The sequence below is a fragment of the Pleurodeles waltl genome, chromosome 6 (genome assembly GCF_031143425.1).
Source record: "Pleurodeles waltl isolate 20211129_DDA chromosome 6, aPleWal1.hap1.20221129, whole genome shotgun sequence".
NCBI lineage: Eukaryota > Metazoa > Chordata > Amphibia > Caudata > Salamandridae > Pleurodeles > Pleurodeles waltl.
Window position 1 is genome coordinate 1124771919 of NC_090445.1, and position 144179 is coordinate 1124916097.

At 47.3% G+C, this 144179-nt stretch overlaps 2 protein-coding genes across 2 annotated transcripts; both read right to left on the reverse strand.

The window, feature by feature from the left end:
- Positions 1-21063: 21063 nt before the first annotated feature.
- On the reverse strand, positions 21064-104446 carry LOC138301741 (uncharacterized). The gene is made up of 2 exons (XM_069242251.1): positions 104361-104446; positions 21064-22259 (listed from the first exon to the last, which is right to left on the reverse strand). Exon 2 carries the CDS (start codon positions 22159-22161, stop codon positions 21064-21066), a length of 1098 nt encoding a protein of 365 aa, XP_069098352.1. The 5' UTR covers positions 22162-22259; positions 104361-104446.
- A 34082-nt stretch (positions 104447-138528) lies between these two features.
- On the reverse strand, positions 138529-139641 carry LOC138301742 (uncharacterized protein F54H12.2-like). The gene has a single exon (XM_069242252.1). The coding sequence runs from the start codon at positions 139639-139641 to the stop codon at positions 138529-138531; it is 1113 nt and encodes a 370-aa protein (XP_069098353.1).
- Between the last annotated feature and the right edge of the window lie 4538 nt (positions 139642-144179).

A 144179-nucleotide genomic window follows, 5' to 3' on the forward strand; every position in this document is an offset into this window, starting at 1 on the left:
ATTTCAGAGGAGTGAGCTAATTATCCAGGTTGAGGACAGTGCAAAAGACACACTACTGCAAACTCATGATGAGACTGACACTCAGTTGAGTGAGAGACACACATCTTCACTCTTACACTGGGCCTGAGACCCATGTAGCGCTACATCCTGCAACAACCATATGTGGGCAATCTGTAGAATATGGAACTCCATGGAATGAGGGGGAGTTGGGTAACAGATACATGACATTACCCTGGTGCTCTGCAAGACAACTGACTCAAGTATTCTGGCTTGTCCTGCAAGGTACACATAGTCACTTTGTGAAGGACAAGAGGCTCAACTTTTAGTCTGCAGTTTTCATGCATTGAGTAATCCATAACTGATGTGTCACAGTTGTCTAATACTAACAAATGCCCCATAGCCAGTCCCCTCTAAGGCAGGTATGCCCCCTTTGGAAACATAATAGCAGGGATAATGTATGTGAAATTATGACAATGTAGGGTCATACATGGATTGTCGTACTTTGTAATCACAATCCAGTTACATATGATATGCTGGTGGTGTCTTGGCCTATCATACATGACACAGTGCTGGGGCACAGATGTTGCCATGGCCCCTGAAATGTGGGACTTAGTGATGATTGTGCATAATTCACTTAACATCTGACTTGCATTGGTAAAATGGTAGGATTTGTGAACCCCATGTCTATACTGGCGCAGTGACACTTCATTCTGGTTACATGAAACCTGTCCACAAGCATTGCATGCAGCACGCCAATACATCTGCTACAGTCATTTAAATGCGGTGAACATTAGATAGTTTGCCAATGGGAGACTCACCAACAGGGCCACCACACCAAGATGATCTAGCAAATCCTGCTCCCTGCCCACCAGATCTTCCCAGCGATGCTTCAGCTGGTGGTCGTTGTGGCTGCTGCGATACACCCTCTTCAGGTGGTGGAGCACCTTGCCCCACCACAGCCGCCTCGCCTCCAGCCGGTAGCCCTGTATCACACGTCCCCATCTCCAACATTAATGGAAGGTAGTGGGCTACCAACCACACGAAGCCTCCCAGCTCCTCCTCCCCCATCCTAATCTGCCTCCCCCTACCAGGCATATCACTGGGGTACAGGTTGACAAAAAATAATGATTGTAAAAAAAATTAAGTAAAAGAAACTTAACGCCCCAAAATAACAATCCCATCTAAACCAACTTAACAACTAACCCGGACAGACACCCCAAAATGCAGGTACAGGAAAAAATACAAATAACACACAAATTCACTATCACTGGCGACAAAGTACAGTCAAATACTACAGAAAACACAACAGGATGGACACCACAAGATACAAAACAGAGCAATAATACACCACCAACTCAAGACACAACCACACAGTCAAAAGAGTCACAGACTGTAAAGAGAAAGTAAAAGTACACCCACAGTACCATGCTTGTAAACAGGACTTCCTATTACATCAATTCCTGTCCCCGTGCGTCACGTTTTCTGTGATGCGTGTATTTATTTGACGCATCTGATATTTGCTTGAGTATTTCTGATGCACTTACGTGCATCTTTTTTTTATTGACGCATTACCTTTATGCGTCGATTTAACAGTAAATCAGCATTGAGATGAGTGCAGAGGTGGAAATCATGCCAATGGCCCATGGGTCATATAATTTGCGTTTGTGGATGTTTTCGACGCATTTGCATAATTTTTTTTCCTCTATTCCTAATTGCGTGATTTTGACCAATATCAATGGATGCACCCTCTATCAACATACAAATTGAATGGGCTGGGCTGCAGTGTGGCATTTTATGTATCGCCACATGTGGTAGTCCATATAACAATGTAATTTGGGTGTGATTGGTCTGTTACACCAATGTGTGTGTTACAGAATCAACAAAGTGCAAATGTATTCATGTCATGCATATGTATGTATGTGTGACAACAGTGTATGGTAGTCAGTACTATGCAAGAGTAATAGCATGTGGTTTGTGTTCACTTATGTGCTGTGTGTAGTTGTCTTGCAGAGCATCACATTTCAGATGACACACACAGCTCGGTCATTTTTGATGATGGCTGATGAATGCTATCTAGCAAATGTTACCTGACAACTGTCTCCATATGTTGATCTTGAGTATATGGTGACTTGTGCGTGGACTACACATATGTCTGGCATGTGTACATATTTGGACTTACTGTGATTGACACACTCTGCCTACATTCCAACCATATCATTTATTGAACACAATAGTCAGTTCAAAGTCATTACATTTAGCATTGTAATAATACTTTTTGTGTGGTGGACCTGCTGCCCTAGCTTCATATGTTCTCATCATTTCTGATGTGCATTCCACAGATGTGTCCATCCAAAGTATGAAGTCATGTGTACCCTGTGACAGGATTGGGCCCCATGGCAGTGGCAGGACTGATTTCCATGGCTGTACTGCGCAGGCTCCATTTCTCCCATTGCTTGTCATACTTGGGTTCATCATAATGACCATTGTCACCAATGATGTCCCCCTCTTGTCACACATGCTCCATGCAGCCAGTGCAACTCTCACACTGAGTTGTGTCAATAGTCTGTTCAAACATTACAGTCTCACCATGTTTTGACATCAACTGCCTTATGTGTGGGCTCCTTGTTTACCTCCTATTTGGATATGTAGTTGTGTGTGATGAGCTATTGTTGGTAAAGTTGTCAACATGGATGTAAATAATAATTTGGGGTCCACAGGTTGTGTCCTTCAGTTGTCACATTCAAGTGATGAGGCTATTTGTGAAATGAGTGATGGTAGCAGGTCAATCTTACGCATCACCTGTGATGTTGCTACGGCACTCATCAGATTAGTGTTGTGACATGCTCCCTGAGGTTAGACTCACAATCCTTTGGTATATGTTATGTAGACTGAAGAGACCAAAGCCATATTTTGTGAATAAGTGATGTGTTTATTGACAAAATGTACAAGGTGAGTTACATGATTATTAAGTGAAGAAGTTTTCAATGATGTGCAGTCTGCAACGTATTCCAGTAGCTGTGTTGTGCTGTTCCCCCTCATTTTCGTCTTCACCATCCTCCTCCTCCTCCTCAGGCAGGTCAACAACCTGCTCATATAAGGGGACATTCATCCGCACACATATGTTGTGTAGGATGGCACATTAAGATTGTCTTGCAGACAGTGTGAGGGGAATATAGGAGGCTGCCTCCTGTGATGTCAAGACACCTGAATCTGGACTTCAGGATGACAAATGTCCTCTCCACAATAGTCTGTGTCCTACAATGTCCCTCATTATATGGAAGCTCTGCTGCTGTGCTTGGGATGGAAAATGGGGTCATTATCCATGGCTGTATGCCATAACCCTGATCCGCTGCAAAAGATTAAAGGATTAAGTTGTTGTTAGGGTTTGTAACAGATATGTCATGTAGCATGGCAGTTAATATTTAGCGCTGGTTGTGGCCCATATGTATTTGTGGTATGTTGTGAGTTCCTATCCTTGTGTAATGTTTCCACAGCACTAGGTTGTTGGACATGACAATCTTGTGTTTGGCTCAAAGACCTGGGACATATGATTTGGATTCCACACTGATGGTTATTAGGTATGTGCTATGCATTGTGTAGTGCACCTGTGTCTCAGTCTGCTATCACTAGAGGGGACATGACTCATCCTCACAACACAATGGGGTCAGATGTGGTGGCAACATAGTAGCATGACAGAGCCTAGATATCCCATCCCTTTTGACATGTGTCATTGCAGATGATGTGTGACATTTAGGTCCTTTGATATGGTAAGTGAGAATGCACAACACATCTCCAAAATCGGCTGCACTGTCCTGCAACATTTTGAGTATGCAAGAATGCTGCATGTGTGACATGTTACTTGGCAACCCTTTGTTGTCCCCTGCACCAGTGGCTCATGTGCAGCCATGCACTTACACTACCTACCCTGCACCAGGGTACTTGGCTAGCTGCCTTGTGGAGGTGGATGTATCTGTGCAAGAAGGTACACCGCCCTATACATATTCTGTTTTGATGGCCAATTGGCTCTTTCTAGGTGTGTAGCAGTATGCAGCATGCATTGGTGGTACAATCATCTGAGTTCATAGCACAGCCTACTTCCTTATTGCAACATGCATACAGCACCCCTGGGGTGGTGTTTGTTGTTGCCACTTCCTCAGGTTTTAGGTGACAGCTACATGTGAGTCAGCATCATCATGCCAGGTATCTTATGGTAACAGAGCTGCGGCGACAAACGTTGCACACCCCTTCCTCACTACATACAGCATGGGAAGGTGGCCAATTTGCAATGTGACTTCAAGTCATTATGAAATGGTCATCTGCCAAGTTGTACATGCAGTGCAGGCCATGACAATGGAACTGTCGGTTATTACATGGGTCCCTTGGTGTTCCAGAGTGGCAGCTAATGTTTGTAGCAGCCATGAGGTGTCCAGGGGTGTGCATCACATTGTCACAGGATGATCAACATGACTACCAGTGTCTCTCCTATCTTCCAGAAGATGAATGTGCATTTATACTATTGACACATGCACAGTGCACGCTATGGGATGGAGCTCAGCTACTTAGCAAATGTGTCCCTTGGCACAGTGCATGTGAGGTCAGTGAGGTCCTGTTTTCTCCTACTGGGTCCCACTATGACATCCATGATCTGTACTGTCTGACAGTGACTCTGCCTCATGTTGGGCCATTTATTGTATCTGATACAGACATAATGGTGTTGTGAGTGAGTGTTGCATTTGAGGTTGCACTACAGTAGGTGTGTTACCACTTCTCACACATCTGGCACAGGGTATGTGATGGACATTGATCTTGTATCCCTATGTGTGTGAGCCAATGCATCAGGCAGATATCTCTGCACCCTACAGGTAAATCAGGTATGTGTTGATGAGATGCAGTTGATATAGACGCAAGTTGTGTGGTGTTTGATATTTGTTCTGGCAGCGATTTGCACAGCGTGACTTGAGGCATCCATGCCCATTTGGAAGTTACATGACATGGGCATGGTGTATGCCATTGACATGTATGTGCTATTCTTTGTTTGGTGTACTGTATATGAAGTGTATGTAGTAGGCAACCTGTGGGCACTTGTAATGGTCTGTGTAGTTGTGCTATTAGCAAAGGGCACATGTCTGCACCTATCCTTCATGTGGTGTGCCTTTCAAGTTATGGGTGTGTTACATACATGTGGGTGTATGTATTTGTGTTGTGCACTGATTGTGCTGTACTGCAGCATGGTGCTTATGTGTAATCACCTGCTCATGTGTGTTACCCTGGCCATGTGTTACTGTAGTGGTGTATGTCTTGTGTGTCTCACAGGGTTGGTGTGTTGTGTGTATATTGCTAGATTTGTTGACTTACCCACAAGTAGGCCTTTTCCAAATTGTCCATCCTGGAAATTGTTCATTGATCTTGTTGAGCCGGAATATGTAGGCATGGACACTACCAGGATACTTGTCCAAAATGTTTATGAATAGTCCCCGGTGGTCCACTATGCCCTGCACATTAATAGGATGTGTGTGCTTGTGATTCTGGTATAAGTGCTCTGTTGCTGCAAGTGGTACGAGCCGGACATGGGTGCAGTCAATTGCACCGAACACATGCAGGAAGCCATGGATTTTATAGAACCCCTTTTTGTTCTCCTGCTGCTTTTGTTGGGTGTTGTGGAAGCCTATGTGGTGGGGTGTCAGGGAGATGATAGCAACTAACAGCTTGGCAGGAATGCAGAGAACGATGGCTGTGAGACACCAGTAACCAGTTTACCCATTGTTTGGAAGGAACCACTTGACAGCATGTCCAGGGCAGCGAGCAGTTTTGTCATAGGTGGTATGTTGTGTGGGGTCTGCAGGCTGGCTGTAATTTTTGGCGCAATGTGGTGCAGCAGGTGTAGTATGGCTTGCCGGTTCAGTCTGTAGGTCATAATAATGTCCAGGTCCCTGAGGCCAAGGAGCATTGCCCTGGTTTTGAAGACCCTCTCCTGCCTTCTGCATTGCCTTTGTGGGCTGCGTTGTCCTGGTAGAGAGTGCAGGAGTTCTGGCTGTCCTCTATGCCATCTAGCAAGCTGGATCATTATCACCTGCATCTTCTCTTGTGGGTTGTAATGTTGCTTCTGTGTGTCATTCTTAAGTAGTGGTGTGTTTGCCTCATTTTAATGCCTGCCTTGACCCAGGAGTTACATTTTGACGCAAATTGGTATTAATGTCATTTTTTGGGTCCACATCTTCTGCCTGGGTGGATAAATACGGCGCTAGGGTATTTGAGTCATTTTTGGACAGGAAAGCCTACCTTGCATCTGATTAACGCAAGGAGGTTTCACCCATCCGAAAAATGACATTAACACCAATATTTTGATGCTAGATATGTCTAGCATCAAAATATAAATATGGTGTTGAGTTTGCGCTGAATTAACGTAAAACAAATTACGCTAATTCAGCGCATCGTAGAAATGTGCCCCTGAATAGGGGCTGAAAGGGTGCAAATGAAGCATACACAAACAGAAAAATAGTCCAGAATGCACTGCAATGCAAGATCTTATGTGAGCTGTACAAGTATTCACTCAATAAAACACAGTGAACCTGGAATTCTTAAATGGGACTCACTCAAGAATACTGAGGGAAGTCATCAACTAAAAAACAGAGAATTGAGAAAGGCAAGAAGGCCATGGTCAAAGGGTATACACATAGCCCACTCTAAATCTACATTGCCTTCAATATATCTGTTGCTAACAGACAGCTGAAGCTGTCTGTTAGTGATACGTTATAAAAAAGCAGATACATGTCCCCTTAGTCTGTATATGTAAGCCTTTTCATATCAATAACATAGCTTTCGTTCGTATGAATTCTCCCCATAAATGAAGTGCTCTCTTCTTTGTTCACTGTACTACTTGTTCACCCATTATGGTGCAGGCTTCTTCCCAGTTCTCAGCGACCTCTTCAGTACATGTTTCAAGAAACAGTTGAGCCAATGTCGAAAACACTCAATTGCCCATAGGAGTTGTTGAGGAGTGAACAGTGACCAACGTATGCACCTCCCACCACACATGACCACCGCAGGAATCAAATGGGCGCCTTAACTGGCATGCACATTAGCAGGTGCCCAAACTCCATTCCAACCAATCGCAATATAAATGGACAACGTTTCCTTTTCTTCGAAGAATGTCTTAGCTAAGGAGCATGTTTCACATACCACGGCAAGTAAAGAAAAACACTGAAAACGTTGTGCCAAATAGGAAAGTAGAGCGAATTTACATGATGTTGCAATTATTATTATTTAAATGTTCTGCTTATAATACTTTAGAACAAATAGGAAGACTGCATTCTGCAGTGAAGATTATAGTACTTCTAGCATTGCTGTTTTTGTGCTCCAGATTTTGCTCGGAAAGTATTCTGTGTAACATAAAATGTACACAGATAACATTAACTGTAAAATGAATTAATTTTGTGCAAGATGTCTGGGGAACATTTGGACAAAAGAAAATCATGCGCACACATTTTTAAGCGCGACAGCATCGAACAAAACAAAATGAGGAATAATTACTGGGAAAATCAGCAATTCCAACCCAGAAGTTCCCAGTTAGTATTCATTCTTCATAATGCATTCTGCATGCTATCCACAAGATGGCAGCAAATGAGTAAAGAAAGAAAATAATTATTTAGTGGCCTGCAGTTTCAATGTGACATTTATAACCCATTAATTGAAGCTCCTAACCCATACGATTCAACAATACATTTGCTTCCGATTTTCTATGAAGGTTCCTATCAAAGGAGTATGTTTTGCTTTGACAGACACGTAAAGTTGTTATATTTAGGGGCATATTTATACTCCGTTTGCGCCGAATTTGCGTCGTTTTTTTCGACGCAAATTCGACGCAAAACTAACTCCATATTTATACTTTGGCGTTAGACGCGTCTAGCGCCAAAGTTCATGGAGTTAGCGTCATTTTTTGGCGTGAACACCTTCCTTGCGTTAATGAGATGCAAGGTAGGCGTTCCCGTCTTAAAAAATGACTGCGATGCATATGCGTCGTATTTATACTCCCGGGCAAAAAAGACGCCCGGGAGTGGACGGGTCTAAAAAACCCGCATTTGCGCCGGATTTTAGCGCCTGGGTCAGGGCAGGCGTTAAGGGACCTGTGGGCTCAGAATGAGCCCAGAGGTGCCCTCCCAAGCCCCCAGGGACACCCCCTGCCACCCTTGCCCACCCCAGGAGGACACCCAAGGATGGAGGGACCCATCCCAGGGAAGAAAAGGTAAGTTGTGGTAAGTATTTTTTTTAATTTTATTTTTGGCATGGGGGGCCTGATTTGTGCCCCCCTACATGCCACTATGCCCAATGACCATGCCCAGGGGACAGAAGTCCCCTGGGCATGGCCATTGGGCAAGGGGGCATGACTCCTGTCTTTGCTAAGACAGGAGTCATGTTAATGGCGTCTGGGCGCCCAAAAAAAATGGCGCCAATCGGGTTAAGATGATTTTTTTGCCTCAGCCTGACTTGCCCCATTTTTGGACGCCCAAACGCCATTTTTCCCTACGCCGGCACTGCCTGGTGTACGTGTTTTTTTTTCACGCACACCAGGCAGCGCCGGTCCGCTAACGCCGGCTAACGCCATTCAATAAATACGGCGCCCGCATGGCGCTTCAGAATGGTGTTAGCCGGCGCTAATTTTTTGGGCGCAAAACTGCGTTAGCGCAGTTTTGCGTCAAAAAGTATAAATTTGGGCCTTAGTTACTCGGATTTCTGCAGATGTCTTGCTTATCACATTCGGCACACAGGGCCTTCGGGAATCTCAGGGGTGGTCAGAGAACAGAAAGGAGAGTCAGAGCAAAGCAGCCATGATGCGAAAAAACCAACGTATATCAGTGGCGGCTACATCTCAACGGGGGTGGTGGGGCGAGGGGTATAAAGAACATAAAATAAACAAAATCCACTTGCCTTTTATGTCAGGGGAGTGAGAAAGCGAACTGAAGTTACAAGCAACAGAACAAAATACAATTCCAGCAGCCACAATTGTCATCCTGTATACCATCAGTGACTATTAGCTGGGTCACTGATTTGAGCCCAATGCTTGCTCTTTTGACTAATTTAAGATCGAAAATGCACATAAATTCCCAAGTGGGTATCTCTAAGGCTATATTGCTGCGGCATTTAGGCCGTTATTTATACTTCTTTTGCGCCGCATTTGCGTCATTTTTTGATGCAAATGCAGCGCAAACACAAAATACAATACTATTTTGTAAGTGTGCGGCACTTTTGCGTCAAAACAAATGACGCAAAAAAAGTATAAATTTAATGTTTGGCCTACTCAGTTGACTCTTGAAGGTCACATTGGTCGCTTTTTAATGCAGGCAAATTATTCCCTGATTTACTTGCGATGGTCTAACAAGGTTTATATCAAGGGTTGTGAATGTCCACCAAAAGGTTCTCCATTCTGATTATATTCAATCTAAAGAGTTTGCAAAAAAATCCTAGCAGTTCATAACAATTTAGCAGCAACAGTAGTTTTTTTTAGAACATTCAGCATTGCTCCTTGGAATTCATGGCATTTAACCCTGCTGGTGTGATGATATGTTAAAACTGCACTGAACCAAACGTTATCCTGCAAAGAAGTACTTATTTTTATCGGTTTCGATTTAGCAAGATAAATCAATTGCCCTTGATGTTTCTACCTTTTAAACATTGGGTACATTTCCAATTTGACCTATACCTTCATATCTCTTGCCACAAGAAATAGATGGGCGAATCGATACATGGATTGTGAAACATGTAGCACATTTGACCACTCACAATAAGTGGATGAGAACTAGAATTGAGTTACTGCAGGCTTAAATGCAATGAGCAGACATTGTTATATGATCCTTAATCCCTAACTTCCCAAATCACAAAGGTAAAATTAGACCAAAAGCCTAACTTTATGACTTTTGGTATTCACGAAGGCACAAACGAGTCGTATCAGTTTGATTCCGGAGTTTCCGCACTCTTGGGATGGAATCTCCACTCTTGGGGTGGAATTTCCGCAGTCTGAGCAGAATCTCCACGCTCTGGGTGGAGAATCAGCACTCAGAACGGAACATAAAAAAGAAAGTCTAGTTTGAAAACCAAAATGGCACAAAATACATCACTGAAAATCTGAAATAGCTACATGTGGGCACTGGGCAGTTACTTATGGGTATGTGTAGGGTGTGTAAGGCAGTGGTAAATGTTCTGTCAAAAACACACACCAATATACAAGTGTGGAAAAACATCACAAGTTCTGAAAAACATCTCTTTCATAGTTTCACCTCTAACCCTCAGTCATGACTCATTAAATGTCATCCACAAAGATACAAACTGGGACTGTAATATACAACATTAAATCTATGACCAATCATCAGATTCATAAGTTTATCCAAAACACACCACACATACCTGTGTCAGTGCTTAGCATGCTCTCACCCAGCTCAACCTGAAAGTCGTTAACCAATCACAGCCTGGCTGCATACATACATTCTGAGCTGCTTCACACAAACCCTTTCAGACCTTACAGCATGTCACCTAATGTGTTTGTTGGGTTGCCCTTAGTCACATGGCAAAATTAAGTGAGGAGAAGGAGGAGGAGAGCAGAGAGTACCTTCATACAAAGGACTAACCTCTTTGGGATGTCCAGCCAAGATGTCTGCCTCAGATTCAATTTTTCCCCCTATGTCATCTTGGAAATGGTTACTGAGTGGGAGTAGTATCTTGGCTCAATGACCTGCCACTCCCATGTCATCCTAGCCTATGTCAAGGGTTCTGAGCTGGATGAATAGGAGAGTATATCTGTACATACATATGCCATATACACTGGCAGGAAGGCAAAGGGTTGCCATGAATTTCTACATCTCTCCCACTTCCCATGTGTGGTTGGTGCAATTGAATGCACTCATGTAGCACTTCAGCCACCTCGCCATAATGCACACGTCTTCTACAACAGACAACGCTGGCACTCCACCATTATGCAAGGTATGTTTGATGCCAGTGGCTGCTTTACGGATGTGCATGCAGTGTTCTCAGGTAGTACATATGACAGCTACATATTCCGCAGGTCACCTTGTAAGAAACTGGGCTCTTTGCAGGTATCGTCCCCACTTTTCCCCCACATTTAGACTACTAAAGCTGTCTTTTTTATCTGAAAGTGCAATGAGGTCTGCTAATCAGTCCTCAGTGCTCTTTCCCTAAATGGTATTGTGAGTTGGTAAACCCAATTAGCAAGGACTTTTCAACCCCTGTAGGGTCCTTGTAAATTGTACCAGTGGGATGGTAAAGGGGTCACCAGGGCTGCAGCACTGATTGTGCCACCTTGCTTGGCCCATGTAAAATCAAAGCCTGCATAGCTGCCATGTAAGCCTGCATGAGCAGCTTGTCTGCTCAAGATTGACTCTGCCCACACCAAGTGCAGGCAGAGTCCCGTTACTGTCCATGATACAGGTCAGCCACCACTAAGTCAGGCTTCTAATAACCGAGGAGGCAGGGTGCACTGTTTTATGAGTGAGGACATATTTGCACACGCATATATGACCCTGTGATAGCATTTAAAACTTAATGCTACCTCAAGTGACCGGTGGTCCAAAGAATAACCCGGGCTGGCATCCGGTCAGACCCCAGATGTCCACCACCATAATGACCAGACTGATTTCCTGCATGTTTGGTGTCAAATACCAAGCTTTTGAACTCTGGGCATGATTCTTATGCCCAGGATTAGCTAGCATGTACCTTAGTGGTGTCTTTAGAGGATGCCCACCAAGCTGCCAGCTTTCTCTTGCCTTGGTGGGCTCCCCTGAGCCATTTGCCACCAAGGCAATAGTCTGCCTTCCTTCTGGTTGTGCTAACACCTCTCCCAGGACAGAGACAAAGGAGTGGGCAGGGAGGAGGACACATCTCCGCCCTCCCAGGATGGCTAGTGCTTACAGTAATCTAGGCAGTGAGCCTCAAATACTTTGACTGCCCTTGATATGTAATCCATTGTCCCCACTTGAGTACAAAGCTCTCCCAGGCCTCTCCTGGCTGACAGACTGGAAAATTAGTTGTTCAGGTGGCTCACACCTGCAAGAGGCTAGCCACACCTTTAGTGTGGGCTAGGAGATCAGTATAGTTGCAAAAAGTCCTGCCATGTTGGCATACCTTGACATTTGAGGGTTCTGAGTAGAAAAGTGACTTACAAAGTCGTCTCCTCAGGGATGGACTAGCTGTAGGGACCAATAGCCCATTGAACACTGTCCCTTACACCCTTAACGCCCCTAAAATAGGATTTAAGGATCTCCTCTGGCACCAAAACCTCAGTTATGACTTTGAATCCGTGACGAGGCACAAAGAAGATGCTGTCACCGAAAGCAGGACTTCGGACTCCATGGCAGCACAAAGAGAGGACACTTAAGTGCTCTGAGGAGACCACATTCTGGAACTCAATCAATTAATCAAACAATCAGTGCTTGTAAAGCGCAACTACTCACCCGTTAGGGTCTCAAGGCGCTGGGGGGAAGAGTCTAGCATTCACCGGTGAGGAGGTTCTTAAAAAAGCCATGTCTTCAGTTCCTTTGTGAAGCTGGGGAGGGAGGTGGTTTGTCTGATGTGGAGAAGAAGGGCATTCCAGGCGATGGCTGCGAGGTAGGAAATGGATTATCCTCTTGTTCTGGTTTTCCAGATGTGGGTTACTTCTGCGAGAGAGAGCTGGACTGAGCGTAAGGGCCTGTGGGGTACGTGGAGGTTGAGTCGTTGGTTCAGGTAGGATGGTCCAGTGTTATGGAGGGCTTTGTGTGCTTTACTTGTGCCTGTGGCAAAATCTCACTGCCCTGAGCAAGAGGGACTCCAGTGGATGCCAGAAACTAAAGCAGACTCCCCTGACTGGTGAAACCAGTCACCTTCAAGCTGCAGAAGACTTTTTGTGCTGTGTCACAATTCGTGCAACCCGTTGGGCCCCTCTTGAGTGAGCCCAAAGAAAATCAGTGACCTGCACCCCGGATGTTGTAGTGAGGCTCACACCAAGTTTCAAGCCACTATACCACTCTTATCAACCTCCAGCCACTGAAGTACCAGTGGATTACTTTTGACACTGCGAGGGCTTGTAGGTCACCAACTCTAGAGCAACTCCCATCAATAGTGTCTGACTTCAGCAACAACTTCATTGCTGAGATCTTGCATCCTGAAGAAGGCCACTTTGACTGAGTGGCAAAGCATCTTTGGCGTAACACTCCAGTGATTGACAGTTACAAGGCCACCTCTGTACCCAGAGCCGCTGGATGTGGTGAAGGAGTGCAGGAATACAGGTCCTGGGATCCCAAAGGCCTCTATTCTTTGAGGGTAGAGTGTAACTCCATCTCCAAAAGTGGCTTTGCAGAGTGCCACTTCTTTGATTGACAGCACTTGTGGTTCCTGGTCTTTTCTAAGGACAGCATGGCTACCTCTGCACCCATACTCCCTGGGAAAGGTAAAAAGGTTCTGTCTATAAAAGCGTGTTCTAGGGACACCTCACACCTTAACACCAGGTGGGTTCCATGGAACTCACCCCACAAGTGACCAATTGCATACTGTACGTCCCCCATTCACTTCAATGGTAGTCGTTTGACTACTAAAAGTGCATCTATTTTTAAACGCTTTAAAAATCCACAACTCCGGTTGTATTTAAAAAAAAAACTAACTTTTTTAGGTGTTTAAATTAGGATACAATTCTTATTTATTTTCCAAATTTGGTGTTGGATTTCTTTGCAATCTTATCAATTATTTATTGTCTATGTTGGTGCTGTGAAGTGCTTTACACACGTTCCTCTAAGTAGCCTGAATGCTCTTTGCCACTCTACCAGGACTGAGCTAAGGTTGACTGGTGTGAACCCAAGGCCCACTTCTGGGTAATATGTTAGTATTACACGTTAAGACTCCACCCAGTCCTACCACATAATACTTCCACCTTACTACACACCTCTTGCACAGTGGCTGGCAGCAGGAGAATCTGGCAACATGTGACTTCTAGGTAAGTACTCAAACAACAGATAAGTTTGTTCATGTTTAAAGTTGTTTACATACACATCCACCACAATTTAATATTTCTTGTGACAAATACATGATGCCATTAGACACTGCTTGTACCATTCCATATACAGTATTAGTAACCTTACAAATTCAACAGTGACATGCACCAAAATTCCTACGTTTGTTTCCTCGGGTGATGCTGAATACGCATTCTCTTCTCTTCTCACATCATACAGGCTTGCAATCACTGTACCTCAGAGTAGGTATAATATGGCACACATACAGATATGCGCCACCATAAAGCGTACTTTTGGACTACTAAGGTCACAATTCAGATGTCTTGACAGGGGGTGTGCTGCTGTACTCCCCTGAAGTTGCGTGGAAGATAATAGTAGCTTGTTATGTCCTACACAACATTGCAGAACGTCAGGGCTTACACATATCTTTGAACCCTCACCTAGGTCGAAATCCAAGGAACAGTGCCATTGTACCACACACAGGACAGGGTGTGCAGGTGCATGGGCAGCTGGTTGACACTTTTCTTCTTGAGCGACTAGTTGTGTTACGGCCCATATGTGGTTGCACAGTCTGTTGTCAATAATGATTGGTTGACATTTAACAATCCATAAAATCCATCTTGAGAACACTCTCTAAGCCATACGTTTTTGGCCGGATTCACAAAGGTAAACTTGGATCTAAAGTCTAAGGGCCTCATTATGAGTTTGGTGGTCCATGGACTGCCAAACTCGTGGTGGCGGTAAGATCGCAGCACTCCTGGTGGTCCGGCCCCCAGATTATGATCTTGGCGGTAGGACTACCTGGATGCCTGGAGACTGCCACCTCCGCCGGGATCAGAGATCTCCACAGGTTGGAGGTGGTTGAAGTTGTGGTCAGCTGAGTTTGGCACCACCGTGCTAATCACGGCTTCACTTTCTGCCGGCCTTTTTTCACGGCTGACCAGTGGAAACGCTGTAATACCTTATGTTTAGACTTTTAACCTAAACTTAGAACAAAAGTCTAGACTTAGTGCAAAAGTCTAACTTTACAATGAGTTTGGTTTAAACTTAGACCAAAAGTCAAACATAGACCAAGGCCCTCATTCCGAGCCTGGCGGGCGGCGGAGGCCGCCCGCCAGGCTTCCCCCCTCCGAAATACCGCTCCGTGGTCGTAAGACCGCGGAGGGTATTCCGAGTTTTCCCCTGGGCTGGCGGGCGGTCTTCACAAGACCGCCCGCCAGCCCAGGGGAAAACTCCCTTCCCACGATGACGCTGGCTCGTAATAGAGCCGGCGGAGTGGGAAGGTGCGACGGGTGCAGTTGCACCCGTCGCGTATTTCAGTGTCTGCTTTGCAGACACTGAAATACTTTTAGGGGCCCTCTTACGGGGGCCCCTGCCGTGCCCATGCCATAGGCATGGGCACAGCAGGGGCCCCCAGGGGCCCCGCGACTCCCCCTCCCGCCATCCGGTTCCCGGCGGGAGAACCGCCAGGAACTGGATGGCGGGAGGGGGAGTCGGAATCCCCATGCCGGCGCAGCATGCTGCGCCGGCTTGGAGGATTCCTTTGGGGCAGCGGGAAACCGGCGGGAGACCGCCGGTTTCCCTTCTCTGACCGCGGCTGAGCCGCCGCGGTCAGAATGCCCCGCGGGGCACCGCCGGCCTGTCGGCGGTGCCACCGCGTCCCACGGCCCTGGCGGACTTGTTCCGCCAGGGTCGTAATGACCCCCCAAATGTCTAACATTACTATAAGGAAAGTTAGACTTTAGGTCTAAATTTAGACTTTTGGTTTAAGTTTACCTTTGTGAATCAGGTCCATAGTTTGTCAAACAGATCATTTCAAGAGTCAAACGTTAGGTCCTGCTACAGATTTGTGCCCATGTCAGTGATTATGGTTGACCAAGTCCCAAAGGACTCCATTGCCTTAGGGGAGTACATGTCACTTCATTTGTGAGATCTTCCTGGACAATGGACATCTGAAAACTTTGTCAGTATCAAGTGACACAAGGATTGATGTCTATACCTAGAACCAGTAAGGTTTGGCAAGAATGAAATCAACAGGTTTATGTGAAACCGGAAATTGTAAATTAGGCATCAATCTTAGATTTGTGATTTACCCATACTCCAAACAAGCACATATTTCCATTGATTGTATGAGGATTTCTGTCTGGGAGACTGTACTTTGGACAATGGCCCTTACACACATATGTGACATGGGGGTGACAGGCAGTGTTGGAAACTTAATGATCTATTAACTGGACATTGTATAAACCATGCCATATAAACATTTACAATTCTATGTAATGTTAATTACAAAAGCAATTTGATTTCAGTGTTAGAGACACAATAGTTGTGGTACTGACATAATGCCTGATTCCCAAAAGTAAACTTATACTTTTTTTGTAACTCTGAGATTGTTTGCTGTTCACAAAGAAAGTTACAACTAGTATCTTCATGAGTGTGGAGTCTCTTTTTCTACTCAGAGACTTTACAGTCATAAAGATACTAGTTGTACATTCTGTTGTGAATAGCAAAGAATAATAAACTTACACAAAAGTATAAGTTTACTTGTGTGAATCAGGCCCATAGTGAGGGGAGGGTTGTAAAAATCTTAAGTGGCTATGATACACTGTTTTCCCACATCGTCTCATGAAGGGTTGCATGATAATATACTAAAATACTACACACTCCTTCTATCTCCATGCTTCTTATGTGATGTACTCCGACACTTCTGAATGCACACTGGTAAGTGTATGTGTTGAGTTGTATGTAAGATTAGTAGCATGTAACATATGTTTGTTTCAGAATAAAAATATCTCTTGTAATTGTGTGTACTTCTGCTCAGGTGGCAGTGTAGTGATATGTCTTTCATATATACACTATGGTAGAAAATGACCTGTGTTCTGTCTGGAATTTTTCATGTACATGTTCAGAAACAGATTCCTTCATGGGTTCAACCACAAATCAAGGTATATAGTATTGTATATGTAATGTTGGATGCATCACACACCCAGTTCTAATAGACATGTAATATCATATGTCGCTGTGTCCTGTGTTTCAGATAGCATGTCAGATATGTTCAAAAGGAGTTGTTGGTTCTATTTGTGGACTTAATGATGAAATGACACATCCTTTCTATGCTTAAAACACATTTAATCCTGCTGATGTAACACAACCAATGCACAGCAGTGTGCTTAAATATTTTGGCAGATTGGGGTTTGCCCTGCATTATTGAGCTGTAGGGTGGGAGAGGATCTTAGTTGGAGGGGCGGATAGTTCAGAATGACCTCGAAAACACTACCAGCAACTTCATGTAATGTTTGTTATTTTCTGTAGCAAATCTTTGTTTTCCATCTAGACAGCGTAACCTCCTCCCAAGTGTGGGTTCTCTGCCCTTAGTGTGGAGTTTCTGCCCTGAGTGCATAAATGGCGCACACAGAGCAAAGATTCTGCAGTCAGGCCAAAACCTCCAAACATTATACAGGAATTAAACACCAGGTAGTTCATTACAGAAAGTTGCTGCCAGCCATTTTATGTTCATTCTGAGCCATCCTCACCTCCAAGCAAGATCCTCTGCCATTCCTCAGCTCTGTGTACCTAATCGGCCTCCAACATGGCTGAGGGACTTGAGGACAAGCCACCCCCTTTCAGTGAACCTGAATTGAACCTTCTAACTAAGGGTGTGCTTAATAAGTACCCTCAGCTTTACAGGGGCCCAAAGGAACAATTGAGTATTGCAGCATGCAACATACTCTGGCAAGACATCTTAGCACACTGCAGTGCAATGGTGTTTACCATTGGTGGATCGAATGTGTCGGAAGCACTGGGAGGACCTGTGACGCAGGGACAGAATTAAGGCCCAAGACTTATTGAGCCTGTCTTCCCAACCCCACTTACAGAGGTCCCGCCTTAGCCCACTGTATAGGAGGGTCCTGAAAACAGCTTGGCCGATCCTCTATGCTCAGCTGGAGGAGTTTGAGCAGCAGTTACCTGGTAAGCTCATGAACTGCATTACGTTGGGTAGTATGATGTAAGTGGTGAAAGAGATTTAACATGTTTTTTTTGTCACCTTTTACCCTATCTGCAAAATGGCTACAGTTTTTATAAGGTCTATAACTGCTGTATCCAATGGTAAAGGGATGGCTTGCACAAGATATAGGCCCTCATTACAACATTGACCGGCGGCAACCGCCGCCCACCAAGTTGTATCCGCCGGGCGGCCACCAATGCAGCCGCACTCCCGCGGAGGCCATTTGGAGATCCCCACCTGGTTTCCGCCCTCCGGCCCAGCGGGGATGTCAGCCGCAACACAGGAGCCGGCTCCAAATGGAGCCGGCGGTGTTGCGGCGGTGCAACAGGTGCAGTTGCACCTGTCGCGCTTTTCACTGTCTGCTGTGCAGACAGTGAAAAGCTCCATGGGGCCATGGCAGGGGGCCCCACAACTCCTCTTTCTGCCAGCCTTTTCATGAAAAGGCTGGCGGGAGGGGGACTCGTAATCCCCTGGGCAGCGCTGCAAGCAGTGCTGCCCTGGGGGATTACAACCGCCGGGACAAATGTGGCGGGAAACCGCCAGTCCCGGCGGTGCGACCGCAGCGCTTGCGCCACGGTCGTAATGCAAAAGTTTGTACTGCCAACCTGTTGGTGGTACAAACTCCAGAACAGCCCTGGCGGTCAAAGACCGCCAGGGTTGTAATGAGGGCCATAGTGTTGTCATGAGAGGGCTATGGGTGTTGGATGCTGTATTATGCATGATTTTTGTGTGTGTCTTTTGCCACCTTTCACCTTCTCTCCGTAATGGTTGCAGCACTTGTAAGGTCTATGTGTCCTTGGAGAAATTGGAATGTTGTTTTATAGGGGCACTCTGGGACTTGTAGTGTTCTAAACACAACTGGGATAATTTTCCCTTATAGTTGCATTTTAACAAGAACATGCACTTACAATATCACAACTAACCAATTAAGGGCCTTATAACTGCTATATCCAATGGTGAAGGCATGACTTGCACAATGTCTAGGGTTGGTATGAGAGGGGTTTAGAAGTTTTGATGCTGTATCATGCTTGCTTTTTATGTAGGTTGAGTATCATATTTTTGTACCATAAAGTAAAGGCTGACTTTGTGATACTTGTATCACTCAAAATTATACAAGCATACCTAAAAGGCACAAAATACACTCATCTTCTCAACAGTGACATGTGTGTCATTCTAATATCTGGGTAGCTGTACTAATTATGCACGTGTGGGTACCAGTGTATAGCACAAATGTAGCAGTCTTGACATGCTAAATGTGGCACTTGCCATGTAGAGTGTCTGATATTGTCAAGGGATATTCCAATATTTTGAATCTCATCTTTGCAAAGGTCATATCCAAGGCCTTTTTTGCATATGTACACCGAAATTTGCATGTATGTAGTCTTTCAATATGCTACACAACAGATGACATTTGATAGTAAGTGTAAAACTGTTAAGACTACGGATTACAGGATAATCCTGCATCCACTGTTAGGTGTGGATATATCCCTCCAGACAGTGTGACTCATCTCAACTTGTAAACTTACATTGGAAGATAACTATGTTTCAATGTCCAGAAACTCACATTATACTAATGCTGAAGGTGAGGATTAGTAAATACTGACAGTATGCTGGCCAAAATTAAGAAAGATGTTACTATGTTATTAATTTCAGCACAATACATTGATAATACACATACTTGTGGGTTCAAGAAATATCTAATTGGTTAGTGAGTTCAAAGGAGTACAAAGTCAGCACTTGCTTCATATTGTCTTGAGCTTTGTTATGAATTGTACACCAACTACATATTTGTTTGCCTTCTTTTTCAGTGGACCCGGCTGGCCAAAGAACATCCAGACAGGGCCAGCGGCAAACCAGTGGAACCTCCGCTTGTTCGCGGGCATGTCCTCTGGACAGCACCAGGGCAGAGGAGAAGGAAGAGGAGAAAGACCAAGAGCCAGAGTAGCGCACACACTAGGACTTAGCTAAGATCAACATCAACAGTCCGGGTGGAGGCTGAGGATACTGAAGGGGGAAGCAATGAGAGGGACACCACCAGATTGGGGGGTAGAGGGGAATATGGGTCGCCCCTTGACCAAGAAGACCTTGAACTTGAAATTGTGTCCCCAGGCCACCCCACCATCTGTGCTTGCCACCTACCCATCTCTAACTCCTGAGGTCCCCATTCCATCAGTTCTTCCAGATGCACCCCATCACTACTCCCCCTCAGAGTTCCTGTTAAGAAGATCTAAGGGAAGCATCTGCCCCAATACCACACAGCCCTCATGTTCAACTCAAACCACTCCATGTATTCTTACTCCTGTGGGAACATCACAGGAAGTGATGGTGGCATCTGAGGTGAAGCAGAATGTGTCCTCTTGGATCTTACAGGAACTCAGGGATGAATTCTGTAAACTCCAAGAGGAACATTCTAGAGATATGGCCAGCCTTACTGCCTCCATCACTTCCTTGGGTGCAGCCATATTGTCTACATTGAAAGAAAACACTGTTGAAATATCTCTCAGTTCATCTTACTTCTCTGTTTACCCTGCTAACTCTTGTACCCCTCATGTTTGGCACACCTGTGGGATGTCTAGTCTTGCAGTGGCCAGCCAGGAAAAGTTTACAGGAGCAGGGGACTTGAATATTACTGTCATGGAGGACAGTGAGGATTGCCAGTGACTGGACATTATTTGGACTGTTGACTTTTTTTCAACCCCTTGTACATAGACTGATTCCTGTGATCTTATTGTTCTGAATCAACATCTGTGTCTTGTGTTTTTCATTACGTTTGCTGGATTCAAAGTATGTAAGTCTACATTGGTAGATGTTTAGCTATGCTTTCAACATTATACTTTGGTACACAGATGGACCTACATATCTTCATGTCTTACTCACACACACATCTATCATCATATATACAGCCTACAGCCATAGTAACAAATTGACCATCATCAACTATTACTCAGTATTGAAATGTGGAAAATATATTTTTCTTTACAAATAATTGTAGGAAATATATTTTACAGTGATCATGGAGGATCTCTCATGCAACTTCACAATAATGGAGGTGAGGATCTCTGTGAGTGTTCACTGTGCCGCTGCTGTTGTGGGGTGGGTGTGGTCAATCAGCCTGTAGAGGTGGGGAGGTGCCTGTACAGGGGGTGAGGGTACCTGTACATGTGGGGGAAGTGCCTGTACAGGGGTTGTGGATGCTTGTGCAGGTGGTGGACTTGCCTGTACAGGGGTTGAGGATGCCTGTACATGTGGGAGATATGACTGAGAAGGGGGGACATGACTGTGCAGGGTGGCATGTGGAGAGGAGGCGGTGAATGTGTACCTCGGAAGGGTGCTTGTGCAGGATGTCGTACTGGTGGATAGATTGGGTGTGGTGCAGGAAGGTGTGTTGGGTCCCTTCCATGTGTTGACCACGAAGCAAGACTTTGAAACAGTTTCAACATGCCCTCCACAATCTCCATGGCCAAGGTGTCTTGCACTCTCTTCCCCATAGATTGCTATGGTGTCATTATGCCTCCTTGACATGTCTTGGCAAGATTTATCAATCCGGTCCAAGACACAGGTCTGTCTGTAAATCACCTGAGGGATTTCCTGTAGTGAGTCTGTTATCTGTGACAGAGTAGCCCCTATGGCATGAATGTCATCCCTCACATCAGCCTCTTGTTGGACAAATTCCTCCTCCCACTGGCCACGCTGACCATCTTCCAGCCGATTCTGCAAGGGACAGCCTCTGATATGACCGTTGGGTCTACCACCATGGTGAGGGGTAGCACTTGGGAGACTATCGGGAAGAGATTGGTGTCTAGGAGATACTTGATCCTCACCAAAGGTATTAGGCTCCTCAGATGCTTGAGAGAAGACCAGGGAGGCACTGTCATGGGAGGAGTGTAGGAGAATCAACATGTCTAGCTTGGATGCAAGGGCTCTGAGGAGGTGATGGTTGTGATAGGGCAGGTGAATGATGTGGCTGTTTGGCTGACTGCTGGGATGGGCAATCCTCAGAGGTGAAGTAGGAGGCACAATGCTAGCCAGACCTGATGTTGCCTTTAGTGCATTGGCCAATGGTCCAACAATTTCTTTCTGATAATCCAGCCCCTCCTCCACAACAAGCATATTAACATCTTCTTCCTCCTCATCCTGCTGTTCTTGGGCATTGTTGGCTGGTGACATTGCTTCTTGGAGGAGGATCGGGTTCTCTCCTCAGATTGCCTGCCGCCCATCACTAGAGGATGGTTCAGCTTCATCAAGTGACTCATTGTCTTCAGCACCTGAAAGACAGAGGTTGTAACATAATAAGTATTTTTCATGGTATATTATGTGCTACAACTCAAGGGTTGGGGCCAATATACTTTGAATATATATGATGCTCCATATGGGCCCAGGTTTGTGAAAATCTACATGTGCCATCTCACACTGTAGCATTGAGGTGCTCAATGGAGATGTGCAACGCAAAATCAAACTCGCCAGCTCCAGCCACAGCTCTCTGTGGTGTTGAGATCACCCGTGATATCAGCTGCTCAACCTGGCTCCTTGAGTGTGTGATGGAAGAGGTGGTCCTCGATCCAGCAGCTTCAGAAGGAAGTGATGTTGTAATTAATGTTCAATGTGAACTATATGTGAACATGCCAAATTAACACAGACATCACTGATCATGTTAGGAACATATCATACACCAACATCAGATGCTTCAAAAAGTGCCAATATCTGCTAATAATCATTCACAAGGAATTTGTTCTTGTGCGCTCTTTGAGACTAAATAGTTTACAACACTATACACTACTTGATGGACTGATGGTAGTGGTCCTGACTGCTGCAGCCAGAATGCCTCCCAAATCCCTGGATGAGGTACTCTGGATGACTGACGATGTCCCGACAGCAGCTGTAATGTACCATACATATCCATATTACAATACGAAGGATAATGTGAATCATTTTACATGTATATGTCTTAGGCACAGACTTCTAACTCACTTGTTGGTAAATATAAGCAATTTGGTGCATACTGTATATATTACAAATAAAAGTAGAGTCATTCTTTCATAAGCTAACATGTTATTAAGTAGTATACTCTTTTGAGCCACTTCTGAGCATAAGACGATAAGTTACAATAAGGATATTAGAAATACACCTCCTGCTGCTGACATATCATCCAATATTTAACACTATGGGGGTCATTATGACCCCAACGGTGAGTGATAATGTGGCGGTATGACCGCCAGCAGGCTGGCGGTACATACCGCCACATTATGAGATTGGCAGGTTGGCACCATGGCGGTATGAGCTGGTGGGCTGGAGATGTGTATATCCAGCCCAGCGGCCGGCATAGAACTGCCGGAGGCATTGTGAGCCTGCTTACCACCATGGTTTTTGTGGCATTAGCAATGCCATAAAAACCATGACATAGGCCCTATCAGTGACAGGGATTTCCTTCCCTTTCACTGGTAGTTGGCTCCCCCACCCCCCAACACTCATCTGACACCCCCCATCCAAACACCCATCCACCCCCCTCCGATCCTCACCCCCCCCACCCCCTCTGATCTTCAGATACCCCCCACTCCCTCCGATCCTCTGACCACCCCACCCTCTCCGATCCTCAGACAAACCCCCCACCCCTCATATACGCACATACCTGCAGACACGCACCACACATACACCCAATCACTCACACTGGCCTACACGCATACATCCAGACATACTCACACACATTCTTACAACGATCGCACTGACATGCTGACACGCACTCACTTCACCATTCGTACATGCATTCACTCACACATATACAACCACGTAAACAACACAATACACACAGATGCATTCACACACTCACTCACACATTCAGACACACACACACAATACCCTCCCACCCCTTTCCCTGTTGGAAGCCTGACTTACCTTGAGCAAGGAGGTCTTCCGGCAGGGAACGGGAAGGGGTGCTGCTACCGCCAGCAGCACACCACTAGGCTGTATGAATTGTCATAATACAGCTGGTGGCACTCAACTGGCGTGGCGGTGATGGTGGTAGCAGTGCCACCTTACCACTGTCCACCTCCATGAATACTACCAGATTTCAGCCCTTCTTGTGGCGGAAGGCCGGCAGTGCTCTTAATATGGTGGACGGATAGTAGCCATGGTGGCGGTATTTTGGTGGCCGTCACCGTGTAGGTAGGCGGTTTTTACCGTCAATGTCATAATGACCACCTATGAGCCATTAAAGTAATATTTCAGTATACTTACTAGAGTCTACCATCCACCCAGTGTGTGGTGCCTGATCATATGTCACACCTTTATGTGGAAATGAGATTGCTGTAGTAGATGTTTTTCTGGGCAACGTCACAGGGCCTAAAATGATATGATAGCATTTCATTTACATCCTTGGTGACACATGGTATGAACAACATATCATTGTTCATTTCACATGTTTGAGGCCATTGACGGATTCAAAGTAAAGAATCTATGGGTTATCAAATCTCAATTCAGTAAATGGCACAATTTTTGGCCATATTGATGTACCAGCTTGTGCAGATGGTAGGGGCTGATGTGCCCCATGATGTTGCCTCCCTGCAAGTGCAGTGACCTCTGCTCCAGTGGGTGAATCTCTTCTGGCTGTCAGTGGCAATAAAAGGAGTCAACAAAGAATACCAGCACATGATGATTATGTTCAACGTTTCTCATATTTACTCAATTGCATTTGCAAGACAGATGTGATGGGTACTAAATCAGGAACATTTTCTAGGGCCACATACCACTCTAAAATGAAATCATCAGCAGTGATGGGCCACTGTGTGAATGAGAAATTGGAAGTTATGATTACCATTACAAAGGATTCTGGGACTTGTAGTACAATAGACAAAATGAGACACATTGATACAAATTGAGATTTGAGAGATAAGATTCCCATCACAAAGGCTACTAAGAATTGTAGTGCAATACCAAAAAAAAAAAGACACAATGGACAGATGTAACAAAAAAGGCATTTGCGATTCAGAAATAGCGATTTTTAAGAAATCGCTATTTCTGATTCGCAAAATGCAATGTATCATATTTGCGATTCGGTAATAGCGATTTCTTAAAATTCCCAAATGCTATTACCGAATCGCAAATTGCGATACAGACCCCATTTGCACCTATGGGCCTGTAGGCCCATATTTGTGAATTTTTTGCATTTCCCAAATTGCGAATTCCTAACTGGAATTCGCAATTTAGGAAATGCAAAACCCCAGGGTGCTGGCGGCCTAAGGCCCCCTCTGCTGCACCCCCAAAAAATATTTCAGGATATGTAAGGCACACACATGCCAAAGGGGCATATGTGCGTTACATGTCAATTTTAAAAATACATTTTTTAATGCATTTTTTAAATTTGCACATGGTTACCACCAAGTTCAACTTGGTGGTAATAGTGATTCCTTAATGCCCAATTCGCAATAAGGAATTGCCTGTTACATGTGGTTTAGAAATCGCAAATAAGGATTCCTTATTTGGGATTTCTTATTTAGAGAATCTCAATTTGCGATTCTCTTAACAGGATCGCAAATTTAAGGAATCGCTATTATAGCGATTCCTTAAATTTGCATTGCGAATGCCTTTCATAAATACTGAAAGGCATTTTTGCATTCGCAAACGGGTATTAGCCCCGTTTGCGAATGCAAAAAGGCTTGAATCATCTGGCCCAATGTGACCAATTGAGATTTGAAAGATAAAATTCCCATCACAATGGCTTCTGTGACTTGTAGTAAAGTGGGCAAAATGAGAAATAATGTGAATAAATTGCAAAATCTACATTACAATGAATATTTGCACAAACATGAAGTAGCTTTCATAGTCACATTTTCAGGGTATTGTACACATTTATCACTTTAATTCATTGTTTGAATCATCACATATTACCTGGCACCACGTTAGGGTCATCATCAACAGGAAGTCCATGCAGCAGCTGAGGGGGGTATGGTGGAAAGGTCATCCTTGTCAAGTGGGTTGAGACAGAAATGGATTCTAGTTTATTCCCCAGAGAGAACTCTGGCCACCTCTATGCTGGTAAACGTCTCCTTCACCCACCTCCTCTCGTCCTGCCACTTCTATTTGATGGCTGTGACAGACCTAACATCCTCCCCCAATACACTCACTGCAGTAACCATCTGCTGCCATAACTCTGCTTTCTGTGTTGCAGTGATAAGGTATGGGGCAGACCAAGAAGTTTTTTGTAGTTCCTCACTACAAAGGTCAGAATCATAGTGGTCTCCTCTGTGTATTTTCTCTTCCTCCTCACAGGTAGCATGGTGATGACAAGGTGCAGTACAAGCTGGTGATGTGTGATTATGGAAAATCAGAGCCTTGGATGTGAGGTGTTTCTATGTGGTTTGTAGTGCATGGGTTGCATGTGACAATAATTGTCTGCTGCTGCATAAATTTACACTCATTCCATTCTGCCAGAGTGTAGAGTCTCTTCCATGAGTGCAGAGAGTCTCCCCAAGTGCAGAGGTTCCACCTTGAGTGAGGAAACTCCACAGTCATAAAGATATGACTCATTATTTCCTTTGTGAAACCAAAGTCCTAAAGTTAGAGTTTTGGTACAACTTTATCTTTGTGAATTGGGCCCCAAATTATTATTTTATGCAGGAACAATGCAGACTGATGGCTAATGTAAAGCCTGATTGTTTTAAAGCTAAGATATTATTGATATCATCACTGTTCAAGAAATTGGTATGGTTAATGTATTTCTCTTATTGGAGTATATTGTGTGCAGCACTCCTGCCAAACCATGTATGAAAGGGCATGTAAATAGCGTCTTGGCAAATTTACCATCTATGAGTAAATTGTGGGTGTGAGGAGTAGCATAGTTCTTGTTTGATTAATTGAAAGTACTCGTTTGCAAACTCCTTAGGCTTCCCCCACATTAGGAGAGCTGATAACTGGGGAAATCCCGTGGCTTGGGCTCAATAAAAATATAACACTCTTCTCAAAAAGAGGCTTGTTAGTGCATTCTGGTAAAGCCTAACTGTTAGAAATGGGGCTTCTGGTTGGCTAGGGTATGCACCTAAGCCAGGTAGAACCCACCCTCTCTAGTCAGGGCAAGGGAGTTACACGTCCTAGATAACCTCTGCTCACCCCCTTGGTAGCTTGGCACAAGCAGTCAGGCCTAACCCAGAGGCAATGTGTAAAGCGTTTGCACAACACATGCAACACACATGACGCAATATGCACACCACAAAGTAAACACAACACTGAGCTATGTAAAAATAAACTGTATTGCACAAAAGATAATTAGACCAAACAGCACATGTCAGTAATACCCTGCTACCTTAGCAGTTCTCAGAATGTTACACAAGTTACTAATACTCTGCAAGAATAAGCAGTTGTCACATTAGAACACATAAGTGCTCAGGATTCTGCAACATAAGCAGTAGTCGGGACTCACAGTAGAGAAATAAATGCACTTGTCATGGAAATGTAAAAAATGCCTATACTAAGAGCATTAAAAAAACTTATGGCAAGTCATAAAACACATACAAGCCTGTAATGCCCCAAAAAACAAACACTTAGCAAGCATATATGGCATTAGAAAAATAGGCAGGGAACATATAACCCCCCAGTGTCCATATCAGAATCATAAGACACTAATTTGTCCCAAAAGTACCTGTATCCTGAGGAAAAGGCACTCCTAGTGCTAGGAAGATGAATGTGGGTCCCCCGGCACTCCAATGCACGAAAAGGGGGCCTTGTGATGCTCCCGAGGGAGAGGGGCGGTCTGCACCCTCCCTGGTGTTTACAACAGGCCCCTCCTGGGGCCGCCATCTCTGCCCCCGGGCCTTCACTGCCCCTCTAACAAGGTGGGGTCGGGGAGGCAAAACAACTTGGTAAGGACCTGAGCATCATGCTCCTCTGGCAGCGACGGGGATAAGGAGGGGTTATCCTTGCCTCTCCCTGAGTCCTGCTCTCAGGGTGGCCCCAGGATCCGTAGGAGACCTCCGAAGAGGTCTCTCTCTTTCCTGGGGTCGCTGCCTTCCACTCGCCTGCACCCGATCTGGTGCGCAAGTGTTTTCTCCTCATCCTGGACGCAGCGTTGATCAGGCCCTGAGTTAGGGCCTTCTAGTGCCCCGGGGGCGCTCCTTCGAGCGAACCTTGCCCTGGGGGCAACGATAGGAGCACACTTGCTCCAGTTTCCTTTTCTTCGCGCCCTGGGGGCACTGGGAGGTGCATGGCACTCGCACTTCCTAAAAATTGCTCGCCTGGGCTGTGGTGGTGATTTCCACAGCGGCAGAGCGCTTACGAGCGCAGTGGCATTCCTAAGGAGTCCGGGTCGCAGTGGTGAATCTCTTGCAGGATAAAGTGCTATGAGGCGCAGTGGCACAGCAAAAGCACTCACCAGGCACTATATCAGAATCCAAGCAGCACTCCTCAGCCTGATGAGTTGCAGGGGTCAGGGGCCACAGCACCCTGCCCCTGGAGCCAGAAGAGGGGAGGAATCACAGGGCTGGCAGTCCCCAACAACAGGCCAGCACAAGGGATGCAGATGGTGGCAGTTCCTCCGAGTGACCTAACAGGTCACAGGTCAGCACAACAGCAGCAGTCCAAGGGGCTTCCTGGAGAGTCCTATTCAGCAGCATCCTGCTCCAAGTAAGTCTCTTCATGTCTAACTTGTGGGGCAAATTCCCCTGTACTTATACTCAGTTTACAGTGTATTTTCAATGGGGAGGAGAAGGGGTCTCAACCAGTTACAACTGGTTCTAGGAGTGTCCCCTCTCCCCTCCAGCACAGGCTTCAAACATCAGTTGGGGGTAAACGACCCTGTTGAGAGGCCAGGGCACAGCCTTTACAAATGCAGGTGTGACCACCATCTCTCTTCTCTCAGCCCAGGAAGACTATTCAGTATGCAGATGCACCTCTGTGACACCTCCATCCTCCCTGTGTACAGGCTGTCTGAAAAGTATGCAGAAAGCCCAACTGTCACTCTGTCCAGACGTGGATTGGAGTCAAGCTGCAAAACACCAGAGTCATAAGCACAGAGAAATGCTCATCTTCTAGAAGTGGCATTTCTGTAATGATAATAAAAAATCCACCTACACCAGAAAGCAGCATTTCTCACTACCATTACAACCATACCAAACATGCATACGCTATCCCTCATAAATCAGACAATACCCCTTACACTTAAGGCAAGGCATTTCCAATGCACTCCTATGAGAAGACTGCACTCACAGCAGTGAGAACCCAAATAGGCTGTTTGTCACTACCAGGACAGGCCACATTACTAGGCACATGTCCTGCCCTCTACTTACATGGCACCCTGCCCATAGGGCTAGATAGGGTGTACCTGTAAATTTAAATGCCAGGTCCATGTGACAGAAAACTGTGCACACAGGCCCTGCGCTAGCAGGCCTGAGACAGGTTTGAAAGGCTACTTAAGTGGGTGGCGTAAGCATCACTGCAGGCCCACTAGTAGGATTTAACTTACAGGCCCTGGGTATAGGGATACCACTTTACAAGGGACTTATAGGTAAGTTAAATATGGCAGTTAGGTATAAGCCAATCATACCAAGTTTACAAGGGAGAGCACATGTGCTCAGAGTCATAACGTCAGCCAACAAGGGTCAGGAAAATAAGGAGGAAAAAGGCAAAAAGTTTGGAATGACCCTGTAAAAGGGCCAGGTCCAACACTAACAAACTGTTGTGGTGCTTCCTCAGCCACAACTGATTTTAAGATACTGCTTTTGTGACCACTAAAGTTTTTTACAGGTCATTACTACACTGAAAGTGATCACAGTCCCTTACATCTGTAGGTGGTTAGTGGCACTATAATTATTTTACATTCCCTGATCCTTGGAAATTGTAAAGATCTGACAGAAATCGGCCCAGCATGTTAAGGAATTTAGGGGCATATTTAAGAAAAGTGGCTCTGCACATAGTGCATCGCCACTTTTCTTGCACCCCTTAATGCCCCCTGATGCCACCATGTGTGTGCCTTATTTAAAATACGGTGCACCATGGCAGTAGTTAGGGAAATAACATCAGAATGTTTTACGCTAGTCCAGTGCTTTGCAGGATTGGCATAAAAAATGTTGAAACTAATCCTACAAAACACCCAGTGTAACCAATGGAAGCCTTCTTTTAACGTCTGCGTTGAGCAGGCATGAAAAGTGCTGAAAGAAATGACGCAAAGAAATCTCTTATATATCTTTGCGCCATTTTTTCTGTCCACCTAATGGGGGAACGTCGCCTTTGCATAATTTATGCCTGCCACAGGCATTATGTAGCACAAAGGGTTGCAAAGTGTTTCAAAGCGTTACAAAGGGTTTCAATGCATGCATTGCGCCACTTTGTAATTATGGTGCAGCATTTTTTTACCTTCTAACGCCATATTAGCATAACAAAAATGACGTTAATGTGGCGTTAGAATGGCGATAGGGGCTCTTAAATATGCCCGATAAACTTTTGGATAATTATTATTATACACACTCATTAGTTGTCAATATTGAGTAGTTCGTAGGTATTCCAGAGAAAAAACATTATTTGATTGTGTGAAAGCTGAATCAGTTACTAATGATTTTGTTTTATTAATAAGTAAGAGTTTGCATATCATTAGACTAATGTAGAAACTAATGTGCAACTTGGAAAATGTGCCCACTTGAGTGGCCATCAGCAATGACGTAAATGTTTTTAGTGAATGCATATCATTATTAATCATAGTGCACAAATGGAGAAAATTGTACTAGTACATCACATTAATGAATTTATATTATGTATTTGATTTGCTAACGGTAGGCCATAAGTTGGAGAGGTTTGGGCCTAATCTGCGAGGCCTAATGTCAAGCTGGAATGTTTAATAAAATAGTGGGAAATGTATGGCCAAAGCATTTCTAAGTTCATTGTTCACACTGTGCTGGCCAAACAATTTGCAGATGACTTTGCTTTCTCATGAGAACTGCTTGTAGAACTATGTCATACTAGAAAAGATACACATGTTAACTTGATGCATGAGACAGCAATTCCCAGGAACCAACAATGGATGCACTGACAAGAGTAAGGATTGCAACGAAGAAGATACCTGACGAGCCTGAAGATGGGAAAAGGAGAAGAGGAGATGTGTGAAAGACAGTTTAGTTATATCTTAGATTTGGGTTTTATTTTCCATTGGATCAACTGTAAAAGTATGATTTCCTGACCAATGATGATGTGGGAAGTTGCTTTAGGGAATTCTAACTTAGTCTGACTGCAGAGAGAGTTCTGTGCCATTCTTTCGCCATTCTTTTGCACAATGCCCTATTCTGTTTGAGGAGCTGAATAGTTCTTGATGAGCTTTTGTTTTATAACTATCCTTGTAGAGAAGATTTGTGCTATTGATGATTCCTTAGTTTGCTAAGTTTAAATAGTTAAGAAGCTTAGAGCCCACCATGTCTGAACTATTTTCTTTTCACTGCCCATTATCGACGCTGACCAGACGGATGTCCACCTGACAAAGACAATCGAAGCTTAATGATCCAATTCGAGGAGAGGTATACCAAAATGCTATTTATTTGTTGTGGAATTTTGTGCTCCTTTGTTTATATGTACCAACCGGTATTTTGGTAGAGTCATAGTTAGATGTTTTCCAAATTAACTTTTGACAAAATTGTTGTGCATGAAGTCCAACATGCTATTTTTATTAGAGGGTTAGAGAGAGAAATCTCATACTGATTAATGTGCTTGATTGAGAATTTATTTATTTGCTGAAGCCAGATGTATGTAATTTCTACTGCACAGCTCTTGTTACTATTTATTTGTACTGTAACTCTTGAAGGCTTCGTTGGGGCTGTTTTAGTGAAATTGAGATTCTTTAGAAGATTTGGTCAGCCGTTGTTATTCATCTATGTTGTTCAATTGGTATTAAGACTAATATACATGTTGCTAGTATTGTTAATTTAGGGAAATACACTTTCTAACTTTTACTAAAGATGTGGTTATTCATGGCCACATGGGTCATGGTGCCTGACATTTAATGACTCAAAGCTTTTACAAATTGATTGTTTATATGTTGTGGGTTCTAACTTGTTTATAGAGCAAGTTGAGGGTAATGATGGTGAGATTCCTCCAAGCATAGTCAAAAGGTGTATCGAACTTCTAACGCGTCACCTTATAAATAAAAATGATAAAAGACCAAATAAGGTCAGACGTGCTCATAATTGTTTGCCCCTCCCTATAAGATTGTCAAATATATCCTCTTTAAATTGTGATTTAGCCTTCAGGAGATAACAATTCTGGAAAGGAGATATGCATTGTCAACTAAAGGAAATATGAAGGATCTGGAAAAATATGGGATCTATTGATTTTAAAACAACAAATAGCGCAGAAAACAAAAGCATGCTCTAAAGACATTGAAAGAGTGTCCTAACCGAGAACATAAAGCATAAGGCTTGGGGTCCATAGAGAAAGAGATATGGCCTAAGTCAGCTGCAATAAACACCAAAAGTGGCAGATTAATTGACAGCACTTTTTGAAACTCACTGTATCAATGCACAGTTTGACAAATCGAGCCGGTATTTAACCACTAGACTTGAGGATGCTTGACCATTGTAAATCTTTGTGGCCACAAAAGCAAGCTGTGATAAGAAAGGTGGATATTAAGCAACGATGATGATTTCACAGTAGCACACGCATTGCTAGAAGGGTCTTTGAAAGGCATTATCATCTTTATTGTCTACAGAAAGGATCTGACAAAGGCGCCTCAGAACGATTGACCCATACCCTTTCTTGAAGCAAATGATATAGTTTTTGCAAAATATCTCCTGAGTTCACTGAAAGAATGGTTTTAATTGCATAATAATATTCCAAAGAAACAAACTGGATTCCAGTCACATTTCTCGACAGTGAGCAATGTCCCTAGGCCCTCGCAACACCTTAGCACCACCATAGTGTCATTTTGTTTTACGCTAAGGTGGTGCAATATTTACAAACTGGCACAACACATGCATTGCAGCACTTTGTAAACCCTTGTGCCACATTATACCTGCACCAGGAATAATGTATGTGAGATGGGGCATTAATCCGTTAGGGGAGCCAAAAAAATGGCGCAAGGAAATCTAAGGGATTTCCTTGTGCTTTTTTTTGGCATTTATAACGCCTGCTCAGAGCAGGTGTTAAAAGGGGGCATACTATTATTTATAATGGGCCCCCATGTACTCTGCAGGAGTAGTGCCAAGATGTTGGCGCTAATGCTGCAGAGTACACCAGTAGCGTCAATAAAAATGATGCTATTGGCCCCTACCCTGCGCCATGGTGTGCCGTATTTTAAATACGGCGCACACATGGTGGCAGTAAGGAGTGCTAAGTGACGGTAGGAAAGTGGCGCTGCACTGGGCACTTTCCTTAAATCTGCCCCAGAGTATTTATTGATTTCTGAACAGTGGCGGCTCAAGGGCCGCGGAAAGGGCAGGGAGGGAGGCGTGAGGGGCGAGAGGGAATAAACATTAAATTTAATACATTTTTGTTTATAAAACACTTACCTCCTCCGCCGCTCCTCTGTCCCTCAATGCTCCTCTGCAGGCACAGGCTCCCAGCCTGCCCTGCGCCAAACCTGACACTGCTCAGATTAGCAACAGAATTGGCTGGGAGCGCCCAAGGCAGACTGGGAGCCTGTGAGTTGCTGGGCTGGAGAGAGCCTACAGTGCATGTGTGTTTGGCCAGCCTGAGACAGCCAGCCAAACATAAATGCGCTGTGAAGGGGGAGTGCTGAGCACTCCCGCTCAGTGCACGTCACCCAAGTGGCCTCACACCTTTTAAAGAAAACAATAATAAACATAGGCCCATATTTATACTTTTTTAGCGCCGCATTTGCGTCATTTTTTCACGCAAAATCGGCGCAAACTTACAAAATATAATTGTATTTTGTAAGTTTGCGCCGATTTTGCACCAAAAAGTGGCGCAAATGCGGCGCTAAAAAAGTATAAATATGGGCCATAGTTTATTATCGTTTTCTTTAAAAGGTTTTGCAGCTGCTGCTGCTGGCAGGGGAGCAACACTCTTCCGCCCAAACGGAGGAGCCGCCACTGATTCTGAAATGCTTCTTACCATGTAGTAAGAGCTGCCCAATGTTTAAAACTATTTCTTTCTGGCATTCGGAGCCATTTGTTATCTTTGTTGCTCACTAGAGCTTTCAATTATAATTGGGTCCGAATTTAAACAGAAGTTCTTATGATTATTCCAATATGGTCCTAAAAGGTTTGAAAGTGTTGTCATTTGACCTATCTGCTGCTTTCTTTCAAACCTTTCATCTTGTTAACCATGTAGCAGGTGCGGGTTAAATCAGGGACAGTTCTTAACATATGCCAGTATACAGCATATCACCCGGGAGATATGGCCCACTCACCCGGAGGCCCCACCCTCCTCCATGCATTCCTGGAATATGGGTGGGCGGTCATGTTATATCACATATATATAAAGCCATGATAGCCGATACACCCAAGTTGGTGTTGCGAGCACAGGTGGCATGGGAAGAGGACTTGTCTGAACCGCTGGGGGAGGAGCAGTGGAACACAATATGTGCATTGCTCCGTCAGGGGACCTGTAATGCCAGATTTAAGTTGATACGCTTTAACTATATACATCACACGTATGCCACTCTGGCCTTCCTCCACAGAATTGATCCTAGCAAAGATGACAGCTGCCCCTGCTGCCATGCGCGACCAGCGACTTTCTGACACTTAACCTGGAACTGTCACATAGTACACACTTTCTAGGAGGCAGTGGTCCGAGTTTTGGGTCGGGTGGGGGTGGTGAGAGTGGAACGAACTCCTGTCCAGTACCTTTCGGGAGATGTTAAGAGAAAAAAAGGAAAAGAAAATACAATGGAAATTTGTACAATTGACGATGTTGTTGGCCAAGCGAAGGATTGCGATTACCTGGATGGGTGCACGGGGTCCAGATGTGCGGCATTGGTGTACAGACGTTAAGGAATGGGCGTTGGCAGAAGAAATTCGCTTAAGGTGGGCTAGGACGGATGAGCACCTTCAGGGGGATATGTAGGCATGGCGCAAGATGATTGTAGGTATTGCTGAGCAGGACACGGGGCAGGAGATTTCCCTGAGCACACATGCGTAGCGTTGGGGCAGCCTAAATCATGATGAGCAGTTTATGCAGAGGGACTGTGAATAAGACGAATAATAATATGGAACACTTGTTGCACCTTTACAAGCTGGGAAACGGCCTACACCAGACATGTTATCATATACTGTATTGTGGGGGGACCGGCTGATGTGTGCGCATGCGGTTATGGTGCAATATTCCGAATGTACTGAAAGTTTAAAATGCAAAAATAAATAATAAAAAAAAAAACATGTAGCAGATGTCTGATCTTTTTCCACAAAAAAATGGGGTGGGGAATTTGAGGTACTAACTCTGGTGTATTCCAAAAACCTCCCTTTGCTATAGCTATACTAAAAGCCTTGCTTTGCTACAGCTATAGTAGATACATACCCAAAGGGCTGCAGTGTACGTTAATCAAATAATCTCAAGGGCAATATCTCTAAAGATCTATGTTATGTTTTTTTCATTCATTGCTCGATACAGAAGCAAGGAAGTGGCTGTACTATGAAACCCAAGTAGTACTCCCCCTTATAGAGATCTGGGGGCAATATTTGTCTTCTAGTATGAACTGGAATGCTCAGGTGTAGAAACGGAAGAGCATGGCCTGCTCCAGGATGCTTGTTTCCAGTCCAGGGAGGACCTGGCCTAGCAGTTCGGGCTGGACTGTTCCCATGGGGAACAGGGTCAAGACTGATTTGCATATGGCTGGGTCCAAACTGGAATGGCATGGGCAGCAAAAAAACGATGGATTTAGGCCCAGATCACTGTACTGGGGGTGAATGTTTGACAATGTTCAGCATTCCGTCCATCACTTGTTGTTTTTTGCTTGGCCTGCTCCAGAAGGCACAAGTCTTTTAGCTTTCCTTTCTCAAGCAAAATAAAAATAGAGGTGACGGAAAAAGTGTATAGGTAAGACCTCCCCCATTTTCCTATGTGGACTGGAATGTTTATTGTTACCTGAGTTGCTTTCCATAAAGTTGATTGCTGTGAAATTGTGGAACACTTTCCTGGCTATCCACGGGAAATGCCACTGGAGGGTAATCATTTGGAGCTTGAAACATATCATGATGGAGTCTGTCTAAATTGCAACATTTTGCTTGTTGTGCCATGCTCCCATGCCTTCCCCTTAGAATGCAGTTTAGTTATAATTACATATGGACACCTGTGGTCGACTGTACTTTAACATACTATTGAAGAAATTCAGTCAAGATATGCTGAATTATAATCTCTTGAGTCCCTAAAAGTCTTTTCAAGGCTGTTGCTATAAGGTATGAGTCTCACTGTCTAGTGATAATGCAGCTGCAACTGATCTGTTAAACCTTAGCTGTAGGTGCTAATGCAGTTTCACTTGAAAACGTCCCATAAGGCAAAGAAGTGTCCCTAGTGTTGGAATTTTAGGTCTGGTAGTGGCATCCCTTGTCACTGGTTGGATATTTTGTAGGTACATTCATTTTGTATTTTCATGTCTATAGTACAGAGGTGTGTATCATGAGTTGTATGTGCCTGTCTCTAACGTGGTATATGCAGTCGCCAATAAGTCAAACTCAAGGTTGTTGAAAGAAAAAATTGATCTCCTAACGAGACAATTTTGTTTTTATTCAGTCTAGAGATAGTAAACATAAACAATTGGCTATAAAAATAATACTGTAAATTAGTTTCTTAACATTTCTTATTGAATTACTGAATTACTGAAATCCGTTCAATAGTTTTGAAGTTATTAATGGCTAAAAAGTATTGATATCTAGGGATACAATCCTCCGCGGATCCAACATTCCCCATGCTGATATCTGATTGGCTGCCAACATTTTAACTAGGAAGTATTGGCAGTCATCCTGGGACTCGGTTCAGGAAAGTCCCCAAACAAAAACCACCAGAAAAAAAGAAAAGAGGGAGGGTAGGAATACCCTAACCCTCTTGCCTTGGTCCTGGGGCCCTCAAAGGACCCCACCAGGGCTAAAATGTTTTTTTTTATTTAAACAATTATAGCTAAATCCATGGATTTTGCAGAGAATTAACAAAAAAAAGCTCAGTGTTCCACACTTCTTATTAATATTGCCCCCGGGTGGGCCAGGTCTCCAGATTATAATTATTAAAGAGTGGGGCACATGGGCCCCCTCCTGGGGCTTTAAAAACCCCGAGGAGCACCACCTCCCCGGGGCTACATATAATAAAAATATGGGGTTGCCACGTGGACCCCCGGGCCCTCGCGACCACCACCTCCCTTGGGCTGCATTAATAAAATTGTAAGGGGTGGCCTCTCAAACCCCCCGGACCCTGGGGACCACCACATTCCCAGGACTATATTTATTGAAAATATGGGGAGGGCCACGCTGATCCACCCAGGTCAGGGGACCAACAACTCCCCAGGGGTATATTGATAAAATTGTTAGGGGGAGCCACATGGACCCCCCCCAAGCCCTGGGGACCACCACCTCCACGGGGCCAATTATATTTTGAAATTGTGGCGAAGGCAAGAGTTAAAATCCCAGCTTCTAGCAAGCGTGAGAAATGTGTCTCCCACAAGGTGGGGGGAGCTGGCTGCGACCGTAGTGACCTTGAGGCTCCCTTTGCGGTCCCCATAATAATTGAAAAGAAAACTTTTCAAGATGCAACTGCAGAGAAAACACACTTTGATGTTTTCTCTGCAGTTGCACCTCAAAACATTCTTTGAAAATGATTGAGGAACAATCACATTGGCAAAATTACAGACACACAAGGGCACCGGAGACATTTCCTCGTGATCCTTGAGCAGCTGCACTGTAGGAGATGCCCTATATATTTTGCCCACGAGGTAGTAATTACTAAGTAGACAGTAGAAAGTACTCCAGTTGGGTAGACATTCTGCATAAAAGGGTGGCCTCTTCTTGAATAAATATGCAGGGCAGGATTCATTCTGGCCTGATGGTTACTTCACAGAAATCAAAACTTCAGTGGGAAGCACTTACAGATAGAAACAAAGCAAGTGCCCAAGTTGAAGTTCCACTTCTGTAAGGTACTAATCATCCTAATTTGTTGCGCATGGTCAAGGCAAAACAAGTGTTTTTTGTGTGCACTTCCATCTTGATAAGTTGTCTGTACTCCTTGATGGAGGTGTTTGCATCCTTTGATTTTTCAAGCGTAGTATCTCATATAGTGACTGTCAAAAGTGGGTTCTTTTTGGTCATCTGCTGCTGAGACCACAGATTTGGGCATTCCTTTTAAAAACTACAAGTATGTGAAGCCCTGCCCTTTTGGCCCTGCCCCATATACATTAGTGATATACCATGTCTTCCCTCCATTTTCCAAGGAAGATGGACAGCTTACTAAAAGGACCCCTGAGCCCATTTCCCTGCGATTTTGTAGATGCCTTCTTGATGTACAGGAACATGATCACATCTCCACCATGCAAAGAACCACTTCATGAGTGCCATGGGGTAGCCTGCAGTGCCTGGCCACACCTGGCCAAAAGCCTTGGGAGGCATTGGGTGGTTGCAAAGGGTTGGCTGTTCGGCCAACCCCCACCATGCACAGCTGAAGGCCGTGCGTGGCACAGGGTTGGGTGGTTATAGGGGGTTGACTACAGGCCTGTCCATAGGCCAGGCCCTGTGGCCAACCCCAGCCATGCATGGCCAAAGGCTGTGCTCGGCAGTGGTTGGATTACCGTAAAGTAATTAATATTACTTTAAGTTACAAAAACCATAGAAATTCACTGAAAAAGGTTACAGGGATGCTATAGTTAGGAAATAGAATTTAATAAATTCACTTAAAAAATAAGGGTACAGGGACTATGGTTATCACAGGTAACTATAACTCACGCCCTAAGGTAACTATAACTTGTGTCCTCGCTATGCACTGCTAATTACTCCACATATTACAACATTCATGACATCTTTTATAACATCATTAAAAATATCAATGTAACATTAGCAGTCAAATTATTGAAGAGAAAACTGCATGGTGGGGGCGTGAGTTATAGTTACCTTAGGTCGTGAGTAACCTTTGTTTTATTAAGGGAATATATATATTTATGAATAAACAGTGGGGTATCAGGTAAAGTTGCTCAGAGCTAATCCTCAGAAATGCTGGTACCCAACCAATGTGAGTAAACTAAATTGTTAATCTAAGAGTGATCTGAGAATGAAGTCCACCACAACTGTGTCCGTTCCAAGACTTCTTTCTTTTCTTATCTAATTGTAGACATTCGAAAAGCAGTAGAGACAGCCAATTGAAACTGTCTTCTGAAGACAGCAAAAACAGCCAGCATGTGTTTCGAGACACAGTCTCCTCTTCAGGGCTGTATAACACACAAAAAAGAAACATCAGAATACATGATATGATGTACCTTAAAACCTAAAAATAATTGCGCAAAAACTATAACTGTGCATAAGAAACAAAATATTTTCAGAAGTGAATAAAGAAAAATACCAAAAACTGAAAAAGATCCTCTTATTTCAATTGGGCTCAAACCCCTAAGGGTGTGTTCCATAGTGTGTTACAGCACTAGACAATCCCTGTACGCCAACTAAACACCCAGTCAAAACACCTCTTAAGCGTAACACCCAGCTCCTACCTATACGAGTCCCAATTCCTTCCCTTAGTCACAGACATCAGACTTAGGGCCAGATTTACAAGGAACTGGTACAGCGCGGTGCTCCACCAAAATTGGCAGTGCCTGCTGCGTCAGTTCTGAAATACAGGGATGCAAGGTATTTACAAGAATATAGCGCACCCTTGTGTTTTCCTAAGCACTGGCCCTAAATTTAGCTCCCAGCGCCAATGAATACATCTTTGCACCAATGCCATAGGCTGTCTGCAATAAAGGGAATGATTGTTTATGTGCAGGGAGGTGTCCCTTCTTGCACATAAGCAATCTACAATGTCAATTTGGCTCTTCTATGTGTGCTGCAGAATGCAAACACCTTACCTTCCAATAATTGTAACTGTTCTTAACCCTTGCGCGCCAAATCCACATTCAAAGATTCAGAAGGTTCCCATGATATGAAATATAAGATAAAAAGTAGGCACCAATCCGCAATCATAAATCCCTTCTTTATCAATCACACATAATCAACAAGAGTGACCAACAAGACATTGCACACATCATACCTTCCAATATTTGTGACCATTCTTGATGCTTGTGCGACAAATCACCAAACCAAGTGTTTGACCCCTCCTTATATACATTTCCAGGTCAAATGAATTTCACCTGTGAAAACTTGAGGACCTCACTAGAAACTAGAAAAAGACTAACCTTTCGAAATAAGCTCTGAAATCGTCACATAATCGTGATGAAATTTAAAGAGAATATATAAAGTTTCACTAACATCACCATTAGTATAATATTATAAAGACAATTTGACCCTTCAGTACCAATATGAGTATGCCTCTTGGAACCTAGTCCAAAATACAATATATAGATCAACGTACCCATCCCTTGAATACCCTGAAACTTACCATGTGCAGCCAGAGTCCCCAGCACACTTTTTTGGCAGATTTCATGCTCAGGGCCTGTAAGGTAACTGCTACTAGTAGGCCTGCAGCACTAATTGTGCCACCCACATAAGTAGCCCTCATTTTTGTTGAATTTAAGACTCTGGGCACTTTAACACTGCTAACCATTGCTAAAGTTCATGTTCTGTCTCCCTAAAACATGGTAACAATGACTCCTACCCAATTGGCATATTTAATTTAACTATAATTCCCTAGTAAAGTGTACTATATGTGCTCAGGACCTGTAAATTGAATGCTACCACTGCGCCTGCAGCACTGATTGTGCCACCCACATAAGTAGTCCCTTAACCATGTCTCAGGCCTACCATTGCAAGGCATATGTGTGCAGCTCCACTGCCTCTTCAGCTTGACAATTTAAACTTCTTGCCAAGCCTTAAACTCCTGTTTTATTATCTATAAGTCTCCCCTAAGGTAGGTCCTAGGTAGCCCATAAAACAGGGTGCTATGTGAGTAAAAGGCAGGACATGCACTTGTAACTTTTATATGACCAGGTTGTGGAAAATGTCAAAGTCGTTTTCACTAATGTGAAGCCTGCTCCTCTCAGAGGCCAGCATTGCAAATTACATTATATTCTTTTAAGTAGTAATTTCTGATCTAAAAGGAGTGGCATTGCCATGTTTGGTATGGTTGGAATGGTAATGAGAAATCCGGCTTACTGGTGAAGTTGGATTGAACATTACTATTTTATCAATGCCACTTTTAGAAAGTAGGGATTTCTTTAAACTTACTGCTCTTTGTGCCTTATAGCCTGTCTCCAATCCACGTCTGGTTTGTGCTGGTTGACTGCTCCCCTTGTGCATTCCACCCAGACCTCCATAAACACCGGACACTTGGCTGCATCTGTATTCATCCTCATACTGATGGGTCTTCCTTGGCAGAAAGGGTGGAGGTGCTCTCACTTACACTTCAAAGGATAGAGGCTTGACCTCACACAAAGGACTGATAACCCCCCACAGACCTCCTGGCAGACAGGACTGGGATGAAAGAGGAATTGGTGTACTTCAAAACCACTCTTTGTAAGTCTCCTCTATGTCAAAGCCATATCTGGGTATATATACTGGGTCTGTGACCACCTAAAATCAGACACTTCTGGACCTACAACTAGACTCTGTCAGAAGGGCAGCAGTACTGGCCAAATTACTCAAATGGACTGCTTTTCTGGAAGGACTGCTCTTCTGCTTGTTGCCCTGCTCCCTTCTGCTGGAAGGACTTTGCTAGCCCACTCCAACTGATCTCCAAGGGCTTGTCAGCTTGCCTCCTGTTAGAAGTCTCTGGGCCATCAAAGACTTCACCTATAAGATAAAATCCACCCCTCAGCGTGCCGTGCCTGAAAAATCAAGGCAAAAATGCAGAATCTAAGCAGTACCTGTCTCGTGGCTGAAAAATGTATGCAACATCTGCAAAATCTTTGCAGCTCCTGTATCGAGGTTGAAAAATCAGTGCAGTACCTGCAGAATCAACGCAGTACCTGTTTCACTGTAGTTCCATTATCTCAGTGCATCTGGATTTTTCATGCATCTTCCCTGGACATCAAATTTGTCATCATTCCTGCATCGCAGTAAGGAACCGAGGTTGCATGTCTGAAAATGTATGCATTGCCTTCCCCGCGAGCAGATAATCGATGCATGACCTCCACTGCCAGTATGGAAGCAACACATCATCTCACCTGCAAGGAAAGAATCAACACATCACCTCACCTGTGGTCAGCATCGTCTTTGTTTTTGACGAATCCCAGGTACTTTGTGCTAAGTAGATACATCCATTGATTCCTGTTGGTTAAGACTTACTTAAACCCAAGTTATATCTTGACCTGTGTATATAATGGACTTTTGTCATTTTGGTCTTGTTTTATTGAGATAAATAGTATCTATTTTTCTAAACTGGTGTGGAGTACTTTTTGTGGTATTTTCACTGTATTACTGCATGAGGTATTGCACAAATACTTTACATATTACCTTCTAAGTTAAACCTGCCTGCCTGATCTGTGCCAAGCTACCACAGGGTGAGGAGAGGATCATTTAGGTTGCATGGTGACTTACCTTGATTAGGATTGTGGTCCCTACTTGGACAGGGTGCATACCTCTGCCAAGTAGAGACCTAGGGCCTCATTTACGAGACCCGTGGTGAAGGGTGAAGCAGCTAGTGCCAGGTTGAGCCACCCTGCGCCACCACGGAATGGCAGAAATACACCATATCTACAAGATACATATCATACACAAAAAGGGGTAGCCTAAATCTCACCCTCTTGAGTCTTGGGTATACAACATCCATTTCACACAACATTGAGTCTTGAAGGATAATTTCATATAATTTCTTTCAACAATAATTCATCAATTATTATTGTTATCTCTGTATCCATTGCAAATGAATCAATTTGTTTTTATCAAGCAAAATTGTGGGATATACATCATTTACACCACAATCACACAAATTCCTTAATCCAACATATAAGATAATTAAACACTCATCATCGAATAATGGCCAATCATCGGTACAGTGACCTCATAATTAATTATTACACACTTGACGGCCAAATGCATGATCCATCTAGTGTTATGGTTCATCATTTCTGGTATTCCTACACCAAGATACCAATTGCCAATGTTCAAACAGCTCTCTTATATTATGGATTCCGGGCTGGTGATCTTGTATCCCACTTGTATCCTTCACACTTTTGTAGAGGACTCCTTATATCTCAATATGTTGATGCATTTCGGCCTCCTCTATTCAGGCGTCTTCAGGACAGTATAAGGTTGATGTTTCAGTAGATGAAGGACCACATTGGGGGCACTACTTCCCCTCCAAACGCCACTGATCAAGGCACATGGCAATATAAACTCTCGAAAACGACACAGAAAGCGTCTGCGGTGCAAACCCACTTAGTGCCGCTACCGATGTGACTGCTACCATCTCTTGCAGATTGCAGCACACATAGACAGAGGAAAATGGGGGGTAATAAATATATTTCTCCCCTTTGCATCACTCTTACGCGACCCCTGAAGTAGCATAGGAATCCGATGCATTCCCAGACTTGTAAATCTGGGAATACATCAGATTCCTTTGGTTTCTGTTAGAAATGGGGTTTTTGGTTGGCAGTCAGGTTGCCCTCTGTCCAAGCAAGAACCCTCACTCTAGTCAGGGTAAGTCACACACAATCCAAAATCAGCCTGTGCTCACCCTCCGGTAGCTTGGCACGAGCAGTCAGGCTTAACTTAGAAGGCAATGTGTAAAGCATTTGTGCAATAAATCATACAACACCATAGCATAACACCACAAAAATACAACACACAGGGGGTTATTCTAACTTTGGAGGAGGTGTTAATCCGTCCCAAAAGTGACGGAAAAGTGACGGATTTACCACCAGCCGTATTACGAGTCCATTATATCCTATGGAACTCGTAATACGGCTGGTGGTATATCCGTCACTTTACCGTCACTTTTGGGACGGATTAACACTCCTCGAAAGTTAGAATAACCCCCACAGTGTTTAGAAAAATATATAATATTTATCTGGGTATCTTCAGGTCAAAACGATCAAAGTTGCAATATGAATTTGTAAAGATATCACTGAAAAGTGATATAAAGGGGGTCATTCTGATTTTTTTACCGCCAGGGCCAACGACCGCGGGAGCACCGCCAACAGGCTGGCGGTGCTCCCTTGGGCATTCTGACCGCGGCCGTACAGCCGCGGTCAGAAACGGAAAACCGGCGGTGTACCGCCGGTTCTCCGCTGCCCTGGGGAATCCTCCATGCTGCGCCGCCATGGGGATTCCGAGCCCCATACCGCCATCCTGTTCCTGGCGGTTTTGGCCGCCAGGAAGAGGATGGCGGTATGGGGTGTCGTGGGGCCCCTGGGGGCCCCTGCAGTGCCCATGCCCATGGCATGGGCACTGCAGGGGCCCCCGTAACAGGGCCCCACCAAGAGTTTCAGTGTCTGCCATGCAGACACTGAAAATAGCGACGGGTGCTACTGCACCCGTCGCACCCCTTCCACTCTGCCGGCTCCATTCGGAGCCGGCATCCTCATGGAAGGGTGTTTCCCGCTGGGCTGGCGGGCGGCCTTCGGGCGGTCGCCCGCCAGCCCAGCGGGAAACCCAGAATAACCGCGGCAGTCTTTTGACCGCGCAGCGGTATTCTGCCGGCGGGACTTTGGCGGGCGGCCTCCGCCGCCCGCCAAAGTCAGAATGAGGCCCAAAGTGTCTTAAGTCTTTAGAAAGTAAACAGAGTCTCTTTCAAACACAAAGTACCTGGTTTCTGGTGGAAAATCTCCTCAGAGGGCCACAAAGGAAGAGGTGCGTGGAAAAAGGGTGTGTGCGTCGATTTCTCCCCAGCACACACGGACTTGCGTTGTTATTTTCCACGCGGGGAAGTCGTGCGTCGTTTTCCGGCGCGCGGACAGTCTCTTTCTGTGGGTCGCGGGGATTAGCAGATGTCCCGGGTCTGTGAGTGGATTTTCCTGCTTGTTTTCCAGCTGCGCGTCGTTCTGCGGGGCTGCGCGTCGAAGTTTCGATCTCACGGCAGGCGTCGCGTCGATTTCTCCTGCGGAGTCGGGCGGCGTTGTCCTTGCGAGGCCGTGCGTCAAAGTTTTGATCTCACGGCAGGCGTCGCGTCGATTTCTCCTGGGAAGCCGGGCGGCGTTGTCCTTGCGAGGCCGTGCGTCAAAGTTTCGATCTCACGGCAGGCGTCGCGTCGATTTCTCCCGGGAAGTCGGGCGGCGTTGTCCTTGCGAGGCCGTGCGTCAAAGTTTTGGTCGTCCCGAAGGCGTCGCGTTGATCAGCGTCGGTGTGCGGCGTTTTTCTTGCCGCGGAACAAGCTGTGCATCGAAAAGTTCGGCGCACGGAGCGTCCAAGAGGAAGAGTGAAGTCTTTTTGGTCCTGAGACTTCAGGGAACAGGAGGCAAGCTCTATCCAAGCCCTTGGAGAGCACTTTTACAGCCAGGCAAGAGTTCAGCAAGGCAGCAGGCCAACAACAAGGCAGCAGTCCTTTGTAGAAAAGCAGACAGGTGAGTCCTTTGAGCAGCCAGGCAGTTCTTCTTGGCAGGATGTAGTTTCTGGTTCAGGTTTCTTCTCCAGCAAGTGTCTGATGAGGTAGGGCAGAGGCCCTGTTTTATACTAAGTTGTGCCTTTGAAGTGGGGGTGACTTCAAAGAGTCTCTAAGAAATGCACCAAGCCCCCTTTCAGTTCAATCCTGTCTGCCAGAGTCCCAGTAGGGGGTGTGGCAGTCCTTTGTGTGAGGGCAGGCCCTCCACCCTCCCAGCCCAGGAAGACCCATTCAAAATGTAGATGTATGCAAGTGAGGCTGAGTACCCTGTGTTTGGGGTGTGTCTGAGTGAATGCACAAGGAGCTGTCAACTAAACCTAGCCAGACGTGGATTGAAGGGCACAACAAGATTTTAGTGCAAAGAAATGCTCACTTTCTAAAAGTGGCATTTCTAGAATAGTAATATTAAATCCGACTTCACCAGTCAGCAGGATTTTGTATTACCATTCTGGCCATACTAAATATGACCTTCCTGCTCCTTTCAGATCAGCAGCTGCCACTTCAACAGTGTATGAGGGCAGCCCCAATGTTAGCCTATGAAAGGAGCAGGCCTCACAGTAGTATAAAAACGAATTTAGGAGTTTTACACTACCAGGACATATAACTACACAGGTACATGTCCTACCTTTTACCTACACAGCACCCTGCTCTAGGGTTTACCTAGGGCACACATTAGGGATGACTTATATGTAGTAAAAGGGGAGTTCTAGGCTTGGCAAGTACTTTTAAATGCCAAGTCGAAGTGGCAGTGAAACTGCACACACAGGCCTTGCAATGGTAGGCCTGAGACAGGGTTAAGGGGCTACTGAGGTGGGTGGCACAACCAGTGCTGCAGGCCCACTAGTAGCATTTAATCTACCTGCCCTAGGCACATGTAGTGCACTCTACCAGGGACTTACAAGTAAATTAAATAGTCAATCATGGATAAACCAATCAGTAGTACAATTTACACAGAGCATATGCACTTTAGCACTGGTTAGCAGTGGTAAAGTGCCCAGAGGTCAAAAGCCAACAACAACAGGTCAGAAAAAATAGGAGGAAGGAGGCAAAAAGTTTGGGGATGTCCCTGTCAAAAAACCAGCTCCAACATGACCCCCTACCAGCCTAAAGCCAGGGGAAAACAATCACTATCCTGATGTATTCTCTGTTTGAGGCGACAGAACAAGGACCCAGGCCCACAACAGCAGGGGCATGCTCCAGTTCTTCGCCTTCCTGACTCCAATTGGATCCCTCTGTCCATACTCTCAGGGCCCACTAAGCCAACCCATGGGGAACTTTTCTCCTTACCTGCGGATCCCATCTGTGCAGCACCTAACCTTACCTTGCTCACAGATGTATCCCAGGAGCAGGATAGTACTACCATGACCAACACAGTGGTGTTGCCCACTCTACCCCCGGGGTGGGACACTTGTCCCCTCCCCAGGGATAACTCTGTCCACCCGGACAGCAAGCCACAGTGATTACGGACAGCTGCCAGGGATGAGAGCCAGGCCCCAGGCCTCTCAAAGCTCTCCAACCACTGTGGCTATGGAGAGTGGGGGGCGGTAGCCCCAGGTGCTGGGCACCCTTTAACCACTCTCCCTTCCACCAGGCCAGGGATGACAGCCTGAACCTGGTCCTCCCCTCTGGGGCTCTCTACCCTCCCTCCTGGAGCGGTACCCCCAGAGTCCAACATGGTCAGGGTGCTTACAGAAGTCGCCCTGTACCATTCCTCCACCAGTGCAGGGCTGTTAACCTGCAACTGGCCCTCCAACCTGGGGCCTGTACCTTCAGGTTGGACTAGGGCCTGGGGTGAGGCTTCCCTCCCCCTGCCCTCCCTTCTGGGGTCCAGCACCCTCCAACTAGGAGTGGCCTCCTCAGAAGACAACATGGTAGGGGCACTGTTATCAGTAGCCCCTCCCTCCAGGTCCGGGGGGACACCCTGAACCTGGTCTTCCAGCCCAGGGTCTGTACCCTCAGACTGGATCACTGCCTGGCAAACCAGGACTTCCTGGGAGGCACACCTACCCCCCACCAGGTCAGAGTTTAACCTCTGCACCTGACCATTCAACTCAGAGTCACCACCCTGAAGTTGAACAATTGCCTGGCACACCAGGACTTCCTGGAGGGCACACTGACCCTCCACCAGGTCAGAGTTTAACCTCTGAACTTGGCCATTCAACTCAGAGTCACCACCCTGAAGTTGAACAATTGCCTGGCACGCCAGGACTTCCTGGAGGGCACACTGACCCTCCACCAGGTCAGAGTTTAACCTCTGAACTGGGCCATTCAACTCAGAGTCACCACCCTGAGGTTGGGCAATTGCCTGGCACGCCAGGACTTTCTGGGGGGCACACCTACCCCCCACCAGGTCAGAGTTTAACCTCTGAACCTGGTCATCCAACCCAGAGTCAACACCCTGAGGTTGGACAATTGCCTGGCACAGCAGGACTTCTTGGGAGGCACACCTACCTCCCACCAGGTCAGAGTTTAACCTCTGAACCTGGGTATCCAACCCAGGGTCACCACCCTGAGGTTGAACAATTGCCTGGCACGCCAGGACTTTCTGGGGGGCACACCTACCCCCCACCAGGTCAGAGTTTAACCTCTGAACCCGGTTATCCAACCCAGAGTCAGCACTCTGAGGTTGGACCACTGCCTGGTACACCAGGACTTTCTGGGGGGCACACCTACCCCCCAACAGGTCAGAGTTTATCCCCTGAACCTGGTTAGCCAACCCAGAGTCACCACCCTGAGGTTGAACCATTGCCTGGCAGGCCAGGACTTCCAGGGAGGCACACCTACCTCCCACCAGGTCAGAGATTAACCTCTGAGCCTGGTTCCCCAACCCAGGGTCACCACCCTGAGGTTGGGCAATTGCCTGGCACGCCAGGACTTTCTGGGGGGCACACCTACCCCCCACCAGGTCAGAGTTTAACCTCTGAACCTGGTCATCCAACCCAGAGTCACCACCCTGAGGTTGAATCTTTGCCTGGCATGCCAGGACTTCCTGGGGGGCACTCTCACCCCCCACAAGGGACACACCGTCCCCAAGGGCCACAAAAGAGTCTGGTTGGCGCAGGTCTCCCGACCTCTGCCCATCCGGCAGAGTCTGGGTTTCCCCCAAACCAGAAACGGTTTCACCTGGGTCATTCCTGGGGGGCTCTGCTCTCAGAGCTGTCCCCTGACTCTCAAGGTCCTCCACTGGGGTCTGCAACCCCCTCTCAACCCTATGTCTGGACTTCTGCACCCCCTCACTAGGAGGGGTACTGCCAGACACCAGAACTGTTGGGATGCTGGCTACAGTCACCCCCCCCCCAAGTTCTTCTGACACTGCGGGGCTTCCCTCCAAAGGTGGCCCTACGGTACAGGCTAGGCTTCCCTCCTGGTGTTCCCTCATGGAACCCTCTAGGACCTGGGACCTACCTGGGACACTACAATCCTTTCCCACCACACTCGGTTGGGAACCACCTAGACCACTCCCTTCAGGAGCACCCCCAAATGCCTCTTCAGACTCTCTGGTACTCACCCAGAAGTCTGCCTCCATTGTAAGTTCCCTGGGGTCAGAGAACTCACACTCCACCTGGTGTTGGCGTAGCTCTGGAAAATAAGGACCAGACATATGCTCTCCAGCAATTACATCACTCTGCCCTTCCCATGTATTAACCACAGTACCCTTCACCCAACCATCCAGTAACTCAACCTTGGAAAAGCACTCTACTTCACCCTCCTGAGACTGGTGAGACAGTATCTGTCTGTCCCTGACACTCAACCCATACTCTTCTGGGATGTCTCTACACTCTATATCCAGGACGTCCACCAGGGGGGAACCCTTTTCTCTGTCACTCTCTGCAAGAGTCAGTAAAGTGTCCCTCCCCCCAGTAGGAATATGACTCCCTGTGCCAGTCCCCCAATCCTTCTCAGGGACCCTGTGCATAACGGGAACTACCTCATACCCTTGAACTGCCTGGGGTGTGTCAACTCCCTTCTTCAAGTTGGGCACCACATCTCTGGGCTTGTGCCCTCCTTCAGCAGTACTAGATGCAAGATTTTTGCTGCCACCATCTGAACTGGACTCAGCCCTTCCGGCCTCCAGTTTCAGCTCTTTACAGCTCAGCTCTTGAGCTGCAATCTTTTCTTCTTCCAGGGCTAAGAGTCTTTTTGCCTCAACCTCTGCAAGATACTCCTCTAATTGTTGCTCCTGTCGCCTTTGACCTCGGAGCCATTCATCTATTTCTGGGTCACTGTCCAAATCTGAGTAGTCTTCCTCTTCAGGTGCGTAGTCCTCCTCCTCATCTGAGGGGTACTAAGTCATTTGGTTTCTTGCTGCCTCTCTCTCTGCCCATCTTTCCTCCCCCCAGACTATGTAGTGATGTAGCATCTCCGCCTTAGTAGATCTCCTTGCTACAGGAAGGCCCCATTTTCTGCAAAGCTTCCTTAGGTCAGCCTTAGTGAGGTGGTCAGTACGAACAAAGAATGAGTAGGTAAGCAATCCCATTCTGATAAGATCTTATCAGCAAAAAACAAAATCCAAAGTCCAAAGTCCAAAATATCAATAGTATATCCAGGAGGACATCAGAGAACCAAAAGCCAAAAAACATGAAAAATCAAGTTGACCTTCAACTGTGGGTAGGTAGTGAAATACTTAGCTACTGTATGTCACTGCACAAACACAAGTCCTATCCTCACCGCTGATCACCAATGTTAGAAATGGGGTTTTTGGTTGGCAGTCAGGTTGCCCTCTGTCCAAGCAAGAACCCTCACTCTAGTCAGGGTAAGTCACACACAATCCAAAATCAGCCTGTGCTCACCCTCCGGTAGCTTGGCACGAGCAGTCAGGCTTAACTTAGAAGGCAATGTGTAAAGCATTTGTGCAATAAATCATACAACACCATAGCATAACACCACAAAAATACACCACACAGTGTTTAGAAAAATATATAATATTTATCTGGGTATCTTCAGGTCAAAACGATCAAAGTTGCAATATGAATTTGTAAAGATATCACTGAAAAGTGATATAAAGTGTCTTAAGTCTTTAGAAAGTAAACAGAGTCTCTTTCAAACACAAAGTACCTGGTTTCTGGTGGAAAATCTCCTCAGAGGGCCACAAAGGAAGAGGTGCGTGGAAAAAGGGTGTGTGCGTCGATTTCTCCCCAGCACACACGGACTTGCGTCGTTATTTTCCACGCGGGGAAGTCGTGCGTCGTTTTCCGGCGCGCGGACAGTCTCTTTCTGTGGGTCGCGGGGATTACCAGATGTCCCGGGTCTGTGCGTGGATTTTCCTGCTTGTTTTCCGGCTGCGCGTCGTTCTGCGGGGCTGCACGACGAAGTTTCGATCTCACGGCAGGCGTCGCGTCGATTTCTCCTGCGGAGTCGGGCGGCGTTGTCCTTGCGAGGCCGTGCGTCAAAGTTTTGATCTCACGGCAGGCGTTGCGTCGATTTCTCCTGCGGAGTCGGGCGGCGTTGTCCTTGCGAGGCCGTGCGTCAAAGTTTTGATCTCACGGCAGGCGTCGCGTCGATTTCTCCTGGGAAGCAGAGCGGCGTTGTCCTTGCGAGGCCGTGCGTCAAAGTTTCGATCTCACGGCAGGCGTCGCGTCGATTTCTCCCGGGAAGTCCGGCGGCGTTGTCCTTGCAAGGCCGTGCGTCAAAGTTTTGATCTCACGGCAGGCGTCGCGTCGATTTCTCCTGGGAAGCGGGGCGGCCTTGTCCTTGCGAGGCCGTGCGTCAAAGTTTTGATCTCACGGCAGGCGTTGCGTCGATTTCTCCCAGGAAGTCGGGCGGCGTTGTCCTTGCGAGGCCGTGCGTCAAAGTTTCTGTCGTCCCGAAGGCGTCGCGTTGATCAGCGTCGGTGTGCGGCGTTTTTCTTGCCGAGGAACAAGCTGTGCGTCGAAAAGTTCGGCGCACGGAGCGTCCAAGAGGAAGAGTGAAGTCTTTTTGGTCCTGAGACTTCAGGGAACAGGAGGCAAGCTCTATCCAAGCCCTTGGAGAGCACTTTTACAGCCAGGCAAGAGTTCAGCAAGGCAGCAGGCCAACAACAAGGCAGCAGTCCTTTGTAGAAAAGAAGACAGGTGAGTCCTTTGAGCAGCCAGGCAGTTCTTCTTGGCAGGATGTAGTTTCTGGTTCAGGTTTCTTCTCCAGCAAGTGTCTGATGAGGTAGGGCAGAGGCCCTGTTTTATACTAAGTTGTGCCTTTGAAGTGGGGGTGACTTCAAAGAGTCTCTAAGAAATGCACCAAGCCCCCTTTCAGTTCAATCCTGTCTGCCAGAGTCCCAGTAGGGGGTGTGGCAGTCCTTTGTGTGAGGGCAGGCCCTCCACCCTCCCAGCCCAGGAAGACCCATTCAAAATGTAGATGTATGCAAGTGAGGCTGAGTACCCTGTGTTTGGGGTGTGTCTGAGTGAATGCAGAAGGAGCTGTCAACTAAACCTAGCCAGACGTGGATTGAAGGGCACAACAAGATTTTAGTGCAAAGAAATGCTCACTTTCTAAAAGTGGCATTTCTAGAATAGTAATATTAAATCCGACTTCACCAGTCAGCAGGATTTTGTATTACCATTCTGGCCATACTAAATATGACCTTCCTGCTCCTTTCAGATCAGCAGCTGCCACTTCAACAGTGTATGAGGGCAGCCCCAATGTTAGCCTATGAAAGGAGCAGGCCTCACAGTAGTGTAAAAACGAATTTAGGAGTTTTACACTACCAGGACATATAACTACACAGGTACATGTCCTACCTTTTACCTACACAGCACCCTGCTCTAGGGTTTACCTAGGGCACACATTAGGGATGACTTATATGTAGTAAAAGGGGAGTTCTAGGCTTGGCAAGTACTTTTAAATGCCAAGTCGAAGTGGCAGTGAAACTGCACACACAGGCCTTGCAATGGTAGGCCTGAGACAGGGTTAAGGGGCTACTGAGGTGGGTGGCACAACCAGTGCTGCAGGCCCACTAGTAGCATTTAATCTACCTGCCCTAGGCACATGTAGTGCACTCTACCAGGGACTTACAAGTAAATTAAATAGTCAATCATGGATAAACCAATCAGTAGTACAATTTACACAGAGAGCATATGCACTTTAGCACTGGTTAGCAGTGGTAAAGTGCCCAGAGGTCAAAAGCCAACAACAACAGGTCAGAAAAAATAGGAGGAAGGAGGCAAAAAGTTTGGGGATGTCCCTGTCAAAAAGCCAGGTCCAACAGTTTCCATTGGTGTTGCGTAGGTTTACCCAAGGAACACCCATAGAATGCCCCTTTCATGCAGTGTTATGCTTGAAAGTGGTCCGTATTTACAAGGCCATGAACATCCATGCAAAGTGGCTTTGCGTGACCTTGTAAATATGGGCTGGCACACTGTGCCACCAGAGCATCCAAAAAAAGTGATGCTCTGCTGGCTCAGTTTGCCATTAGGGCCACATAAATGAGGCCCCCAATTTCTAACAATGATGTGTTACTTTTTTTGGCCTAAGTCCAGTCAACAAATGTTACTAGATAGGGATGTGTGTCAAAAACCAAAGGTGTTAGTGTGGGAATACCCATCTACCACCCATGGTACATCCACTTGAAGCAAAGCAGAACTTACTTTTAGGTAAGTTCGTAGAGAAAAGACTTTTTATGCTGGAAAGTAAATAATGAATCAACATTTCTTTTACTTTGCCCCTGCACAAAGATTTAAAAATCCATGTATATATGTTTAGTAGGATCTGTATTAGGGTCTTGTCTTCTCTCACGAAGCTTGGCTCAATTGTTAATGTATCATGGCTCCCACTGTTGATAATGTCTGTGATTCTTAGGTTATTAATTTTTGCAATTAACACTTTACTGACACATAAAGGTTAGAATTGTTAAAAAGACAGTAGGGAAGATTATGGAACATTGTGGTCTTCTTATTATGGCGTGGGTACTACAGAAGACTATGGGGTATATTTAGAAGCCCCTTGCACCACCCTAGCATCATTGCTTTACACTAAAGCGATATTAAAGAGGCCTTCCCTCAATGCAGTATTTACAAAATGGCACAATGCTTGCATTGCACCACTTTGTAAACCCTTGCACCACAATATAACTGCTCCAGACATAATGTATGCAAGGGGGGCATTCCAACGCAGGGAGGCCTGAAAAAATGGAACAGTGAAATTCACAACATTTCACTGCACCATTTTATCCGTCATTTTTAACGCCTGCTCAAAGCAGGCGTTTAAAATGACTCACCCATTTTGATCAATGGGCCTCCCTTTGCTTTGCTGAACTAGTGTCAAAATGTTTGACACTAGTGCAGCAAAGCACCACAATAGTGTCAAAAATGTTGACGCTATTGTCCTAACGACCATCATGGTGTGCTCTATTGTAAATATAGTGCAACCGTCCTGTTAGGAGGGGCAGGGGCGACGCAAGAAAAGTGGTGCTTCAGGACCGATGCACCACTTTTTTTTGTAAATATACCCCTATGGGTCTGTAAAAAAATCTTATTTTCACAGATACATCCTTCACTGCATCCTATCTTTCATCTTGTCACCTTTCCATTCAAATTTTCTTCCTTTCATCCTTCCTTCTCTTTCAGTCCACCGACCCATTTTTTTCATTATTACTTTTTCTTATTTTACCATTCTTTTCCAATACTTTATGGTTCTATTCAATGTATATCTTCCAATATCCCTGCTTCCTTTTTTCATTTTTATCAAATCATAGCCATATTCATGGGAAAATGACGGACCGCGAGTCTGCGCCAAAATTGGCAGCGCCATGCACCGTTGTTTTCACAACACAGGGCTGTGCCATATTTAAGTGAATACGCCTCACTCCTGTGTTGTCCCCTGCACTGGCACTAAATTTAGCTGCCAACGCAGGCATTGCGTCTGCGTTGAGGGGTGTGATTGTTTATGTGTGGGAAGGTGTCCCTAACTGCACATAAACAATGACTAATGTGACAAAGCGTCTTTTTCAAATTATTGTCTATGTGGAAGAAGGGACACCTTCCCGCACATAAACAATAATTTCTGGCATTTTGCTCTTTCAGTGCATGCTGCAGAATGCAGCACACATAGAAAAAGCACAAAATGAGGAGACATAAAAGTATTCCTCCTCGTTGTGCCTTGCTAACGACAACCCTAGGGGTGGCGTTAGATTTTGGGTCTGTCTTGGGTTTACGAATTCTTGTAAATCTGAGGCAGCGTCAAAATGCAGTGGGTGTTGCTGTGGCACGCCCACAGCAACACCAATTGAGCGCCCCTCTGATGGAGATACCTGCGTCGGAGAGGCCCATATTTACAAGAAGGTGTAACGCCACAAAAAAGTGGCTTTACACCTCCTTGTAAATATGGAGCAGAGGTTAGCGCCAATGGAGCGTCACGTAAAGTGACGCTCCAGTAGCGCTAGGGGCTCATAAATATGCCCCCTAGTTTCCCAGGGTGCTTCGTTATGCATGGCTCCATAACCCACTCACCCCACCGGACTCTGTGATGATTCTCGCAAACTTTGTTATCTATGAGCTTTTATTTGCCAGCTTGCTGGCAAAAGAAGCCCCTAAATAACGTGTTGGCATTTACTAACCCAGCTTACTAGCGCATTATGTTCAGCGGCAACCATAACCTCAACTTTCAGATAAAGCTAGGAGTTCAGGACATCAGTGGTAAAATCGCAAGCAGCATTTATTGAGCAACTCTAAAATACATTGTTGCTGTCTTCATGATGCATTGTGCAAATTTCCCACAAGGTGGCGGCAGAGCAGAAGAAACAACATTTGTGAGTCTACAGCTGCCTAATGAACAGTTAACCCGTTTTCAATAGCAAGCCGAACAAAGCAGTCTATTATTTTAATGTCTAAGGGGGTCATTCTGACTTTGACGGGCGGCGGAGGCCGCCCGCCAAAGTCCCGCCGGCAGAATACCGCTGCGCGGTCAAAAGACCGCCGCGGTAATTCTGAGTTTCCCGCTGGGCTGGCGGGCGACCGCCAGAAGGCCGCCCGCCAGCCCAGCGGGAAACCCCCTTCCATGAGGATGCCGGCTCCGAATGGAGCCGGCGGAGTGGAAGGGGTGCGACGGGTGCAGTTGCACCCGTCGCGATTTTCAGTGTCTGCTTGGCAGACGCTGAAAATCTTGGTGGGGCCCTGTTAGGGGGCCCCTGCAGTGCCCATGCCATTGGCATGGGCACTGCAGGGGACCCCAGGGGCCCCACGACACCCGTTGTGGAGGATTCCCTTGGGCAGCCGGTTTCCCGTTTCTGACCGCGGCTGTACCGCCGCGGTCAGAATGCCCATGGGAGCACCGCCAGCCTGTTGGCGGTGCTCCCGCGGTCGTTGGCCCTGGCGGTCCATGACCGCTAGGGTCAGAATGACCCCCTAAGTCACTATTTCTGGACCTAAGCCGTTTCCGCGCCCTTATATGTGACTGCTGGGTATAGAATGGAAAGGGGACGGAAAACACATAGCTTAATGAAAAGACAATGCTAACATATAACAGCACATCTATTTTTATTATCAATAATACTAAGGCCCAAACTTAGGGAAAGTGGCATTGTATTATATGCAGCGTCACTTTTCTTGCACCCCTTAGCCACTTATTAAACATACAGCGCACCATGGCGCAGAATAAGGGCAATAGCGTTAGAATTTAGAAAGTTTGGGGCTAATCCTGCAAATTACAGGGAGGTCCATTATAAATAATGGTGTGCCCCCTTTTAGGGGTTAAAAATGCAGCAAAAAATGCCACCGTGGTATCTCATAGATTCCACTGCTCCATATTTGCGGTCCCCCTAACGGGGGAACGCACCCTTGCATACATTATGCAAAGCAGACACTGTACATTCTAATGGTGCTGGGCAGTGGGGCTGGCAGATTTACAAGAATTTGTAAATCTGAGGCAGCGCCAAAATCTAATGCCGCCCCAGGGGTGGCTTTATGGCAGAATGAGGAGGAATATTTTTATTCTTCCTTGTTTTTTGCTTTTTCTATGTGTGCTACTTCCTGCAGCACACATAGAAGAAGCAAAATGCCACTGATCATTGTTTATGTGCAGGAAGGGGAATCTTCCTGCACAAAAACTATCACAGCCCTCAACACAGACACCCTTGCACTATGGTGCAAGGATGCCTGTGTTGGCGCAGGCTGCTTAATTTAGTGCTGGTGCAGGGGAAAATGCAGGGGTGCACTGTATTCTTGTAGATATGCACATCCCTGCGTTTCAAAACTGGCGCACTGTGGTGTTGCTAATTTTGGCGCAGCACCACGCTGCCAGAATTTCTTGTAAATCTGGCCCTAAATAACTTAGGGGGTGATTCTAACTTTGGCGGGCGGCGGAGGCCGCCCGCCAAAGTTCCCCCAACAGAATACCGCTACGCGGTCAGAAGACCACCGCGGTTATTCTGTGTTTCCCGCTGGGCTGGCGGGCGACCGCCAGAAGGCCGCCCGCCAGCCCAGCGGGAAACCCCTTCCCACGAGGAAGCCGGCTCCGAATGGAGCCGGCAGAGTGGGAAGGGTGCGACGGGTGCAGTAGCACCCGTCGCGATTTTCTGTGTCAGCATTGCAGACACTGAAAATCTTTTAGGGGCCCTCTTACGGGGGCCCCTGCAGTGCCCATGCCATTGGCATGGGCAATGCAGGGGCCCCCAGGGGCCCCACGACACCCCTCACCGCCATCCTGTTCCTGGTGGTCACAACCGCCAGGAACAGGATGGCGGTGAGGGGGTCGGAATCCCCATGGCGGCGCAGCAAGCTGCGCCGCCATGGAGGATTCCTCAGGGCAGCGGAAAACCGGCGGGAGACCGCCAGTTTTCCGTTTCTGACCGCGGCCATACCGCCGCAGTCAGAATGCCCTTGGGAGCACCGCCAGCCTGTTGGCGGTGCTCCCGCGGTCGTTGACCCTGGCGGTCAATGACCGCCAGGGTCAGAATGACCCCCTAAATGTTTTATAGGAATGCTGACTGTTTCATCTGTATAAACTAAGCAATTATATAACCACAGTATTGAATGGCTTAGTACACATACGTAATAATTACATGCCATAATCTTTTTTTCCATGGTAATGCATGATCAAATATCATCAGCACTTACCTTGTATGTATAGCACCCTTAAAACAAAACCTGAATATTGTAACTTTATCATTCTACATTGGTAGCTTCAATTTTACAAGCACTGTGATCTTGGGCATATACTTACATCTTCTTAACAAGTGTGCACTTTCTGATCATATTGGCCAATAACATAGCACACCCGCAGAATACGCACTGTCTGCAAAGCAGACAATGCGCATTCCACTGGTGCTTGATGGGGTGTGGGGGCCTGCACTGCTCCTGCCATGGGCTGTGCAGGTCCCCCCGTACCCTCCCAGCACTGGTTTTCCACCCGTTTCCGTGGTAGGGTGACTGCCATGGAAAGGCTGGCGGAAAGCTAGCTGTAGTCAGTACAACAGCACTGAGTTCAGCGTCGCTGGGGCTGAGTACAACTCAGACAGCCATCAGCCCATCAGGAATGATGTTCCTGGTGGTGATGGCGAGCCTCTGGTAGGTCCGTTTGGCAGAGTTATAATTTGTCAGTCAGACTGCCTGGAATGTGGTGATCTGACTACCACAGCGAGTGTGGCGGTCCTCAGACTGCTACACTCATAATGAGGCCCTTAAATTCTATACCCCCATTTTTCAATTTTGATAATTTCATTAATATATTTTCTAAATAGAAATATAATGATAGTACTTTAATCCCCCAGTAATCATTTAAATTAACTCTCCATATATTGAAACATTACCTACCCAATACCACAATACAACTAGCAACTCATTCAATAATATAAATTATTAAAGACACAAAATAATGTGTATTGAAATAAATCAGTGCAATTGAAAACTATTTGTTAATTACATTTAAAAATATTTCATTTGTTTTAATTAAAATAACTACGTGAAAACAATACCCCTTGAAAACTCCCACAGCCATATGCATTTAAAAAACAAGTGTTTGAACCCAGATCTAACTTTAAGACTATTATACTTTTGTTCTAACTTAAATAAATTAAATATCTGCATATAGTTAAATCTATTAGCTTTATATTTTATAGCAAGACTAACAAAAAACTACACACTCAATAACTAATTAAACTTCACAGTTTGCACAATGAAATTAATAACACAATTCTAATTGTTCAGATTAAATGTAGTCAAAATGTAATAAATTAGTACATACATGAGTTATATTTAATTAATAAATAAGACACCAAAAACATTTAAAATGGTAGAGCGAAAAATAATTTCATTACAAATATTTAAATTTAAAAAACTACATGCCCGCCCCACCAAATAACACAAAACACACAAAATATCAAAACGTATGAAAATTATATTAAAAATTAAGAACAACAATATTTATTTTTAAAATGTAATAAAAAACACACATAAAGATGTTACTGAATATGTTTATTAAATACCACATTTTTGTATACTATATTGTTACCGCCAATATCATTTATAACAAAAAAAAAGATGTACCTAACTTTGGTATTATGTTCCACAATATTTTTGCAGCCACAATATTTAACCATGACTTTATGGTCAGATTATATTTTTGAATTGATATTCAGGTACCATACAGAAAGATCAGTACATTAAGCTCGGACTTCTCTGCCTCAGCTGCCCATGTTCATGCCACCAGGTTCGGTAAGAGACTTATACTGTTTCTTCAACTCTCTGTAAAAAATAACTTAACTTTAAACTTGGTTAGTTACTGATGCATAGAAATCATTTCTGCTTGTTTTTATATTTATGTTTCCATCATTATCCGCTCTCTGCCTGCCTATAGCTCTATCATCACAGACTGCAAGTGCTTTGAAGCTGTCTTGTAAAGTGACATCTTATAAAATGCAGGAAATGTATATTAACAACAAGTATTCACATGAGGGTTGTACTTTGTCACTTAGAGAATTTGTCACCTTCAAGGTGAGCAACTCCTTTTCATCCTCTCTGAATGTGACAATCACCAACAGTCAGCAGTTTTGATACAATTAAATATCCAGCACACTTAGAGATAATTGGAACACTCCCAAAGCAGAAATCAAAGGTTAAAGTGGACAAATGCCCTACTGATCAGCAGCTAGACCTTAGTAACAAATACTGCAAAATGCATGTTGAGGTACTAAAATGCAGCAATGCGAATTTAGTTACTCTCGCCTTTTGAGCTGGAATTAAAAATTAAATCCCCCGTATCACCTCGTGTTTAGGTGTTATGAAACAAGAGCTACATCATTGACCAGGTTAGCCACATCATAGCCCAGGTGAAAATATAATATTTCGCATTACAAAATAAGATCAATTCACGTGGAAATACCGAGCATTATGTGTGTGTGGAGGAAGTGGCAGCACTATTTTTTGTTTGCCAACACCTAGCCATGTAGAGTGGTACATTGGATGCCTGGGATGAGTTATCCCCTGATAGAGAGGCGTGTGCAGAAGGTGCAAATGAGCAACAATTTCGTTCACTCTGCATCACTTCCAATACCTCTGAAAGGACAATGTTGGATGGGAGGAGTTACTCCTACAGCAACTCAGACAGGAGGTTGATGCTCCAGCTACTAGGTTATTTTAAAGACTTGTTAATGGAAGATTGTTATAATTTGTGGGTGTAATTATTCAACTTGCTGTGTTTGATCTGCCAGTATTTTTCTACATCACCCCTTCATATTGTTGGTAGTGTATGAAGTTGCTAAGACCCGTGTTTTGCAATTTGCCATATTTAGGTTTCACCTTATGCCAGATTCACCGAGTTGTGTTTCTCTTAATGTTTATTAGGAAGAATCACAAAAAGAATGCAAGTATGCGCTTGTATGGTTAGGTCAGTGTTTTTATTGCCACCAAGGCCTTTGGGAATGCTGGTTATCGCCTGCTGAAGATCACCATTACCTGGTGTTGATGATTTTCGTACTGGATTGACATCATCGGGCAGGAGAATATTTACCATGCCGCTTGTCGCTCACTTATATCAATGGTAGATGTGTTTTCACTCTGCTACTGAGGTAGCTAAGGCAGTGCTTTATTTGAGATGATGGTTGTCGGCGGGGCCGGCACCTATTTTTCCTCATCAGACATTTACTGAGAGCAAGAGAGGGAACAATATACAAAGGAGAAAGCAAGGAGAAGAGAAAGATGGAAAAAACTGTCAAAAATGGAACAGGCAGAAACCTACATGAACCATCGTTTTAGTGCATAAACACAAGCTGTGGGCTTCTGAGCATCATTTTCTTCACCAGCATGTATTCTTTTGCAAATTTAGTACTGAACGAAGGCACCCATAAGTGACAGCAGGGAAAGCAATTTCCCAGAGCCAGATGTTCCATGTCAGGCTGCAAGGATTTAGGTAAGGGACGTAGTGCTGCAGAACATTGTCTAGTGAATATTTTAGTTGCCTAACTTTGTCCATCTTTGTGAAACTTTATAGACTTCCATCAGGAACTGAAAGGTCGAAGAAGTTCTACTAAACCTGAAAGTGGTGTAAACTAATACAGTTACAAGACATATTAGGCCTTCACTCAACCTTTTTTATTTAAGGAAAAAGAAAAAATATATCTTAGGAACAGGTTAATTACTGTGCCAAAAGTAATGCATTATCCTCGGGTCAAACGTGTAGTCGACAAATGCGTCCACTTCATGGATCTGTTGTCTGTCAATTGAGCCAAGTGAACTCTGGTGGTTAATGTGCATTCTTCAGTTACACCTGTTGTGTGCCTTTCTCATTGATGTAGTGGTGATGGTGTAGTCAGTTAGCTATATATGAGATTACATATGCCATCAAGTGACTGACAGCTCCAAATGTATTGCCCCTCCGATACAAGAGGTATATATGAGTGATTCTGCCCCAGTCCAGCCAGTCTTTCAGGGGCCACAGTTCTTGACATCTTAGGGTCCCCCCTATAGTGGATATAGGCAGCTACGGCTAACTTCTGAAGAATGTTTCACTGTCTTGAGGCTCCCTCCTAGGTGTGTTTTGCATATACTTTCTGTGTGTATACATGAAGACCATATATGTATGCGTTGTCATCATCTGCTTTTGGTAGACAAGACACATCTTGAGAACTTTGTTGTTTTATGCTGTGAGTGAACTATGTCATACTCCTGCAGTAATCTGAGCTCCATGAGGCCTTTGTTCACAACTGTTGCAGTGAACAAAGAACATTGGAACATTGACGCTCCTGGCTTTTACCAGCCAGTAAAAACCCAGAGCACTCCACTGTCTCCAATGGAGGCGTCAACATTCCAATGTTATTATCTTTAATTTTAAGGACCTAATGGAGGATGATCGGCCACATTAAGCCCATACATCCCATTAATACAAGGGACATGATGATTACACAGGTAGAATATATGAAGTACGATCTTTTTGTACGGGGTTCATTTAACTTACGTTTAACCATAGATAATCATGATGAAGTATGACCACTAGTGATCTTGAAATTGATGAAGGCATGTGCTCATTATTGGGTTTTGCCTTCAATCACAGTCTGCATGTTATTTTGTGAAATTGGGTATTTCTGGTATAAATAGAAAAGCAGAAAGTTGACATTCACAAAAACACTGCAGCTCTATGTCAAAACACAATAAGCCTTAGACAGGAATTACACTGTGAGTTTATTCTAGAGGAAATAATAATGAACAGTAAGAGCAGTGCTTAATGAAGTTTGTCCATATTAGGATGGAATCAGCATAATATTCTCTGATATATAATTTTTTTTAAGCATGTTCAAAACATTGTAAAATTTGGGGTACATATCTTTGTAGCCCTGAAGAAATCGCCAGTGGAGGAAAAGTGTGATCTTTGACTACAGCATTGAAAAGAAGAATAACAAATTATAATTTTTTTCTAAGTGGACTCTTCCTTTTATATATAGGGCGATACCCCAGTTTGAAATACATAAATCTTTGTGAGTGCTCAATAAAAATATTTCTAGGTCTGAGAGTGGTTAGCACAAAGGAGTGAATTAAAGTCAAACGAAGAAAGTATTGAAGCTAAAGGAATAGTCTAGAAGGAAAATAGTAGAGTACCAAGAACCAAGCCTTGAAACACACTATAGAGAACAGAATAAGAGAATGATGACACCTTCCCAAGAAAAGGAAAATAAGTTATCAGGAAGGCAAGTATGTAATAAATTAAGAACAGTACTAGATATCCTGGATTGGATAGAGACTTAGGGCTTCATTACGAGTTTGGCGGTTGCATGACCGCAGACTCGCGGTGGAGGTCCCACCTCCAACAGGCTGGCAGTGGGACCACCACATTATGACCATGGTGGAGCAGCCATGGTCGGACCACCGACATCGCCAGGCTGCCCCAAACTGACAACTTGGCGGTCCCGGTGGTTTTTCATCCTCCAGGACGGCGCTGCAAGCAGCACCGCCCTAGGGATTAGAAGCCCCCATCAGCCAGCCTTTCCATGGCGGTTCACACCGCCATGGAAATGCTGGTGGAAATGGGGAGTTGAGGGGGCCCTAGGGACCCCCGCACTGACCATGCACTTGGCAATGGCAGTGTAGGGGCCCCAATGCACAGCCCCATCGCGCATTCCACTGCCGGAATTACAGGCAATGGAATGCAGGCGAGTGCTGCTGCACCAGCCGCTCTGCCACATTGGTGCCGGCTTCATCAGGAGCCATTGTCAATTTTAAGGCCCTGTTCACCGCAGGGCCAGCGGGTGGAAACACTGTTCCCACCTGCGGGCCCTGCGTTGAAGTCTTATTAGGGCTGGCAGGGTTCAGGCCGCACAGACGGTCTGAAGGCGGGAAGAGTTTGGCAGGTGGCCTCCACCGCCCGCCAAACTCTTAATGAGGGCCTAAAGAAGGATAAATCATGAAAGGAGTTTGTTTTTTTGAAGTGGCCCATTTCTTTTCCTCTCTTCTAATGTTGTGCATCCACTGTATTAGTATATAAGGTAGGTTTCAGCTTCACCATAGGCTCCTACTAGGGATGTGTCATGATGATGGCTGGCGAATCTTCCTTTCCCTGGTGTTTCTATTGGAGCCTCAAAATCCCTAGGGATAAAATTCTGATTCATACGGATAATTGTCAATTTCTGTACTTTTAATGAGTAAAAACAGGTTCCACTGACAAATGCTCTGAAACTTAATTCAGAGAATACACTAGCTGCATGACACAATGGACAATTTATTGCATCCCTGTCGAGTTCAGGACACTTACATTTTCCCAGGTAACTATATTGATGGTTCATGAACTACTAGAAATTATTTTTGGTCAACTGTGTACTGAATAAACATCTTCTATGTTGCCATAGTTGATAATTGATCCTGTGGAAGCTTTTGCAGCAATGAACTTGTTAAAAGTTCTGGCGCTTCTAAAAAGCAATTGGAAACAGCCATTACAATGCGGTCATTACCACACATGACCACTACAACGAAACCATTACCACACATATGCCTTTACCACACATGCCTTTACCACGAATATACCTTTACCATGCATGTATTTACAACAAATGTCATCGTAAAGACATGACTGGTAAAGGCATATGCGTGGTAAAGGTTTGAAAAATAAGTATTATTTTTTAATTTTGTAAAGGCCTGAGTGGTAAAGGTGTATGCGTGGTAAAGGTTTAACAGGTAAGGACAGGTAAGTATTGCGCAGATTTAAGAGGGCCTAGCGCCTCCTTGTGCCACATTAGAGTCATTTTTTAATGATGCTATTGTGGCCCAAAGAGGCGAAATTTGACGATTCACATTCACAAAGTGGCACAATGCATGCATTGTACCTTTTTGTAACTCCTTGAGCCACATTATGCCTGCGCCATGCATAATGTTTGCAAGGGGGGGCATTCCCCTGCTAGGAGGACCACAAAAAAGGTGCAGTGGAATCGAAGAGATTCCACTGCGCCATTTTAGCAGCTATTTTAAACGCATGCATAGAGCAGGCGTTAAAAGGGGGCATACCATTGTTTCCCATGGGCCCCAATGTACGCTGCAGGATTAGCACCATCATTTTGGTGCTAATCCTGCACAGTACGTCAATAGTGTCAAAAATGTTGACGCTATTGCCCCTGTGCTTTGGTGTGCCAATAGTAAATACGGCTCGCACATGGTGGCGGTAGGGGGCACTAAGGGGTGCAAGAATATTAATATATATATATATATATATATATATATATATATATATATATATATATATATATATATATAGATAGATAGATATACATATATGTATATATATATATATCACACACACCATACCACCAGTAAAGAAACGCTTGAATCCCCTGTATGTGCAAAATTGTGTTTATTTGGGTGCCACTTACGAGTTATAGTTAGTTGAGATAACTCTAACTATAACTCTATAACTCTAACTTGCGAATTTCTAAGGTTTTGTATGTTTTAAATGCGTGTTGAACTATAATGTCCCTGTAACCTTTGTTTTTTTCAGTGAATTTCTATGTTTTTTTAAATTTTATTTCCGAACTATAACGTCCCTGTAACCTTTGTTTTTTTCAATGAATTTCTATGTTTTTTAATGTATAGAAATGTTAATTACTACATGTTAATCTAACCTCCACTGTGCATGGCCTTTGGCGTGCGCGGTGGCGGTTGGCACTTCGGGCAGGTCCCCAGTCAAACCCCCATAAGTACTCAACCTTACACCGTGCATGGCCTTCACTCTTATGCACCGGAGGTGGCCTGCAAGAGCTGGCCTGCAGCCAGGCCCTGCAGCCAACCTCCCTAATCACCCAACCCCATACTGTGCATTGCCCTCAGCCCATGCATGGAGATAGTTGTCATGGCCCCTCTGGGTGTGAGAATAGGTATGAGAGGGTGTATCTGGGGGTGAAAGTGGCTGTCAGATTGTCTGTCAAGGTGTGAGAGTGCATACATCAGTGTTTTAGTGGGTGCATCAATCTGTGTGCGGGTCTGTGAGTGGGTGCCTGAGGGTGTTAGTGGGTCTGTCAGTAGGTGTGTGACTGTTTGAGTGGGTGTTTAAGTGGGTCCATAACTATCTGAGTGGGTCTGAGTGGGTTCGTGATGTTCTGAGTGGGGCTCTGAGTGAATGCATGAGGATCTGAGTGGGTGTGTGAGTGTCTGAGTGGGTCTGTGAGTGGATGCATGAGTGTCTGAGTGGGTCTGTGAGTGGATGTGTAAGTGTCTGAGTGGGTGTGTGAGTGGGAGAATTGATTGAAAGAGAGACAGAGGGAGAGAAAGAAAGTGAGAGGAAGAGAGCTAGAGTTTTTTAGGCTTTGATGTCTGATATACTTAATATTAGATATTTGTATTGAATTTAAAATAGAAAATGTATTTTTCTTTTCAAATATATATATATTTTTATGTATATTTGTTTATTTAAAATAATGGTAATTAGTCCAGCTGGACACGAACCCCCAAAGTTCAGTGTGAAGGTCTAAGCTATGGGGCATTTTTCTTTTAGCCCTTTATGGGCTTTCTGGCATTACGAGGGAGCCCTCCAGGGCTCCCACGTGGACCCTGGTATTTTTTATTTGTTTATTCTTAAAAAATGTTATTTTTAATAATCAGCCCGTTATGGGCTGCCTTAAGGCTTCCCTCGCAGTATGATTGCTTCAGCAAGCATGGGGCTGCTTTGATAGCAGCTCCGTGGTTGCTGAAGGATTTCATCTCTGTCCCCTGCACGTGTGCAGGAGAAAGTGATGATAGCTTCAGATTTTGACAGCAGGACCCGCTTTACAGGTCCCGCTGTCAAAACCCGAAGTGTTTGCTGTGACTTGGCTGCAGCTGCAGTGCTGCAGCAAAGCCACGGCAAACAACTATGTCCTGGGGGTGGGCACCCCGGGACACAGCAGGAGCCGGTCCTGGGGCGGTGGTGGTCCCCAGGGCCATCTGTGGCCAAACAGAATAGCCCCGGGGGTGGTGGTCCCCAGGGTGTGGGGTCCCAAAGGGACACCCTTTCTTTTTCAAAATATTTGCCCCAGAGAGTGGTGGTCACTGGGGCTGCGGGGCAGATGCCCCCGCATTAATTACATTTATTGCCGCAGGGGATGGTGGTTTCCAGGGCAGTGGGAGGGGGTAGGGCGCTCATCTTCTGCATATTCAAGACATAGCCTGGGGATGTCGCAGTCCCCAGGGCAGTGGGGGGGCACACTACCCCCCTGAACACATATTATAAGCCTTGGGTAGGTGGTGGACTCCAGGGGGAAAGGGTCAGGAGGCCCCCCACATTCATAGAAAAATGCAATCTGGACTTGGCCCACCCAGGGGCTTTATGATGATGAAGAGCAGGAGACCCTGCTTCATTTTTGTTATTGATTTTACAGCAGATCTGTGGATCTGATCATAAAATTTCAAAAATGCTTTTTAGCCCTGGTGGGGTCCCTTAGGGACCCTAGCACCAGGGCAAATGGGTCAGGGTGAATCTACCCTAACCCCTTGTCTTTCTTTTTCTAGGACTCAGCTGAAGCCGAGTCCCAAGATGACCGCCAACACTTCCTATTTGAAGTGTTGCCAGCAAATCAGATATCAGCACAGGGATAGTTGGATCCACAGAGGATCAGTGTCCCTATATATCTACATTTTCTGGCCTTAAATTACTCCTAAAGTAATGAACCCAAACACCAAATCACAAATAGCGTGATCTGTTCAACAGAATCTACCCTTGTGCCAAATTTGATGCAATTCCGTTCAGAAGTTCAGCCTGGAGGTGTGTCTAAAGATCCTATTAACAAATTAATGGGGAAAATGCATTTTGGGACCCACGCCTTTTTTTCTGCCCCTGATTGACATATCACCCCGAAACTTTCCATGGCCAGTACGTTTTCCCCAAAAAGTGTTGCGGTGATTCTAGTTGTGCATGGAAAGTTTTGGAGTGATGTGTCAAGCAGGGGCCGAGAAAAAGGGGAGGTTAAAAAAGTTGCATTTCCCATATTAATTCCATGGGACCTTTAGACACGACTACAGCCCAAACAACTGGATGGAATTACACCAAATTTGTTAGAAAGCTAGCTTTCGGTACGCAGATTGTGCTTTCACGTATTTAGTGTAAATCTGTTCAGTAGTTTTTGAGAAATTTGAGGAAATCCAAATTTGTTTATCTCTTGCCACACAGTATTCACAAAAAAAGTCGAGCTTGTGCAGGGAAATGCACAGCTCTGATTAGCTGCCAACACTTCAACTAGTAAGTGCTGGTGCAAGCCGAGTCCCAGTTAAAAAGTTAAAAAGACATGGGGTCAGGGTAGGGACACCGTGAGCTCTGGTGGTGGTGTCTCAGAGGGACTCACCCAGAGCAAAAAAAAAAAATTTGTTAAAATTGTTGCAAAATTGCGATATTTGCAGGAAAATAATTTTAAAAAGTGTGGGTTCCCGTGCTTGTTTTTTAATAAGCCCCCGGGTGGGCCAGATACTGGGGCATTCATAATTTTGAATGCGGAGGGCCTCCTCGCCCCCCTCACATCCCCGGGACCACCTCCCCCAGGGCAATTCTTGACATATATGCAAGGGTCCGCTGCCCTCCCCACACCCCGGTGACCACCACCTCCCCAGGGCAAAATGCTTTAATTGTGTGGGGGAGGCCCATCAGATAGCTTTTGTTACTGTGCCACTTCTGAATTCACAAGCTCACATGTGGCTGTGGAATGGTTTGTGTTGATGCACACTATGTATGTGAAGGCCACACCTATCAGCAGCTAGACTCCTGTGCCACCTGAATCACTCAAGTGTTTCTGTGTCGTTGGCTGCCTAAACGTGTTCTATGAGCTTGTTGGAGCACTGAGTGTGCAAGGCAGAAGCAGCCATGGAACACCACACAGGTCAAAGAATGTCAAACTTGTGGCTTGTGTTCAACTACCTGGTGAACTCAACAAACTCTAAAAAGAGTGCATGTTTAAGCCTCATACTAGCATTATCCAAGATGAAGGGTTACCAGTGAAATCTCAACAGGGGTTCCTGATCTAAGATGTGTTTGGGTACTTACTGTGAGGTCAGTTCCTATTAGCATCATACATAAACTGCCATTTCCAAGTACTGACTGACTCACAATACATTAGTTCTCTACATTTTCATTGCGTTCATTGACCTTGCTTCCGTTTTTGTACCAGATTTTTGCTCCTTGTTTTATTCATTATGACTTCTGTAGTTCTTCAGTTGGAGTTTACTTGGCATATTTCCCCTTTCTAATGTGAGAAGGAGTTTGGTGCCATACTCTTATTTTTAATTTAATCTCTATCTTCAATGAAGAACAATGAGATTGCCAAAGAGGTTTGCTCCTTTTTAGGTCGAGTGTAAGCGTTTAGGCCCTCATTATGACATTGGCAACAAATCCCGCTTGCCGCCGCAGTGACGGCCACCAACATACTGCTGCTGTGGCGAATATCAGTTCACCATATATAACACACACACACCAATCTGACAGAATACTGCACATACACAAATCCTCCAGCCCAAAGGTCAGTGATAAAGTGGCGGTCCCAACACCCATACCGTTACGCCAACAAAACAATGCCCACCACATTATGACCCATGAATCACCATGGCGGACATTCAACAGCAGTAAACCATTGGCAGTACATACTGCCGCGCTCAGAATGGACACCCATATACAAAACAACACTACATTGGCCAATACGAAAAATACACACCTGACACCCATACACACACCACACCCATCCACCCACAGCACTATAAAAAACACACCCACGGTACCCACAACCCATTACAAACAACTGTTCCTGCCAGGATATTGACACGAACAGCACAGAGACAACAAGAGACACCCCCCACTTACACCCATACATCCCTCACGCACACCACAGCATACACCCCACCACATTACTCAACACACTCCGTGGGACAGCACCCAAGAACAAGGGACAACATCAGAAAGAGGTGGAACGACCTATGGGGGAACATACGTTCCACAGCAGCAAGGCACCAGCTCACCATACAGAGAACTGGCAGTGGACCCCTACCTCCTCCCCCACAGCTCACAGCATGGGAGGAGCAAGTATTGGCACTACTGCATCCTGAGGGACTCGCTGGAGGACTGGACACTGGTAAGTCAACATTTACTACTTATCACCCCCAATACCTGCATGCCATCTCACAACCTCACCCTCATTCCCATCACTCCGCTCCATCCCACACACTGCACCTACACATATGACTAACCACAATGCCAAGCCCTGCATGCCATACCAATGCATGGACACCCCCCCCCCAGCCCTGCATGGACACCCATCACCAAAGCCTGCACAGCATAGGGAAACTAATAATCACACAATACATCACCATACACAAGCAAAAGTTGGCAGGGCAACAGCAACGATAGAGGGGAAGCCAGGGATGTACAATATGTCATAGGCATGAAGCATAATACATCACTTACATAATGACAGGTGCCCCAGCCAATGTCAGCGGAGAGGAGGGGCCCACGACAAACCAATCCCCCAACGTAAGATGCCCCCAGTGATGACAGTAACTCTGGACTTCAGGATCTGGATGAACAAGCTGGCCCATCAGGGACCACTGGACAGTCCGTCATCCAAGCCCATTCACAGACCACCACAGAGCCTCCCCATCAGTATTTAACACCACCGGACCGACCCAGCGTACCCACACCTCTGTCCCCAGGACACGTCAGTCAGCAGTGTGTCCACCTCTACACGGACCCAAGGCCACACCTCATACCCAAGACAATTAGGGACCTGGGGTCTGTGGCAGTGGGTACATTGTTCAGGGGACAGAGGCACAGGGCAACAGGGACACTGGGTGGACTGCTGTGCGCCAGGGGAGGACTAGCCCAGGAAACCGACACTCCAGGAGTACTCTCCGAAATCCCGGGAGCCTACCAACATTCCCGGGACATGATGGGCCAGATCCCTGACAACGTGCAGAAGAAGAGGCGGCTGCAAGAGGGACAGTATCAGGGTATCAGGGAGGACTTGCAGGCCATTAACACCACCTTGATCTCCATAGCAGGGGTGATGGCAGACATGGCCAACATCATGAGGAAGGCAACAGCACAGCAGCGTGCCCCTACCACTAGCCAGTCCATTGACCATCCCTCCACCTCTGCTGCACCTAGTAGGCAGGAGGCCCTGCCACAGGACCCGCAGGACACCAGCACCCCTCCGCCTGCAGAAGGTGAAACACCCTGCAAACGTTCCCTGCAAACCAGACAGAAGCCAGAGACACTTGGCAAGACCAAGACCACCGCCAGGAAATGAGACTCTCATGATTGTCCCCCTTGTGTCCCACCATTGTCACCTTGTCCACTTTGAACTGTCATTACTCCCCTTCCCATGGTCCCTTGGACACCGGACCTGTGCTACAAACAGACTGAAACAATACCCTGGACTTTCTTCCACCATCACCCCATTCCATTACACTTTACTCTCAATTATATAGCCCTACAATAAACACTCTTGATCACAACTTGATACTAGTATTTTATGTTTTGAAAATGTGCATTTATGGAAATAGTCCCATCTAATGCAAATGATCTGAACACTGCAAGAGCATAGAAATAATGACCGGTAGCTGCCTGTAGTCAGCACATCAGTACACTGTTGCTATATCACCAACATCTGTAAAATGACAAGCCATAGGTGACAGTAAGTTGAGATGCAAAGGAAGTTAATGCTATCATGCTACAGCCACACAGAATACACCAATAGTCAGAGGAATGGTCAGTTCCAATGTCTCACCTGTGTGTCATTGGAAGTATTGATGGATAACTGATGTTCTGTTGTCCTCATCCTCAGCCTCTTCATCCATACTGTCCTCAGGGTCTACTGCTGCCATAGGGGAATCTCCAGTCTCTTCCTCCTGCAGAAAGGGTACATGCCATCTGAGGGCTGGGTTGTGCAACATGCAGCATGCCACTAGTATCTCGCAGTCCTTCCCGGGTGAGTATCACAGTGATCCACCTGTCAGATGGAGGCACCTGAACCTGGCCTTCAGGAGGCCGAAGGTCCTCTTGATGATCTTTCTGTTTAGCCTATGTGCCTCATTATAACGTTCATCTGCCCCTTTCCTGGCATTCCTCATAGGGTTCAGCAGCCATGATAGGTTTGTGTGGCCAGAGTCACCTGCAAGTTTTGAGGGACAACATTTAGCCTCACATACTGCTATAGGGATGACACCTGAAGGCATACACTAACATACAGTGGGTGGGGACCACGGCTCACCTATTAGTCACACCCTGTGCCTCTGTAGTTGGGCCATCACATTTGGGATGCTGCTATTCCTCGGAATACAGGCATCATGCACCGACCCAGGATACTTAGCATTGATGTGGGAGATGTACTGGTCCGCCAGGCACACCATTTGCACATTCAGTGAGTGGAAATTCTTACGATTCCTGAACACCTCTTCATTCTGGCAGGGGGGAGGAACAAACACAATATGTGTTCCGTCAAACGCCCCAATAATATTGGAGATATGACCCATTGCATAGGATCCGGCCTTCACTGTGGCCAAATCTTCCCCCTGGGGAAAGAAATGTAGCTGCACATGTGTTTTACCAGGGCAGACAAAACACTTGCCAGTACGATTGAGAACATTGGCTGTGACATTCCTGCTGCCAAGGCCATTGTCACTTGGAAAGAACCTGTTGTCAGGAAACGGAGCACTGATAGCACTTGCACAAGAGGGGGATCCTAGTTGGATGACGGATAGCAGATATCAGGTCTGGCTCCAAGTGGACACACAGATCAGTTATTGTGGCTGTGTCCAGTCTATAGGTGAGTATAATGTGCCTGTCCTCCAGTGTAGCCAAGTTCAGGGGTTTGTGCACGGGGGTATGTCTCCACCTCCTATTCATCCGCAGTGGTAGGCTTCTAAGGGATACAAGAGTGAGTAGGCTGTCACAATTTGAACAATGGAACCACCACTGCAGTGTACATAGTGCATTTATGTGAGGGGACAGTGGAACTGGCGAGGTGCGTGCTAATCTAGGCTGTGACGCAGTTAATGTCGATATGACTGTTGTTCTCACCCATGAAATGGCGACCACCTGTCCTGTATTAGGGACAGGTGGAAGTGAGGTTATTCCGCTAACGTTGGGCATCGTGGCAGAAGGCGGTCTTGCACCGCAGTGCAATTCCTCATTGGATAATATAGGGCTCTATGAAGTACAGTGGCCAATGGGGATCTGCGCCGCCGGTCACAGTGTACACCGCTACGAATGTGATTGCTATTTTCTATCTGATTACTTACTTGTTTCCTGACCTTCAACAGGAGAACACCTACACTGCGTGTGCTGCTGTGACCTGTGTCTGGAACCTACCATGGCCCGTGTGACTGGGAAAAGGGCCCCTGCCTTCACTTCGGAGGAGTTGGAGTGATTGGTGGATGGGGTCCTACCCCAGTACGGACTGCTGTATGAGCCTCCAGACCAACAATGGAGTACACTTTGAGCACAATGCATGTGGGAAGGATGCATGGAGATGTGTATGCATGCATCTTGTCATCAGGGGAATGTCTTGTGGTGGTGTACATGGTGTGCGTCGGCCGACGTGTATGCCAATGGTGATAGAAACGGGATTGGTGGGCCATATGTGTGACAGGCTGGATTGTATGTGTAATGGTGTACTCCTGTCTGTATTACCTCTGCAGGTCAGCACCCATCAAAAGAAGGGATTATGGCATGCCATCGCCAAGGACGTGCGGACCCTGAGGGTCTAAAGCAGGTGGAGCACCCACTGTCGGAAATGGTGGGGGGACTTGAGACACTGGGCACGGAAGACCGCGGAGGCCCTGCTGGGGATGGCCTCCCAACGAGGAAGGGGTGCCTGTCGGAGCATGATCCCCCTGATTACCCACATACTGGTGGTGGCCTACCCAGAGCTAGATGGGCGCTTGAGGGAATAACAGCAGCCACAAGGGGATTAGTACAGTGAGCATTATTAAAAAATGCAGCAGGTGGCATGGGATCCGGGTGGTGGATGTAAGTTAGTGGGTGCTCCTAAGGCCAGGCCAGACATTCTAGCGTGAGTCAACTCTAGGGTAATGGGTGTGTGGTGAATGCAGGTAACCTAGCTTCTTAGCATTCCATGTCTGTCAGGGCCTTGTGGGTCCCAGGAGGGGTGCAGTTGGTGGTGTGTGGCCCTCATCTTCCCGTGGCATCTACCCAAATCAGTAGTAGTGCAATGCATAGTGCTGAAGCCTGATCCCTGTGTGTGATGGTGCTGTGTATGCCAACTGTGGTGTTGGTGCAGTAATTGACCCAGTGTTTCCTTTTTTCTCTCTCCCCCATTTTTCTTCTGCCATCCTGTCCATGTGTGCATTAGCATCATCTGGCGGAGGAGCAGGGGCACCGGCGACAGAGGGAGCTGCATCCCACAGGACCCTGGAGGCAGAATAGAGTGACGCTGATGAACCAGTGGGACAGAGGGCGAGTGGAGCACCACGGCAGAGACAGGAGGTAACAACACAAACTCAGATACCTCCTCCGATGGAAGCTCCCTGGTGGTGGCAGACACCTCTGTGACCACCCCAGCTGCAGGTACAGCCGCCACCCCTGTACCAGCATCGCCCTCCCAGTAGCCCCTCAGCGAGTTACCCGTGCCCGCTTACCCAGGAGGGTGGGCATCTCCTTCGCCCTAGGCACCGCTGGCCCTGCCCCAGTAAGCTCTGCTGCCCTGAGTAAGGAGGCTATTGACCTCCTGAGATCCAACCTCTGTAGGGTAATCAACCATTGTGAATGCCATCCAGGGGCTGGCATCCCAGATGAACCAATGTAATGTATTCTTGGAGGGCATCCACTGTGGATTGGCGGCCCAACAGAGATCGATTCAGGCTCTGACCTCCTCTCTGATGGCAGCCATTGTCCCTGTTTCTACCGTCCCCCTCCAACTTCCACTTCCCAGTCTCCTCAACCCCAACCATCCATGCACACATACAGACGAGCATGAGACAACACCCAAGAGTGGCACAGGCAAACACAGGCACTACATTTCATCCCACAAGCACTTATGCAAACATGAGACAGTTGCAGACACAACCACATCTACTGCCTCCACTGTCTCCCACTCCTCCTCCCTCACAATCTCGTCCACACTCACACCTGCATGTACTGGATCAAAATCCACTACAAGCATCACCACACCAAGCAGCACACACTCCTCACTAGCAGTCACCTCCACAACATCCATGCACGCGTCCCCTGTGTCCTCCCTCACTCTGTCTGTCCCCCTCCTAAAAGACACAAAGGCAAGCACTCACACACCCAACAGCCATCCACCTCACATCAGCATACTGCCATGCACCTGCACCCAAATCCAGCAGACATACACCTCCTACAACTACCCCCTCAACCTCCACTCCCATCCCTCCCCCCCACCGTCCATAAGAAGCTTTTCCTTGCCCAACTTGACCTCTTCCCTCCCTCTCCCCCGTCCTGCCCGTAAGAGCAGGGTTCCAACAACCCAGTCCAGCACCTCAGCCAAACAGTCCACGCGGACAGTGCTGGCACCCCCTAGTTGTGGTGGCAAGTCAGTGAAGGATCCCACTCCACCAGCCAGTAAGGTGAAGGATCCCACACCTCCTGTCATGAAGGGGAAGGAGCCTGCGCCTCCTGTCATGAAGGGGAAGAGCCCTCGACTCCTGCCCGGAAGGCTAAGGAACACGCACAACCTGCCGTGAAGGGGAAGAAGCCCTCAACCCCTGCCAGGTAGGGTAAGGATCCTAAGCCCCATGCCATGAAGGGGAAGAAGCCCTCGACTCCAGAGGAGGCTCTCAGGGTGACACCTCTACCACCATCAGTGGTCACGGGGCCCCCATTGCCAGCTGAAAAAGTGCATCCCTCACCACCAGCAGGGGCTGCCAAGAGGCACCTCCACCTGCCACCACAGTTCAGCCCGCACCACCAGCAGAGGCTGCCCAGGAGGCACCTCCTCCTGCCAAAGTCAGTTCAGCCCTCACCACCAGCAAAGGCTGCCTAAGAGGCACCTTCACCTGCCACCACAATTCAGCTCTAACCACCAGCAGAGGCTGCCCAAGAGGACCTCCACCTGCCACAAAAGTTCAGCCCTCACCTCCAGACGACACAGTGCAGCCATCACCACCAGCGGAGGGCATGTGGGTCACCCTCCAGGGGCTGCTGTATGAGGGTCACCCTCCTGAAGCAGTGGGAAAGTCACCCACTCCAGAGAAGGTGGCCTTGCACTCCCCAGCAGAGAGAAATGGGTGTGGAGTCCCCTCCAAAAGCAGTGGGAAAGTCACCCACTCCTGAGACTGTGGCCTAGCATTGTTTGTATATGACATTTATATGATTTATGTGATATAAAACGTATGTGTCTTACTGACATTCTATAATAGCAGATTCTTATATATAACTGGCAGAAGTACTACACCCACTTACATTTCACTCATTTTTTACTTGCTTTACTGGTCCTTGTCAAATGCAACATCACACAGTTCAATGGCACACAATTCCTCACCACTAAAAGTAATTTCAGTCCACACAATTCCACTCCACGCCACAAAATTCCACACCAAACCACATAATTCCACTCCACGAAAACACAATTCCACTACATACCACATACATCCAATACACACATAAATCCCGTTCACATCACTCCACGACACATACGACTCCACATAATTATACTCCTGACACACAGTCCCACTCAACATTATTCCACTACACACAATACCACATAATTATTATCCACATAATTACAATATACATAGCTCCACTCAATGCCACACAATTCAAGCACACACAATTAAAAGCCAAGCAATTCCACGCCCCACAATTCCACCCAAAACCACAAAATTCTATTCCACACAACATAATTGCAATCCACACAATATAATTCTAAATCATTATACACAGTTCCAATCCAAGCCACTCCCCATGAATCCATATCATGCAACATAACTACACTCCAGTGCTATTAAATGTCAGTGCTCCAAATAGCAAGGTTGCATATTCTTGAATAAACCCCTGGCTTCTTTAATTCACTGCCAGACACTCTGGCCCTTTAGCTCTCTTTTGTGGGTTCCTGCTTTCTTCCTTTGTGAGTTTTCAGTCTTTCACTTCCTTTGTCTTTCCCCTTTGTGTGTTTTTCCCTCTCTTGCTTGCAGAAAATGTCTGCCCACTGGCAACCACGGGATAAGCACTGGGTGCTGCCCCTCGTTCATATCCCACCATTCAATGTCTTTTTAAGCTTTCTCATTGCTGGAACTTTTGTTTTACAGCTGAAAGTAGTTTGTTTTAAGGGTCTTGTGTGTGATAGTATAACAGTATGCCTGAAAATGTGTAAGGCACTATGCCTTCTAGGGGTTAAATATATAGCTACACTGCATTACTTTCTGCCATTTTGTTTTCATGTTTTTATGCTCTCTAGGGGCTGACTGTATGGTTACATGATCATGTTTCTTACAAATGCTATTTTCATTATGGTGTCCTCTAGGGGCTGCTCTAAGCATTAAAGTCAAGATACTACAATATTTGCTGCACTTGGAAACTTGCCCCATAATGCTTTGCGAGGCATTCCTTTTACAAAACATTTTTGCCCATAACTCACCGTGTGGTGGTCCTAGGACAATGCTGCCACAATCAAACTTTTCAGCACAACACACTTTGTCTAGGGCATCTCTGGGATCCCACCATAGGTTGTGTGTGTGGAGAGGGGTGCAAAATAATAACCCATCCACCAGTCAGTGTCTTTTTAATCATGGCTGGAACATTTGTTTTACAGCTGGGCATAGTTTGTGTTTTAAGGGCCTTGTTTGTAATATTATTCTAGTAGGCCTGCTCGGCCTGAAAATGTGTAATGCACTCCACACTGTAGGTACAACATATATGGTTACAATGCATTACGTTCTGCCATTCTGTTTTCGTGTGGTTATGCACTTTAAGGGTTGACTATATGGTTACCTGCCCATGTTTCTTACCAATGTATTTTATAGTGGTGCCCTCTAGTGGCTTTTCTAAGCATTACAGTCAAGATACTACAATATTCACTGCACTTGGAAACTTGCCCCATAATGCTTTGTGGGGAATTCCTTTTACAAAACATTTGTGCTCATAACTCACCGCATGATGTTTTCTTTCTTTCTAGGTCGTCTCTCGGTCCCCACAATAGAAATAATAATGTAAAACATATTGTCCTTCATTATGACATTGGCGGTAAGTCCAACTTACTGCCATGTTGACTGCCGCCAACATACCGCCGCTGTGGCGGTTTACGCTACCCATATTATGACACACACATAGCAATCTGTCACTGTGCAGACACACACACACAAGTCCACCAGCCCCAAGGTCAGTGATAAAATGGCAGTAGCAAAACCCACACCGTTACGCCAACAGAACTACGCCCACAGCATTATGACCCATGAATCACCGAAGTGGACATTCAATGGCGCTAAACCATTGGTGGTACATACCGCTGCACTCAAAATACACACAACCTAACAAAACAACACCACATTGGACATTTTGAATAAAACACACCTGACACCCATACACACACCACACCCACACACACCACACCCACACACACCACAACCACACCACTATAAAACACACACATTATCCACATCCCTTTACAACTCAAGAAAATTGATAACTGAGGGAGAGGCACACCAAGAGAACCCACAGAACCAGAGCCACAGAACACCATCACCCATACACCATCCACGAACCTCACAGCACACACCCCAACACATCACCCTACACACCCTCACACTCCACCCATGGCACCACAAAGACACCCCAGATTCTCTGAGGAGGAGCTAAGGGTTATGGTGGAGGAAATCATCTGGGTAGAGCCACAGCTATTTGGATCACAGGTGCAGCAGACATCCATTGCCAGGAAGATGGAGCTATGGTGGAGGATCCTGGAGAGGGTCCACACCGTGGGACAGCACAAGGCTAGAACAAGGGATGACATCAGGAAAAGGTGAAACGACCTACGGGGGAAGGTACATTCCGCGGTAGCAAGACACCAGATAGCAGTACAAAGGACTGGCTGTGGACCCCCACCTCCTCCCCCACAACTAACAACATGGGAGGAGCAAGTCTTTGCAATACTGCATCCTGAGGGCCTGGCAGAAGTACCAGGAGGACTGTACTCTGGTAAGTCAAATCTCTATTACTATCAACCCCCCACCTGCATGCCATCACATACCCCCAGTCCTACCCTCACCCCCATCACTCCACCACCTCACATACACCCCACCATCACAACCCACCCCTCCCACTACCAGCCCTGCATGCAACACCAATTCCTGGGCACCCATCACAGACCTGCATGGACACCCATCACCAAAGCATGCACACTTGAGACAATCACCTATGTAACCAAATCACCACTCACACAAGCCTAAGCTGCCAGGGCAATCACAACCATACAGGGCAACACACCCATGCACAAGATGTCACATGCAGAAACAACAACACTGCATTTACATCCCCACAGGTCCCCAACACTACGTCACTAGAGAGGAAGTGCCAGCAACATCCAGTCCCCCCCCCAGAAGACGCCCACAGTGATGACAGCATCTCTGGACGCCTGGATCAGGAAGACCAGCCTGGCCCATCAGGGACCTCTGGACAGTTGGTTACCCAGACACAGTCCCATACCACCACAAAGCCTCCCCACTCAGGAAACACCACCACAGCACCCACCCAGCAGGCCCATACCTCTGTACCCTGGAAACGTCAATCAGCAGTGTGCCACCACTACAGGGACCCCAGGCAACCCCACAAATACTGAACGGTCAGGGACCTGGGGTCAGTGTCAGTGGGCACACGGTTCAGGGGACAGAGGCACAGGACAACAGGGAATCTGGGAGGACTGCTGTGCGACAGGGGGAGGACAGGCCCAGGGAACCCATTCTCCAGGATTCACTCACCAACATCCTGGGAGCATACCACTATTCATGGGCCAGATACTGGCAATGGGCCAGATACTGGCCAAGTTGCAGGAGCCCCAACGGCTGCAGGAAGGACAGTACCTGGGGATCAGGGTGGACCTGAGGGACATCCACACCACCCTTGGCACCATTGCAGGGGTGCTGGCAGACATGGCCAACACCATGAGGGAGGCAGTGGCCCACCACTGGGCCCCTGATACTAGCCACACACGATGAACAGCCCTCCACCTCCGCTGACGCTAGTGGACAGGAGGCCCTGCCACAGGAACAACAGGTCATCAGCACCCCTCCCCCTGCAGAAGGAGAGCCACCACGCAGATGGTCCCTATGATCCAAGCAGAAGCCAGAGAACATTGCCAAGACCCCCGCCAGGAAATAAGACTCTCCTGAATGCCACCATTGTGTCCCACTATGTCACCCTGTCCACCTTGAACTGCCATTGCTCCACTTCCTATGCCCCCTTGGACAGTGCACCTGTGATACAAATAGAATGGACCTTTTCCCTGGATTCTACTCCACCACCACCCCAGCCTATAGCAACACCCCATCCACTTATTAGCACATAAATAAACACCCTTGTAAAAAATACTATTGAGTCTGTAAAATTGATTGAACTATGTATTTGTTTAACAATCTGTAAACATTGCAATTCAACTGTAGAGTAATGTATACATAGGTATAACCTCTAGTTTGCTGCAGTCAACACTCCAGGAACCATAGTGGGGCACATATATCTGCAAATAGACATGCCAAAGGGTACAGTAAGTGGCCATAGTAGTGGGAATATCAGCTTGCCAGTGACAATATCCAATACAAAACTGTCAATGGAAGGTGACGTTACAGTGTCTTACCTGTGTGTCACTGGAAGTACTGTCGTATGATTGATGTTTTATTGTCTACATCCTCATCCTCTGCCTCCTCTTCGTCACTGTCCACAGGCTCACCACTGCCACACGCCCATCTCCAGCCTCATCCTCCTGCAGAAAAGGCACCTGGCGACATAAGGCAAGGTTGTGCAACATGGAACATGCCACGATGATCTGGCACACCTTCTTGGGTGAATAGCACAGGCAACCACCTGTTAGAAGGAGGCACCGAAACCTGGCCTTCAGAAGGCCGAATGTTCGCCCTATAATTCTACTTGTTCGCCCATGTGCCTCATTATAACGTTCCTCTGCCTTTGTTCTGGAATTCCTCACTGGGGTCAGTCCCCATGAGAGGTTGGGGTAACCAGAGTCACCTGCAAATATCGAGGGATACATGTTAGCCAAACACTAACCCTTAGGGCCAACCCCATACCCATACACCAACATATATTGGGTGGGAAACATGGGCTCACCTATTAGCCACACCCGGTGCCTCTGGAGTTGAGCCATCACATATGGGATGCTGCTATTCCTCAGGATAAAGGCATCATGCACAGAGCCAGGATACTTTGAATTGACATGGGCGATGTACTGGTCCGCTAGGCACACTATCTGCACAATCATCGAGTGAAAGCTCTTTTGATTTCTGAACTCCTGTTCATTTCTCCGAGGGGTACAAAGGCTATATGTGTACCATCAAATGCCCCAATGATGTTGGGGATATGTCCCATTGCATAGAAGTCAGCTTTCACTGTGGCCACATCCTCCACCTGGGGGAAAATAATGTAGTTGCGCATGTGTTCCATCAGGGCCAACAACACTCTTTTTAGCACTATTGAGAACATTGGCTGTGAAATTCCTGCTGCAAAGCCCACTGTCACTTGGAAAGAACCAGTTGCCAAGAAATGGAGCACAGATACCACTTGCACAAGACGGGGGATCCCAGTGGAGTGACGGACAGCAGAGATCAGGTCTGGCTCCAATTGGGCACACAGCTCTTGGATTGTGGCCCTGTCAAGCCTGTAGGTGAGGATAATGTGCCAGTCCTCCATTGTTGACAAATCCACCAGAGGTCTGTACACGGGTGATGGCTCCATCTCCTATTCATCTGAAGCAGTTGCAATCTAGGGGGCAAAACAATGAGCATCTTGTCAGTATTCAACATTTCCAAAATGTAGAGTGCATTGCATGTTGTGACTGAAACAGTAGGTTGTTATATAGGCCCAAATGGTCGTTGCGGGAGGCGGTCGAGTACTGCCGTGCAACTCCTCACTGGTTGTAATTAGGCCCTGTGTGTTACAGTGGCTAATGGTGATGTATGCCAGTGGTGACGGTATGCACCGCCGCGGACGTTACTGCCATTTTCTATCTGTTCACTCACTTGCTACCTGACCTTCAACAGGAGGGGACCTACACTGCAAGTGCTGCTGTGACCTGTGCCATGTCACTGGGGAAAGGGCCCCTGCCTTCACTGCTGCGGAGTTGGAGAGACTTGCGGATCCTACCCCAGTACTGAATGCTCTTTGGGCCTCCAGATCAACAGGAGAGGACACTGTGAGCGCGATGCATGGGGCATGAATGCAATGAGTGCTGTATGTGAGGGCCTCATGTAAGGGGGGTAGTTGAAGGGTCCTGGGCAGCGTGCTGCATGTATGGTGTGCAATGTCTGTGCTTAAGGGGATGGGAGCGATATGGTGGGCCATGAGTGTAACAGGCCGGATGGTATGACTGATACCTTTTTACTATGTTTATTTCTCTGCAGGTCAGCACACATCAGAAAAAGGGTATATGGCGTGCCATCGGCAAGGATGTGCGGACCCTGGGGGTCTACGGCAGGCGGCGCACCCACTGTCACAAACAGTGGGAGGATCTGAGACGCTGGGCAAGGAAGACAGGGGAGGCCCAGCTGGGGATGGCCTCCCAACGAGGAAGGGGTGCCCGTCGAACCCTGACCCCCCTGATGTTCCACATACTGGCCGGTGGCCTATCCGGAGCTGGATGGGCACTTGAGAGCATCACAGCAGCCACAAGGGGGTGGGTACAGTTTCACATTATACTACTTGTTCGTGGTGGAGTGGTCTTGGGGTGGGGGATGTGGGCCTGTTGGCCCCCCTAGGCCAGGCCAGACATTGCAGGGTAGGTTCCATGTTGGGCAGGGGCTGATGAACACCACCTCCAACCAAGCTAATAGGCATCCACTACTGGGCAGGGCTCTGTGGGTCTCAGGTATGCAGCAATTGGTGTTAGGTATTCCTGCCATGGCCTGGTGACTAGCATTGTGACTGATAGTGCATTGCCTAGTGCGTAGGGAGGTTCCCTATGTGTGTGTGTGTGTCGTGTACACCAACGGTGGTGTTGTTGCTGCCAGTGACCAAGTGCATCCTCTGTCTCTTCCCCCCACCTTTTTGTCTTGTCACCCTGTCCTTCTGTGCATTAGCATCATCTGGCGGAGGATCAGAGGCACCAGCGACGGACGGAGCTGCATCCCACAGGGTCCATGAGGCCAAATCCACCGACGGTGAGGGCACCAGTGTGACGGAGGGTGAGGAGAGCACCACGGCAGAGACAGGAGGGGACAGTTCTGACAGTGATACTTCCTCCGATGGAAGCTCCCTAGTGGTGGCGGACACCTCTGCGGCCACACCAACTACAGATAAAGCCACCACCCTCTGTACCAGCACTGCCCTCCCAGCATCCCCTCAGTGAGTTTCCTGTGCCCGCTCACCCAGGAGGGTGGACAGCTCCTTTGCCCCAGGCACCTCAGGCCCTGCCCCAGTTAGCCCTGCTGCCCTGAGTGAGGAGGCTATTGACCTCCTGTGATCCATCTCTGTTGGGCAGCCAACCATAGTGAATGCCATCCAGGGGCTGTAAGGCCATTTGCACAAACAAATGCATTCCTGGAGGGCATTCACTCTAGCATGGCGGCCCAACAGAGATTAATCCAGGCTCTGGCCTCCTCCCTGATGCCAGCTATTATTCCTGTCTGTAGCCTCCCCCTCCAACTTCCTCAGGCCAGTCCCATTCCCCAGAACCCCAACCTATCCCAAGCACATATTCAGACCAGCATGCACCCAAGACAACACACAGGAGTGTCTCAGGAAAACACAAGCACCACACATCATTCCACAGGCACTTACACCAACACCATCCAGATGCAGACACACCAACATCCACTGCCTCCACTGTGTTCCCCTCCTCCTCCTCGTCCACCTCCCTCCCAGTAGTGTCTCCACTCACACCTGCATGCACTAGATCCTCATCCACTGCCTCCATCACCTTCACGCCTATCACTACACACCCCTCACTGGACGTCACCACCCCCACATCCATGCACACATCTCCTGTGTCCTCTCCCACTGTATCTGTGCCCCCTCCTCCCAAAGTACACAAACGCAAGCACTCAGACACCCAACAGCCATCCACCTCACAACAGCATCCAGCCCATGCGCCTGCACCCAAACCCAGCAGAGAGACACCTCCAACAACCACTCCCTCTTCCTCCACTCCAAAACCTTCACCCTCCTCCCACCCCAGTGTCCCTAAGAAGCTTTTCCTCTCTGCTGTTGACCTCTTCCCTACCCCTCCCCCATCCTTCACATCGGGCCAGGGTGGTCAGGACCTAGGCTAGCACCTCATCCACTCAGTCCACTGCCACACTAGTGTTGGCAGCTACTGCAGGTGTGAGAGGCTCCAAGGAACCACCTATCAGCACTGGCAGTGTGCTTGCACCAGCTGCCAAGGGGAAAGGCAAGGATGTACCACCAGCTGGCAAGGAGGCACCACCAGCTGGCATGGGCAAGGAGGCACCATCAGCTGGCAAGGAGGCCCCACTAGATGGCAAGGGCAAGGAGTCACCACCAGCTTACAAGGGCAAGTGCAAAGGGCCTGCATCTGGAGACAGGAAAGACAGGAGGCCTGGTGCTAGGACTGATTCTGAGCCCCCACCACCAACCATGGTGGTTCAGCCGTCCGAGGCTGCAGGGGATGGGCTGGAGCCTCCCTCCACCACTGGCATCACCGCCACCAGCACCACCACCAGCACTGCTGCCAGGAGCAGCAGCCACAGTGGGAAGCCATCCGAGGCTGCAGGGGAAGAGCTGGAGACTCCCCCACCACTGGCATCACTGCCAAGAGCACCACCACCTGCATCGCTACCAGTAGCAGCAGCCCCAGTGGGAAACCGTCTGAAGGTGAAGGGGAAGGGCTGGAGCCTCCCCCCACCACTGCCAGCCCCGCCACCATCACCCCTGCCAGCAGCAGCAGCGCTAGTCGGCAGCCGTCTGAGGCTGCAGGGATGGGCTGGAGCCTCCCCCCCCACCACTGCCATCCCGACACCAGCACCGCCACTGCCACCACTGAGCAGCCGTCGCTGCCGGCGGGCTGTGTGTAGTCCTGACTCCATGGACTGTAATGCATCCTGACCCCCTGCAAATCATGTGGGTGTGACACCCAGGTGAGAGACTGTGACCTTGCACTCCCCAAGTTCTGCATCACAGGGCACAAAGCCCCCTACAGAACCAGTGGAAGAAGGCATCCACTTACCCCCTCCCTGCCAGGATGAAGCACACTGGGCACAAAGCCCCCTCCAGAACCAGTGGAAGAAGTCATCCACCCACCCCCTCCTTGCCAGGATGAAGCACACTGGGCACAAAGTCCCCTCCAGAACCAGTGGAAGAAGGCATCCACTCACCCCCTCCTTGCCAGGATGAAGCACACTGGGCACAAAGCCCCCTTCAGAAGCAGTGGAGAAGCCATCCACTCACCCCCTCCTTGCCAGGATGAAGCACACTGGGCACAAAGCCCCCTCCAGAACCAGTGGAGAAGCCATCCACTTGAGAGACTGTGACCTTGCATTCCCCAGGACCAAGCAGTGGGTAAACCACCCACTTGAGAGACTGTGGCTTTGCACTCCTCAGGACCAAGCAGTGGGCAAACTCCCCACTTGAGAGACTGTGTCTTTGCACTCCCCAGGACAAGCAGTGGGCAAACCACCCACTTGAGAGACTGTGGCTTTGCACTCCCCAGGACCAAGCAGTGGACAAACCACCCACTTAAGAGATTGTGGCCTTGCACTCCCCAGGACCAAGCAGTGGGCAAACCACTCAGTTGAGAGACTTTGGCCTTGCACTCCCCAGGACCAAGCAGTGGGAAAACCACCCACTTGAGAGACTGTGGCTTTGCATGTTGCCCCCTACAGGACCAGTGATGTTGTACCATCTTCCGGCTGAGATGGACCCCGTTCCCCGTCCCCGTGAGGTGCCTGTGTATTTTCAAACAGATGCCCCTGCAGTGTTCTCTCCGTGTTGATGCAGGAGTCAAGTGGGGCCTTGGCCTATGTGATGTGACCCTGTGGTCCACGAACATTGTGGACTGGACAGTGTCCCTCCATTTGTATATATGTACATACTGTTTTTATTTTTGAGGACGTATTTCTAGTATTTTACCCTATTACACTCACTTTAATCACTTCCTTTTGTCCTTGCATTATTCCTGAGGGGTACAGGGTGAATATGTAATGTTACTGCATCTGGTTGTGTGTATGGTGTTGGGGTGGGGGTGTTGTGTGTGTGTGTGTGTGTCATTCTCTTTTTCCTCCCCCTCCCTTGTGTGCTAGGCAGCAGTACTCACCGTGGTCGTCTTCGCTGGCGTTGGTATTCGTGGTGTAGGAGGAGGTAGACCAGCATGGGGAACACCTGCAGTTCGGGCTCCATGACGGCGTGGTTCTTCTCTGAGTGTCCAGAAGTGAGTCTTTTCCCTTCTGTGTTCTCTTTCCGCCGTGCTTTTGATGTCATTGTTACCGCCCTGGAAAAGGCGGTGGATAAGCCTGTTGTTATACAGTGGGCGGTACATTGTCTTCCACCTGGCTGTTGGCGGTTACCACCGCAGTGCTTGTTGCTACCGCCGTGTTGGTCGGTGTGTTAAAGTGGCTGCCTGTGTGAGCGGTTTCCGCTGTGGTCATAATTCCATGTTTTTTTAACCACCGGCTTCTTGGCGGTGTTACCGCTGCTTTGTCACTGACCATCAGAGTTGTAATAAGGCCCATACTAAATATTGGCAATATGTTCATTTTTTGTTGAAGATAGAGGAAGAAGGTAAATAGAAGTGCTTATTTATGTGCAGGGCCACTGTTATTATGTGGTCGAAAGGATCAAATTATGCAGCAGGGTTGGCCGATTTATGTGACAAGAAAAGTCCAGGTATGCATTTACAACTCCAATAGCTCTAACTCAAGCAAATGCAAGACCTATTGCATTGCAAATGCTTGTTGGATTTTCCTGCTGTCATCCTTTTAAGATATCGTTTATTCACATATACTGCTCAGTGCTGTGGGTATTTGGAGGAGCCATCTTTCCAGTGGGCAATTAAGAAGGCAACTAAGTAGACCTTTGCTCTATACCGACCATGTCAAAAGGCCATGTTTGTACTGTGGATCCAAAACAGTGCCACAGATAAACTCTTTGGATGACATATAGGTGGTCATTACAACCCTGGCGGATGGTGTTAAAGCGGCGGTAAGACCGCCAACAGGCCGGCAGTAAAAAATGTGGAATTACGACCGTGGAGGGAACCGCCAACAAAGACAACCACTTTAACACTCCGACCGCCACGGCAGTAGAAACAAACAGCTTGGCGGTCACCGCCAACAGACAGGCGGAGGGCAAAGTACTGCCCACATTATCACAAACTACCAATCCGCCACCTTTTCCGGGACGAATTCACACGGACAAAAACACGGCGAAAACAGGACCTCGAAGGGAAAACGCTCACCTCAACACATCCCATGAGTAACCAGAACGCCATGGAACCAGAGCTGCAGATCTTGCCAGCCCTTATCTTCATGCTCCTCTACCAGGAGCACGAACGCCGGCGGTGAGGACCACGGTGAGTACTGCACCTACGACACAGGGGAGGGGAGGGAAAAAACAGGGACACACACACGCAACATGCAACACCCCCACCCACACCCTCACCCACGATAACATACACACTAATACATCATGATACATTATAGCTACACCCCCAACCCCCCCCCGGAAGAATGCAAAGACCAAAGAAAATGAGTGTAACCATTGTAATATATTAAAATGCAGTACGCAAAAATATACATATATACACTATTAACAAAATATACACCAAGAATATTAGTCCAGGTAGTGCTCCATTGAAGTCTGTGGAACACTGGGCCCATTCGGTATGGGCGAGGCCCACACAAGATCCCCGACCATGACGGAGAGAACACTGCAGGGGCATCAGATAGCAATAAAACAGGCACCTCAGGGGGAGGGAAAGGAGGGGCACATCAGCCGGTTGAGTGCACGACGCCAAATCCACGAGGGGGCCACATGCCCACTGTTCAATCCTTGGGAGTGCAAAGCCAGTCTCTCAAGTTTCTACAGTGGGTGGTTTGCCCACTGTTCATTCCTGGGGAGTGCAAAGCCACAGTCTCTCAAGTCTCTACAGTGGGTGGTTTGCCCACTGTTCAATCCTGGGGAGTGCAAAGCCACAGTCTCTCAAGTGGATGACAGTTTCCACTGGTTCTGGAAGGGGCCTTGTGCCCAGAGTGCTTTATCCTGCCAAGGACTGAGGTAGTGGATGTATCTCTCCACTGGTTCTGGAGGAGGCCTTGTGTCCAGAGTGCTTCATCCTGCTAAGGACTGAGGAAGTGGATGTGATACTCCACTGTTCTGGAGGGGGCTTGGTGTCCAGAGTGCTTCATCCTGCCAAGGACTGAGGTAGTGGATGTATCTCTCCACTGGTTCTGGAGGGGGCCTTGTGCCCAGAGTGCTTCATCCTGCCAAGGACTGAGGCAGTGGATGTAACTCTCCACTGGTTCTAGAGGGGGCCTTGTGCCCAGAGTGCTTCATCATCTAAGGACTGAGGAAGTGGATGTGATACTCCAATGGTTCTGGAGGGGGCTTGGTGCCCAGAGTGCTTCATCCTGCCAAGGACTGAGGTAGCGGATGTATCTCTCCACTGGTTCTGCAGGAGGCCTTGTGCCCAGAGTGCTTCATCCTGCTAAGGACTGAGGAAGTGGATGTGATAGTGCTTTATCCTGCCAAGGACTGAGGTAGTGGATGTATCTCTCCACTGGTTCTGGAGGGGGCCTTTTGCCCAGAGTGCTTCATCCTGCCAAGGACTGAGGTAGTGGATGTATCTCTCCACTGGTTCTGGGGGGGGCTTGGTGCCCAGAGTGCTTTATCCTGCTTGTGACGGACTCAGTAGCGTCAGTGCCCTTGGCGCTCATGGGCCAGCGGTGCATGTGGTGGCGGTGCCCTTTTCAGCGGTGCTTGTGGCGGCGGTGCCCTGTTCACTGGTGCTTGTTGCGGCGGGGTCCTTTGCAGTGACTCAGCTGCTGGCGCTCCTGTCTGGGCCAGCAGGGCTGGTGCTGGCGGTCCTGTCTGGCCCAGCGGGGATGGTGTTGGCGGTCCTGTCTGGCCCAGCGGGGCTGGTGTTGGCGGTCCTGTCTGGGCCAGCAGGGCTGGTGCTGGCGGTCCTGTCTGGGCCAGCGGGGCTGGTGCTGGCGGTCCTGTCTGGGCCAGCGGGGCTGGTGCTGGAGATTCTGTGTGGCCCAGGGGGGCTGGTGCTGGGGGTCATGTCTGGCCCAGCGGGGCTGGTGATGGCAGCCCTGTCTGGCCCAGCGGGGCTGGTGCTGGCGGTCCTGTCTGGCCCAGTGGGGCTGGTGCTGGCGGTCCGGTCTGGGCCAGTGGGGCTGGTGCTGGTGATCCTGTCTGGCCCAGCGGGTCTGGTGCTGGCGATCCTGTCTGGCCCAGCGGGGCTGGTGCTGGCGGTCCTGTCTGGGCCAGCGGGGCTGGTGCTGGCGGTCCTGTCTGGCCCAGCAGGGCTGGTGATGGCGGCCCTGTCTGGCCCAGCGGGGCTGGTGCTGGCGGTCCTGTCCTGGGCAGCAGGGCTGGTGGCGGTGGCCTCTTGGGCAGCAGGGCAGGTGCTGGTGGTGGCCTCTTGGGCAGCGGTGATGATGGTGGTGGCCTCCTGGGAAGCGGGGATGATGGCGGTGGCCTCCTGGGCAGCAGGGCAGGTGCTGGGGGTGGCCCTCCTGGGCAGCGGGGATGATGGCGGTTGCCTCCTGGGCTGCGGGGATGATGACGGTGGCCTCCTGGGCAGTGGGGATGATGGCGGTGGCCTCCTGGGCAGCGGGGATGATGGCGGTCTTCTCCGCCGTGCTGCTCTTCCCAGACCTGCTGACTTTCTTGTGGCCCTTCCCCACCTTGGAAGGTGTCGCAGCTGACTCCACACTCCCACCTGTACCCCTGGGAGCGGATTTGGTGGCTGGACGCTTCCCCCTCTCCCACCGGGCACTGGCTAACTTTTGATGCTTCACAGGTGGGGGACTGTCCATGCTGTGGCTCCGTGCCACACTGGCTGCCCTGGTGGCCGGTGCACTGCAGATTCTGGTGACTACAGGTACCACTGGTCCCAGAGATGTTGTGGCTGAGGTGCTAGGTTGGGACCTGGAGAGTCGGGCCCTAGGAGACAGATGGGGTGTGGGAGGTGTGGGAAAGAGGTCAAGGTTGGACAGGAAAGGTTTTTGGAAACACTGGGATGGGTAGATGGAGGGGGTTTGGGAGTAGAGGAAGAGGTTGTGGTTGTAGGAGGTGTTCGTTTGGTGACTTTGGGTGAAGGTGCATGCACTGGAGGCTGTCGTGAGGTGGATGGCTGTTGGGTGGGTGTGTGCCTGCATTTGTGTATCTTGGGAGGTGGCATCACAGACACACTGGAGAGGACACAGGGGACGTGTGAATGGCAGTGGGGCTGGTCACTGCACGTGAGCGGGGTGTGGTGGTGTGTGTGCTGGTGATGGCAGTAGAGCTGTAGATGTAGTGCATGCAGGTGTGAGTGTAGACGAGACTGGGAGGGAGGAGGGAGACGAGGAGGAGGGGGACACAGTGGAGGCAGTGTATGTTGGTGTGTCTGCATGTGTGTGATGCTTGCGTGAGTGCCTGTGGGATGTGTGGTGCTTATGTTTGCCTGAGCTTCCCTTGTTTGTTGACGTGTGTGCATGCTGGTCTGAAGGTGTCAACAGTCAAAACGGGGAGCACCCTGTCTTCCATTCCAGCATTTGTGACCCCAAGGCATCATGGTAAATGCAATCATTAGAACAAATTTGAATAGAGTTTTGAAAGTTTTTCACCATAAGTTGGTGCGGCAAGTGCCATATCTTCGGACACGAGTTTCTGGCTATTTGGCCGTCATCAGCGAAGAGCAACGTGTAGCTGGCGGGGTTGCTTGAAATGCCGCTTGAAAGTATTCACAGGTTTAAGTACCACTCAAGAAGGCGCACAGGTGCTTCACCCGAGCTCGTCAGCTCAGAGGCTCACGGGAGCCTTAATTACAACAGTCAAAATGGGGAGCACCCTGTCTTCCTTTCCAGCATTTGTGACCCCAAGGCATCATGGTAAATGCAGTCATTAGCACGAAACTCTATTCAAATTTGTGCTAATGACTGCATTTACCATGATGCCTTGGGGTCACAAATGCTGGAATGGAAGACAGGGTGCTCCTCGTTTTGACTGGTCTGAAGGTGTGCTTGGGATAGGCTGAGGTAGAGAGGATTGGGTCTGGGTGGGGGAAGTTGGAGGGGGGAGGCTAGACACAGGCACAATGGCTGCCATCAGTCCTGAGGCCAGAGTCTGAAAAGCTAGCTGAAGGGCCGCCTGACCAGAATGAATTCCCTCCAGGAATGCATTTTTTGTTGCAACTGCCTTTCTACACCCTGGATGGCATTCAAAATGGTAGACTGCCCCACAGTGAGCGACCTGAGGTGGTCAATGGCCTCCTCACTGAGGGCAGCAGGGTTGACTGGGGCAGGGGCTGAGGTGCCTGGGGCGAAGGTGATGCCCACCCTCCGGGGTGAGCAGGCACGTGGCAAAGGCTGAGGGGCTGCTGGGAGGGGGGTGCTGGTAGGGGGGGTGGCAGCTGCGCCTGTAGATGTGGGGGGTACAGATGTTGCCGCCACCACAAGGGAGCTCCCATCAGAGGACGAGGCCGTGTCACTGGTGTCAGTTCCTGTCCCCACCATGGAGGTCCCCTCGCCCTCTGTCCCACTGGTGACCTCCTAGTCTGTTGTCTCGCCATCTAGGGCCATGTGGGATTCCTGCTCCGGTGCCGCTGCTCCTCCGCCTGATGATGCGAATGCACACAAGAACAGGGAGACCACAAAAAGGGGGGGGGACAGAAGAAAGACATGTTGAGTGCATGCATTACCGCTACCGTTGGCGGACACGACAGACACAGAAGCCCCCTGCACTACGCCGTGCACTTGGGCTCCATTGTTCAATCCCTGGGACATGGCCTACAAGGCTATGGACGACATCTGCACACATGGATGACACAGGAGCCTGACTAGGTGTACTTGGCACTGTACACAGGTGGGGTGGGGTCTGCCAGAACAAGGGGACCTTGCCTACTAAACTCGCCCTGGCCTAGGGAAACCTAGAGCCCACCTCCCCCACCCAGACACCTCCACTGCGTGCAAAATCAGCAGAATGAGAGTGTACTCTGCTGTGATGCCCCCAAGCGCCCATCCAACTCTGGGTACGCCACCGTCAGGATCCTGAACATCAGGGGGGTCATGGTGCGATGGGCACCCCTCCCACGTTGGGAGGCCATCCCCAGCTGGGCCTCTGCCATCTTCTTGCTCCAGCGGCGAATGTCCTTCCATCTCTTACGCCAGTGGGTGCTCTGTCTGTGGTAGACCCCCCGAGTCCGGACGTCCTTGGCGATGGCACGCCAAATATATTTTTTCTGGTGGGCGCTGACCTACATGAATTGTACAGGGGGAAAAGAAAAGTTATTACCAAATGCACCGTCAGAGTCACTGGCCCCCATCCCTACCCTAGCCATGATGCACATGCACTCACCGTTGTTTCATGCACGCCTCAATCTCCCCCCCATCTTTCATCCACCCCACTCCACACAGGCGTAGGCCATACAGCATGCTCCCAGTGTATTTACCTGTTTGTCTGGAGGACCGTAGAGTAGCGTGTACTGGGGGAGGACCCCATCCACGAGTTTCTCCAACTCCTCCGATGTGAAGGCAGGGGCCCTTTCCCCAGATGCACAAGCCTTTGCCTCTTCCAGACCGAGGTCACAGCAGCACTTGCAGTGTAGGTCCTCTCCTGTCGAAGATCAGGTATCGAGTGATTGAACAGATAGAAAATGGAAGTCACGTCCGCGGTGGTGTGTACCGTCACCGCCAGCGTACATCGTCATTGGCTCCTGGGACCCATATGGTCCAATGTTAACCAATGCAGCATTGCACTGCGGTCTTCGACTGCCTACCGCAACGTTGTACAACGCCAGCGCAGTTAACTCACATCCCATTACAGGTCAGGCAGCCACAATTTCAGGGGCCCACATGGCTTAATTTCTAACTGCGTCACACATACCTAGGCCTAGCCTCAACACACATACAGGCCAATTTTTGGATTATGATTTGTGTTCCATTTAAGCTGTGGGTACGTACCTCTGAGTTGTTTGACTCTTTGCTCGCTGTTGTTCTTCATAGGCACCGTCCGCTGGGACATGTGAGGAGATGGCGGCATCCTCCAGTGTACAGACCGCTGGTGGACCTGTCGACAATGGAGGAAAGACATGTGATCATCACCTACAGGCTTGACCGTGCCACAATCCAGGAACTGTGTGCCCAGCTGGAGCCAGACCTGATGTAAGCTATCCGCCATCCCACAGGAATCCCCCCTCAAGTGCAGGTGCTGTCAGTACTCCATTTCCTTGCAAGTGGGTCATTTCAACAACAGTGGCCATAGCATCAGGGATGTCTCATCCTATGTTTTCCAATGTCTCCTCAGGTGGAGGATTTCCCTACAGTGAAAGGAGACTTCTATGCCCTGGGACATATCCCCAATATCATAGGTGCCATTGATGGGACCCATGTGGCTTTGGTACCCCCCCCTGCAGGAGTGAACAGGTGTACAGAAACCAGAAGAGTTATCATTCCATGAATGTGCAGATGGTGTGTTTAGCAGACCAGTACATCTCCCATGTGAATGCCAAGTTCCCTGGCTTAGTGCATGACGCATACATCCTGCGGAATAGCAGCATCCCTTATGTGATGGGTCAACTCCAGAGGCACCGTGTGTGGCTATTAGGTGAGCACCTGGAAGCAAGTCAGTGGAAATGGTTGTCTGGGTCTGGGGATATCCCTACAGGTTAGTGTATGTCTAATAGTTGTCCCTCGCCATTTGCAGGTGACTCTGGTTACCCGAACCTGTCATGGCTACTGACCCCAGTGAGGAATCCCAGGACAAGGGCAGAGGAACGCTACAATGAGGCCCATGGGCGAACTCGGCGGATAATAGAGCGGACCTTCGGCCTCCTGAAGGCCAGGTTCAGGTGCCTCCATATGACAGGTGGATCCCTATTCTACTCACCAAAGAAGGTGTGCCAGATTATCGTGACCTGCTGTATGCTTCATAACTTAGCTTTGCCACAACAGGTGCCTTTTCTGCAGGAGGATGGTCCAGATGGCGGTGTTGTTGCAGCTGTGGAGCCTGTGGACAGTGAAGATGAGGAAGCAGAAGAAGAGGACATGGAACTCAGTGATCCTGCAATATTTCCAGTGAGACACAGGTAAGAATACAAACCTGCCTACTACATATACTTTAACACTACTACCTCTCTACTGTCTGTCGTTTTCACCCAGTGTATGGTCACTGAGTTGTCACTTTCCCTTACGATTTCAGAGGTGTGTGTCCCACAGTGTGACATCTGCTTTGTTTCCTCATGGACTAGAGCTGTGTGACATAGGTATGTTGACATTACAATTGAAAGGGCATTTTGCCACTGTAATTGCTAATACACTATTTTGAAATCACAGACTGACTCCAGATTGTTTTGTGCTTCAAGAGTGTTTATTTAAGTGCTCAATATTGGAGGGGTTGTAAAATGGTGAGGGGTGATGGTGGAGAAATGTCCATGGCAGAGTCCAGTCTATTAGTCTCACAGGTGCATAGCCCAAATGGGCATAGGAAGTGGAGCTGGGGCAGTTTGAGGATGGACAGGGTGACAAGGTAGAACAGAAGGATGACAATCAGGGTGGTCTCATTTCTTGGCGGGGGTCTTGGCATCGTTCTCTGTCTTTGTCCTGGATCTCAGGGACCGTTTGCGGGGTGGTTCTCCCTCTGCAGGGGATGGGGTGCTGGTGTGGTGGTCCTGTGGCGGTGCCTCCTGTCCACTAGTGCCGGCGGAGGTGGTGGGCAGTTCATCGTCCAGTGTCAGGGGCCCCTTGTTGTGCCACAGTGTCCCTCCTGGTGTTGAGTACTTCCTTCAGCACCACTACGATGGTGCCCAGGGTGGAATTGATGGCTCTGAGTTCCTCCCTGAAGCCCAAATACTGTTCCTCCTGCAGGCGCTGGGTCTCCTGGCATCCTTGCCATCGTCTCCTGGGAGTGGTGGTAGGCTCCCATGATGGAGGAGAGGGCCTCGTGGAGAGTGGGTTCACTTGGCCTGTCCTCCCCCTGTCGCACAGCAGCCCTCCCAGTTCTCCTGTGTTCCTGGGCCTCCGTCCCCTGGACAGTGTGCCCACTACCACTGCCCCAGGTCCCTGTTGTTGTTGGGGTGGTGGGTTAGCCTGTGTTCCCTGTAGTGGGGGACACACTGCTGTTTGACGTGTCCTGGGGACAGAGGTATGGGCCCGCTGAATGGGTGCTGTGCTGGTGTTTCCAGAGGGGGGAACGTCTGTAGTGGCCTGTGACTGTGTGAGGGGAACCGACTGTCCAGAGGTCCCCGATGGGCCTGGCTGGTCATCTAGATCCAGTTGGACAGAGCTGCTGTCATCACTGTGGGCCTCTTCTGTTGGTGGTGTGGACATGTGTGGACCCTCCTGTCCGGTGACGTTGGGTAGGGGTCCTGCAGGGGTATAAAAGGATGTTTATTACATCTGTGTATGGCATGGTGTGCAAAAGGTGGGTGTCCGTGTACCCCAGTGCTTGCATTCCTGTGTGGGACCTTGTGTGATGGTGGTTTAGGGGGTGTATGGGTATGTGCAGTGGCCATGCTTTGGTGATGGGTGTCCATGCTTTGTTGTTGCATGCAGGGCTTGGTGTTGGGATGGGTGGGTTGTGATAGTGGGACATTTGTGAGGAGTCGGAGTGATGGGGTGAGGGTGAGGGTGGAGGCATGTGATGGCATGCAGGTAGGGTGGGGGATGTAATAGTAAAGCTTTGATTTACCAGAGTCCATTCCTTCATCTACTCCTGCGAGGCCCTAAGGATGCAGAATCGTCAAGACCTGCTCCTCCCATGTTGTTAGTTGTGGGGGAGGAGGTTGGGGTCCGCCGCCAGTCCGCTGAAGCGCAAGGTGGTGTCTTGAGACCACGGAACGCACATTCCCACGTAGGTCGTTCCACCTCTTCCTGATGTCATCCCTATTTCTTGGGTGCTGTCCCACTGCATTGACCCTGTCCACTATTCTTCGCCATAGCTCCATCTTCCTAGCAATGGAGGTGTGCTGCACCTGTGATCCGAATAGCTGTGGCTCTACCCGGACGATTTCCTCCTACATGACCCTGAGCTCCTCCTCTGGGGTGTCTTAACCGTGCCATGGGGTGGTGTGGGTGATGTGTGGGGTGGTGTGTGTAGTGATAAGTGGGGTGCCATTTAGTGGTGTGTTGTGTGAGATGCGTGGAAGTAATGTGGGTGATGATATTGTGTGCCTGTGGATACTTGGTAGTTGTTTGTGGTGTCTCTCTCTGGCCTTCTCTTGGTACTTGTGATCGTAGGGGTTTGTGGGTGATGTGGGTGCATGTTTTATATTGTATTGGGTGTGTGGGAGTGGCGTGTGTATGTGTATCAGGTGTGTGTATTTGGAATTGTCCAATGTGGTAGTGTTTTGTAAATGTGTGTGTATTTTGAGCACGGCCGTGAGGACCGCCAATGGAATACCGCGGTTGAAAGACCGCCACGTGGATTTGTGTGTCATGATAGTGTGGGCGTATTTCTGTTGGCGTGACGGTGGAGGTTTTGTTTTCGCCAGTTTATCACTGACCTTTGGTGTGGCGGACTTGTGTGGGTGTCTGAATTTTGGCGGATTCCGTGCTGTGGGTCATAAAAGCTGTGGCGCAATTCCGCGGCCGCGGCGGTGTGTTGGCGGTCTTCTGCACGGCGGTAAGCGGCATTTACCGCCAATGTTGTAATGAGGGTCATAGTCTTGTGGCTGCTTGTGTGCAGTTATGTATTGTCAGATGAAGAATTGAGCTGCCCACAAACATCTGAGAAATCCTTCAACACATGACCAGATCTCATGGCCTGTAGTTTCCCTTTTTGATAAGGTCCATTAAAACCAGATTGCTATAATAAGCAACTAAGGAGCACTTGCAAGTATTTACATTCTTTCATGGTACAAAAAATGTTCTTCTGAGATGCAAGGTATCCAGTCTTGAGGCCCTTGGGCTCAAACCATTTAGAGACTTTGGCATTGCATTATGTGAGGATATTACCCAGTGTATGCTTTCTCCATGAAGAACACTACAATTATTGCATGCCAACGAACGCTCATAATCACTTGAAAATTGTGCCAGTGTGCTGTGATGGACATATAATTGCGAGTCTGACCACTGCCTCACGTAGGTTGTGAGAGGGACTGTGTACAGCACTCTTCTTCATTGATTCAACAGCTAGTTCTTTCATTTGCCTGTGCAGCTGTGACACAATGGCAGTTAAAAAATACACCTGTATTGGATCTCACAGTTCAGAGAAATGTTCAGAACAAAGCCCAGGAAAGCTCTCCTTCCATCAACAAAAAGAGAGAATATTAAGTGATAACATTTGCACCAGCTTCCCATTGCACACATTAACTACTGTGTGGTTTCTCTGATGTGTGTCATTGCTGAACAAAGTTATGATATTATTTTGTATTTTTTGTGATAGCTCCACCCATTTAGACACCTTTGGAAGATTAGTGCGTGGATGCTTCGAGGTGATCTTTTACCTTGCACCAGCTATAAGATACTTTCACTGAAGCAAACTATCAGTAATTGGGCTTAAAGTGGTGATATCTTGGATGCCTCCTACAGAGCCATTATCATTATCGCCATTGGCAGCTTCGAGCTCTGGAGCTATCTCAGCAGCCACCTTTCTTGGATGTTCTGACCATTTGAGTGCATGGTTGGTTTTCAAATGAGGCAGTGGACCCCTGCCATAAAGCTGGGTACTCAGCCTACCATGACATACCTCACCATTGTAATTTTTCATTCTTCATTTTGTTTTTCCTGATTTTGAAGACATTTAAAACCCAAGGATGATGTATATTTTACTTTTGTGAAGTGTGGGCTGGGACCAAGGCAGTGGTTTTTACTGGTATGCTACTGATTTCAAAACGATGAAGGTAGGTAGTGCTACTACCATATCTAAACAGAAGTGATTTCCAATTCCTCAGGACTGCTCTCAACATAAACAATGATCCACTTTCCTAAATACATTTGTGTGCATACAGCAATAACAGTCTTATAACAGTCAAGTCATTTTTAGGTAGAGAATAAGTCCATTGAAATGAAGTGAGAAGACTGCAGGTAGTTGAATCCAAGGGTCTCTATTTTATGCAGCAGTAAATGCACCTCAGCCACCATACTTTGCTTGCTGTTCTAATCTCTATGGTGTGCCAATTATACATCATATGATTGAACTATTCCAGTCGGTTGAAAGATATCCTAAAGTGCAATCGATTATGGGTCAGATCTACAAGAAAGTGGTGCATCAGTTTTGATGTGACACTTTTCTTGTGCCACCCTTAGTACTCCTAACATTACCATGGTAGCACTGTATTTACAATACAGTGCAGCACCATGGCGGTCATTAGCACAATAGCGTCAAAATTTATGACACTATTATGGTGCTTTGCTGGATTAGCGCCATTTATTGTGGCGCTAGTCCAGCAATGCGCTAGGGAATTATGGGCCCTTCACTTTAATGCCTCCAATATGAAGGCATTAAAAATGATGGAAGAAATGACGCAGTGAAATCTTGCAGATTTCACTCAACATTTTTTGCAGCCACCCTGTGGGGGAACGCCCCCTTGCATACATTATGCCTTGCACAGGCATAGCGTGGTACAAGGGGTTACAAAGTGGTGCAATGCTAGCACTGCACCACTTTGTAAGTATGGCACGTCAGAAATGCCTACCTAACGTCACGTTAATGTAAAACAAATTACACTAATGTGGCACAAGGAGGAGCAAGGGCCTTGAGAATCCGGCCCTATATGTATATTCGGCATCGAAGACTCACCACAGTTCACCAGTGCACCAGTCATAATGTCTGCAAAGGGGGCATTCCCCCGTTAGGGTAGCTGGAAAAATGGCGTAAGGAAATCTAAAAGATTTCCTTGTGCCATTTATTATAGCACTTTTAACGCCTAACAGAGGGCTTCTATTCTTTAGAATGGGCCCCTATGTACTCTGCAACAGTAGCGCCAATATTTTGCAGAGTACATCAATAGCGTCATAAAAAAATGACACTATTGCCCCCTACCCTGTGCCATGGTGTGCCATATTGTAAATACGGCACACACATGGTGGCAGTAGGGGGGTGCTAAGGGGTGCAGGGAAAGTGGCACTGCACTTGGTGCAGCGCCACTTTGCATAAATCTTCCCCAAGAGGTTCCAGACACCAGGGTAATATGCTGTAAGATTGTGAATAATGTGAAAAATCAGTTATAATATCTTGGGGAAACCATGGCTTATGGGTACTGTGTAAAAGCACTACGGATACTATTAAAGAATGTTTTGGAACTGTAGCATCTATGCCGTGCACACCCTGAGCAGCAGAGTCCCATGCCCGCCAGAGCAATTCACAATTAATCTGGAAGTAAAGGAAAATCGGTATTATCTGGGTGATAGACAGCACCTCAGGTGGCCCCAGGAAAGCAATAATAACAGTGGCAAAAATGAATTACAATTCCCCAGCATTCTAGTGTACATTCATAAAAGATATGAAAAATCATTTACTATATCTGGGTACCAGCCAGGGCCTCTGGGACTCCTTAGAAAAAAACAAAGGGAAAATAAAACACAATTCTGGAGAAATAACACGTGTGGCTTGAACACAACATGCACAAAGGCCACTTCCACACCATGGCAATAGATCTAAGTTGGCAAAAAGACAGAGAGCTCAAGGCAGTAATTCCGTGGATGCTCCTGGCACCCCTCGACCAGCCTCTAACCACATTAGGCCATCAGAGGATTGCCATTAGGTTTCCGAGGGCCCAACTGCTGGCTTGGCAGCCAGTCCAAACAGGATTGCCTGTTTTTGACCCATTACCAAGGGAGTCTGCCTGGCCTCATGAGTCATCCTCACCCTGCACTCACATGTCATTTTCACCAAACTGCAGACCCATTGAAAAGTACCATACAGTCTTCCAACAGTAAGTCCTCAGTAGTAGGAAGGGATACCTTCCATCACCATTTAAAAGTGACAGTTGTCCCTCCTCAGAAGTGACGTCACTTCCGTGACTGGGACTTCCGGTGCCCCTGAGAGCCCTCCCCGGAAGTGACGTGGGTGCATGGGGGTGTCACGTGGTTTGTGATCTCATGATGTCACGTGTTAGCCCTGTGTCTGGGTCCTAGCCCCTGGGTATTGGCCTATGGGCTGTGTAAAAAGTATGCCTTAGTGTTGTGCAAGTGGTTTCAGAGCATGAGAGGGACAGGTCTGGACTTGTCAGACATTCATGCCCAAGTGGCTGTTAGGGGGCCTCTGCACAGGGCGGCAAAGTGGGCGGTCTGGCCAAACCTCCACACTGTTGGCTAATCCAAAAAGTGGGAATGGTCAAATGGTGCTTTTGTTAGAGTTAGCCTATCAATTTAGAGAAGTAAATCTAAAACAGCTGTGTGCCTATAGGGTTTCCATGGGACATGGTGGGGGCTAAATTAGAAAATGACCCAGTAATTCAAAGTTGGAAACACAACAGAGGATGAGGGGCATAGCAAATCTAAAACAGATGGGTGCCTACAGGCTTTCCCTGGGACACAGTGGAGGCTAAATTAGAAACTGGCCCTGTAATTAAAAGTTTGAAACACAACAGAGGATGAAGGGCATAGCAAATCTAAAACAGATGTGTGCCTACAGCCTTTCCCTGGGACACAGTGGAGGCTAAATTAGAAACTGGCCCTGTAATTAAAAGTTTGAAACACAACAGAGGAGGAGGGGCATAGCAAATCTAAAACAGATGTGTGCCTACAGGCTTTCCCTGGGACACAGTGGGGGCTAAATTAGAAACTGGCCTAGTAATTAAAAGTTTGAAACACATTAGAGGATGAGGGGCATAGCAAATCTAAAACAGATGTGTGCCTACAGGCTTTCCCTGGGACACAGTGGAGGCTAAATTAGAAACTGGCCCTGTAATTAAAAGTTTGAAACACAACAGGGGATGAAGGGCATAGCAAATCTAAAACAGATGTGTGCCTACAGGCTTTCCCTGGGACACAGTGGGGGCTAAAATAAAAACTGGACCAGTAATTAAAAGCTTGAAACACAACAGAGGATGAAGGGCATAGCAAATCTAAAACAGATGTGTGCCTACAGGCTTTCCCTGGGACACAGTGGGGGCTAAATTAAAAACTGGACCAGTAATTAAAAGTTTGAAACACAACAGAGGATGAGGGGCATAGCAAATCTAAAACAGATGTGTGCCTACAGGCTTTCCCTGGGACACAGTGGGGGCTAAATTAGAAACTGGACCAGTAATTAAAAGTTTGAAACACAACAGAGGATGAAGGGCATAGCAAATCTAAAACAGATGTGTGCCTACAGGAGTTCCCTGGGACACAGTGGGGGCTAAATTAGAAAGTGGCCCAGTAATTAAAAGTTTGAAACACAACAGAGGATGAAGGGCACAGTAAATCTAAAACAGATGTGTGCCTACAGCCTTTCCCTGGGACACAGTGGGTGTTAAATTAGAAACTGGCCCAGTAATTAAAAGTTTGAAACACAACAGAGGATGAAGGGCATAGCAAATCTAAAACAGTTGTGTGCCTACAGCCTTTCCCTGGGACACAGTGGGGGCTAAATTAGAAACTGGCCCAGTAATTCAAAGTTTGAAACAAAACAAAGGCCAAGTATTGCCAACCTATAACAGATGTCTATTTCCAGGCCCCACCAATCACAGCGCCCTGGCATAATTACCATAGCGAGTCTTGTATAAGAACCCCCACCTTCACAGACCTCTGTTTTCTGAACTACATACGGCAGTTTGTGGCGAGCAGGGAATCATCAGGACATCATGGCTGAAAACATGAAGGGCAGGGCGCAGACTGGTGTTGCTAAACCTCTTCTACTTAAGTTCTGTAACAGTGTAGTGTGTGTATGTGTTCTAAGGCAGTTAAACACTGATATAAGCCCCAGCCGGTTAACTATACATAGTTGAGTAAAATGCATGTTTTAAAAAAAATGATATTCATGTATTTTTGAGGTTCTGTAATTACTTTGTGGGCTGGTTGTAGGGCTTAATTTGTACAGGCTGGTTCTGGGACTATGTATGGGGTCTGTATTTTTGAAAGTCTGCACTTATTTTGGGGGTTGGTATTGTTTAATTGGTATTTGTGGGGTCTTGTGCTATGTATTTGTCTGTATTTTTGCATGGGCGCTCTTATTTTGGGGGCTGTATTGGTATGGCTTAACTTGTACCTGCTGGTTCTGGGACTATGTATGAGGCCTGTATTTTTGAAAGTCTGCACCTATTTTGTGGGATGGTATTGTTTAATTGGTACTTGTGGGGTCATGTGCTATGTATTTGTCTGTATTTTAGCGTGAGCGCACTTATTTTGGGGGCGGCATTGGTATTGCTTAACTTGTACCTGCTGGTTCTGGGACTATGTATGGGGCCTGTATTTTGAAAGTCTGCACTTATTTTGTGGGATGGTATTGCTTAATTGGTACTTGTGGGGATGTGCTGTGTATTTGTCTGTATTTTAGCGTGAGCGCACTTATTTTGGGGGATGTATTAGTATTGCTTAACTTGTACCTGATGGTTCTGGGACTATGTATGGGGCCTGTATTTTTGAAAGTCTGCACTTATTTTGTGGGATGGTGTTGTTTAATTGGTACTTGTGGGGTCATGGGCTACGTATTTGTCTGTATTTTAGCGTGAGCGCACTTATTTTGTGTGGGGTGTATTGGTAGTGCTTAATTTGTACATGATGGTTCTGTGACTATGTAGGGGCCTGTATTTTTGTAAGTCTGCACTTATTTTGTGGGCTGGTATTGTTTAATTGGGTACTTGTGGGGTCTTGTGCTATGTATAGGCATGTATTTTTGCGAGGTTGCACTTATTTTGCTGGCTGTAGGGTGTTCTTAATGTGTACATGATGGTTCAGGGGTTGTGTCCCAGACTTTATTTTTGCAGGGGCTGCTATTTATTTGTATAGGGTTGTTGTGGGGCGCTGTATGTATTTTTTTAAGTGCATTTTATTGTATGGCCACAGTATTATGTGATCACACATTTAATTGTTGCAGTCGTTTGTTTAAACGGCCTGCTCTACGGTGCCCTGTTATTAATTTTAGAGCGCCGCTCACCATGCTGCGGAGAGCGGCGTTCTAAAATTAATATCAGGGCACCCTAGAGCCGTCCTGCGCTCAGGGGTGTCCCATTGTTACCTTTTATGCGTGCTGATCTCAGAGCCCAAGTGGGCTCTGAGTACAGCGTGCTGAAATATTAATAATAGGGCTCCCCAGAGCATTCCAGCGCTCTGGGGAGCCCTCCTAGCAACTTTTCAGCGCTATCCTCAGAGCCCACGTGGACTCTGAAAACAGCTCTGAAATGTTAATAATGGAGCTCCCCAGAGCGCTCCCCAGAGCGCTCCCCAGAGCATTCTCGCGCTCTTGGGAGCCCCACTATCAACTTTTCAGTGCTGTTCTCAGAGCCCTCGTGGGCTCAGAGAACAGCTCTGAAATGTTGATAATGGGGGTCCCCAGAGCATTCCCGCGCTCTGGGGAGCCCCACTATCAACTTTTCAGCGCTGTTCTCAGAGCCCTCGTGGGCTCAGAGAACAGCTCTGAAATGTTAATAATAGGACCCCCCAGAGCATTCCCACGCTCTGGGATGTCCCATTGTCATCTTTTCTGAGCTGCTCTCGGAGCCCACGTGGGCTCTGAGATCAGCAGCGTAGTATTTATTAACATGGTATCCGGGCGTCTGTAGACGCCCGGAGACCATGGTATAACCTTAACAACAGAGCTCTGCTCAGAGGCCGTGTTGTCTCTGAGTACAGCTCTGTTGTCATGGTAACGAGGTCTCCGGACGGCTGCAGCCGTCCGGAGACCTCGTGCTTTGGAGTGCTTAAGGCGGTTCTCAGAAGCCGCTGGGGAATACCCCAGAGGCTTCTGAGAATCACCTTGAAGGTTTAAATACAGAGAACGCCGCGTGTGTTTCAGAACGGCTTTCTTTGTAATTAAACCTTCTGATTGGCTGGCAGAGACCTCGTGGTGTTCCGCGAGGCCTCTGCGAGCCGGTCGCTTGCCGCCAGAGTGCGGCAGTAGTTTAAAATGTTTAGTAATGGCTCGAGGTAGCCATTACTAAACATTTTAAATTGCTGCCGCCAGAGTGTGGCACTTGTTTAAAAAAAAAAAAAAAAAAGGAGTTATGGCGCGTGGCCGGGGTCTGTGGGGCCCTGACCTGGCGCGCTTGGGCCCTAGGGCCCATACAAATATAAATACATTAAAAAAAAATAGGAACAGTGTTTTGGGGGCCTTGGGATTGGGGCCCCCAAGGCCCCACAGGGCAGCATTTTTCTTTTTTTTAAATAAAAATAAGGCTTGTGTGGCATGAGGGCCCTCAGGAGGAGGCTCAGAGTCCCCCAGGGCTCCATGGGGCAGCCTTTAAAATATATATATATATATATATATATATATATATATATATATATATATATATATATATATATATATATATATATATATATATATATATATATAAATATATATATAGCAAGTGTGACCATGGGGTTTAGGGGCCCCAGGGAACTACAAGGTCGTTAAAAAAAAAAAAATTAAATCACATAAATTAAAAATAAAGATGTTGAAATAAATAAAACATAATAATTAAAAAACTATCCCTGGTAAAGAGCCTCAGACCCCCAATGTCCCCATCCACTCACCGTAGTTCAGGAGGGTCTGGCGTCCTAGGTTGATGTCCTGAAAAACCCTGGACCTCACACATGCTGCATCCACACACGGCCATTTTTAAACAAAGACTGTAAATGTGTTGGTGGGGCTGGCTCAGCTTGGAGTTTAGATTGAGCTCCGCCCCCACACATGATTCACGAGCCTTGTTGAGCTAGGGTGAAAACCCGGCATGGATCGTAGGATCCGGTTTCCAGTCTATTGTACATGTATAAATTCTAGGAACTGTGATTTTATTTTATTTTTTAACCCCTTCGCTGCCAGGCCTTTTCCCCCTCCTGTGCCAGGCCTTTTTTTGCCTATTCGGGGCAGTTCGCGCTTAGGCCCTCATAACTTTTTGTCCACATAAGCTAACCAAGCCAAATTTGCGTCCTTTTTTTCCAACATCCTAGGGATTCTAAAGGTACCCAGACTTTGTGGGTTCCCCTGAAGGAGGCCAAGAAATTGGCCAAAATACAGTGAAATTTTCGTTTTTTTCAAAAAAATTGGAAAAAGTGGCTGCAGAAGGAGGCTTGTGGTTTTTCCCCTGAAAATGGCATCAACAAAGGGTTTGTGGTGCTAAACTCAGCAGCTTCCCAGCTTTCAGGAACAGGCAGACTTGAATCAGAAAACCCAATTTTTCAACACAATTGTGGCATTTTACTGGGGCATACCCCATTTGTGCAATTTTTTGTGCTTTCAGCCTCCTTCCAGTCAGTGACAGGAATGGTCATGAAACCAATGCTGGATCCCAGAAACCTAAACATTTCTGAAAAGTAGACAAAATTCTGAATTCAGCAAGGGGTCATTTGTGTAGATCCTACAAGGGTTTCCTACAGAAAATAACAGCTGAAAAAGAAAAATATTGAAATTGAGGTGAAAAAAACATAAATTTTTCTCTACGTTTTACTCTGTAACTTTTCCCTGCAATGTCAGATTATCGAAAGCAATATACCGTTACGTCTGCTGGACTCCTCTGGTTGCGGGGATATATAGGGTTTGTAGGTTCATCAAGAACCCGAGGAACCCAGAGCCAATAAATGAGCTGCACCCTGCAGTGCGTTTTCATTCTATACCGGGTATACAGCAATTCATTTGCTGAAATATAAGGAGTAAAAAATTGCTATCAAGAAAACCTTTGCATTTCCAAAAAGGGCACAAGATAAGGTGTTGAGGAGCAGTGGTTATTTGCACATCTCTGAATTCCGGGGTGACCATAGTAGCACGTGAATTACAGGGAATTTCTCAAATAGATGTCTTTTTTACACACACTCCTATATTTGGAAGGAAAAAATGTAGAGAAAGACAAGGGGCAATAGTACTTGTTTTGCTAATCTATGTTCCCCCAAGTCTCCCGATAAAAATGGTACCTCACTTGTGTGGGTAGGCCTAGCGCCCGCGACAGGATATGCCCCAAAACACAACGTGGACACATCACAGAAAACAGAGCTGTTTTTAGCAAAGTGACTACCTGTAGATTTTGGCCTCTAGCTCAGCGGCCACCTAGGGAAACCTCCCAAACCTGTGCATTTGTGAAAACTAGAGACCTAGGGGAATCCAAGGAGGGGTGACTTGTGTAGCTCGGACCAGGTTCTGTTACCCAGAATCCTTTGCAAACCTCAAAATTTAGCTAAAAAAACACATGTTCCACACATTTCTGTGGCAGAAAGTTCTGGAATCTGAGAGGAGCCACAAATTTCCTTCCACCCAGCGTTCCCCCACGTCTCCCGATAAAAACGATACCTCACTTGTGTGGGTAGGCCTAGCGCCCGCGACAGGATATGCCCCAAAACACAACGTGGACATATCACAGAAAACAGAGCTGTTTTTAGCAAAGTGACTACCTGTAGATTTTGGCCTCTAGCTCAGCCGCCACCTAGGGAAACCTACCAAACCTGTACATTTCTGAAAACTAGAGACCTAGGGGAATCCAAGGAGGGGTGACTGGCGGGGCTCGGACCTGGTTCTGTTACCCAGAATCCTTTGCAAACCTAAAAAATTGGCTAAAAAAACACATGTTCCTCACATTTCTGTGGCAGAAAGTTCTGGAATCTGAGAGGAGCCACAAATTTCCTTCCACCCAGCGTTCCCCCACGTCTCCCGATAAAAATGATACCTCACTTGCGTGGGTAGGCCTAGCGCCCGCGACAGGATATGCCCCAAAACACAACGTGGACATATCACAGAAAACAGAGCTGTTTTTAGCAAAGTGACTACCTGTAGATTTTGGCCTCTAGCTCAGCCGCCACCTAGGGAAACCTACCAAACCTGTACATTTCTGAAAACTAGAGACCTAGGGGAATCCAAGGTGGGGTGACTGGCGGGGCTCGGACCTGGTTCTGTTACCCAGAATCCTTTGCAAACCTAAAAAATTGGCTAAAAAAACACATGTTCCTCACATTTCTGTTGCAGAAAGTTCTGGAATCTGAGAGGAGCCACAAATTTCCTTCCACCCAGCGTTCCCCCACGTCTCCCGATAAAAATGATACCTCACTTGCGTGGGTAGGCCTAGCGCCCGCGACAAGATATGCCCCAAAACACAACGTGGACATATCACAGAAAACAGAGCTGTTTTTAGCAAAGTGACTACCTGTAGATTTTGGCCTCTAGCTCAGCCGCCACCTAGGGAAACCTACCAAACCTGTACATTTCTGAAAACTAGAGACCTAGGGGAATCCAAGGAGGGGTGACTGGCGGGGCTCGGACCTGGTTCTGTTACCCAGAATCCTTTGCAAACCTAAAAAATTGGCTAAAAAAACACATGTTCCTCACATTTCTGTGGCAGAAAGTTCTGGAATCTGAGAGGAGCCACAAATTTCCTTCCACCCAGCGTTCCCCCACGTCTCCCGATAAAAATGATACCTCACTTGCGTGGGTAGGCCTAGCGCCCGCGACAGGATATGCCCCAAAACACAACGTGGACATATCACAGAAAACAGAGCTGTTTTTAGCAAAGTGACTACCTGTAGATTTTGGCCTCTAGCTCAGCCGCCACCTAGGGAAACCTACCAAACCTGTACATTTCTGAAAACTAGAGACCTAGGGGAATCCAAGGAGGGGTGACTGGCGGGGCTCGGACCTGGTTCTGTTACCCAGAATCCTTTGCAAACCTCAAAAATTGGCTAAAAAAACACATGTTCCTCACATTTCTGTGGCAGAAAGTTCTGGAATCTGAGAGGAGCCACAAATTTCCTTCCACCCAGCGTTCCCCCACGTCTCCCGATAAAAATGATACCTCACTTGCATGGGTAGGCCTAGCGCCCGCGACAGGATATGCCCCAAAACACAACGTGGACATATCACAGAAAACAGAGCTGTTTTTAGCAAAGTGACTACCTGTAGATTTTGGCCTCTAGCTCAGCCGCCACCTAGGGAAACCTACCAAACCTGTACATTTCTGAAAACTAGAGACCATGGGGAATCCAAGGTGGGGTGACTGGCGGGGCTCGGACCTGGTTCTGTTACCCAGAATCCTTTGCAAACCTAAAAAATTGGCTAAAAAAACACATGTTCCTCACATTTCTGTTGCAGAAAGTTCTGGAATCTGAGAGGAGCCACAAATTTCCTTCCACCCAGCGTTCCCCCACGTCTCCCGATAAAAATGATACCTCACTTGCGTGGGTAGGCCTAGCGCCCGCGACAAGATATGCCCCAAAACACAACGTGGACATATCACAGAAAACAGAGCTGTTTTTAGCAAAGTGACTACCTGTAGATTTTGGCCTCTAGCTCAGCCGCCACCTAGGGAAACCTACCAAACCTGTACATTTCTGAAAACTAGAGACCTAGGGGAATCCAAGGAGGGGTGACTGGCGGGGCTCGGACCTGGTTCTGTTACCCAGAATCCTTTGCAAACCTAAAAAATTGGCTAAAAAAACACATGTTCCTCACATTTCTGTGGCAGAAAGTTCTGGAATCTGAGAGGAGCCACAAATTTCCTTCCACCCAGCGTTCCCCCACGTCTCCCGATAAAAATGATACCTCACTTGCGTGGGTAGGCCTAGCGCCCGCGACAGGATATGCCCCAAAACACAACGTGGACATATCACAGAAAACAGAGCTGTTTTTAGCAAAGTGACTACCTGTAGATTTTGGCCTCTAGCTCAGCCGCCACCTAGGGAAACCTACCAAACCTGTACATTTCTGAAAACTAGAGACCATGGGGAATCCAAGGTGGGGTGACTGGCGGGGCTCGGACCTGGTTCTGTTACCCAGAATCCTTTGCAAACCTAAAAAATTGGCTAAAAAAACACATGTTCCTCACATTTCTGTTGCAGAAAGTTCTGGAATCTGAGAGGAGCCACAAATTTCCTTCCACCCAGCGTTCCCCCACGTCTCCCGATAAAAATGATACCTCACTTGCGTGGGTAGGCCTAGCGCCCGCGACAAGATATGCCCCAAAACACAACGTGGACATATCACAGAAAACAGAGCTGTTTTTAGCAAAGTGACTACCTGTAGATTTTGGCCTCTAGCTCAGCCGCCACCTAGGGAAACCTACCAAACCTGTACATTTCTGAAAACTAGAGACCTAGGGGAATCCAAGGAGGGGTGACTGGCGGGGCTCGGACCTGGTTCTGTTACCCAGAATCCTTTGCAAACCTAAAAAATTGGCTAAAAAAACACATGTTCCTCACATTTCTGTGGCAGAAAGTTCTGGAATCTGAGAGGAGCCACAAATTTCCTTCCACCCAGCGTTCCCCCACGTCTCCCGATAAAAATGATACCTCACTTGCGTGGGTAGGCCTAGCGCCCGCGACAGGATATGCCCCAAAACACAACGTGGACATATCACAGAAAACAGAGCTGTTTTTAGCAAAGTGACTACCTGTAGATTTTGGCCTCTAGCTCAGCCGCCACCTAGGGAAACCTACCAAACCTGTACATTTCTGAAAACTAGAGACCTAGGGGAATCCAAGGAGGGGTGACTGGCGGGGCTCGGACCTGGTTCTGTTACCCAGAATCCTTTGCAAACCTCAAAAATTGGCTAAAAAAACACATGTTCCTCACATTTCTGTGGCAGAAAGTTCTGGAATCTGAGAGGAGCCACAAATTTCCTTCCACCCAGCGTTCCCCCACGTCTCCCGATAAAAATGATACCTCACTTGCGTGGGTAGGCCTAGCGCCCGCGACAGGAAACGCCCCAAAGCGCAACGTGGACACAACCAAAATTTTTGAAGAAAACAGTGCCTACCTGTGGATTTTGGCCTGTAGCTCAGCCGGCACCTAGGGAAACCTACCAAACCTGTGCATTTCTGAAAACTAGAGACCTAGGGAAATCCAAGGAGGGGTGACTTGCGGGGCTCGGACCAGGTTTTGTTACCCAGAATCCTTTGCAAACCTCAAAATTTGGCCAAAAAAACACTTTTTCCTCTCATTTCTGTGGCAGAAAGTTCTGGAATCTGAGAGGAGCCACAAATTTCCTTCCACCCACCATTCCCCCAAGTCTCCCGATAAAAATGATACCTCACTTGTGTGGGTGGGCCAGGTACCTGCAACAGAATAAGGCCCAAAACCTGAAGAGATAGAAGGGAGAGGTATTTTTGCAATATATCATTTTGATGTGTGCACATACGTCCGTGATGTGCCAAACACTAAAATAGTGAAAAGAAACACACTTAGGTTATGTGAAGAAGACCCCTCACCCACCAACCAAGTTGGTGGCATGCTTCATCATCGGGGTCCCACCCGAGGCACCTAGCGTGTCACAGGTGTGCTGCGACGCCTGATTACAGCGGAGCAGGTTTTGTCATTTTTTACAACACATACTGGTTGGATTTGGCACGAGGGTGAGTGATGGTTCAGTGGATCAAATTTTATTAACAAGAGATTTCACAAAAATGAAATGCACTGCTAATAACTGAAAGGCAAAAAAGTGAACCAATGACTCACAGCTCGTGAGCTGTAAAGCCGCGACAAGGCACCAACCGCTTTACAGTCCATTCACACACCTTTCATACATGACACGCACAAGACCATTCACACCGCCAGCCACGGGCCCAGCACATTACAACACTCACATCGACAGACCGCGCCACTCAAGGGCCCATCACTTACATACGCCCACATGCCTGATACAAGAATCACACCAGCTGATGGGAGTGTGGACTGCCGTTTGGCTGGCACCGCCAGCCAAGCGCCACCCCACGCACACCGCCAGCCAAGCGCCACCCCACGCACACCGCCAGCCAAGCGCCACCCCACGCACACCGCAATCACTTTTTTTAATTTATAAACAACAAATAAACTACTAATTATAAAATAGGCACTAAACTACAAACACAAAACCTCAAACTAAATACACGACAGATGCCAACCGTGAAACATATGAAAATATAAAACAGACAGCTTACGCTCACGGTATTTCCCAAAAGTTTTTCCTTGTGTGGTAACTTCTAAAACAGCTGGGCACACACAGCCCAGGCTTTGAAGGGCATTCGGGGCAGTACATCCGGCTCTCCCTCCGGATTGATCTCCGGGCACATACTCTACATTTCTTTGTGGGCATGTCTTTTTTGGGAGTGGGAGGAATGTGATCTGGAAAGTGCCGATCTTTCAATCTAGCCACATCCTCCACCACTTCTACTCTAGGAACTCTTGCCGGTTCCACCACAATAAGGCTTTCTATCACCGACTCCTGAAATTTAACAAAAGTCATCCTTGACTCAGGTGAACAATCCTTGTATACAATAAAGGCATTAAAAGTTGCCAAATGAAATAAATGTAGGGCCAACTTTTTATACCACACATACGACTTACGAAGAGCAGTGTAAGGTTCCAACCTCTGATCTACTCTATCAACACCACCCATGTGCCTATTGTAGTCCAAAATGCACGCAGGTTTGCGCACTTCCGCAACCTGACCCCAAACAGCCACAGGGGAAGTACTCTCATCGTGGATGGTCGATAGCATGTACACATCCCTCCTGTCTGAAAATTTCATAGCTAACAGCTCATTATTCCGCAAGGCACTGCACTGTCCCCTCTCAAGTTTTTTACAGACAAGCTCCCTTGGATAGCCTTTGCGGTTAGAACGGATTGTGCCACAAGCAACAGTGTCCACCCTAAACAACTCCTTGAACAACTGCACTCCAGTGTAGAAATTATCTACGTACAAATGGTGACCTTTGTTAAACAGCCGTCTAGCAAGTTCCCACACAATTTTTCCGCTAACTCCAAAAGTGGCCGGACAACCAGGAGGGTCAATACTGGAATCCCTACCAGTGTAGACCCGGAAATTATAAACATATCCTGTACTGCTTTCTGACAGCAGATACAATTTAATCCCATACCGTGCCCTCTTACTAGGGATGTACTGCTTAAAAACTAAACGCCCCTTGAAAAGGACCAAAGACTCGTCCACACTTATCTCTTTGCCTGGAACATAGACCTCTGAAAACCGATCCACAAAATGATCAAGGACAGGCCTAATCTTAAAAAGGCGGTCACAATCAGGGTGATCTCGTGGCAAGGCTAAAGCATTGTCTACAAAATGCAGCATACGAAGAAGAAGCAAATACCGATTACGTGTCATAGTTGCAGGAAATATAGCAGTTGCCATCAAGGGACTAGTAGACCAATAAGAAGCCAGTGACGGCTTCCTGATCAACCCCATCAAAAAAGTCAAACCTAAAAACCTTTTCATCTCTTCCAGATATGTGGGAACCCAATGAGTAGCTCTAGACTGAGGCTTAAGTCTGGCAGCGTTGTCCCGCAAATATTGCTCTGCATACACATTTGTCTGCTCCACAATCTCTTCCAAAAATACATCGTCCATAAACAAGTGAAAGAATTGGACAGGCAGAAAGTTTTCCGTATTAACTCTACACCCTGGGAGACCAGTAAATGCAGGTAACTGTGGCTGCTCCATGTTTGGGGCAATCCAGGTGTCAGGTCTTCCAATGGGAAACCCTGCAGCCCCAGGCTGCTGCACTCTTGGCACATCAATGTCCTCCTCTAACACAGGCCCTTCATCTGCACTGAGAGTAGCTTCCTCATCAGAAGAATGCTCTTGGACAGAAAACTCACTTCCAGAATCTCCTGCTTCCTCCTCTGCCTCAGATGCAGAGTCAGTGTCGTAATCATGGTCTGAAGACGACTCAAAGAGCATGCGAACAACCTGCTGAGCGGTCACTTTGCGGCTAGCCATGATCCTAACAACAAATGGATTGCCAACAACAACTAGCACTAAAATAAGTAATGAACAAAGTGTAGCTTTATCACAAAGAGTTATGTACTACAAAAAACTATACCACACAGTTGCCTGAAATAGCTACTCACCAAGCAACTACTCTGCAATCACCAATGATATCCCACTAAAAAGAAAAAAGAAAAAAGCAATTTAGACATATGACAACACAAACACCACTGTGCTCAAATCTAAGGACAATGTCAAACACACAATACTGCATTTAGTACACCACCTACAAACATGTCAACAATACTCCTTTGGAGTAAATTGCGTTCACTTACCTAAAACATGCAACTATGCAAACCACTGGACAACTACTGCCAAAACCTCAAAGATCCACAGCAAAGGAAGCAAAAGCGTTGAACTAGAAGAAAAAGAAGAAATAAATTGTTATAATCACAAATACAAATACTTTGCCAGTTGACAAACACCCCACCACCAAGAACTTAGAAGTTGTCCCTGGTACCTAAGTGGATCCTGCCCCCCTCGGGGTAGATGGGCGTAAAAGAATTGGCCAATCGGACCCCAAGGGGGGCAGAAATGGGCACCACCTCTGTGCCCCCTTTCAGGGGGCGACCCTTCCCCAAGGGGTCGCCCCCAAAAACACACACAAAAAACGATATCCCTGGTGTCTAGTGGTTTTCGCCCCCCCCTGGGGGCAGATCCGCCGAAAAAACGGCCGATCTGCCCCCAGGGGGGGGCGAAATACAAATAAAAATTGCCCCGGGGGGGGGGCGACCCTTGCCCAAGGGGTCGCCCCCAAAAACAAACATAAAAAAATATATCCCTGGTGTCTAGTGGTTTTCGCCCCCCCCTGGGGGCAGATCCGCCGAAAAATCGGCGAATCTGCCCCCAGGGGGGGGCGAAATACAAATAAAAATTGCCCCCGGGGGGGGGGCGACCCTTGCCCAAGGGGTCGCCCCCAAAAACACACACAAAAAACGATATCCCTGGTGTCTAGTGGTTTTCGCCCCCCCCTGGGGGCAGATCCGCCGAAAAAACGGCCGATCTGCCCCCAGGGGGGGGCGAAATACAAATAAAAATTGCCCCCGGGGGGGGCGACCCTTGCCCAAGGGGTCGCCCCCAAAAACAAACATAAAACAATACATCCCTGGTGTCTAGTGGTTTTCGCCCCCCCCCTGGGAGCAGATCCGCCGAAAAAACGGCCGATCTGCCCCCAGGGGGGGGGCGAAATCCAAATAAAAATTGCCCCCGGGGGGGGCGACCCTTGCCCAAGGGGTCGCCCCCAAATTTAGTCAAACAGAAAATCCCTGGTGGCTAGTGGAGATTCCTGCTCCACGATCGCGGGCCCTGCCCGCGATCGTGGAGCAGGAATCTTGAGAAAACAGACACAGGGGGAAAGGAAAAACCCTTTCCTTTCCCCCCATGTCTGTTTTCTCAAACCCCCCGCCCCCCAAAAACGGAGAGGACTCACCTTAGAGCTCCTGCTCCGAAGACGCGCTGGAAGCAAATGGCTTCCAGCGCGCCGGCAACACTCGATGACGTCAGCGCGCTGAGCGCGCGCTGACGTCATCGGATTGCCGTGGGGGGGGGCGGGGGTGGAAGGGGAAGGTCTTCCCCTTCCATCCCCGCCTGGGGGGGGAAGGGGGGTGCACGGGGGGCGCGCTAGCGCGCCCCCAAGTTCCCCTGTGCCATGGACGAGATGATCTCGTCCAAGGCACAGGGGAACTGTAGCCTTGGACGAGATCATCTCGTCCAAGGCACAGAACAGGTTAAATAGGACTGTGCTATATATTTTTTCAAATGGTGTAATTATAAGGTATTATAGAGACCTTAGGGTGCAGTGTAATATGAGTAAAAAAAAAATGGTGGAGCCTACAAAATTATATAAATAATGTCTTATAGAGACAATCCTACAGCTTGTATTGTTCAAGAGCGCAGCCATGTGGACTTTATTTATTAAACACTGTATAGTTTTTTAGAAAAGCTTAACAATTGTCAGTGTGTATTATACTTCCAGAACATAGGGATTCAACAATTTGAATCTATAAATGAATATATATTTTTTAATTTTTTTATTTATTTTATTATAATTTTTTGTCCAACACTTGGTATGCTTTTATGAAGGGCATGGGCAAATAACATTAAATGAGCTGTGTTTAAAGGCAAATCTGTCTCTCTTGTACGTAGGACCTCCAAGAGTCTGGGGCTTCATCACTGGAAAAGGAGACAGTGCAACAAGGTGAGTCACCGGTCACAGGGCGTTCTAAACAGAGTTGGCATGATTGTTATTTTTTTTATTTTACCTCTAATGGGTTCCCATGTGTTTGTGTGCTAGTACAGGATATGATGCAGAACTACAGATGGCGGTTGCCGCTCTGCAACAGCTCCTACAGGTTCAAGACGGACCCTGCACAATGTCACAGGATAGCGCTTTTGCAGGTAAATAATGGATCCCGTGTGTAAACGCCTGGAAAACCTAAAACCAATAAACCCAACGGCATGGAGCGCTCAGAGAACTCATATAGTTTGTGTATTATATTGTAAATGTAACATTTTTCTTTTTTTTTCTTTTTATCCCGAGGGGCCCCTATGGGAGAAGTGTCATTGGAGGTAGCGAACCTGAATTTGGATGCAAAGATTAAAAACCAGCCCCGCAAAAGGAAGTCCCCAGCATTTAAGGACGGCCCGCCTATTAAGAAGGGACCCTCAAGCCGGAAAACCCTAGGTGAGTTTTAGAAAATGTAGTGTCTGGTGTATACGATCCTTAGTGTGTCTAAACCTCTTTCACCCCCATAGGTATAGCAGCTATAACAATCCCTAATATGTATTTTGCTATCTTTACATCCTAGAATCATCACACAAGAGCTCCGGAGACGCCTGCCATCAGACTAAATGGCAGCTGTCATCTTTAAAGGTCAACACTGGGACTGCGCAAAACCCCATAGCGACATTGGTACTCGTGAACCGCGCTGGACCACTGGGCCGACACTGCAACAGCTCTACAGACACCGGTCATGGTACAGCTCTTAACTACACCGCCCCATCAGTCATAAAGGGTATGACCAGTACCATGAACACTTTTGCATCTACCGCTGGGTGGCAGCTTGGACACTCTGACAATGTTGTGCTTACAAACCCAAACACACAGCAGCTTGTACCGTGTGAAGCCTTTGGAGGGGCCCCTAAGCCCTGCACCAGTCCTAAAATAAATCAGCTGTCATTAAAGAGTTGTAGGAAGAAGCTGCAGACCCCTAAGCTACAATCTGGGCCTTTGGACCTATCTTTAAAAAATTCTGTTAATGTTCAGCCTGCTCCACCTATGTCACAACGTTCTAACACCGGTGAGTCTGTCAGCGCCCTAACCCCTCCCGTGTGTATAAGTTGCCCTCCTCGATTGCACGACACACAATGGGAAAATGATCACCCTGTGGAGGATCCTTATTCCCATTGAATAGGACTTCTTAAGGTTCTAGTTGGTGCTGCACAGAGTTCTGAAGCCCCAACTACGCCCCGTGACACTTCTAACTCGACCCCCTCAACGTTGCAGTCAGCAGGGGCTCAATCAGCATCACCCATCCACAGCAGTGCCTCTACATCCGAGGCCATCAGTTATTACGATAGTCATTTAACCTCCCCATGTCTGATGTCCCTCGATACACCCCCAGGGCATACGACCCCACCAGCCTCTCCCCAAGTGCCTGCGCACAGTGGTCTTCACCATCCTCATCAATATACCCCGCCAGCAGTATAGGATGTAGCGGATCGCAAAATCAGAGTTTTGGAACACCCTCGAGCGATGATCAGGCCTCTCAAACTCCGGTGTGTTCACATTGGAACCCTGTTTTTACGTCCCGCTCCGGTCCACCAGCACTGAATAGGGGTGATAATGTTAAACAGGGTCCTATTATAGGGGCGGCACAGTGCGTTGGCAATCATACCTCTAATGTCTCAAATACTGACCCTGAAACCAACCCTTCAAACCGTACTGGAGTTCTGGACACCTACATAAAAGAAATACATCAGTCGGTTAGACAGTTAAAATTCAGACTCCGTCTAAAAACTTTAAAACTGGGTAAGAACGGCTGTAATACAGGGGCATCCAGAGCTAACATAAAGGTTTTAATACAGCTGCTGGCTCGGTGTAGAAGCGAGGTGGCCCAAGCTTGCAACTCAGCAGTTGGAAACATGGTAAACATACCAGCGTGACTAGACCTGCATGCAGACCCGGGGACTGTAAGAGCAGCATTTACCGATACAACGGTTCTTAGGTTTAAATATAAAAAGAAGCCTCAGTATTTGCTCAGTAGAGCTCTAAGAGTTTTAAGGGCGCTCAAATGTCAGAAGCCATGTGAGCCACTAAAACCACGGCCCATAAGGCCTCAAAATATACAGTTAGGAGTTGCTGCTGGTATTTACAGGTCCTCAGAGGGTGATGGTCAGAGCAGTCTCAGCCCTAAACAATCTGAAGGACCCCACCCGCTGTAGGTGAAGTGTCAGGGGCACCACTTGTAAACACCTCAAATATTGTAAAGATAGGCGGGGCCGGTTACCAAAAACCAAATGGACCTGTAAGAAGCCAAAGTGGGCTGGTAGCGCTAGAAACCGCAAGCTTTTAATAAGAAAGTTAAAGAAAGCCAGACTCTGCGTTACCCGAAGGTCTAAAAACACAGCTACAGCTAACCACAGCCACATACCTGTGGTTGATACCCCGGGAGCTCTCCAACAACCGGTAATTCTCATGCTGGGGCTTCAGAACCAGTGTTTATGGAAAGTGTGAGACGGTATAGTCGCGTTGTGGAGCGGTTTAACGCTACAGAGCACTATGAGGAGTTTAGGTTTGTTAACCTTGATCGCCTACACTCCTCAGATCATGGAGTTATAGCTATACACCAGGCTGTGCAAACACTAATAGAACGATTGTTACACGATGTGGGGCCTAACGATTTCTTTCAGATGCGTTTTCAGGGACAGGGTCTCAATAGTCCCCTGTTCACCAGATGGTCGTCTCGGGATGTGTTTGACGCTGTGACATTTAAAAAAAGCCTATCTAAACTTTTACAGAGCAAGGCCGAATTACTGGCGTACGGGTCCTTTAGAATAATCGCCCTCATTGTTAGGGGTCGCAAGGGTGGTGCTTCCAGAACCTTAAAGAGCGTCATGTACAGTAAAATCATTGGCATGAAATCTTGTTGGTTGCTCGACTTTAATACCGGAGCGACCAATATGTGTCTGGCAGCAAGGATTGCGGGGTTGTTGGTGGACCGCACTACCCCGGACACCGTTATTATATAGATGGTGGCAGCAGCCATTGAGGCGCTTCAACTACCGCCCAACAGACTGGTTGGTTTTGGGGACCTGGGACTTTTTGAGAACCATTTTGCCGTGACGGTAAAAGTTCTATACCACGACGGTTCTTGGAAGTACTTCACTACCAATGAAGGTGTGAAAAACAAGACCGTTTATGTGCTACATCATGAAAACCACTTTTACGGTGTCTTGAACCTGAAGTGTTTTCTAGGTGCCAAGTATGTGTGTAAGCATTGCGATCACATATACAACAACCAGACCATACATCCGTGTGAACTAAACTGCAAAATGTGTCAGAGGGACGGATGTGTCAACAACGCGGCTCAGAAAGTGAACTGCTCCACGTGCAAGATGTTTTGTCGGTCCCAGGACTGTTTAAACGTGCACATCAGCCTAGCACAATGCGTCTGTAAAGCTGACTGTGGGGTTTGCGGCCGTTACTCGTTGCCTTTACGATTGTAAAGGTATGCAATGTCCCAGGTGTACAGCGGTTTTTATAGCCGGAACAACACATGAGTGTTACATGCTCGGAGGCCATCCCCAGAAAAAAACAGAAGACTATATCGTATTTGACATAGAGTGTACGCAAGAGACGGGTGTGCACCAGCCAAACTACATTTATGCCCACCATCTAACAGGGGATGAAAGCTGGGAGTTTGAAGGGCGTTCATGCGTGAATGATTTCCTCAACACGTTCTTGCAGCCGAAATACCAGGAGTATACATTTCTGGCTCACAACTCCAAAGCATACGACTCGTTCTTCATTCTCCGCGACCTGATTCGTGAAAAGTTGGCCATGGACCTCATCACCCAAGGTTCCAAACTGATGCTGCTAAAGGTTGTGCCTTTTGACATTAGGTTCATAGACACCTTGAATTTTCTGCCCATGAAGTTGAGCAAACTGCCAAAAGCCTTTGGTTTTGAAGACTGTAAAGGTTATTTCCCTCACTTTTTTAACACATGGGTTAATCAGAATTACAGCGGGCCTATGCCTCCGCCCGACAGTTATGGTTTTGAGTACATGATGCACTCTGAAAAAGAGAGTTTTCTACAATGGTACAATGAAAACCGTGAAAACTGGTTTCATTTTCAAACCGTGTTGAAAGCTTACTGACAGGCGGATGTCTTGCGAAAAGCGTGCAACCTTTTCAGAGACGTTGTGGTGGAGATGACGAAACGGGTCAGGTTTATTAAAACCAAATCCAGCAAGAGAAAAAAATAAATAACTGAATACCTAGACCCTTTTAAAAACATTACTCTGGCATCAATGTGTATGTCTATTTATAAACACATGTTTTTTAATACCTGGAACTATCGCTTTAGTACCACCTGACCTCTATAACGGCAAACAGAAATGTTACTCCACCCCGTCTATTCAGTGGCTCAGGTACGTCTCGGAGAATGAGAACATCTTCATTCAGCACGCGTTGGGCCCCTACTACCTAGACGGGTATGCATTAATCAACGGGGTACCAACAGCCTTTGAGTTCAACAGGTGCTTTTACCATCGGTGTCCACTGTGTTACAAACCCCAGGAGTTTAATAGACTGCAGGGCACCACGTTTGAACATCTGCACGACGGACTCTGGCGAAGGCGCAGTATATTGAAAGCTGTGGCTTTGTTCTGAGAACCCTCTGGGAACACGAATGGTTACAGGAGCTAGCAAAAGATGCCAAACTGGGCACTTTTATTAAGAGCCGACAGCTACCTGCACCGTTGGAACCCCGCAACGCCTTATTCGGCGGTCGTACAAACGCCATACAACTGTACCGCATTGCTGGGGAGGGTGAGACTTCACTAGTCTGTATCCGTTTGTGAACAAGGTGAAGTTGTACCCGGTGGGGCACTCTACGATCATATACAGGAACTTTAAGCCTCTCAAAGAGTACTTTGGACTCGTTAAGTGTCAGATTCACCCTCCGAGGAAGCTTGACTTTCCGGTGCTCCTGTGTAGAGTCGACGGTAAGCTAATGTTCCCCCTATGTCGAACATGCGCTGAAAGTAAACAGACTAGCGAGTGCCTGCATAGTGATGAGCAGAGACTGCTGGAGGGGACATGGTGTACCATCGAGGTGCAGACGGCCCTCAAGAAAGGGTACCGTCTCGGTAAAATCCTGGAAATTTGGCACTTTTCAAACACCACAACCCAACTCTTTTCTGAGTACATCAACTTGTTTCTCAGAGACAAACAGGAGGCCTCGGGGTATCCCGACTGATGCGTCGATGAGCCCTCAAAGAAAAAGTACATCGCTGATTACAAAGCTCCCGAGGCTATTAAGCTGAGACCTGCGCTCATTAAGGTTAACTCCGCCCGACACCAGTTAGCTAAGCTCTGTCTCAATTCCTTCTGGGGAAAATTCGCACAGCGCACCAACTTGTTAAACACATCCATCGTCACAGATACAGAAGAGCTTTTTAAGTATATATTCACACTGTCTTATGACATTTCCAGTTGGGAATTTATCGACGACGAGACTGCCGTTCTATGCTGGAAATACGCCAAAGAGTACCTCACAACATGTAACAATATAAACATCTTTATAGCGTGCTTCACAACCGCTCACGTGTGACTAGAGCTTTACAGTTTGTTGAATAAGCATCAGGATTGCTGTTTCTACCATGACACCGACTCTGTTATTTTTGTGAGTAAAGAGGGTGATGAAGATCCTCCGTTCGGTGATTATCTAGGGGATCTGACCAGTGAGCTCGCAAAGGGGGAGTACATACTCGAATACACCTCCTCTGGACCCAAGGCCTATAGTTACAAGACCTCTAACAACAGGGTTTGCATGAAAATCAAAGGTATCACTTCAAACCTCAGCAAATCCGTTGAAATAAACTTTGATAATCTGAAGGGCCTGGTGCACGAGTACTACACATTGAGCGATCACAAAAACACAAAATCAATAGTCGTAAACCACCCTAGCATAGTCAGGTCCAAAACAAAGTGGGAAATCACAACACAGCCATTGTACAAAACCTTAAGAGTAGTGTTTGATAAACGGGTCCTCACCGAGGACTATAAAACAATACTGTACGGTTATTAAAAGACATTAGAGGTTCGAGCCCCAGCCGCTATGGACACCAGGCTGCAACACCCCTTCTCCTGCGTTTTAGCAGGTCCCTCAAATAGCAGTAAAAGTTTTTTCATAAAGAAACTTCTAGAAAACGCACCCAGTGTTTTATCTCAAACCCCTAACAACATCGTATGGCTTTCTTCCTGCTGGCAGGATCTTTACACGGAGCTCTCCCTAAAGTTCCCACACATCGGTTTATAGAGGGCTTCCCCGGTAATCTCAACGACGATGACTTGTTACCTAAACACCTTGTAAACATGATCGTCGTGGACGACCTCATGCGTGAAGGCGGGAATCACCCCTTGTTTTACAAGGGTAAGATCAGCCGTTCCATAACTCTCAACGCCTCATACCTGGTCTGATTTAAAAACCCTCGAGACAAGTTACAGATATCAATTATAGATAAACAAATGTACCCCGGAAACACACAGTTTTTCATGGAAGAGTTTAACAATGCTACCGCAAAACCCCACGGCTACTTACTGGTAGATTTAAAACCAAATACTCTAGAAGACTACAGACTGTGCGCCGGTATGCTGCCGCCTGACTTCCCGGTTGCTTACATGCCTAAAGCAGGTCCCAAAGCCTATAAAAAGACCCGGTAAGAAGACTTTTATAACATTTGCACTCTAAACCTTGTAATATAAGGTCCCTACCATGTTTGCACGGCTACGGCGTAATTTAGGCCTCCTAAAAATGGTGTTCACGGCCAACCCCTCGAAAAGAAAGGCTATCCTTTGCGCTGCCTCGGACGATTTAGTGGCGGCCATTTCAGAAATAGCCCTAAACACCCTAAAAGGTAACGTCCCGATATCAACGAGCCAGTTCCGTGTTCTGCAGAAGAAGCGCCACATTATTAAGAACAGTTGGGACAGCTGGGCCCTTCTACCACCGACGTCTGGAACATACGCAAAAACGAGACACAGCGTCTCGACGCTGAAATCAAAGCCATTCTGAACAGGACCGATTTAAAACCGCACAACAAAGCGGGGCTTTACTCAGGAGCCCTTCAAAACTTTCTACAGCATTACAAGCAGCTAGCCTCTGAAAAAAACAAACTTACTCTGTATACCCCCGATGCTGAACAGCCGCCACCACCCCGGTGGCGCCACAAGACCATGGACCCTCACCCACCATGGACACCTTTTAAAAAATATAAGTCAGAAGTATAGGATGTTGCCTCTGTATGTACTATTTCAAAGTAAGAAATAGCATGCACAGAGTCCAAGGGATCCCCTTAGAGGTTAGATAGTGGCAAAAAGAGATAATTCTAATGCTCTATTTTGTGGTAGTGTGGTCGAGCAGTAGGCTTATCAGAGGGTAGTGTTAAGCATTTGTTGTACACACAAAGGCAATACATGAGGAACACACACTCAAAGACAATTCCAGTCCAATAGGTTTTTATATGGAAAAATATATTTTCTTAGTTTATTTTAAGAACCACAGGTTCAAGATTTACAATCAATACTTTAAATGAAAGGTACTTCACTCAGGTATCATAGGAACTTTGAATAAGCAAAATAGCATGTACAGTTTTGGCAAAAATGGCAATAAGCTATTTTAAAACTAGACAGTGCAAATGTCAACAGTTCCTGGGGGAGGTAAGTATTGGTTAGTTTTGCAGGTAAGTAAACCACCTTCAGGGTTCAAAGTTGAGTCCAAGGTAGCCCACCGTTGGGGGTTCAGGGCAACCCCAAATTTACCACACCAGCAGCTCAGGGCCGGTCAGGTGCAGAGGTCAAAGTGGTGCCCAAAACGCATAGGCTTCAATGGAGAAGGGGGTGCCCCGGTTCCAGTCTGCCAGCAGGTAAGTACCTGCGACTTCGGAGGGCAGACCATGGGGGTTTTGTAGGGCACCGGGGAGGACACAAGTCAGCACAAAAAGTACACCCTCAGCGGCACGGGGGCGGCCGGGTACACAGTGCAAACAGGTGTCGGGTTTGCAATAGGTTTCAATGGGAGACCCAGAGGTCCCTTCAGCGAAGCAGGCAAGCAAGGGGGGGGGGCTCTTCGGGGTAGCCACCACCTGGGCAAGGGAGAGGGCCAGCTGGGGGTCGTTCCTGCACTGGAGGTCGGATCCTTCAGGTCCTGGGGGCTGCGGGTGCAGTGTCTTTACCAGGCGTTGGGTTCTTAGAAGCAGGCAGTCGCGGTCAGGGGGAGCCTCTGGATTCCCGCTGCAGGCATCCCTGGGGAGGTTCAGGGGGGTCAACTCTGGCTACTCACAGGGTCGCAGTCACCGGGGAGTCCTCCCTCTAGTGTTGGTTCTCTGCAGGTCGAGCCGGGGGCGTCGGGTGCAGAGTGGAAAGTCTCATGCTTCCGGCGGGAAACGTGCAGTCATTTAAAAGTTGTTTCTTTGTTGCAAAGTTGTTTCTTCTTTGGAGCAGAGCCGCTGTCCTCTGGAGTTCTTGGTCCTTTTAGATGCAGGGTAGTCCTCTGTGGCTTCAGAGGTCGCTGGACCTTGTGGGACGCGTCGCTGTTGCAGTTTTGCTTCAGGTGGGGAGACAGGCCGGTAGGGCTGGGGCCAAAGCAGTTGGTGTCTCCGTCTTCTCTGCAGGGCTTTCAGGTCAGCAGTCCTTCTTCGTCTTCAGGTTGCAGGAATCTGTTTTCCTAGGTTCTGGGGGCCCCTAAATACTCAATTTAGGGGTGTATTTAGGTCTGGGGGGTTAGTAGCCAAAGGCTACTATCCCTGAGGGTGGCTACACCTCTTTGTGCCTCCTCCCTGAGGGGAGGGGGGCACATCCCTAATCCTATTGGGGGGAAACTCCATCTGCAAGATGGAGGATTTCTAAAAGTCAGAGTCACCTCAGCTCAGCACACCTTAGGGGTTGTCCTGACTGGCCAGTGACTCCTCCTTGTTTTTCTCATTATCTCCTCTGGCCTTGCCGCCAAAAGTGGGGCCGTGGCCGGAGGGGGCGGGCATCTCCACTAGCTGGAATGCCCTGTGGCACTGTAATGAAGGAGGTGAGCCTTTGGGGCTCACCGCCAGGTATTACAGCTCCTGCAGGGGGAGGTGAGAAGCACCTCCACCCAGTACAGGCTTTGTTACTAGCCACAGAGTGACAAAGGCACTCTCCCCATGTGGCCAGCAAAATGTCTGGTGTGTGGCAGGCTGGCAAAACTAGTCAGCCCACACTGGAAGTCGGGTATGTTTTCAGGAGGCCTCTCTAAGATGCCCTCTGGGATGTATTTCACAATAAAATGTACACTGGCATTAGTGTGCATTTATTGTGCTGAGAAGTTTGATACCAAACTTCCCAGTTTTCAGTGTAGCCATTATAGTGCTGTGGAGTTCGTGTTTGACAGACTCCCAGACCATATACTCTTATGACTACCCTGCACTTACAATGTCTAAGGTTATGCTTAGACACTGTAGGTGCATAGTGCTCATGCACCTATGCCCTCACCTATGGTATAGTGCACCCTGCCTTAGGGCTGTAAGGCCTGCTAGAGGGGTGACTTATCTATGCCAGGTTGGCATGGAACCCTGAGGGGAGTGCCATGTCGACTTAGTCATTTTCTCCCCACTAGCACACACAAGCTGGCAAGCAGTGTGTCTGTGCTGAGTGAGGGGTCCCCAGGGTGGCATAAGACATGCTGCAGCCCTTAGAGACCTTCCCTGGCATCAGGGCCCTTAGTGCCAGGGGTACCAATTACAAGGGACTTACCTGGATGCCTGGGTGTGCCAATTGTGGAGACAAAGGTACAGTTTTAGGGAAAGAACACTGGTGCTGGGGCCTGGTTAGCAGACCTCAGCACACTTTCAAATCACAACTTGGCATCGGCAAAGGCAAAAAGTCAGGGGGTAACCATGCCAAGGAGGCATTTCCTTACACCCCCCCCCCCAAATGAAAGAGGATGAGACTAACCTTTCCCAAGAGAGTCTTCATTTTCTAAGTGGAACAACCTGGAAAGGCTATCTGCATTGGCATGGGCAGTCTCAGGTCTGTGTTCCACTATAAAGTCCATTCCCTGTAGGGAGATGGACCACCTCAACAGTTTTGGATTTTCACCTTTCATTTGCATTAGCCATCTGAGAGGTCTGTGGTCATTTTGAACTACAAAGTGAGTACCAAAGAGGTATGGTCTCAGCTTCTTCAGGGACCAAACCACAGCAAAGGCCTCCCTCTCAATGGCACTCCAACGCTGCTCCCTGGGGAGTAACCTCCTGCTAAGGAAAGCAACAGGATGGTCAAGGCCATCATCATTTGTTTGGGACAAAACTGCCCCTATCCCATGTTCAGAGGCATCAGTCTGCACAGTGAACTGCTTGGAGTAATCTGGAGCTTTTAGAACTGGTGCTGTGCACATAGCTTGTTTCAGGGTGTCAAAGGCCTGTTGGCATTCTACAGTCCAGTTTACCTTCTTGGGCATTTTCTTGGAGGTAAGTTCTGTGAGGGGTGCCACTATTGATCCATATCCCTTCACAACTCTCCTGTAGTACCCAGTCAAGCCAAGGAATGCCCTGACTTGAGTCTGGGTTTTTGGAGCTGCCCAGTCCAGAATAGTCTGGATCTTGGGCTGGAGTGGCTGAACTTGGCCTCCACCTACAAGGTGTCCCAAGTAAACCAGAGTTTCCTGCCCTATCTGGCATTTGGATGCCTTGATAGAGAGGCCTGCTACTTGCAGGACCTTCAAAACCACCTTCAGGTGGACCAGGTGATCCTGCCAGCTGGAGCTAAGGACAGCAATATCGTCAAGATAAGCTGCACTAAAAGACTCCAAGCCAGCAAGGACTTGATTCACCAACCTTTGGAAGGTGGCAGGGGCATTCTTTAAACCAAAGGGCATAACAGTGAACTGATAGTGCCCATCAGGTGTGGAGAATGCTGTCTTTTCTTTTGCTCCTGGTGCCATTTTGATTTGCCAGTACCCTGCTGTCAAGTCAAAGGTACTTAAGTATCTGGCAGCACCTAGTTCATCAATCAATTCATCTGCCCTTGGAATGGGATGGGCATCTGTCTTGGTGACAGAATTAAGCCCTCTGTAGTCCACACAAAACCTCATCTCTCTCTTTCCATCCTTGGTGTGAGGTTTGGGGACTAAGACCACTGGGCTAGCCCAGGGGCTGTCAGAGTGCTCAATGACTCCCAATTCCAGCATCTTGTGGACTTCCACTTTGATGCTTTCCTTAACTTGGTCAGACTGTCTGAAAATTTTGTTTTTGACAGGCATGCTGTCTCCTGTGTCCACATCATGGGTACACAGGTGTGTCTGACCAGGGGTTAGGGAAAAGAGCTCAGCAAACTGTTGTAAGGCCGTCGTACAGTCAGATTGCTGTTGGCCAGAGAGGGTGTCTGAGTAGATCACTCCATCTACTGAGCCATCTTCAGGGTCTGTGGAGAGGAGATCAGGGAGAGGTTCACTCTCAGCTTCCTGGTCCTCATTTGTTACCATCAACAGATTCACATCTGCCCTGTCATGAAAGAGTTTGAGGCGGTTCACATGGATCACCCTTTTGGGGGGTCCTGCTAGTGCCTAGGTCTACCAGGTAGGTGACCTGACTCTTTCTTTCTAGCACTGGGTAAGGGCCACTCCATCTGTCCTGAAGTGTCCTGGGAGCCACAGGCTCCAGAACCCAGACTTTCTGCCCTGGCTGAAACTCAACCATAGCAGCCTTCTGGTCATACCACATCTTCTGGAGTTGTTGGCTGGCCTCAAGGTTTTTGCTTGCTTTTTCCATGTACTCTGCCATCCTGGAACGTAGGCCTAGTACATAGTCCACTTTATATTGTTTAGGCTCATGAAGAGTTCTCTCCCAGCCTTCTTTTACAAAAGCTAGTGGTCCCCTGACAGGATGGCCAAACAGAACTTCAAAGGGGGAAACCCTACTCCCTTCTGAGGCACCTCTCTGTTGGCGAAAAGCAGACATGGCAAGAGGACATCCCATCTCCTTTTGAGCTTTTCAGGGGGCCCCATGATCATGCCTTTCAATGTCTTGTTAAATCTTTCTACAAGACCATTGGTTTGTGGATGGTATGGTGTGGTGAATTTGTAAGTCACCCGCACTCATTCCACATATGCTTCAGGTATGCTGACATGAAGTTGGTACCCCTGTCAGACAACACCTCCTTAGGAAATCCCACTCTGGTAAAGATACCAATGAACGCTTTTGCTACTACAGGGGCAGTAGTGGACCTAAGGGGAATTGCTTCAGGGTATCTAGTGGCATGATCCACTACAACTAGGATATACTGGTTCCCTGAGGCTGTGGGAGGTTCAAGTGGACCCACTATGTCTACACCCACTCTTTCAAAGGGGACCCCCACCACTGGAAGTGGAATGAGGGGGGCCTTTGGGTGTCCACCTGTCTTACCACTGGCTTGACAGGTGGCACAGGAGACACAAAACTACTTTACCTTCTGGGACATGTTGGGCCAATAGAAATGGTTAACTAAACTTTCCCAAGTCTTGGTTTGTCCCAAATGCCCATCAAGTGGAATATCATGAGCTAAGGTCAGAATGAACTTCCTAAACTCTTGAGGCACTACCACTCTCCTAGTGGCACCAGGTTTGGGATCTCTTGCCTCAGTATATAGGAGTCCATCTTCCAAATAGACTCTATGGCGGTTTTTACAACTTTGGAGGAGGTGTTAATCCGTCCCAAAAGTGACGGTAAAGTGACGGATATACCACCAGCTGTATTATGAGTTACATAGGATATAATGGACTCGTAATACGGCTGGTGGTATATCCGTCACTTTACCGTCACTTTTGGGACGGATTAACACCTCCTCCATAGATGTAATAACCCCCTATGTGTTCCAATGATTTCTCCTTTGGTCTCTTCAGCAGCTTGCTGCCTAAGGCCTTCAAGAGAGGGACATGTTTCTTGCCCCTTACACAACTGTTCCCTTGTGGGTCCCCCTGGGCCTAGGAGCTCAACCTGATAAGGTTCCAACTCCATGGGCTCAGTTCCCTCAGAGGGCAGAACTTCTTCCTGAGAAGAGAGGTTCCCTTTCTTTTGTTGTGTTGAAGCTGGTTCCCCAGTCTTCTTTCCTTTCCTCTTGGAGGGTTGGGCCATTATTCCAGGCTCCAACACCACTTTTTCACCCTGAGCCTTGCACTGTGCCCTTGTCTTGACACACACCAGTTCAGGGATACCCAGCATGGCTGCATGGGTTTTGAGTTCTACCTCAGCCCATGCTGAGGACTCCAGGTCATTTCCAAGCAAACAGTCTACAGGGATATTTGAGGAGACCACCAGCTGTTTCAGGCCATTGACCCCTCCCTACTCTAAAGTTACCATAGCCATGGGATGTACTTTAGTCTGATTGTCAGCGTTGGTGACTGGATAAGTTTGTCTAGCCAGGTATTGACCAGGAGAAACCAGTTTCTCTGTCACCATGGTGACACTGGCACCTGTATCCCTCAGGCCTTCTACACTAATCCCATTAATCAAGAGTTGCTGCCTGAACTTTTGCATATTAGGGGCCAGGCAGCCAGTGTGGCTAAGTACACCCCACCCTCAGAGACTAATTTAGCTTCAGTGTGAACCCTGATTTGCTCTGGGCACACTGTTGACCCCACCTGGAGACTGGCTATTCCAGTGCTAACTGGAGTAGAGTTTGAAGTGGAACCTTTCTTGGGACAGGCCTTCTCTCCAGTTTGGTGTCCCTGCTGATTACAGCTACGACACCAGGCCTTTTTGGGATCAAAGTTTTTACCCTTGTACCCAACATTGGATTGTGAAGAGGCTTTGGACCCTCCCTCCTGAGCAGGTTTTTGGGGCCCTGTAGAAGACTCTTTACTTTTTCCCTTGGATGTCTCAACACTCTTCCCCTGGGGAGTCTTTGTGACCCCTTTCTTTTGGTCACCCCCTGTCGGAAAGTACCATCTTGCCTGGCATGTTATCCCCATATTAAACTGTATATATGTTGTTTTAGTCTATGTGTCACTGGGACCCTGCCAGGCAGGACCCTAGTGCTCATAAGTATGTGCCCTGTATGTGTTCCCTGCGTGATGCCTAATTGTCTCACTGAGGCTCTGCTAACCAGAACCTCAGTGGTTATGCTCTCTCTGCTTTCCAAATTTGTCATTAACAGGCTAGTGACCAATTTCACCAATTCACATTGGCATACTGATACACCCATATAATTCCCTAGTATATGGTACTGAGGAACCCAGGGGATTGGGGTTCCAGGAGATCCCTATGAGCTGCAGCATTTCTTTTGCCACCCATAGGGAGCTCTGACAATTCTTACACAGGCCTGCCAGTGCAGCCTGCGTGAAATAACGTCCACGTTATTTCACAGCCATTTACCACTGCACTTAAGTTACTTAGAAGTCACCTATATGTCTAACCTTCACCTGGTGAAGGTTGGGTGCAAAGTTACTTAGTGTGAGGGCACCCTGGCACTAGCCAAGGTGCCCCCACATCATTCAGGGCAAATTCCCCGGACTTTGTGAGTGCGGGGACACCATTACACGCGTGCACTGTACATAGGTCACTACCTATGTACAGCGTCACAATGGTAACTCTGAACATGGGCATGTAACATGTCTAAGATCATGGAATTGTGACCCCAATGACATTCTGGCATTGGGGGGACAATTCCATGATCCCCCGGGTCTCTAGCACAGAACCCGGGTACTGCCAAACTGCCTTTCCGGGGTCTCCACTGCAGCTGCTGCTGCTGCCAACCCCTCAGACAGGTTTCTGCCCTCCCGGGGCCCAGGCAGCCCTGGACCAGGAAGGCAGAACAAAGGACTTCCTCTGAGAGAGGGTGTAACACCCTCTCCCTTTGGAAATAGGTGTGAAGGCTGGGGAGGAGTAGCCTCCCCCGGCCTCTGAAAATGCTTTGATGGGCACAGATGGTGCCCATCTCTGCATAAGCCAGTCTACACCGGTTCAGGGATCCACCAGCCCTGCTCTGGCGCGAAACTGGACAAAGGAAAGGGGAGTGACCACTCCCCTGACCTGCACCTCCCAGGGGAGGTGCCCAGAGCTCCTCCAGTGTGTCCCAGACCTCTGCAATCTTGGAAACAGAGGTGTTTGTGGCACACTGGACTGCTCTGAGTGGCCAGTGCCAGCAGGTGACGTCAGAGGCTCCTTCTGATAGGCTCTTACCTCTCTTGGTAGACAATCCTCCTTCCTAGGTAGCCAAACCTCCTTTTCTGGCTATTTAGGGTTTCTGCTTTGGGGATCTCACCAGATAACGAATGCAAGAGCTCACCAGTGTTCCTCTGCATCTCTCTCTTCACCTTCTGCCAAAGGATCGACCGCTGACTGCTCAGGACGGCTGCAAAACCTCAACAAAGCAGCAAGACGACTACTAGCAACCTTGTATCGCTTCATCCTACCGGCTTTCTCAACTGTTTCCAGGTGGTGCATGCTCTGGGGGTAGCCTGCCTCTTCTCTGCACCAGGAGCTCTGAAGAAATCTCCCGTGGGTCAAAGGAATCTTCCCACTGCAACCGCAGGCAACAAAAGACTGCATTACTGGTCCTCTGGGTCCCCTCTCAGCACAACGAGCGTGGTCCCTGGAACTCAGCAACTCTGTCCAAGTGACTCCCACAGTCCAGTGACTCTTCAGTCCAAGTTTGGTTGAGGTAAGTCCTTGCCTCCCCACGCTAGACTGCATTGCTGGGTACCGCGTGATTTGCAGCTGCTCTGGCTCCTGTGCACTCTTCCAAGATTTCCTTTGTGCACAGCCAAACCTGGGTCCCCAACACTCTAACCTGCAGTGCACAATCTTCTGAGTTGACCTCCGGCATCATGGGACTCCCTTTTGTGACTTCGGGTGGACTCCGGTTCACTTTTCTTCTAAGTGCCTGTTCAGGCACTTCTGCGGTTGCTTCCTGCTTCTGTGAGGGCTTCCTGACTTGCTGGGCACCCCCTCTGTCTTCTCCTCCAAGTGGCGACATCCTGGTCCCTCCTGGGCCACAGCAGTATCCAAAAACCCTAACCGCGACCCTTGCAGCTAGCAAGGCTTGTTTGTGGTCTTTCTGTGTGGGAACACCTCTGCAAGCTTCTTCACGATGTGGGACATCCATCCTCCAAAGGGAAAGTTCCTAGTCCTCTTCGTTCTTGAAGAACACCAAGCTTCTTCCAACAGGTGTCAGCTTCCTTGCACCCTCAGCTGGCATTTCTTGGGCTCCTGCCCACTCTCGACACTGTCGAGACTCTTGGACTTGGTCCCCTTGTCTAACAGGTACTCAGGTCCGGAAATCCACTGGTGTTGCATTGCTGGTGTTTGTTCTCCTTGCAGAATCCCCCTATCACGACTTCTGTGCTCTCTGGGGGTAGTAGGTGCACTTTATACCTACCTTTCAAGGTCTTGGGGTGGGCTATTTTTCTAACCCTCGCTGTTTTCTTACAGGCCCAGCGACCCTCTACAAGCTCACATAGGTTTGGGGTCCATTTGTGGTTCGCATTCAACTTTTGGAGTATATGGTTTGTGTTGCTCCTATACCTATGTGCTCCTATTGCAATCTACTGTAACTTTACATTGCTTGCATTACTTCCTTTTGCTATTATCTGCATAATTTTGGTTTGTGTACATATATCTTGTGTATATTTCTCATCCTCATACTGAGGGTACTCACTGAGATATTTTTGGCATATTGTCATAAAAATAAAGTACCTTTATTTTTAGTATATCTGTGTATTGTGTTTTCTTATGATATTGTACATATGACACCAGTGGTATAGTAGGAGCTTTACATGTCTCCTAGTTCAGCCTAAGCTGCTTTGCCATAGCTACCTTCTATCAGCCTTAGCTGCTAGAAACACCTCTTCTACACTAATAAGGGATAACTGGACCTGGCACAAGGTGTAAGTACCTCTGGTACCCACTACAAGCCAGGCCAGCCTCCTACACCCCCTGTGGAAGTCTTGGTCACCCTAGTCTTGACCCAATGGGAGAAATTGGTCCTAGGTCTACCAGATGCTGATGCAGTTTATCATTGAAACAATTACTTAACAGGTGTTCTTTCACAAATAAATTGTACAGCCCATCATAATCATTACAGCACTGCCATGAATCCAACCATCCAGTGTTTTGATTGAGAAGTCAACAAAATCAACCCAGGTCTGGCTCGAGGATTTTTGAGCCCCCCGAACCTAATCCTGTACTCTTCAGTTGAGAATCCAAAGCCCTCAATCAGGGTAGCCTTCATGAGGTCACAGGATTCTGCATCTTTTCCAGAGAGTGTGAGGAGTCTATCCCTACACTTTCCAGTGAACATTTCCCAAAGGAGAGCACCCCATTGAGATTTGTTTACTTTTCTGGTTGCACAAGCCCTCTCAAAAGCTGTGAACCATTTGGTGATGTCATCCCCATCTTCATATTTAGTTACAATCCCTTTGGGATTTTTAGCATGTCAGGAGAATCTCTGACCCTATTTAAATTGCTGCCACCATTGATGGGACTTAAGCCCATCTCTTGTCTTTCCCTTTCTATGGCTAGGATCTGCCTTTCCAAAGCCAATCTTTTGGCCAACCTGGCTAACAGGAGGTCATCTTCATTGAGGCTGCCCTCAATGCTTGCAGAGCTGTTGGACTCTCCTGTGAGAGAAGCAACATCTCTGACTATCACTTCTGGAGTCAGGGTTGGAGAAACCCTGGGCTCCCCAACTAGGAGAGGGGGTGGGAGATTTCCATCCTCATCACTAGCTTCCCCCTCTGTGAAGATATCTTCAGAGAGGTTGTTTTTAGCAAACTCTGCCAAAAGCTCCTGGAGCTGTACTTTGGTAGGGTTTGAACCAGTCTTTGGGGGTTATTACAACTTTGGAGGAGGTGTTAATCCGTCCCAAAAGTGACGGTAAAGTGACGGATATACCACCAGCCGTATTACGAGTCCATTATATCCTATGGAACTCGTAATGCGGCTGGTGGTATATCCGTCACTTTACCGTCACTTTTGGGACGGATTACCACCTCCTCCACAGTTGTAATAACCCCCTTTATCTTTTTGATTTCGCAGAGAGACCTTAACTCTGACATCCTAAGATGCAGGTAAGGGGTGAGGTTGAGTTCCATCACAGTCTCTTCTGCAGCAGACATTTTGGGCCAGATGTAGGTACAAAACAATTTGCGACTTGCAAATTGTAAGTCATTCCGACTCGCAAATTGCAACTCGCAAACTGGTATGCAGAAAGGTGTCTCAGACACCTTCTGCGACTCGCTATGGGGTCGCAGTTTGCGACCCCTTAGCGTGTCTAGGCACTCACAGGGTTGGTGGCCTGCTGGAGACAGCAGACCACCATGTCCGTGACTGCTTTTTTAATAAAGCTGTTTTTTTTTCTCTTTGCAGCCCGTTTTCCTTAAAGGAAAATGAGTTGCAAAAAGAAAAAAATCCTAAACCATTTGGTTTCGGTTTTTTCAGAGTCGGCAGTGGTCCATGGGACCACTGCCTGCTCTGAAAAAATATTTTTGTGGGCATTCACAAAGGGGAAGGGGTCCCATGGGGACCCCTTCACTTTTGCGAATGAGTTACCATGCACTTCAAGTGGATGGTAACTGCGAGTTGGTTTGCGACCGCTTTCGCGGTCACAAAGCAACTCTACATCGCGATGCGGTCGCAAATAGGAAGGGAACACCCCTCCACAGTTGTAATAACCCCCTTTATCTTTTTGATTTCGCAGAGAGACCTTAACTCTGACATCCTAAGATGCAGGTAAGGGGTGAGGTTGAGTTCCATCACAGTCTCTTCTGCAGCAGACATTTTGGGCCAGATGTAGGTACAAAACAATTTGCGACTTGCAAATTGTAAGTCATTCCGACTCGCAAATTGCAACTCGCAAACTGGTATGCAGAAAGGTGTCTCAGACACCTTCTGCGACTCGCTATGGGGTCGCAAAGACCCACCTCATGAATATTCATGAGGTGGGTCGCAGTTTGCGACCCCTTAGCGTGTCTAGGCACTCACAGGGTTGGTGGCCTGCTGGAGACAGCAGACCACCATGTCCGTGACTGCTTTTTTAATAAAGCTGTTTTTTTTTCTCTTTGCAGCCCGTTTTCCTTAAAGGAAAATGAGTTGCAAAAAGAAAAAAATCCTAAACCATTTGGTTTCGGTTTTTTCAGAGTCGGCAGTGGTCCATGGGACCACTGCCTGCTCTGAAAAAATATTTTTGTGGGCATTCACAAAGGGGAAGGGGTCCCATGGGGACCCCTTCACTTTTGCGAATGAGTTACCATGCACTTCAAGTGGATGGTAACTGCGAGTTGGTTTGCGACCGCTTTCGCGGTCACAAAGCAACTCTACATCGCGATGCGGTCGCAAATAGGAAGGGAACACCCCTTCCTATTTGCGAGTCGGAATCACATTTTGCGAGTCGGTACCGACTCGCAAAATGTGATTCTACATTGCGTAAGGCCTTTTGCGCCTCGCAAACTGCGTTTTTCGCCTTTTGCGAGGCGCAAAAGGTTTCCTACATCTGGCCCTTTGTTTCTAAAAGTTGGAATACTTTTTAAGAATCTAAAACTATCTCTAGAACTTAATTCAAACTTTTACAAAACTTTTAAACTCTAAAAGAAATGCTAACAGGGACTAACACAAGGCCCTAGCAGGACTTTTAAAAAATTAGAAAAATAGCTCAAATTTAAAAAATCAGTTTCTAATGACAATTTTTGGAATTTAGTCGTGTGATCAGGTATTGGCTGAGTAGTCCAGCAAATGCAAAGTCTTGTACCCCACCGCTGATCCACCAATGTAGGAAGTTGGCTCTGTATGTACTATTTCAAAGTAATAAATAGCATGCACAGAGTCCAAGGGTTCCCCTTAGAGGTAAGATAGTGGCAAAAAGAGATAATTCTAATGCTCTATTTTGTGGTAGTGTGGTCGAGCAGTAGGCGTATCAGAGGGTAGTGTTAAGCATTTGTTGTACACCCACAGGCAATAAATGAGGAACACACACTCAAACACAATTCCAGTCCAATAGGTTTTTATATAGTAAAATAACTTTTCTTAGTTTATTTTAAGAACCACAGGTTCAAGATTTACAATCAATACTACAAATGAAAGGTACTTCACTCAGGTATCATAGGAACTTTGAATCAGCAAAATAGCATGTACAGTTTTGGCAAAAATGGCAATAAGCTATTTTAAAACTAGACAGTGCAAATTTCAACAGTTCCTGGGGGAGGTAAGTATTGGTTAGTTTTGCAGGTAAGTAAACCATCTACAGGGTTCAAAGTTGGGTCCAAGGTAGCCCACCGTGGGGGGTTTTGGGCAACCCCATAGTTACCACACCAGCAGCTCAGGGCCGGTCAGGTGCAGAGGTCAAAGTGGTGCCCAAAACGCACAGGCTTCAATGGAGAAGGGGGTGCCCCGGTTCCAGTCTGCCAGCAGGTAAGTACCCGCGACTTCGGAGGGCAGACCAGGGGGGTTTTGTAGGGCACCGGGGAGCACACAAGTCAGCACAAAAAGTACACCCTCAGCAGCACGGGGGCGGCCGGGGGCAGAGTGCAAACAGGCATCGGGTTTGCAATAGGTTTCAATGGGAGACCCAGGGGTCACTTCAGCAAAGCAGGCAGGCAAGGGGGGGGCTCCTCGGAGTAGCCACCACCTGGGCAAGGGAGAAGGCCAGCTGGGGGTTGTTCCTGCACTGGAGGTCGGATCCTTCAGGTCCTGGGGGCTGCGGGTGCAGTGTCTTTACCAGGCATCGGGTTCTTAGAAGCAGGCAGTCACAGTCAGGGGGAGCCTCTGGATTCCGCTGGGGGGGCTCAAGGGAGCCAACTCTGGCTACTCACAGGGTCGCAGTCGCCAGGGAGTCCTCCCTGTAGTGTTGGTTCTCTGCAGGTCGAGCCGGGGGCGTCGGGTGCAGAAGGGAAAGTCTCAATCTTCCAGCGGGAAACGTGCAGTCCTTTAAAAGTTGTTTCTTTGTTGCAAAGTTGTTTCTTCTTTGGAGCAGAGCCGCTGTCCTCGGGAGTTCTTGGTCCTTTTAGATGCAGGGTAGTCCTCTGAGGCTTCAGAGGTCGCTGTACCCTGGTGGACGCGTCGCTGTTGCAGTTTTTTTTTAAGTGGGGAGACAGGCTGATAGTGCTGGGGCCAAAGCAGTTGGTGTGTCCGTCTTCTCTGCAGGGCTTTCAGGTCAGCAGTCCTTCTTCGTCTTCAGGTTGCAGGAATCTGTTTTCCTAGGTTCTGGGGGCCCCTAAATACTCAATTTAGGGGTGTGTTTAGGTCTGGGGGGTTAGTAGCCAATGGCTACTAGCCCTGAGGGTGTCTACACCCTCTTTGTGCCTCCTCCCTGAGGGGAGGGGGGCACATCCCTAATCCTATTGGGGGATCCTCCACCTACAAGATGGAGGATTTCTAAAAGTCAGAGTCACCTCAGCTCAGGACACCTTAGGGGTTGTCCTGCCTGGCCAGTGACTCCTCCTTGTTTTTCTCATTATCTCCTCTGGCCTTGCCGCCAAGAGTGGGGCCGTGGCCGGAGGGGGCGGGCATCTCCACTAGTTGGGATGCCCTGTGGCGCTGTAACAATGGGGGTGAGCCTTTGAGCTCCTGCAGGGGGAGGTGAGAAGCACCTCCACCCAGTATAGGCTTTGTTACTAGCCACAGAGTGACAAAGGCACTCTCCCCATGTGGCCAGCAACATGTCTGGTGTGTGGCAGGCTGGCAAAACTAGTCAGCCCACACTGGAAGTCGGGTATGTTTTCAGGAGGCCTCTCTAAGATGCCCTCTGGGGTGTATTTCACAATAAAATGTACACTGGCATCAGTGTGCATTTATTGTGCTGAGAAGTTTGATACCAAACTTCCCAGTTTTCAGTGTAGCCATTATAGTGCTGTGGAGTTCGTGTTTGACAGACTCCCAGACCATATACTCTTATGACTACCCTGCACTTACAATGTCTAAGGTTATGCTTAGACACTGTAGGTGCATAGTGCTCATGCACCTATGCCCTCACCTATGGTATAGTGCACCCTGCCTTAGGGGTGTAAGGCCTGCTAGAGGGGTGACTTATCTATGCCAGGTTGGCATGGAACCCTGAGGGGAGTGCCATGTCGACTTAGTCATTTTCTCCCACTAGCACACACAAGCTGGAAAGCAGTGTGTCTGTGCTGAGTGAGGGGTCCCCAGGGTGGCATAAGACATGCTGCAGCCCTTAGAGACCTTCCCTGGCATCAGGGCCCTTGGTACCAGGGGTACCAGTTACAAGGGACTTACCTGGATGCCAGGGTGTTCCAATTGTGGAGACAAAGGTACAGTTTTAGGGAAAGAACACTGGTGCTGGAGCCTGGTTAGCAGGCCTCAGCACACTTTCAAATCATAACTTGGCATCAGCAAAGGCAAAAAGTCAGGGGGTAGCCATGCCAAGGAGGCATTTCCTTACACAGAAGTATAGAGGGGCTGCTCAAATGTTGCTCAGTAAAATGGCTGCTACTAAAGATTTGACCTCATGGAACGACCGGGGTGAATTCGTTTACAAGGGTCAGCCGGTTGCTGGATCCCACATGTATGATCTGGCCAGGGGTCTCACGCACGGTAAAACCCTATCGGCACAAGACATTCCTAGAGGTTGAGAGCAGTTCCTAAGTGCCACAGCGGAACTCAACATTCCCTCAACGATAATCGGTAACGCAGACAACCGGCGTAAGCTTGAAAGTTTAAAAGATCCGACCCCTGGCGTTTTTACACAGAGCCCCGCCGAATCGACATCGCCTTTCTTTCCACAACTAACACCATCTAGGAGCAGCGTTGCTCTATCTCTGGGCCCTAAAAAGAGACTGTTCAAAATGAACACATGGCTACCACTCTAAGGTTATCATAATATGTGATCAGCTGTACAGTTTTGTTAAAAGTTTCGCGTGTCGAAAGATTATACTTCATTTATTTGTTTACACTTAAAAAAAAGGTTTGAAAATGTGCACCGTGTGAATAAAAATGCATAGTCTGAATTCATGTTTAAGATGTTTTTTTTTTATTTTAGACATTCATCACCACAACAGTTGGGTTACAACGCCTTACACTTTTGACAAACACCATATTCTGTTTTAACAATGTTCGACATAGACCTGGATTTTTCATTCACATATTTCATAACAATACCATCGTTGTTTACTAGATCCGCTGAATACAGATTAAAAAAATTCTAAACGTCATATCTTCAGACATTTTACTAACGGAATATATACAATTCTCCCCACATGTGATAGCTAGAGAATCCTGTACACGCAGTTTGTTATACACAACCGTGGGTGATGCTTTTTTACATATTTAAATATCGGTTTTGTATAAATGTTATGCTCGGGGAACTCGGCTAAACTGTCCAACACTATAACCTTGTCTACATCAAGAAACATTGCAGCCCAGTGTGTACCGCCCTTGTAATGAGGGTCAGTGTTAAAGACGGGGGTGCAGGGTCTTTCTGGGCCTATCTTTTCAGGTAACCCATCGCTAGGAAATACACCTAAAAAGTATATCTTAGCGTATTTATGTCTACTTAAGAAGTAACGTATCTCAGTAGTGTCCATTTTACAAGCTTTTAATGATAGTCAAACATAAGTTGGCGGGCGTGATTGACCTGAATAACGCTGTCAAATACAGAGAATACAACCATGTTCACATTGGTCGCCAAGGCCTGTGTAAAAAGTATTTCAGCTTTTAGATTTCCGTTTTTGATCAGGTTGTAGTGGTCACCGTCTTCCATGTCAGGAGTCAGGTTGAACGCAAACAGCGTCTAGCCGGCCGCATACCCCTCTCTTGAAACAACGACTCCTGAGTCCCGCAGATGTTTCCCAGTTATCGAGACCAGACCAAGATATTCCCGGACAAAATTGGATGTTTCAAAATTCGGCGTGAACGGTTTTGCGGGTATCACAGCGCCCTCATGAACCAAAGCTGCGCAGTTGATGTCGTAGTGTTTGAAGTTGAAAGCGTTAGAGTTGTAGAGGCCGCTAAAAGCTGTATTGTCCACAAACCCTATGATGATGAGTTTCGGTAATTGCCCCAGAAATAGATTCTGCTGCTGCGTTAATCTACTACCGGCGGGGATGCTGAATATCTTCAGAGCAACTCTTTCAATGGCGTGTTTGGCGTTCATTAATTGTAAAGCTTCTGCATGGGCTAGTCTGATGCTCGGGGGCACTTTCACTCTCTTTACAAACAGGCTTGCGGACAATATAACCAGTTTATACTGCTCCGCATCGCCGCTGATGAGGCAGAAAGCGTCCTTGTTACGACTGAGTTTGATCTTGAGATCTATACCGTTGACTAGCAGCTTGTCTTGGAAGAAAAGGTCTGAATGTATGCGCCCCAGGAGATCAAACTGCCTACTGCCGGCTGCGAAGGTGGCTCTTTTTTTAAAACCCTCATTGCCCCCGTCCAAAGCCGTTTTCTGAAAACGTGCTTCGGTGTCTTTGTAAAAGAGTCCCGCTGAAAGTTGTGTGTCCAGGGCGTCGCAACCGTAATTTAGAATACTCTCTATGTAGGACCTGTAGGCATACATGTTATCACACTGCGTGACGAGTCGATCGCCTAGGTTAATGTCCACTTGATTAAACATGGTTGCGATGGGGTATGCGATCGGGGCCACTGTAGCATCATCCTTGATGTCGGCGCCATTCGCTTTGTTTATTTTACAGACGAGGTGTAGCAGAGTGTTGTTGAGATCCAGGTACATATCCTTGGACCCCGACACATAAAACTCTATCGGTGTAAGCGGCGTCAGAGCGCCCATAGGTGATACTTCCATGAAAAAACTGTTCTCGATGCTGGTCTGTGTGGGTTTGAGAGAAAACAGATCTAGCTCGGATTTGGCGCATTCACCCGAGGCGCAGTGTCCGAAGGCCATGATAGTTGATTTAAAAAATATTCACACTAGAACGTGTTCTCTTCTTCTTAGAAGATCTCTTCCATCTTACAACTCTTCTTTTGTGTGGGCCTTTTGAAGAAGTCCGACGCTTCTTATCCCCTTCTGTGCCGCGGACGTAATGGTTACGTCCTGCGGCACAGTGCTGCTGTGCCCAGGACGTAACCATTATGTCCTGGGCACGCAGCCCAGAGGGAACGCTAGCCCTTCCCCTTCCACCCTCGACCCCCCAACCCCCCGTGATGTCAGCGCGCGAGCGCGCGCTGATTGTCACAGAGCCTCCTCCCATCGCGCTGGAAGCCCAGCTTTGCCTTTCTCTTCCGATCAAGTGGGGGAGGCCGAGAGAGGCTTCAAAGGGAAGGAAAGTTATTTCCTTTACTTTGAAGTCTCTCTCTGCATTTTGGCAGCCGGATTGAAAGCAATCCGGCTGTCAAAACGCCCACTAGACACTAGGGATGTATTTAAAAAATGAAATTGACATAAGGGAGCGACCCCTTGGGCAAGGGTCGCTCCCAGGGGGGGGCATTTTTTTTTAAGGCCTTTTCTGCCCCGCCTGGGGGCAGATCGGCCTTTTATTAGGCTGATCTGCCCCAGGGGGGGCAGAAACCTCTAGGCACCAGGGATAAAAAAAAATGTTGTTTTATTTTTGTTTAGTTTTTTGTTTTAGAGGTGGGGAGCGACCCCTTAGGCAAGGGTTGCTCCCATAGGGGACAAATTATATTTAGGCCATTTCTGCCCCCGATGCCTTTCCTTTTCAGAACCTTTTCAACCCTGTACACCCTGTTCGGATAGTAGGGCACCTTTTGTAACTCTTCGGTGTAAAAGACGCCCGATACCTCTTCCCCAGCGTAGTCTTTTAACCTGTAAATATATACCCATTCTTTAAGCTGCACACTTTCCACTATGAATATCTCATCGCTGAATGTTTGCTGGTAGCCTTTGGTGAAGATCCCCTTCAACTTTGAAACCCTGACATGATCCCCTTCTTTGAAATCCGGTTTCTTGACCTTCGCCTCAAGACGACTCCCTTACACAGTTCTCCATACCATTAACGAATTATCACTCGTTACCTCTGCTGAGGACATTTTGATTGTCCTATGATAACTGGCGTTATAAACATCTATAAAAGCCTGTAGAACATCCACGTATCTGTATGTATTGTTGGCAGTGAACTATCGCCACATCTTTGATTTTAAAGTTCTGTTAAAACGTTCTACAACTGCCGCTTTTACCTCAGTGTGCGTTACAAAATGTTGAACATTGTGTTGCTTTAATAATTTCTGAAAAGATTTGTTTAAAAATTCCTTTCCTGCGTCTGTTTGTAGTTTTTGAGGTACGCGCCCTCTAGCGAAGATGTCTTTAAAAGCGGCAGTGATGCTTGTACCACTTTTATCGTTTAACGCCTCTTCATAGGCGTACTTGGACAAGACGTCTATGACTGTTAATATATACATGGCACCGTTGTTATGTTATGCTAGATCTTGAAGACTGATTATGTCGGCCTGCCACTGATAATCTAGCTGCGCACAAACAAAAGTTGCCCTCCTCTTAAAACGCCTCCTGGCTGGTTTGTGGAGTGAATAAGCTTCTTCCCCCGCTACCCATGTCTTCACATCGGCTCTGTTTACAGATTCATTTTCAACTCGGGCCCTTCTAAATAGAGCTTCGGAGCCTCTGAAGCTCCCAACCCCCAGTGTACCGTAATAAAGCTTCCTTACAGTAGCCCCCGTCATGCTGGCACCCGCCGCAACCATGAAGTGAAAGACGTATGTTTTGTGCAAGGTTGTTTTATTAAACATAAAAACATAAAAGTGAGGTGGTACAATATAGACAGCGTGTATTTGACATTTTGCGGTATATAACTTATAACTGTCAAAGCTACGGAACACAGCAGCCTTTTGGTGATGTACACATAGTACGACACGTGTTACACGTATTACTCAACACAGTTCCTTTTACCATGTCTCAGCGTCACAAACTTTGATATTTTTATAGCTATACCCTCAATAGCTCTAGACATGACTTCCCGCTCCCCCTCCTATAACTCTGGACGCTCAGGATACTGACAGCATTCAACAGTTCATACAGTTCTAGGTCGGACAATACCGAACCTTTATTTGTGAAATAATCTTCAGTCATGAGGTCCAAAGCCATGTGCATCCCTGTCAATGGTGAAAGTCTTAACTCGCAAGCCTGATCTTTGTCCGAGCTCCAGTATTTATCCGATGCGGGTAGCCGGGCATTGATACACCATTTGGCGATACACATGGGGCTGCTGCACTGCCACAAGGCCGAAGGTTCCGAAATGTTCAGCTACCGTAGAGTCAATGGGTGTATTTCAGCTATTCTTTCTTTAACCAGCACATATATCAATCTCCCGATACAGATGTAGCCAGGGTGTAACTCATTGACATCTTGCACAGCGACACTCTGATACCCATCCTAAAAGTGAGTAAGTATTCAGCGTTAAGTAACACAGTTATGGTCTGCTTTTTTAAAACAACTTTCGTGGGGCTAAAGACTTCATTCTTCTGTTTTTATAATAAATGTCACACATTCGTCTTTCTATGACCCTTTCTATCATACTTTTGTCAAAATAGGGACATAGACCCTGCATATTTTCAAGTTTTGAGCAGGGCTCAGCAGTGTATCGGATCTCATTGACAGCAGCTGCCAAGACCTTAACCATATCAATGTGGACACCCTTCTTCATCGCTGACAGCCCGTACACCACTTTCAACAACTTATAAACCCTATGGGGGTCCAACCAGTTACAAATGTGGCGAATTGTCCTCACATTATACGATTCGTATAGACAGTCGTGAGCCTCCTGTTGAGGTTCGTTAATTTTATGCCCGTAACACATGTCATAATAGTCCCGTTTAACACACGTGTTCACAGCGGCCGCCGCAAAACCTTTAACTGGCCATATGGCTTCATAGGGTATGCCCGGAGTTTCCCTTTCAAAATCGGGGCTATTGTAGGTGCAAACACATTTCTTACGCAGCTCTTTGTTCTGGCTTGTAATACTTTCAGACTGTCTGGAACAGCATAAGCAGTAAAAATTTACGTCGTTAACCTTTGGCGCCGACCACTCTAGACCCTCTCTTTCTTCAGTTGTTTTCTACGGCTCAAACAGAAAGTAAAAGACAAATTATTAGTTAAAAGTATGATATTACCGTATACATGAAAATTGTCTATAGAGTTTTACTAACCTCAGTATTTACGTCACACTCAGCGGCTGTTCTGAAATCTTGCGATTTGCAGAGGTCCATTGGGGTAAAAGCATCGCCGGAGTTTACATTGGCCGGTTGAACAACGACAGCCTCTGGATCTGGGTCCTCCTGGAAACCCATGTCTTCATAGATGGGCGAATTCGGGGGGTACACATTCTTCAGCATCTTCAATGTCGATGAAGTTGACTGCACCACTTAATTCATCTTTCGAGGCTTCGCTGTCGCTGCTGTCACCCTTAATAGGTGATATCAGTTGCGGCATATCCTTAAGATTGAGCTTTTCAAGCCACTGGCAAAGTTCCTCTTGAAAACTGGTAACATCTGTATCCTTATCATTAGGGGCAGCCTGTTGGGCATTCTCATCCATCGTAAGCGGTGTTAGAGTCTGGTAATATCTACCGATAGTGTTCAGGGCTCCTGAGGAGGCGGCTTTTCTGGATTGTATCTCTTCATGGCGTCTTGACAAGCTGTTTCAGCAATGGTTCACGGTTTGGCCAACGGCTCTAACCAACTCCTTAAATGCACTCCCCAGTTCAAAAAGGGCGGGCGCATCTACAACACCATGAGGTCACAAACCACGTGACACCCCCATGCACCCACGTCACTTCCGGGGAGGGCTCTCAGGGGCACCGGAAGTCCCAGTCACGGAAGTGACGTCACTTCCGGGGAGGGACAACTGTCACTTTTAAATGGTGATCGAAGGTATCCCTTCCTACTACTGTCCTCTTTGTATTCACAGGTAAACAGTTAGAACTTTATTTTCTCTTTGGTCGAATCACCAACACCCATACAGTGCCAACACGTTTTGTCAAAGCTGCTCGTGTTGCAGCTGACTTCTTCAGAGCAAAAACAAATTCAGAAAATTGCACATCATTTCAGGGATAAGTCTATAAATCCAATGATTAATACCATCACCAAGGGCATAACCCAACCACCTGTGCTCCAAAGAAGCTAGATATTGTTAAGCAAGAGGGAGAGATGTCCATTCATTCTCTGAATTAGGGTTAAAAGGAATAATCACCCAAGTGACTATTCATCTTCCTTACACCCAATGTGTATTAGTATCCCATCAATCTTATGGACGGTAAATGCCTCCATACCTAGCAGTTCTGCATTATATTCATACGGCGTGTCTGTGTATCAATGTTGTAAGTGTCCTACAATGTAGATATATTGCTACTAATATAAGGACATAAGTCTGACTATAACAAAGCAGCACCATAATTATGTGTTACCTTACTGCCACAATGTCAGAAGCAGAGACTTATTTGTATTTTGTATTTT

Coding starts and splice junctions, on each gene's coding strand:
- LOC138301741 (XM_069242251.1), bottom strand. CDS start 22,161: ATGTCACCAGCCAACAATGCCCAAGAACAGCAGGATGAGGAGGAAGAA.
- LOC138301742 (XM_069242252.1), bottom strand. CDS start 139,641: ATGGCCTTCGGACACTGCGCCTCGGGTGAATGCGCCAAATCCGAGCTA.